We start from the raw sequence: 122,747 nt of genomic DNA, 5'->3' as shown, positions 1-122,747 counted from the left end.
ATAGTTTACCATACCACAAATATAAAAAAGGAAAAAATTCTTCCACTAACATATTGCAATAAAAATCAATGTGTCGCAACCAATCCAGTTTGTTTTTATTTCTTGTCGGCTAAAATACAAAAAAAAAAAGGAAATTAAGGCAGTCGATTTTATACACACCCGGACTATGGCAAACGATCCTTTGGAGAACGCATCATGTGGGCGATCTTGATGATGGATGATGATTAAGGCCATTCTTCTTTCGACTTCCAAAGGTCGTTCTCTCCGTTGATGTGAACTATTTTTTAATACAAGGGGCTTATGACCATTTCGACGTAACACCTTGCTTATATGTTCCAGCTCAGTCTGGATGTGGACGTCATCACACAGGTCCTGAGCGCGATTGAAGAGGGTGGTAGCCACTGACGCAAGGTGTCGTGGATGGTGATGCGAAGAGCCATGTAAATATCTGTCCGTGTGTGTCTGCTTCCGGTAAACAGTGTGACTAAAACTACCATCTACTCGGCCCTTGACTAGGACATCCAAGAATGGTAGCGACCGATCTTTCTCCATTTCGTATGTGAAGGTCATTTTCCGGTGAATACCATTCAAAAGTGCCAGATATCATAAAAACGTCATCTACGTACCTTTTCCAAAACCTAACTTGTATGGGTATAGATGAGGTGGCGAGCTCTTCAAAATACTCCATCCATAAGTTGGCAACTACTGGGGCAACTGGGCTACCCAGTACGTCAATTTGAAGGTAGTATTCACCTTTATAAAGGAAAAAGCTAGATTCCAAACAATGCCCTGTTAAGATGACCTACTCCTCCGGGATGTTGTTTTCTTGTAGCTTTATTTTAAGTACCTCCATAAATATATCGACATTAAAAATCTTGTCTTTTATCGTGGTAAAAATAGTTTCATCCGTACAACTTGTTGCTAATTTTAAGTACAAAGTAGGTACTATAAATGTCGCTTAGTCCTAAATCGGAGTACTTTAGTATAGTTTATTATAGTCGAGTACGAACGATTTTTGGGCTTTAAATCCAAAAATCGTTCGTACTCGACTAAAATACTAAAGTAGTCCAAACTAGGCATTACAGCGACGTTATTGATCTTTTTTTGTTCAAAATCTGCCAAAAACAATCTATGTTTTCTAAGGTTAACTTTAAACTAATTAGCTGGTATTTACAACCGTTTGAAGTATTTTAAATAAACAAAAAATTCTCATATTGGACTGAATAGGTTCAAAGTCTTAAGCAAATTTAAATTTCATAAAACATTGACGGCAATATTTATAAACATGGGTTAGGCTTTAAACCTCAAATTTCATCAAAGTAACGTGACCTTTAAACAGTAGGTTTAAATCTCAATCCATGACAGAATGTAGGGGTGAGAGTTATAAAATCTAAGTTTGGTGAAGCCTTTTAAATGTTGGTTACCTAGTACCAAACCTAGTACCAAAGCGGTCGGTTAATCTATTCAAAATTAATGACAGGATTACATACACGTACAAACATTCAGACAAACACCAACCTAAAAATTGTCAGCTTTTGCTTCCTAAGGCCTCAAAACGTCAAGATTCAATGAAAACTTAATTTTCAGAAAACGGGGAGAAATCAATAGCTCCCCTACTAATACTTAATTATACTTAGTAATGTAATATTAGTAATGGTAAAATTAAAAAAAAAAACAGTTTAAGCGATCACTATTCGTAACTAAAATTAAATAGTGAAAATAAAGACTGTTGTTGATTAATGTATCCGGTATTTAAGTTTATTATTGTATTTGAATATAAATTACTAGCTACTATGATTACTTGATTATCCTTTAGCATTAAGCTGTATATAATCAAGCTTCTTTATACTGGTAATTTAGCTTTAAAGTACCAACTACTACATTGTATATTACGTAAGACTAATTACTTATCTTGAATTAGTTTCACCGTAATTTTACACAAAATAACAAAATATTGTAGTAAAAATATTGTTAAAATTAATTATTTTAAAAATTTTGTGAACAAATAATAATTGTTAAAATATTGTAGTACTGGGTTTATGAGAGTGACAAAATAAGCATCAGTTGTGTAGTATAAAATACCTACTTTGCAAGTCTATTGAACTATTATTTCTTATGTTTTTTTATTTGCTAAATGTTAATCAATGAATTATATGATTTAGTCATTTAACCAAATCATATAATTTAATATGATTTAGTTAATTCATATTAAACTATTTATTATATATTCTATGTAATGAATAGTTGTATTAATTAAAATTAAACATTATCGTATTTTAGTTATACGTACGATAGGCACACATATCTATAATATATATGCATACCTATAGAAAAATATATGTGTTACATTCAGGATAAGGATTCATTATAAAATGAATATAAATTGTACATACAGCCTGTTTGAGGATATCTTAACAACTAAATAGAAGCGTTGTGTGAATGTTTTGTCTCATACATATTATTTTAAATTACTAATAGAATCAAAGATAAATGTTATGCATACTTACCGATAATACAGTAACATGTTTCTTACTGATATTCTTGTATTGTAAGTATACCTATAAAATATTCTATGACAAAATGGAATTAAAAAAATATTTATATTTTTGTTAAGTGCTATTTTTGATAATGAAGCTTATAATCAGCTTTTATAATAATTACAGGATGTTTATTTTAACAAGCAATTTTTTAGAATTATTGATTTAATTATTTTTCTAAATTACCTATTTCAAATAAAAAGATAACTTGATCATTTTAAAAGAATGGACCACCGTTGAAATATGATTAAAAAAATAAATAAATAAAAGAATATTTACATTTAGGTACTTAACGATGTAAGGCAGCATCTAACGTGTGAATAAATTTAGGTACATACGTTAAATAAAATTCGAGAAAAGTGTAGGTGGTTGATTGGATTAAATTCGATTTTGAATCATTTTTAATGCAGTTTAGATTTAATCGCCTTTTTATTAAATTACAATTTAGATTTGAATTTAATCACAGTTTAGATTAAAGGAACTAAAAATTGAATTTTGTGCCTGTTTAATAGTCCTTGGGCCTAAACCAAATATTTATTCATGATCATACTGCTCAAGCTTTGTCTATGAGATATTCATGGCGAGTCGGGCAATGAACTAGGTATGTACTACGAACTATAAACGAACGTTAGTGCTCAGGCCAAGGACTATGACTTTACAAAACTAAATATAAATTGGTAGCTGTTTTTTTTTATAACCAAGTTAGGTTTTGCAAAAACAACACTCCGCTGTCTTAAACACATTTTTTGTAGTGTATGTTTTTTTTTACTTTTCCGTAATATAATAAAATAATTCAGGTTAAAATAGTGTGAAAGAAAATATTTTTGGATGTTGAATATTCAAAATAAGTAATTAGTGTTGAAATTACATCTTCGGTAGTATTAATAAATAATGATATCTTATACGAATACAAAAAGAAATTGGGATTTTATCAAAGTATACCAACATAATATAAAGAAATATAGGAGATATATGAAATTTATTGTAATGTTTATAATATAGATGTATTTTCTTAAACGTAGTAAAGTAACTTTAATGTCTTGTTATAACTTAAATATTTCTTTTATGTTAGCTCAGGCATGTATTTTTTTACGCAAATCGTTATATATAAAGAAGATTTCGTATTATATGCTAACTAGAAGTGAAGTTTATCTGTATATAACTAGCGGACGCCCGCGACATTGCCCGCGTGAAACCTTATCCTACTCTCATCCTACCCCTACCCCATCGATATCACACTCCTTTTTTTTCACGCTGGGAAATGCTTTTACGCATCTCCCTCGGAAATAGAGCGGCATAGGTTGACACTATTTCCGAGGAAGTATGTGGAACTCACCAGCTGAATACCCACGAAAACCCAGCAAAGTTCCATCGCCTCGCCTGATGCCTGAGTTCCGGGAACAAAAAATTAATCTTCCGCAACTCCACTGGGGATCTAAAGATCCCCTTGCTCCGTCTGTTGCGTACCAAGGCAATAAGTTGCGCCTTCCGACCCAAGGATCTTATATCTTGTCGGTAGATTCCTCAAATCCACCACCCGGAGCTTCTCATTAGGATGGTAGGCGGCGATCGTGGGCACGTCGCTTTCGACCTGCCCTGCGGCGGCGGATCGGGATTGCAGCTGCGCCATCCTCTCGCTGCCGTTCCGCCTGCGTCATCACCTCCTCACAAAAGGAGGCGACGACATTCCAAGAGCTCTCATGATTCACCATAGCATGGTCGACGACGGTCGGCAATTTCTTCCACGAGTGTGACGCGCTCAGTCGACCACTGGACGCACGACTCGAGTGTGTGCTGTGCCGTGTCCGCCTCGTAGCACTCATGACACACCTGAGTGGGCTCTCTTCTTGCGACCCTGCACAAATATCTCCCAAAGCAGCCGTGCCCCGAGAGCATCTGCGTGAGATGGAAAGAGAGAGCCCTGTGTTTACGGTCCGTCCACAGTTCGAGGACGGGCCGGATCGCCTCTATTGTGACTCACCAAGTCGCTTCCGCCATAATGATATGAGGGAACTGGCTGTGGCCGCCCGCCGATCGCTATCACACCCCTACCGTAAGTATCCTATAACCGTTTCCTGGTTATAAGCTACCTCTCCACCAATTTTCAGCCAAATCGGTCCAGCCGTCCGTGAGTTATAAATAGTGTAACTATCACGACTTTCTTTTTTTATCTATACAATTATATATATATATATATATATATTCTCTTTCATATCATATCTTCGATTCTTGGTGGATAGTCTAGAATCGGCGAAAAGCCATCTATGTACAAAAAAAATTATGATATGTACTTTATGGCACAAAATTTTTGCACTATAACATTGTATGCGTTTTCATTAAACTTTTAGTATTTTTATAGTAAACTTGCTATATAATGGTATACAAAATAAATAATACTTGTATATTAAATAATTACCATACAACTTTAAATTAATGCTCATTTTCATTTGTCGCCTACGTAATAATAATTTGCCACCATTCAGATCCTCTGAATGCTACATCTATACCTACTTATAATATAATAAATAAAATCGCTTTATTTTTAGGATTTTGTTTAGGATATCTCGTTCTTTGAACAAAATGTGGATATACCCTGCAAGCGGCTTAATGAGAATGTGCATCTAGCATGCCTTCTAAAGGCATGCTAAATTAAAATCTCCATTTACCACTGACTTTATGACCAATGAAAATGAGCTATTATTTTTACTGGCTTTATTTCCGTACAAAGTGATATATCGTCACAAAACTAAAGGTTGTTTAATATTAACGGGGTAATTATAAATAACTACATTCTGATCTGAATTGTGTATTTTTATTATTTCGTTGTAAATTACTTAAATTCTTATTACTAAATCTTTACAATCGTTGGCGTGCGAAGTATGTTAGGAGTAGGTATTAATATAGTAGGAGTTTTCCATTTTGTACAATTTGTACGTATAGTGCCTACCCTAGCTAAATGCCATGTGCACGCCACTATTTACACTGCTGTAGTCATAAACGGTACTGAGTTTTGGTTTGGAGTAATATTAGGTATCTATAAAGTAAAAGTAATCTGGATCACTCCTAAATTTATGATATCAAAAACGAGATTAAAATTGAAAATTATAATATTACTAGCGGACTAATCCCTTTATATCCATATAAAATGGTTACAGTAAAGTCAACCTTATTATCTGTATGAACAATATACTATCACGGACGTTTAAAGAAAGCTTATTGATATCATAGACCTAGAAGGTGATTTTATGTTTAAGTTTTTAGTTAACTTACCCACCTATTTTAAATTTGTCTGCTCCCTTTTTTTGTTATAATCTAACTTTTATGTGAATATTTATTAAATAAAAATAAAATTTATTATTAAGGCTATCTAGATAAGTATCTGTTAGTAGTATTAGTCTATGCTTTTAATGTATGTTGCAGTTTGAAAGTTTAACGATGCAAGAATGTAAGTGTATATTTTTTCGATGTCTTTATGTCCGGTGGTTTGTTGGAAAGTTAACTAATTGTTATGGTCATAGACAGAGTTTGTTGAACTATTTGTATCGGTATTAAAAAAAATGTCACGTACGAGAAGACCATCAGTAAGTGCTTGGGAGGGCTGTATAAAAGTTTGTGGGTCGATTATGGAATAAATGAAGCCTCTGAAATAACCTATTTTTTTTTTGCACCTTTTTCAACCTTTCCTCCGCTCTCCATCAGGTTACGCTCGTCATTCATTCATCATTATCAACCCATATTCGGCTCACTGCTGAGCTCGAGTCTCCTCTCAGAATGAGAGGGGTTAGGTCAGTAGTCCACCACGCTGGCCCAATGCGGATTGGCAGACTTCACACACACAGAGAATTAAGAAAATTCTCACATATGCAGATATTTCCTCACGATGTTTTTCCTTCTCCGTTTGAGACACGTAATATTTCATTTCATAAAATGCACATAATAGAAAAGTTGGAGGTAGGTACATGGCCCGGACCGGATTCGAACCTACACCCTCCGGGATCAAGGCAGAGGTCATATTCACTGGGCTATTACGGGTCTTTTACGTTACGCTCAAATGGTCACATTTCGAAATGTACCTACTCTTCTGCCTTCTATCTATACTTATAATAATACTGTAGCAGGTCCAATTCTGTACATTGAAGATATTTTGAAATTGTTCATTATATAATCGATTCTGAAGCTAAAAATTTTTTTTTCGATTTTTTGTCTGTCTGATCACACTACAAATACCCTATCTTTGTCCTCCTATAATTACTGTTGGCGTCCATACAACTCATCATCTCCATGTCCATGAACTACCCGTCTAACAAAGCATTACAAAAATCTCTATAGCCTGTTCGAAAATAGTGATCAACAATGTTGATGTGTTCAAGAATTATGATAACAACAAGGGGGAAATTGAGTTTATGCATCGATTTTTAGTGATATTTTTCACTACTATACAGTGATCAATTCCTGGATATGAAATAAAAAAAACAATCCAAGCTTATACAACAGGCGATGACAAACAAAAATTTAGAGGAACATTACACAACCGAAATACTCTTTGGAAAAGTATAATGGAAATAAAAAAGGGAGACTCTCAACCAGAAATTAGAAAAATTTTAATAAAAAAAATTCAACCGACTTCCAACTCAAAAAATAACTTTAACTAAAAAGCAAAAAATAACATCCTTCCTATGTGCTACCTTCTGATCAGTTGGAAGGCGGTGCCAAGCCAGTGATGTTTTAATTAAATACGTTTAAACTACAAAATTTCTGTAGTTATTCCAGAAACAGCTTTAATTAAAAAACGCCTTCAAACTGATCAGAAGGTAGCACATAGGTAGGATGTTATTTTTTGCTTTTTAGTTAAAGTTATTTTTTGAGTTGGAAGTCGGTTGAATTTTTTTTATTAAAATTTTTATTTTTTTATTTTTAGTGTTAGCATACCCACTGCGTGTGTACAGTCACAATCCATCTAGGTGGAAAGTTCTCATCAATACAAATTTATCAAGTCCAAACACAAGGTAGCTACTGTGAACCGTCGAGGAGTTTTCTTCACTGTCCCTCGTCTTCATCATCAGACCCTTAATACAGTCACAATCCATCTAGGTGGTAAGTTCTCATCAATACAACTTATCAAGTCCAAACACAAGGTAGCTACTGTGAACCGTCGAGGAGTTCTCTTCACTGTCCCTCGTCTTCATCACCAGACCCTTTACAGTCACAACCCATATAGGTGGAAAGTACTCATCAATACAAATTAATCAAGCCCAAACAAAAGGTGACTGCTGTAAATCCTTGACGAGTTCCATCGTCTGTATTTCGGCTCCATCATCAGACCAACTCCAAACCTTCATAAAGTTGTAGTGGTTTAAAATACCTTATGGAAACACTAACAAACGTACTAGCCGTCTCTACAACTTTCGAAAGTTCCCCTCAATTTCTCTAGGATGCCATCATCAGATCCTGACATGAAAAAAATGGGACCACCCTGGAAGTAAACCCTACAAAACAAAAAAAGAATTTTCAAAATCGGTCCATAATTGACGGAATTATCGCTGGACATACATAAAAAAAAACATACATACAGCCGAACGTAGAACCTCCTCCTTTTAGAAGTCGGTTAAAAAAGTACATAGAAACTACAAGACTCCAAGGTTCAATGAACCCTGGCCAGCTAAAATATATACGTTAGTAATTATTGTTGAGGTCGTGATGAAGAAAGGTGAAGTTCTAAAGTTAGGTGCAAAGGATATTTTCATGTGTAAGTGCATGAAATTCAGGCTACTTAACAGTGCCTCATCAAATATAGCCTTCGCTTTGCTATATAAAATGCATAAACTATGTTAAAAATCCTAACTAGGTATATAAAATATAAATATGTCGCCGAGTGACTTATTTGAACGGTTAGCAAAATCTACATTAATTATTGTGATAATATTTGTTAGGGGTGGCGAGAAAAGAAACTCGAGGTTCACAAACACACCACTTTAATAACACAACTCTTCGATTATAATCACAAAATACTGAGCTCCCTCATCCATGAAGCCACGTTTATATACCTTTCTAACGGAATATTACAAGAACAAAATATAGTCAAACATCAATCTTTTATCTATACGGATATTGACATAACCTTATTTATGAATTATGTCAATATACGTTTTTAAATCTATTTAATTATTTTAGTTTGGTTTCGTATATTTTAGTTTAATTTTAAGAACAAAGAATTACTCGTCATTATACGTCATGGTACCTACGTATATTGACAACACTACAGTTATAACCAGATTACTTGTAACATATAATGTAGCATATCCGTTAATACAAATGCCTTCTTATTTAATTTTCTAACATATTAGAAGCAGGTTTCTTGTAATTGGGATTTAATTATTTACTGTTTAAATAAATAAGTCTGTGAAAGATTGATCACGTGACTCTCGTCCAATAGTATTGCGTTGAAATGGTGCGTAGGCCGCTGAAAGGTACGCTTTACGGAGTGAAGGTGCCCTCTGTAGTCTTTTGGTTGATCAGTTCAGTGTTGTGTTCTTGGAATGGATGCTCGTCTTCCATTTGTTAAATAGTAATGGTGCACAGGTGCAGTGTTAAAATAGTGATAGTGTTTCCGAACTTCAGTGGGTGAGCTAATAGAAGTAAGGCCATTGCATTGTTAATTAATTAGCTGAGAGCCAACACCCGCTCAGAATGGGGAGTGTTGGTGAACTGTAGAAGACGTCTTTAACCCAAATGGATCAGTTACAAGTCTGACATCAGCTGGTGGCTGACTCCTAGCCATACGATAGTTAATCCTGGTTTACATGTGATAGTATCAGCGCTGAACTTCATCAATATAGAGGGTAGAACTGTATTAGCAAGTTAAATGGTCGTTCCATAATGATTGATAGTGTTACTTTGTGTATCTGCCATCCTTGACATGTAAAGCTTAGAACATGCCCCGAGGCTACTCCGTTATCAGAAGTAGTATATAGTTGATGCCCCGATAAATTCATAACCATTTTCATACATCTGCAACAATTTTACTCTTAAACGCATAGTGTTGCCAAAAGTTTACATACGGTTTTTTTTTTCAAAATACAGGTATACCTACTCGAAATTTTTACTCAGATTTTTTTACTTATTTTTTACGTAATCTACAACTATATTCCTAAATCTACCAGAAAACATTTTTTTGGATTCAAAACAAAAAATCCTGTGACTATTTAATACTATAGCACTGTTGCCTTGCATTACCTAATGTTTGGATGTGTGTTACTCTACAACGCCGCAATGAACCAATTTGTCTGAAATTTAAATCGAATATGAATAATACATATGCTACTTTTTATCCCTAAATAATTCCTGGTTTTTGCGAGCTTTGCGAAAAACTGGCGGTTATGATAGTGTCTATGAATATTTGTTACTCTAGTGTGGCCTTTGACTATTTAGACTACGTGTGGTAGACTATTGGCCTAACCCCTCTCATTCTGAGAGGAGACTCGAGCTCAGCAGTGAGCCCATATGGGTTGATATTATTATTATTAAAGAATAAACAACTTTCAACTCTAAATTAGAGAATTTAAGTTATTATTTAAACACTGATTAATACCTATTTCTACCTACCTAACCTATTTCTTATTTTCAAGCAACCTCATAATTAATATTAAATTGTGTGCTATATTTTTACACTATAGGTGTATTCGTTTAGGAAATGCTTCCGGGTAGAGTGTTTGACGCTAAAAATGTTAGACGCGAATTCCACAGAATTCATTATTCCCTTAGTATCCACCTAATATTAGATAGACCATCTGTTGATTCAGTTACCTACCTATTTATTGCTTATTAATTAAAAGAAATATTTATTATCTATCTTTATAGTAAAATACTTATGAAATAGGTACTTAATACAATTAATAGAACATTATAAAGAAAACAGATAATCATAAACTTCTTTCAACACTATGTTTTAATTATTCACTCATCAAATCAGTATTACAAAATTACTAAATGTTTAATTTTTAGAAAAAGCAGGTAAAAATATCCAAGACCTGTGAATTATTTAATAATAATAATTAGAAACTCCCTAAAGGTAATTAATAAATAAAAAACACATATACATGCAAATATTTATTGGAAGATAAAAGATAAAATTTTCAATTATTTCATTATATATTTTATTATTTTTATTAATAAACTAAGAAAATTTGTCACTATTAAAATTCTTATCGCTTTAATACTAAATTTAGCAAGCCCTCTAAAAACCTCTTGTGTTTGTATAAATATTGATTACTATTAAATTTAGATAGACCAAGAAATAAAAAACACATATACATGCAAATATTTATTGGAAGATAAAAGATAAAATTTTCAATTATTTCATTATATATTTTATTATTTTTATTAATAAACTAAGAAAATTTGTCACTATTAAAAATTCTTATCGCTTTAATACTAAATTTAGCAAGCCCTCTAAAAATCTCTTGTGTTTGTATAAATATTGATTACTATTCAATAGAGATGATGACAGTTTTTTAAATTGTATTAATAGTAAAGCAATTTTCTAAAAGTAACAGGATATCTGCGATCATAACTATCGGAGCTACAGGGATTTAAAGTGTCAGTTATGCGACACTGCCATAGACCCCTGCCCCATACAAAATGGCATGCAATAATGACGTCATTGATTCGCTGATCGTTACAATTGCAGGGGCGTTCAAAGAGAATTACAAAAACAAAATATATTTGTTATTTGTGCATTTATATTGAAAAATGTCACGTTTAATGTAAGAAAGCTAAAAATGTATGAATTTTCATTTAATTACGATAAAATTTAGTAAATTTTAAAATATTATTTATTTTGCAAACATCCAGTAAATGCTTTTTTATTTTTTTATAATTAGGTATGAGACATTAGGTTTATGAGACATTCAGGTAAATGAGGTCAATATTAGGGGTAGGGTAGGGTAGGGTAGGGGTAGGGTAGGGGTAGTGTAGGGTAGGGTAGGGGTAGGGCAGGGGTAGGATAAAAGTTTACAACGACTTACACGCGGACGAAGTCGCGGGCGTCCGCTAGTCCCCAATAAAATTGTTTAACAATGTTGTCGACAACTACAACAACATTGCAAAGAACATCTAAGTGAAGCTCGAGCTTACTCACATAGATGTTCTTTGCAACATCTGCTTCACCTTTTCAGGAACAGGAACACCAGAGTGCGCAGATTTGCGTTTCAAACTTGGCTGCCTTTTTAAGTTAGAATCTGGATCACTGGACGGAGGATCGGCAAAGTGTGCAGATTTGCGTTTCAAACTTGGCTGCCTTTTAAAGTTAGAATCCGGATCACTGGACGGAGGATCGGCAAAGTGTGCAGATTTGCGTTTCAAACTTGGCTGCCTTTTTAAGTTAGAATCCGGATCACTGGACGGAGGATCGGCAAAGTTTGCAGATTTGCGTTTCAAACTTGGCTGCCGTTTAAAGTTAGAATCCGGATCACTGGACGGAGGATCGGCAAAGTGTGCAGATTTGCGTTTCAAACTTGGCTGCCTTTTTAAGTTAGAATCCGGATCACTGGACGGAGGATCGGCAAAGTTTGCAGATTTGCGTTTCAAACTTGGCTGCCTTTTAAAGTTAGAATCCGGGTCACTGGACGGAGGATCGGCAAAGTTTGCAGATTTGCGGTTTAAACTTGGCTGCCTTTTAAAGTTAGAATCCGGATCACTGGACGGAGGATCGGCAAAGTGTGCAGATTTGCGTTTCAAACTTGGCTGCCTTTTAAAGTTAGAATCCGGATCACTGGACGGAGGATCGGCAAAGTGTGCAGATTTGCGTTTCAAACTTGGCTGCCTTTTAAAGTTAGTATCCGAAGCGCTGGACGGTTCTGCAACCTTCTCTTTTTCTTTGTTTGGTATAGTATCTGCAATTAAAAAAAAATGTAAATCAGTTATGATTGCATTGGAAAATAGTGTAAGTAAGTATTAGGAGCACACTTAAGAATAAGTTCTCATTTATTCATATATGTCAGTCAGTTATAATGAAGGTCTTCTTTTTTTCTTCGTTTGGTGGTATAGGTATAGTTTCTGCAAATAAAAATGTAAATCGTAAGCTGTAATTTATTTATTTATATAGTCACTAGCGGCCGCCCGCGACTTCGTTTGCGTGACCTCGTGAAATTTGATGTAAACTTTCAACCCCTATTTCATACCCTCCTTTTAATAGTTTTGCACGTTCTTTATATAACAAATAGTCCACTTATCATTTTACAAGAAAGAAAGAAAGATTTTTATTTGGCAAAACACAAAAAAAGGAAATCATGAAACATAAATACAATAGAAAAATATTAAGATTACAATCAAATTTTGTGAGTGCCCCAGCTATCCGAACTAGTTAGAAACTGTATCTCAGAAAGCTGGAACTTCCCTACTATATATAATCCAATCCTATAAATATTGTCATAAAAATATGCCCTTGTACGTTGGTGTTTTTGTGTGTGTTTTATGAGTGCGTGTGTGTGTGCATGTGTGTTAGTGTGTATGCATTTGCGTGTGTGTGTATGTGATTGATGATTTTACATTTACATAACTATGCACTACGATGATGATGCTGGCAGTCAGCCTCTTGATATACCTATATATTATGTAGACAGCTTGAGAATTATCTTAGAATTTGGAGTAATTCTTCTGTTTGCTCGTAAGAGCGGGTCTGCAACCATTTTGTTAAACGAGTTTTACACTGTTTGATGGTAAGAGGATAATAGATGTTGATGATTCTATTTCATTTGTTATAAATTCTGGAACTAGAAATATAGAAATGCCTCCCTCCGAGCAACTTGTGTTCTGTGTTTGGTAGCGTGACATACTATGTCAGATCTTCTTTTGTTTAGATTATTATAGTGTTGAGTGCTAGTGTTGAGTGTTTTTGTAAAACAGTCTGAAGAATATAAAGTTGACGAACTGTAAGCACATTACAATCCTTGTATAACTCTTGAGTAGAATATCTGTAAGGCTTGTGAGTCATGACTTTTAAGATGACTTTGGGATCTCTCGATACGCAACATAGATGTTTTAGAGCTACCTCCCCAAACAGTGATACAGTAACTAAGTATGGATTGAGCAAGAGCATAGTAAACGGTTAAAAGTGTAGATTTGTCTGCAGATGTTCTCAGTTTACGGAAAATATGGATTAGTTTTCTAGCTATTCAATAGCAAAATCACAACCCCCCGGCCGAAGGCTGGTGTACAATAAAGTGCGCGTTTTTTGCGCTTAGGTAAAATGCCCAGCCATAGTCACAGTCGGAACCCCTATTACAAACCCCCGGCTGAAGGCCGGTGAGAATAAAGATGGCGGATGGTTTTTTGCTATACATCCGATCTTACAGATCGTACAGACACTCGATTTCTACTCTTTTAATATAGTATAGAAGAAGATAGAAGATAGATAGATTGACTTTTAGGAAGATAGCTGACACTATTGGCATCTCAACAGAAAGCAAACATCACATAATCGCCTTGGCTTCTTTGACTTGAACAAATACGCGATCGACTGACGAATTTTCGCAACTGCTTGGAGTTGTTTGAGGCAGATACTTTTTGATGTTTTGTGGCCATGGTTAAAACCTGAGTACATTACTTTACTCCAGAAACAAAAGTACAGTCTAAAAAGTGGACACGACCAGGATCCAATGTTCCAAAAAGGCAGAAGCGGTTTTGCGTGTTGGAAAAGTAATGTAATTACGGTGGATTTCGCGGGATGTAATTACGATAGATTACTTAAAAAAGGCGTAAACATAAACTCTGCTTAATAGTGAAATCTGCTGCGATGTTTCAGAGGACAAATTAAAGAAAAATGGCCATGATCATTGAGAAGAAATGTTTTGTTTCATCAGGATAATTTGCGAGTTTCTGCTATGCTTTTAACAAACGTGTGAAACGTTTGTTAAAAGCAACAGAATTTGACCATACATATTATACATGTTAAAAGCAAAAGAATTTGACGCGAAGATTTTGACCATACGCAGGCCAATTGAAAATCAGGCACAATACCGTCTCTCGATCACGTAGTGCCCGGGTGCAATCATCACCCTAGCGCCCCCTAGTACCTACCTATAGAACCCGCGCGGCGAGTGGCGCTTGGGCGCCCCTAAAATCGCGGCACCCGGGTGTGACGCACCCCATGCACTACAGGTAAAGACTCTAGCTCACGTAGCGCCCGGGTGCAATCATCACCGTAGCGCCTCCTAGTATATATAGAACCCGCGCGGCGAGTGGCGCTTGGGCGCCCCTGAGATCGCGACACCAGGGTGTAACGCACCCCCTGCACTATAGGTAAAGACTCTCTAGCTCACGTAGCGCCCGGGTGCAATTATCACCCTAGCGCCCACTATTACCTGTATATACCCGGGTTAAAATCAACGCACTCCCTGCACCATAGGTAAAGAAAGACGCCTCTATTAGAAGTAAATTCGCGCACGTCGCGTTCATCTCTTCGCTTTAAATATAGACGATCGAAAAGAAATAAATTTCTTTTCGATCTTGTCTTTACCATTTCGGCGCCCCGGATTTGGCGCCTGGAGCGACCGCTCCGTTCGCCGTATGGACGGTCCGGCCCTGTCTGCACTCTTCAAGCTGCCTTCAGACTGAGACGACGGTCCGGCCCTGTCTGCACTCTTCAAGCTGCCTTCAGACTGAGACAAGTCTGAAAAATAAAAATCCTCAATACTATCTGAATTGCTTTCATTCTGATTCTTAAAATAATTATGTAGTCATTGCCCTACATACCAACAGTATCTATACGAAATTGCTTTTAAAATAAACAAAAAAAAAACAAATAATTAGAATGTATAATAAATACGTAAATGGAGAGTTCCACAGTTTTCCTGGGAGTGACCTTGGATTGTAAACTTCAGTGGGGTGCTCATATAGAAAAACTGTCTGGTAAACTTAGCTCAGCGGCATTTGCAGTGAGAAAAATAAGACAGTTCACTGATGTTGATATAGCTAGGCTCGTTTATTTTGCGTACCTACTTTCACAGCGTAATGTCTTACGGTATTTTATTGTGGGGCAAGGCTGCCGATATACAATCTATATTTGTACTTCTCAAAAGAGCAATTCGAGCAATATATCAATTAAAATCACGCGAGTCCCTTCGTCAAAAGTTTAAAGAAATAGGTATACTAACGGTAGCCTGTCAATATATATATAACAGTATAGTCTATGTAAGACAAAATATTAATTTGTACAAACGAAAAGGAGATTTAAACCCACGTCTTACAAGACACGGGCATAAGTTAGTTATTTCTGCATATCGTCTCCAAAGAGTAAAAAAATCTTTTGTAGGTTTGGGTGTACTCTTCTATAACAAGATCCCCAAGACTGTGATGGACCTGCCAATGCATAGCTTTAAGCAATGTGTTAAAAAACATTTACTTAGTCGAGGTTACTACAACATTGATGAGTTCCTTAAAGATAAAAGCGCGGCGAGTGGCGCTTGGGCGCCCCTGAGATCGCGACACCAGGGTGTAACGCACCCCCTGCACTATAGGTAAAGACTCTCTAGCTCACGTAGCGCCCGGGTGCAATCATCACCCTAGCGCCCACTATTACCTGTATATACCCGGGTTAAAATCAACGCACTCCCTGCACCATAGGTAAAGAAAGACGCCTCTATTAGAAGTAAATTCGCGCACGTCGCGTTCATCTCTTCGCTTTAAATATAGACGATCGAAAAGAAATAAATTTCTTTTCGATCTTGTCTTTACCATTTCGGCGCCCCGGATTTGGCGCCTGGAGCGACCGCTCCGTTCGCCGTATGGACGGTCCGGCCCTGTCTGCACTCTTCAAGCTGCCTTCAGACTGAGACGACGGTCCGGCCCTGTCTGCACTCTTCAAGCTGCCTTCAGACTGAGACAAGTCTGAAAAATAAAAATCCTCAATACTATCTGAATTGCTTTCATTCTGATTCTTAAAATAATTATGTAGTCATTGCCCTACATACCAACAGTATCTATACGAAATTGCTCTTAAAATAAACAAAAAAAAACAAATAATTAGAATGTATAATAAATACGTAAATGGAGAGTTCCACAGTTTTCCTGGGAGTGACCTTGGATTGTAAACTTCAGTGGGGTGCTCATATAGAAAACCTGTCTGGTAAACTTAGCTCAGCGGCATTTGCAGTGAGAAAAATAAGACAGTTCACTGATGTTGATACAGCTAGGCTCGTTTATTTTGCGTACCTACTTTCACAGCGTAATGTCTTACGGTATTTTATTGTGGAGCAAGGCTGCCGATATACAATCTATATTTGTACTTCAAAAAAGAGCAATTCGAGCAATATATCAATTAAAATCAGGCGAGTCCCTTCGTCAAAAGTTTAAAGACAGGCTACTGTTAGTATACCTATATTATACTAACAGTAGCCTGTCAATATATATATAACAGTATAGTCATGTAAGACAAAATATTAATTTGTACAAACGAAAAGGAGATTTAAACCCACGTCTTACAAGACACGGGCATAAGTTAGTTATTTCTGCATATCGTCTCCAAAGAGTAAAAAAATCTTTTGTAGGTTTGGGTGTACTCTTCTATAACAAGATCCCCTAGACTGTGATGGACCTGCCAATGCATAGCTTTAAGCAATGTGTTAAAAAACATTTACTTAGTCGAGGTTACTACAACATCGATGAGTTCCTTAAAGATAAAAGCGCTTGGAGGCCATTGGATCAGCTTCCACCTTCACACAGGAAATAAAACTATAAGAAATTGTAATTGTTATCAATTGTAAATTATAATACTGTATGACTTTTCAAAAGAGCAACTGTTGAGTTTCTTGCCGGTATCTTCTCAGCAGAACCTGCCTTCCGAACCGGTGGTAGAATCTTTACAAATAGTCAACTGACGTGTCAAAAGTGCTTGTAAACTGAGCCTACTTGAAATAAATGATTTTTGATTTTGATTTTTGATTTTAAAACTAAAAGCACAAACCATTGTTACTAATACAAAACAAATTACAAACACAAAACTACTTGTAGCTAGCTATAAGCAAACAAGATGCTTTTTGTCTAAATTTTAGCTAAGTTTAGACTCTAAACGTTATTAATAAACTTGTAGGATTGTCTAAAATTACAATATCTATGGCACCACTACAAAACAGTACCTAGACAAAGTATTATTTCTCTGTGCTGAGCTGTGATGTTTACCGTCAAAATGACAAAGTTTGACAATGACTAATGACATTGACATTATAAATGTGTTACTAATAAAATAAAATATGTACTTTAAATTGCTACTGTACTATTGAGGCTGTCTGTATAAAACAAAATAAATTATGAAAACCTGTGGGTAAAATAAGAATCAGTGATTGTGGATTATGATTAAATGATAAAGTTAGCAAAAAGTATTGACTACAGAAAGCTATATAGAACATAACACAACCTAAAAACAAAAGGATTTAAGAATATTTCTACCAGATGATAATCTAATACACTACCATTGGCAGAGCATCAGTAATACTATTAATGTCATTAGTATATGTAAAGAATGACTTATTTTTTCATAAGTCTTAGTGACCTTGGAACTTGTGAAGTACAAGCTTAATACTTGGTCACAGCAGCACCAGCCGGGGTGCTTACAGTTGGTTCACCAGTACTGCGAGGGCAAATGGAGCACAGTTCAGTCTTTGATGTTACAGAGTGCTTTTTCCCATCCGGACCAATAACAATTATAAGGCCATTCTTTGTCCAGCACTTGGCGATTCCTAATTGTTGCCTGGCATGGCAGCCATAAAAGCCTCATGTCTGTTCTTTGTTAGAAATTCAGCCAATGTGTATGTATCCTGTGCCTTTGATGAGTTTTTTGAATACTAAATGTTGTGTCGCAAGGATAAGTCACATAGCTTCAACAAAATAGCCCTTGGTTTATCATTACCAACTTGGCCCAAATGATGACACTGACTTAAAGATGCTGCTGAGAGCTCATGAAGTTGAAGATGTTCTTTAAGAACTTTCAATACAACCGCAGGGACATCTTCCTTTACAGCTTCAGGGACACCATGAACCAAGAGAATTTATCTTCTGCTTCGTGTCTCCTGCTGGTCCATCTGTTTGGACAATAAATCCACTTGTCCTTGCAGACTTGTTAATGCAGATCAAACTAAGTTCCAGAAAGAGTTGAATTGAGCTGCAACATTGGACGTGGGACTAGTTGCTGGGATTGCTGTCTGCAAATTTTGTTGAAACTTCTCCATAGTTTTTTTAAAGTGGTGTGACAACTCATCTATAGTTTGTTTAATGGCCTCCATTGTATTTCAACTTGTTGTAGTTATAACTTGTGTGAATTAACTGTGCTGTGCAATAGCAATTGTTATGAATTTACCTCATTGGTATATTGCTGGCAGGTATGATTTTTTCTAGACCATAATAACACACATAAAAATTGTTATAAATTATTAAACTGAATATTAAAATAGAAAAACCGTGTTGTCAATTTATGCAACTACCCGCAAAATAAAGTATATTTATATATATTGATGGCTCCTATGTATAAGGGCCAATGTGCAAAATGACAACTTTTCAGTAGATGTGTTTTAAGTTTCATTTCCATATATCTTTTGCATGCTACAACTGATGCTTATGAAACTTTGCATACCACCTATGTCATTTAAGATTTATAAACTTTTTTGTATGCCTACAAGTTTTTTAAATAATGTACATAAGCCCTTATACACGATTTTTTTGCACTTTTAATATTCACAAAAAACCAGTAAAAAAGCATCACTTTGGCTAATTTACTTAGTCCATACATATTAGGGATAAATGTACACTTTGAAATTTGTAATTAATTCATAAGAATAAAAATAGATATATGTATGCTATTTACTCATAAAAACATGAACTATGTCATTATTTTAGTAAATAAGTCACATTACTTATACTTCGTCTTACTTGTTGATGTAATATTTGACATTCTCAGTTAGGTCATACAATTAATAAAAAAAATAGAGCAATTTCAAATAGTTTATTATTTTGTTGTAAAGAATCATCAAAATTTACATTATTAAAGAAAAAACAAATAATCAGTATAGATACTTTATCGTCTAAAATTACTTTGAAAGTTAACACGGTCAAGATTAATCAATTATGAAAATGATGGTTCAATAGGTAAACGTTTTAAAAACAAAACAAAACAAAATCATAAGTTTATAAATTACTCATCAATGTCACTGGCAATCACTGCATTATCATCAGACTAAATTATCATATTATTTAATCATGATAAACTGGTGAAATAATATTTTTGCTATACAAATCAAACAAATCGTTCTTTTTGGGAGGCTGTTTCCTGTTCTAACAAAACAGTTCAGAAAATATTAATATAGTATTCAATAGCATCATCCGACAGATCTAATTTGTAAAAAATTATTAAGGGCTTTTGTTAATGGACACAGACTTCTTTGATTTTTGACCATGGTACTTTCTGTCCCTCAGAGTTTTAGTCCAGTTAAAAAAAGCACTTGCTTGAACAATTTTGAAATCAAACATCATCTTTTGTGTTACATCTATAACATTATAAGGGGTTCCTTTTACTTTAGACCATCTAATTAATGGACTCTTCTTTCTCTCTCATTTGGCCGGAGTATATTCTTATGTTCTGAAGGTCTCTCAACTGTCGCATGAATAAAGTTGTCCTTATTTTGTATATGACCTCTCTCAAGAAAAGTAGGCTTAATATAAATTTCAAGTTGTTTTGCTGCATAAAGGTACACAAAAAACACTATCCTATTTTTATTCTGACCAGTACAAATGTCTGACCACAGTCCTATAGTCATGACAGCCTTCTTTAGTTTTAACTTTAATTATGTTGTAAATACAAATAGCTATTTCGTTTGAGCCCTTCATGGCTACTTGTTCGTTCCATAAATAGCAGGTACCAACTAAACACGGATAAATTATGAACTTTCAATCGCTTGCAATAGTAAAATAGATTAATCTCGCCACCATTTACTTTTTGCAAATCAAAGGCAGCACATAATATTTTAGGATTATTATGTGAGGCATGTTTATCACTTTGTTCTAAAGATCTAGATAAATTTTAGAAAAAATTTTAGCAGTTATTGTCAGTGGAGGTAGGCTTTCGTTTCTATTAAGAACGCAAATATAAATTCTAAATAGGTCAGATAAATAAAAAACCATGTATTTACCTTGAGATTTAACTTCTTCGCTGGCAGTGTTCATTGTCGCTTTTATTACACTTTTGTGTTTTTACGAATATAATTCCTTGTAACGTTACTTTTCAAATTCGAAACCCTGGACGTGGACGTGGACGGTTCTGCAACTTTCTCAAAATGAGCCAATGACAGGTTTAACCTTTTTTTTTTTTTTAATTGATTTTACGGCTCTGGATACCAGTCTTTTATGGCCTTTCATTTACAATAAAATTACAACATTTGGCATAGAACTCTTTTTCATTGAATTAAAAATAGGTCTGAAAAATATGGAATTTGTTAATATGTCCTTATCATGGCGGGGAACAGTCTTTATTTTACACGACTGCATCAGAAGGAGGGTAATGTTTTTCGAGCATATATGTATGTGTGTGTATGTACGTCAATTTCTTTGGCACGCCCATAAACTTAATATGACGCCCAGCCCAAACTGCTTGACGGATTTTGACATATTATTATGAGATTGATTGACTTCATCAATCAATGACATAATTGAATAGATAAGTAGCACATTCAAATATTCTAATATAACATTGAATAATTTTTACTTAATTAATAGTCTTTTTTTTTATTCATAATAGACTTGCGCTTGACTACAATCATGCCTGGTGGAAAGCAATGATAAGGTCTAGGTTGGAGCGCGCTTGCCTAGAAAATGCCTATTCACTCTTGTCTTGAAGGTGCACAAATCTTATGTGTTAAGTATTTTCTAAGTTTTGCCAATGTAATGGTTTTAATTTTCCCTGCTCTTAATTTCTATTCAAGGATTTATTATTTAAGTATAATATTAAACAACACAAAATAGATAGGTTCCGGCAATAAAGTTAAACCAAAATGGTGGTAATCTGTGCAGGTACAATAATAAAGAAAGTGTAAAGAATCTCAAAGCTTTGAAATTTTACAAATACCAGCGTGTTCTTCGTTAAGTTCGTGTAAGTTCGTTCGTTCTTGTTTGTTTGTGTGGCTGGAATCTCGTGATGTCCAATTATTTTCCTTTTCAGCTTTAACCAGGATATCGTCATGTGAAACAGAAATATCAACTATTAATGACCTATCGACTAGCACTTTAACGGGTCTATTGGCAACAATATACCCGTCAATGATAATTGTTCGGTCCCAGTAAAGCAATGCATTGCTATTTTATTTGATATAATTATTATTTCTATATTATCTGTGTATTTTAAATGGGTGTATAACCTGAAATAAAGAATTATTATTATTATTATTATATAATTATTTTAAATCTGTCCAGTAATTAACAATTAAAATTACTCAATTATTAAAGTTTTACTACAGATTTTATTTTAAAATGCAAGCGATGCTAAAATATCTATTTTTAACGAAATCTGCCCAATAATAAATGAAATCATTTGTTGGGTTGGGTTGTCATTTAACTTTGAGATTATGGTGTAGATAAATAATAATTACTTTAATTTTCCAAGCAAGTGCTAATTTTCTTGCTGACTCCTAGCAGTAGGAAATATTTTCTAGTGTAGTTATAACTTATGTCATATAAATAATTTTAAACTTGATACTGATTTTTATTTTCATTTCATTATTTTTATTTACCATGTAAATTGACGTGTTGATGATAAACTGTACACTTATTATTTTGCCTCTGACGTTATAAAATTTTACCAAAAAATTGGGAAAGTTTGAAAGAAACAGCGCAATGAACTTGCAACATTACGCGATTGGGAAGTGCGGTGGCTGCGGGTTGTTGTTACAATTTTTGGACACATCACAGTCCTCGCTACAATAATGACGGCTGAACGCATAGATGATACATTATATATTGAGATAGATACGCAACTCTCATTTCAGTTAAAAAAGTTATATACCGTGATCACTAGATGGCGCATTCTAATTAGATTTATTGGCTACCCATAGATGGCGTTCTCTCTACGAGTACAATCTATATTTTAGTTGTATGACTATTGCTGTTTGTTTTCCTTAATTTTTATATATTATTAATGAAAAAAATTTAACATAAACATAATATTTACAAAATCACTTATTTCACTATATAATACTAATGTACCCAAATATTAAAAATTGCCAAATTTTATAAATATATAGAAATAAGGAAAACAAACTGCAATATTCCTTCAAATATTAAAGGATTTTTAATCAAAGAAAGAAAAGAAGATTCTTATTATTCAACGATTTATTTTTTCTTTTGTGATTATGAAAATATCTTAATGCACTTCAGCAGCCTGATAACATTAGTGCACCAACTATGAATATTGACGTTTATGATTATAAATAACCACTGATAACATCTACACACCAAGGTACTAGTCACCTTTAAGAACACGTAAAATTGCTGGCGACATTTTCGCCACGCCGTTTCGCGACACACCGGGCCGCCTTCTGAGCATAATTCCGATGGTGGTCGAGCATGTTCCATGGTTAATTATTAACTATGCACACCAAATCCACAAGTAATACCCATTATAATCACTTATTTGTACCGATTACATCTTATTTTAATATTTTTCGTTCACCACTGTCACCAAGTTTTAAACAACATGTCACTATAGCAACAACAGAAAAAATTCAGAGACAGCTAAACTGTCATATTTGAAACTATATTTTTTAAAATTTTCATAGTTTGAACAGGAGTGATTTTAATCAAATAATGTGCTTCATGCGTGCCATCTATATTGTGCCTGAGAAAACTTCGCTTAAGTTTTTGTACCGTGAGCGCTGGAGGGCAGCACTTCATACAAAATATTTTACGTAAGCGAACTGTGCGGAAGTTTCACCCCCATGGCTGAACGTACCATCGTGTATGTCTAATAGTCTAAGGTTATGAACACAAATTAAGTACAATACAATACTGAAATAGAGGCGACAGTTAAAATTTATAGGTGCTGCCATCTAGTTCCAATTGGACAAACTAACATATTTGCCCTATTTATGTTTATCTCGAGGTACCTATATGTATACATAGAGTGCATTGTGTATACTGCAAAGAGTACATATAATAAGTATACTGGTAGTATATCTATATACATATAGTACATTGAATATAGGGTATCTATATAAAATAAAACAATTATCATTGGGGAAGTATCTATTTATTATTGACAATGAATCGGACATAAAAACACAATTCACTAAAGCTGGAGTCAATATCTCACTTTGCAACAACTTAAACTAATTTATTTAAAGTCACTATCAGTAGCCCAACTCAACTTGTGTTACGCTTATAGAGTCAATATCACGTGTCAATAATATTATGAAACGAGGAACAGTATTATAGCAAGAAACATTAATAAATAACACAAAGTTAGTATAGTATAATCATTAATCCTGCGAATTTTCTGACATTGTATATCACAACTTAAAATATTTCTCTGATTTCTCATAATATATCCCAGTCTGATTTTTTCAACAATAGTAGATTGTTATACAAGGGGCTAAAAAGACCCATTTTCAACGAGGTATTTTTAGGGCCTGAGACGTAAGTCGAGGGCCGCCTAAATAGAAACCGAGTATATAATGGGTTTAGCCCCGCGTGTTACACTCTGCTTTTCACAAAAGTGTATATGAGTAAGGGCATGACCCAGTTGTTGAAAGCACGTAAATTGTTACCACCTGATAAAAAACTTTTTTCAGACGGCGAAAGAAGCGTCCCTTCACTACCTATTTTACCAAGTGCTTCTGTAATTTCAAGGTATATATAGATCTCACCTTTACGAAGTGATCTGAGAATAACAGTTTCTGAAATAACTATATGCGGAGCTCACTATCCTGCCTCGCTCTACATTGATAACCGCACACTTGTCTACAATTAATTCCAACCTTAAGTCAAAACTAAAGGTTTGATTAATCTTTAGCAATGGCAACAAGTCTAAACGCTTTGAAGCAGTTTAAGTTCATCCATGTAGAGCAAGTGTGATATAAGCTCACCACCACTTCGAAAGCATAGCGGATTAAGAGCTAGGCAAAACCATAGAGGTCACAAATTATCACCCTGTAAAATACCTCGCTTAATCCCTATCATTTCAGTCGATTTAGAACAATCAGCAGCATCTGGGTGGCGAGAGACTGTCATTCACTGTTTCAAATAGGACTCAAGAAAAGTGCATAGTGTTGCATCGACCTTGTACAACGTCATGACCTCCATGAGCCATAAATGAGGTACTAAATCGTAGGCCTTCTTGTAATCCCAGCAGATGTGAGATTTTTTTCTGTTTCGCCGGTACTGTTGGCAAATAGCAGTGTCTATGAAGAGAAGTTCCTTTGTACCACGTGACCGGGTCTTACATCCATTCTGTGTTAGGGCCAAAATATTATTTGCATATAAATGCATGGTTATTTTTGTTATCAGAATGGATGTGAGGAGCTTATAGATGATGGGTAAGAATGTAATCGGTCTGTAGTTTTTGGGTTCTGTGGTACTTCCGGATCGGGATTTGTGTAGTAGGAAAGTGACATCGGTTTATTTTATAACTACAGTTTTTATAATTACAGGATATTTGTGGTAAAGCCTATAAAACCCTAAGGTTTGTACTCCGAAAATTACAGCATTTTATTGCTATAGTAAAGACGCTTTATAATGCGTATAGCAAACTTGAATCGAATGCCATATTATGGAGTCCGTTTGAGTTCAAATAGAGACTTGTTAGAAAAAAATCAAAAAAAGTTCAATCGTTTATAAGAAACAGTATGGGTACTCAGTGGCTTATCCTACTATTTATCCAAGCATCTTCATTCTTGGTATGACAGGGTACAACAAGCTTGATTTAAGACGTAAAGTAGCACTACTACAGTACGTAATTAATTTAATTAAAGGAGAAAAAAGTAATTCGGTCATATTTTGGTCAATAGATTTACATGTTCCGGACAAGTTTGTAAGTTGCCGACGTCGCCAGTTATTTGCGGTGCCGGCAGAACTAAAGTTAAGGGCCCTACTCACACAACTGCCGCAGGGGCAATCTAGGGTGCACGGCGGTTGTGGCGATATCGGGAGTATCTCTACACACTTGCCTGCCGTGCAGTGTTCCAGAATAAGCCGAGCTGAGTACACGTATTGAGAATGGCACCCATATTATCGACCACTCAAAAGATTGGAGTAGCCTTGGCGCTTTCTGTGGTGCTACCTCAAAAAAAAAGGAAAAGGAGATACTGGGTGAAGAAATGGCTACAGAAAAGAAGTCAGTTATGCCACATGAATATTATAAAAGTACACATTTTGATTCTACGCTGTTTGTACGTGCACTCCGTGTGACAGCTGCTGACAAACTGACTGAGAAATTGCCCCAATCGCGCTACACACGCACCGACGACAGGGACGGCTTAGGGATCAAGGATAGTCTCGCGCCCCTGCCGCCCTGCCGCAGGGCCATCCTCCCAAATTGCCCCGGCATGCCTACACACATCACAATTAAGGATGCAATTAAGGGTCATCCCCACTCCTACACCCTAGATTGCCCCTGCGGCAGATGTGTGAGTAGGGCCTTTTAGTCAGCACGCGCCGCTGGCTCAAGCGCTGCGCCTGCTCAACGACTTCACTAATAGAAATTTAGAATTAGACATTTTTCACACTCCTTCTAAATAGAAGTAAATTGTTACTAGAATAGATTCTGTTTATATTATTTAATTTTATTTTTGAAATTGTAATTGTTTAATTATTATTAATAACTTATTTGAATTGTTCAATTTAATTTATTTGAATTTTTTTTTATTTGAGATTTGAATTGTTTAAATTTTAATTGCTTATTTTTTTAATTTGTCTGAATTTGAATTCATTATTTTTAATTTATTTTGTTCGTTTAACAGTAATTTTGTAATTCAGTATTTATTGTTGTAGTTTTTTTTTTTATTATTTTTTTTTTTATTGAGAAAGAATACAATAAGGAACTTAAGCTAACTTATCCTAATTGTAGTACTTGTTGTAGTTAGATATTATTCATGATTGCTCGAGAAACGAATTGGGAAACTGTAATGTTTCTCTGGGCAATATTTAAATGTTGGTAGCGATCCAGTGTCAATGGCACTTTAAAATTGCTCTGACAAGATAGAAAACTTGGCGCTAGGAAACTATTTTAACCAGAGGTTGTGTGATCCGTCCGGACCTGGGCATTTCCAGTTTGAGGCCAGACGTATTTTACAACTTACATTTTCCGTAGTGATGATTATATCGGAACATTTTGTTCCACCATCACACACTTTTCCTTCAGTGCTCATCCAATCGCCTTCAGTATGACCTATGGGGGCCAACAACATGCTACGCCATCTGACAAAGTATTAGAAGTCAGAGGTTCCCAATCTGTCACACAAGCACTAGACCATTCCCAGTTCACTTTCCGTTGGTGACTTTGGATGATCCTATTCTGATCTTTCTATCGGTTTATACGCCCTTTATAAAGCCTAATGCTCCGTGCGTAGACTTTCTGCTTCGAGAAGTCAATGCGTTCGGTAACACAAGCCAAGTCCTGGGATGAATGTGTGTCAGTCCCAGCAAAAGCCTGGTTCACAAATAACTCTAGGGCTAGTGCTATAAGAGTTCCAGCCCGTGTGGCCCCTTTCGAATCTGGTCCGCAAACCTGGTGTTTGACTCGTCCTTTGCGAACTCGTGCGTGGTTCACACCGCAACGGCTCCATAGAATAGAATCGCATGCGTATTCTTTAGGTCCTCAGATGTTACGAGGTACTCGCCTAAAATCAGGACTAGAACCCTCACTAACGCCGTATTAGACCTGAAAGTTCGCATTCAATAATCGTGTTTTGGCTCTTAAAATCCGTTTCTGATGGTAGTGGGAGCACTCACTGGAGCCCGCTGCCCCTCTTATTCCAAGCTCTTCGGCAGTGGTATATTGTCTTTGTCCTGTTGGTGTTGTTTGTGTTGATGTTGTTGTTGCGGTCGTCGTGCAGTGACACCCCGATTTATTATGTCACACTAATATTACAAAGGCGATAAAAAAGTTTGTGTGTATGTGTGTTTGTTCCTCCTTTACACTGCGCCTACTGAAGCGATTTGGCCTAAATATGGAATGGAAAGAATTCTCTCTGGATTAACACATAGGCTACTTTTCATCCCGGAAAAATCCATAGTTCCCGTGGGATTTGTGAAAACTGAATTCCACGCGGACAAAGTCGCGGGCGTCCGCTAGTTAGGTATAAAAATGTGTACTTACTTAAATGAAAATCAAAATGTAGAAAGTTATGGCAGGTAAGATAGAATTATGAAAAAAAAAGTCATAAATTGGCGCAGGCCGAACCTTCAGCTTCTCCACGAATCTGCATCTGAAATGTTAAATTTAAAATTTGTATTTTTTTTATTGAGCAAGAATAGAGAAATAAACTAAAGCTAATTTATCCAAATAACAATACCAATCATGCCCACGTGGAATGGTGGCAAGAATACTGGCTGCATTTCATTTTGTATTAATCAGAAAAAAAGTGTCAACAATGGAGAAACCCAGTTCCCATATAAACTCGGGGCTGATCTTAAAGAGTCAAATATTGGTCATAATTTAGAACATCTAAGGAAATCTCATATTTCATGGAAATCTACAATTCACAATACAATACAGAAAAACACAGTGTTTTTCTGTATTCTGAGATCGTCTCGTACTTCGACGAGTCCTCGCCTCGCGTGTTATAATAGCAACCGAGTGGCGAAACGAGGAACGAGACGAACTATGAGCGCAGTTTCTATACTCGCCTCGTACTTCGCCTCGCCGCTCGTCTCGCCGCTCGGGGCTCGCGCGAAAGTTGATGAGGTAAAAATCATTACTTACGAGTAATTATAGTAGAAGCATGGACTGACAAACTTGCGCTTATATAATTTGACAAAGGTCTTGCTATCACAGGCTCTTGTTCTGTCATATTCTGCGTTTGAATGAAATTAAAAATGAATGGTATAAATAAACCGTTGGACTCACTAAAATGGCTTCCGGCTCTGTAATATGTTTTTTTAATTTAACTTCTATAAGCAAAACGACTAATATGGACTAATAGCGGCAGAATGTCGCTATTCGTCTTATCGCAAGGACCTTTTCTTGGATTGAATAGCTTGAAGGGTTATATTTCCTTTTCGGTCGCTATTGGTCAAGTATGTCTTATTCTCTTCACAAGATAATATGTCATGGCGAGAGATTTACTGGAGTTAAAATGTTATTCCTAAAGAGCCAGTCAATAGATAGATTAAAAAAAAATATTTAAATCAAAGCAGTGAGTGATTATAAAATTAAATAGATAACAACTTACGCAAAAATATTCCAATTTAAAAACACACATAGAACACGACAAACATAATAACAGAAGTACAATTACATATATGTAATACAAATCATAGATAAAGCTTAAAAATAAAATGAGAACTGTGATCTGTACCGCAACAACGAAGTCAACAAAGCTGGCTGTGATATGAGGAGATATACATTCCACAGCCACTTTGTCGGCTCCCTAATTGCTCTTTCATCAATCGGACGGTGCTGCAAAGTTATTCTTCAATTGTCGCCTGGTCGTCAATTGTCGCTCATCAAAGCTGGCTGTGATATGGATGCGAGACACAACACAGCCACTTTGTGAGCGACATTCGACGTTGCTTCAACGCGCGACTATTCGTTCGTTGCGACATTACGGCACGCAGCCCAACTCGTCAAAAATGGCTGTGATATGAAAAATCGACCATTGCACAACTATTTTTACGATAGGGCCACGGACCTCGTAGTCTCTTTCGGTAATCCTCTCGTCACATGTACCTATAAGGTGGTCTCCGTAAACCGACCACATCAAAGTGGCTGTGATATGAAGACGCAAGACATGTCACCGCCGCTTTGACAGGCTAGGCTCGAGAACGTGCAGTGTGTTCAGTACAAGCAAGCGTGACGTCAATAGCGAAGTTCCGCTGGAGCATGATGAGGACAATGTAGCCGTGCTCATCAAAGCTGGCTGTGATAGATTCGTTGTGACCTATAACAAACCGACTTTGACGGCAAGGCCGCATTTGATCTTGAAATGTTGAGGTACTTATCTGAAATTGCACATAAAAATGTTACAAAACTATTGTTAATCGAAAGAATATCGAAGATAGAGTCGGTCAGTTTTGTTATGTATAGACTTATAACAATTAACAGTTTTGAACATGTATAGAGACCGACCATTTACAACGTCCATTAGTGCTATTTATTATATATATAAGTTTTAGACTGGTTTAATTTCATTTTGATAGACAATTAAGTATTAAGAATAACGACCAATTCCTATATTATAAAATGCATGATTTTAACATTTATAACACATTAAAAAAAATATTCAAACTGTTAATTCTAAAAATTTTTGGTGACTTTCATCAATATAAATTCCTTTATTTTATAAAGGAATTTTCATTTGTTTATTTGGGGCAAAATGGTCGGTCAGCTTTATAAGCAAGGTTAACGAAACGAGTAAAAAAGTAAACAAACATTGATTAAATTCAGTCTGTCATTGCATATCAGAGATAAGTGAAAATAATCTTGCACCGACTCTTTAATCTATGTAATAACATGTATGTATTAGTCTAAGAGCCCCAGACCCTCATCATTTCATAAAAGCTGAAAGTTTGTCAACTCATGCTCCTATCTTAAGTACGGTGGCCAATTATGGAGTTTGGATAGTGATGGCTTTGGGAGGTAGCAGCTTATAAGGATCCAGACCCTCAACCGTCTAAGTATAACGTGTAATTTTTTCATGTTTTCCTCGGCATACTATAAGAAATTATATAAACTTAGATTCACGCAAATCTTCGAAAAACACTATTTAATTTGAAACTTCAAAGGTCCTTAGCGAAGGGTTACCACGAAGCCAAGTGTCTGGTGAATGGGGATACCATTTCTCATATTATGCCGATAAAAATATAAAAAAATTATACTTTATACTTAGGTGGTTGAGGATCTGGATCCTTGAAACCGGCTATCTGCCAAAGCCACCATGTTTCAAACTCCACAGTTGGTTACGATACTTATGTGTAGTAGGAGCATGAGCTGACGAATTTTCAGCTCTTATAAAATGACGAAGGCCTGGCGATTGCTGGCTCTCCGCCTATATCTGCAATTGCATACTGCGGCAAAGATTAAGAGAAAAGTAAAGACTCTTATTGTCATCCAAATACTTCGACAACAGGAATGTCAAAGTTTAATTATTTTCTGAACCGGCGCAATGACTTACTGAGTATTTACCCGCCGCTTCAGACGTTCAATTTTAACTATGCAGTTTTAACTCGTTTAAAATCGTCCGTCTCTAGTGTCCAACAGTTTTAACTGTACAGTTTTTTAATAGTTAACTGTATAGTTAAAAGTGAACGTCTGTAGCGCGGGTTAGTTTCAAATAGGTTTTAGATTAGATACATGAAATGAGCTTGGCCTGCATTCAATCTTTAAAACTTAATAAATATAAAACATATTACGAAATTTTGCATATTAAAGTTTTAGGTAGATCTAAATAGGTTAATAGTTGTAATTTATTTATTATGTGATGTCGTACGGGAAATTGTACGAATATAAAACGAGGCATCTTTACATTTACACATGGTACAATTTATAAAAAAAAATATTTATCGTAATCATATTACCTACTACTTCTACCTACATTTCGATTTGTAATTCCATGGGATTCTGACGTATTTTCAATGTATTCTTATGACATCCTTGACAAAAAACATGTTTTCACGAGAAAATATTATGACAAATTCAAACAAAACATAAAGTTATTGTTTTTATTCATTCACTTACAGGTTGAAGTTAACATTAAAATTATAATAATATTTTAACTCATACAGTTTAAAAAATACCAAGATCGGCGTGGGAAAGTTCAGCAATAGCAGCAGACTAGAGAAGAACACGTAATAAACTTTTTAATTTAAAATTAATCATTATTCTCGATGTTATTTTCGATGATGCAAGATTTTATTTAATAAAGTTTTAAATAAAGCGGAAGTTGCTATGCCACATAAACTTGAAAGCATACCAAGATAAAGATAAATTATTAATCAAATAATAGTCTTCATCATCATAGTCCTATTTTTACCTTTCATGTTTCATCATCATCATCAATCAGACGTCCACTGCAGGACATAGGCCTTTTGTAGGGACTACGATCCTGAGCCGCCTGCATCCCTGCGGCTCGCTTGATGTAGTCAGTCTTTTAATCATATTATAAAGTATGCAGTATTTATTTGAATTATGCTTTTATAAATTACAAATATTTAAATCTTAGTGAAATCTTAATAATCTTAGTGAAAATGGTAGAAATCCTATTAATGCTGGCTATAGATCTTCCGTTTCGAGTTTTATTTTATCGAATTTTCTATACAAAAACTGTACTGTAATTAAACTGTTCAGTTCTCTGTTTTGGCTACACACGTTTTAACAAAACAGTTAAAACATCAGGTCTGAAGACCGCAATAAAGTTATTATTTCTTTGATGAAACAAAAATCACTTACAAAAATATCTGCAGCACCTACGAAAACATCAAAATTTGCCATTGAATTTCACGGAATTAAAATACTACTACTACAAGTTGTATCACTCGTCACTGCAAAGTTGTTACCAGTTAATTATGAAGGTACCTAGCTCGAATTGCAATACATTTGAAAGATTTTTGGAACCACTTAAATCTAAAATCAAATCCTATTAAAGAGTTAATTAGATCACAATTATATCGCGCTATTAAAATCACAATTAATTTTTATTGTATTGTTATTTTTGTAAAGTAACTATAAAAAAATCCGAAGTTTATCACAGTTTGTACACTAAAAAAATATATTTGATATATAAACTAGAAATAATAGAGTTATAGTAATAGCAATATTATAGTTTGTATATGTAATTCGCGTAGACGTCCGACTCGGTTGAGAGCAATGCTCTGACTGATGCAAGCTTGCAAGCTTTAAGCACAGGGTGCTGCGGCGGGAGAATTCGCCCAAGGAACGGACAATGGGCAATATTTTTCTAGGGCGGGCTATTGATTTAAAGTGTTACGAATTTTCTGGGTGTAAGAAAATGAAATTAATATTTTAATGCGTTATTTGGTATTTATGTAGGTAAATTTATTTACATAACACTTAAGAGCCGAGATAGCCCAGTGGATATGACCTTTGCCTTCGATTCCGGAGGGTGTGGCTTCGAATCCTTAATCGAAATCCTTTTCAATTATGTGCATTTTAAGAAATGAAACTTCACTTATCTCAAACGGTTAAGGAAACACATCGTGAAACCTGCAGATTCAGATATCAGAGAATTTTCTTAATTCTCTACGTGTGTGAAGTCTGCCAATCCGCACTAAAGCGTAACCCCTCTCACTCTGAAAGAAGACTCGAGCTCAATAGTGAGCTGAATATGGGTATGGGTGGTATATGTAATTTTATCTACAATTATTTTTTGGCCAATCAAACATAAATTATTTATATTTATTCAATCAAGAAAACTTAAAATACAAAAAAAAATAGTTTTCATTACTTTTAATATCACTGAGGCAATGCAGTTTCTCGACAATACGGACGCAGTCAGAAAATATAAAAGAGCCTTTTGAACTTGTTCAGCGATAGTCTAGTGCTAATGAAACCCCAAGAACAAAGTGTCATCTATTGTGAGAACATTAATTAAGAAGTTATTGGACCTTTTTCTTATATTCAAATGGTAATTAGGGTACAAGCTCGCAATTTTAAGAGAGACTTTAAAAACAATAGTGATAAATTATTTGGATTCGGCTTTGGCTAGATACCGCCCTACCGGCAAAGACGTTGGTTGCGTCGTATATAATAAGAGTAAAAACCAATATAATATATTGTTTGATTTCTTCTCAACAATAGCAATAAATTTTTCAAAAATAACAGGCACTTTGATTATGGCACAATATGAATTTTTATATTTTTTTACATCACTTCTGTAAAAACTTTAGGTCTCGATTTAGATAACCTTTAATTTTCAAATAAGTATACTTCTATAAATGGAATATCTTCACAAAATTCGCTCTAGTCGAAAACTCTATGACTAAAATTATTTGGCGTTTTCCTATCAAGTTCGAGTATTCATTACTTATTATCATAATCGCTGTAATCCTCGTAACGCAGTTTGATGGTTAGAATACGAAAAGCTTTTATATATGTACTCGCTTTAGTTGTGGAAAGTCGAATCTGAGGGCCTAGTGTGAGTTTGCTACTGTGACGATGACGTTAACGTAAACGCGAATTTCTAAGGAATTGAAACAGCGTCATCTAGTGGTCCTACGGCGCAATTGTTTTAATTCCATATATATTTGCGTTTACGTTAACGCGATATTAACAGTATGAAAAAATTTAAATCTCCCATTAGGCACACTGGTCCACACAATCATTTTTCTATTTCGTACCTATGGCACAAAATTCATGGCCGTTCTTTTTTAGTTACTTTTATTCGAGGGTTCAGCACATAAACTTTTTCATAAGCCCACATACAATTTTCTTTCTTATTTGCACATTATCGCACTCATATAGTCACATACTACTACATAACAAGCATGTGTCTCTTAGTTAAGTACCTAAAGTACCTAGGTAACTAACTACGAAGTTTGGATCTTGGTGTCTGTGAGACGTAGCAAGTAACAATGGTCCAGACTCTATAGTAGAAAGCGTTTGCATTTTCTTCGGGATAATATCTTCAAACCATATCCTCTATCGCCAGTCACTTAGCTTGGAGCCAACTTTTGAAACCGTGAAGCACTGCTGATCTACTTCAATTAAAGGTATGGTGGAAATTTAATGTACAAACATAAATATGCTAAAACTTGAGATGTGACGATATAAGAAAAGTAACGGAATACCAAAAACTATCATTATCATTTAGACCAGGCGCTATGAGGTGTTGAGCGTACATAATTCAAGGACCGCATTCTGTTTACAGTTTTGAACTCAGAAAAGTACGCAGATTACGATTCCGCATGTTGCCCCAGTATATTACGACCTTCTTCGTAGTGTAAACTCGAATCGTGCCAAGTTTCAGGTGAGTTCATAGTTTCGGAGTGTAACGTTTTTAAAAATGCTTGTTTTTAACTTTCTAGAGGGTTATTGATTAGCTATTAGTGTGATAATGTCATGAATCAAAAATGGATATTCTTAATGAAACAAGCAATAAACTGATACAATTGTTCAGTTCATAACCTCGACACCAAAAGGATGAACTAATAAACCGCCTGACAACATGCAAAATCCTGATATGCATCTTTTCCGAGTTCAAAACTGTAAACAGAATGCTGTCCTCAAATTTTGCACACTCAATACCTCACAGTGCCTGGTCTAATTTACATCTGTCTATTTATCAGTTTGCAATGCCTCTTGTTCTATAAACGAATTTCTATTCAGTTTTTACAGATAAATTAACCTAAGTTTGATGGAACATAGGTAGTTTATAGAATTTGTTTCATTGAAATCAGAGCAATAAGGTACCTACTAGATGAAAACTTTCCATCTACAAAAATAATTAAAATGCATTTTTGCTAGAAAACGGAGCACTTTCACATAAAAGGTTTCCCTCGTCAACGTGAAAATTGCTTCCATTCAACGACTTCAAAGTGCAATTATTTAGTTTCTATTTGAATTTTATTACCAATAAATATTAAGTTGTACAACACTTTTTATGAATTCTTTTGACATAAGTACTTTTAATAACATTGATATATATTGCTAAATGAATCTACCGGTATAATTGACATATTATTGTTAAAATGATTACAACCAATGATTCAGGTCTCCGTTACATTGTAAGCCAATACGGACTTCGTACTAGGAATCCTAGAGGAGAGCGTTTGATTTAGCTGCCAATAACAACATGAACATTATGAACACTGTATTCGAACACCACGTGAAACGTTGTTACACTTGGGTTTCACCAGATGGTAAATATCGAAAACAAATTGACTATGGCCTCGTAAGATCTAGATGGAGAAGCTCAATAACCAACGTACACACTTTACCTGGAGCAGATTGGAGTCGAATGTCACTCAGATCACGAGCTATTAATTGGAAATTTGAGACTAAATTTGAAAAATGCCTGCAACAAATAAAAATAAGAATGCAAATAGATATACTTGATAAGGAGTCCTAAAACATATATACACACACAATACAAGCCTAAAACTTGGTCCATAGAAAACGTCGTCGGTATACTAGTCACAAAAATTCAGGACATTGTCACCGTGTGGAGAGACTACTGTAGCCCACTATATTCTAATGGTAACACTTCTTCGGATGACTTTTGTCCAATAAGACAAATAAATGGAGGGGAACCATCAATAATGAGGGATGAAGTGCGTGCCTCTATCCAGCTATTATAGGCATACATGAGATACCGATTGAAGTTTTTAAGTTCATGAAAAAAGCAGGTGTTGATGTCTTATTTAATATTTGTAGCGAAATTTTGGAAAACAGGATGTTGGCTAATGGATTGGTCGCATTCTTTATTAGTACCTTGCATAAAAAAGGTTCAACAAAGAAATGTAACAAATATAGGCTAATTTCTTTCACCTCTTATGCAAGTAAAGTGGCTACTTTAGATTATAAATACAAAGCTTCAAGGCTATACAGATAATCCGCCAGATTATAGAAAATGCCAGATAATTTAACACACCGCAATATATTTGCTTTGTAGACTTCCGTAAAGCATTTGATACTGTTAAATGGAAGAAGCTCTAGCAAATATTAACAGAAATGGCAGTAGTTGGCACAGCTGCAGTTAGAGTGGACAAAGTGGACTCTGCAAGTTTGATGATCAAAGCTGGCGTACGGCAACGATGTATTTCGTGTCCACTCCTCTTTGACACCTATACATAATACGTAATGCGGATTGTTCTGGAAAACTGGGACAAGGGAATAAAAGGATGGAATATTTCCTACGGTATGCAGACAATAATACGCTTCTTGAACTAACTGAAAAGGATATAGAAGAGATTCTGATCCGTCTACAAGTCGTTAGCGATGAATTTGGACTTTCTATTAACCGAGATAAGACCAAAATAATGATTGTGGACCGCGTTAATCGGAACAGACCAGATATTGACAAAATAGCGAATTGTGAGGTTGTTCCAACCTATATATATCTGGGTTCTACTGTTTCTAATACTGGGGGTTGTGAAATTGAAGTCCCAAGACGTTGTGCCATTGTTAGATCGGCAATAGATAATCTTAGATTTAGAAAGAAACGAGGATTACCAAAACCACCAAGAACCGACTTATTTGGTGACTTGTCTTTCCAATCTTTCTCTACGGCGGAAACGTGGTCCTAGCGTATACAAAACCGTCGCAAAATCGTCGGTATTGGAGACGTTTGTTGAGGATTCCTTGGACGGCGTTAGGAACCAACATTTCCATTCTTAAGGAACTAAAGATAAAAGAAAGACCTTTGTCGACTGATTTAATTTTACGGGTTTTAAAGTACTTTGGCCACATCTCCAGAAATCATGATTCAATTGAGCGGTTGGTAGTGCAGGGCTAAGTCGAAGGGAAAAATATCCAGAAGCCGATTTGCACAGCCTTGACTAAATCCGACCCGCTGGACGGATTTAGTCAAGGCTGGCATCACACGATCATTCATGGTGTAATGTACCATACTCATAATGCAGCTAATCTCCAAAGTAGAGGAGCATTGCACTATATTGCACTAATATTATAAAGAGGTTTTGTGGTTTTGTAGGGGGTAATTCTCTGTTGAATAAGTATAATATTTTAACTAGAGTATATTTTGTTTTTAATTAGGGAATTAAATCTTTTATTTCTTACCCTAAATAAATAACAGATGAGAGTATATATTTGTTTTGCCGGATCTCGTAGTAATAATAGGTAGCTTGAAAGTAAAATAACGTGTATTAGGATAAACGCAAAATTTTGCCGCGATATGCTGCTCTAGAATAGTAAAACTTTTTTCCCCAATGATAATACTATTAAAGTATCGCATTTATCTAAAGTACATACAATTGTAAATTAGTAGCAATAAGAAAAGATAATTAAAAATATTAGAGTATTTTAGGAAAGACAAATTATCCCTTATTCCGTCCCGTACCTACATCAAAAAATATAAATGAATAAAATAAATTCACAACCTATCTGCGGTCTCAGAAACCGCTGGCACATAAAACATATGTATGTAATATACATAAGTACCGCTTGTGAATAATTTTTACTCCCCGAAGCCAAACCTGTATACGTAGGTATATTATTCCCAAGCCCAAGAAGTTCGATGAGAATCAAAGGAAATTTACACGGGCTCCAAAAACGCCGTGTATATTTCGAAAAAAAATTTTGAAAAATCGTTAAGTGCCTCGAAGACCGCAGGTAAGTAGTTAAAGGTTAAAGACAAAGATCTCATAGACAACTCAACTCACGTGAATTGTTCGGATCTGCTGAGCTTTATGTTCTGTGGTTCGGCTATGTTTTAAGCCCATTAAGTTTAAGTCACAATAATCATGATTTTTTTCATGTCGCAAAGTCCCGACAAATTCACATGGATTGAGTAATTTAAATATTTCATCATTATTAGAGTTATTGAAAATTTTCAGAATACATACTGTAATTATAAGAAAGTAATTCCTATAAAACATTAGGTACCATATTTTGTACCATGTTTTGTACATTTTAACTTTAAATATATTAGGTACAAAACTTTATGATTAAAGTTAAAATGGCAGGTACAACCTTTCAAATTTTTATAAAATAATTTATATACATTTTTTACATAATATGAAAACGGGAGAACATTTTTACAGCGATACTACTGTAAGGGCTGGATTAAAGAGGTCTAAGGGCGGACGAAGTCGCGGGCATCCGCTAATTTGTAAACCTTATTTATTTTACATCATCCCAAAAATCTCTAAATCATTTATAAAATGGTTATTTTTGGCTTAATTTTCAATATATTCAAAATATATCTAATCGAATGAAGGTAGTGCTGGCGATAATATTAAAAGGCGAATTAAATATTTAATATTAATAGGAAGATTAAACTTTTACCACAACATTCAATCATACAAAAGTATGATTGCAATTTCTCGAAATGATCTAAAACAGTCCGGGAAAACTTCTTCGTTCAATCTAAAGCTCAACTGAAACGCGATATCCATATCATATTACTTTTCATATTACTCTCCGTAATACCTTTGAGTTCATTTATATAACCAGTACCTTGAATATTTTATTATATGTATTCGCAGTATTTTGTAATACACAAAGGTAAATAAGAAATCACAATTTCTGCTACTGCTACTTTGTGTGTACATAATATGTTTTCACTTGGAATTTATTTACTTAGTATGCACATTAAAGTATTATTATATTTACTCGTAACATCCATTTTCATTTTAATATCTGTTTTCAAAAACGGGTAGATCTGAGCTGGGGGATTATGTTTATCTATCTTTACTGTACATTGTGTAATTTCTACTAATGTTGTAAAAATATATGATTTTTTAAATTAGTTTATCACGCAAAAAAGCGTGATTGAATTATGAACCAATCTATATTTTTTGTTGTGTTCGATTTAATATCAGAAGAAAGTTCATAAGATAAAATTATTATTGAAAAATTAGGAAATTGCGCACTAAAAAATATACTATTCGGTCGCAATTTAACTAGGCAACCTATTTGTAATGTGTAAATGATTTTTTTCTATCGTTTATTTCTTATCTCTAATAAATAACAGATGAGGGTAAATATTTCTTCTGCGGAATCTTGTACGATAAACTGTAATTTTTCCGTTTCATTCATTTAGACCAGGCGCCGTGAGGTACTGAGTGAGTACAATTCGAGGATTACATTCGGCTTCAATTCTGAAAAGCACGCAGATTACGATTTTTCTTGTTGTCAGATTCGTTGGTCTATTCTTTTGCATCTTGATTTTTGCAACATGAAGTATTTTAAGACCTTCTTCGTAATATGAATTCTAGTCGTGTCAAGTTTCAGTTGAATTCATTCAGTGATTCGGAGTATTTTTTTTTATAAATTCTAGTTTTTAACTTTTTTGTGTTTTTAGTAGATTAGCTATTAGCGTGATAATGTCAATAGTTTATATATCATAGTGAAATAAGCAATAAAACTGATACAAATAAATTGTTCAGTCCATTCCCTCGACTCCAAAGGGGGTAATGTATTATAAAATAATGGATGCTTTTCTGAGTTCAAAATTGTGAACATAATGCGGTCCTCGGATTATGTACGCTCAATACCTCAGAGCGCCTGGTCTAATTCGGAGTACCTAAGTGATATACAAAGTATATATAGATTTTGTAAATTCGCCACTACGTTTTCTAGTTTACTCTGTATTGTTTTTTAAAACGTAAGCGGTCGTGTTAATCGAATTCTTCTTAATCTTTAAATTAAATCAATATTTGTCCTAACTCTTGTTTCCGAGTATACATCGTATTTAGTAGTATTTCGCTAAATTTCATTTGCATTAAATTAAATTAAATTACTAAATTAGTCTACCTAATTGGTCTAACTTTAATTTAACATTATGATCAACCGGAATTATGATGAAATTGTGTTCAGCCTTACATAATACAAATCATCTATATTGTGCATATTAAATAACTGAATTAAACCTTTACATCAAAATTATAAACATCGACAGCAAAATTCAAAAAGTTACAGCGTTGAATGCACTTCCGGCGTCTGACTTTTTAAATTTTATTTTACATTTCAAGGCAAAAGAGTAAATGAACATTTAGAGCAAATACACATTAGGCGCTTGGCATTGCGTTCAGCGGGCGTTGATAGCGTACATACATCGCGCTCAGTAAGGCGTTTTACGAGCCCAGTCAAGGTATCCATGTAACCATACTACTGGTTCAGTTCAGAAATAGACGTTGAAGCGCACGCTCGTATCTACAAACGTGCAGCTGACGCCCATGCAACGCGCGTTCGGCCGAGATTCTGACATTATGTATATCTATGTATCTCAGTGTACCATTCAAACAATGAGTCACTACATCGATTTTCGTTTTTGTGATCATCTAAGATAGTTATTTCTACGAAATTACTTTGACTACGCCATTTAACATCAAGTGGCAATGATGTTTTGTTTTAACAATCGTCTAACATGAATATTTCAACAAAGTAACGTAAATATCAGTTTTACGTTAAAATAACGTTATTACCTGCTACTAGACTAATGTTACTTTACGTAAAATGACGATTATTGTGTCATTTCGTTAAAAACACAATGTTAGATGATTGCAAAAACGAAAATACGATCCAAAACGATGTAGTCACTGATTACTTAAATGGTACACCGAGTTACATAATGACCCTGCAGAAGCGCACGCTTCCATGTGTATACACCTTCGAACAACCACTTTATGCTTAAAACGCGCGTTAACAAAGCGCGCTTCGAAACGCCTAATATGTACTCGCCCTAAGATGGAAAGCGTACCGCGACAAAGACTTCATTATTGCTTTTCATCAGATATGATTGTAGTCAAGCACAAGTCTATTTCCTATAAAAAACAGTAAAGAAACTTCTGCAAACATTTGCATCTATTTCCACTTCACTAAGTCGAAGTAATGTAATTTGTGCACTCCCGCTGCTGAAGTGAAGCGTGATTTATACGGAACACAAATAAATTATGAGCAGAAAACAAACTTGTAGCCTTCGTTCGGTTCTTATTTATATCGCAAAAATAAATATTATATTAGTCTGAGGCAAATCATGTACGCAGTCGTATCTTACTGCTTGTTTGGAGACAGTTCGATTTTATTGCATTTTTCATAAAATATTATTAAATATTTAAATATTACTATTATTAAATAATTCTATAATTAAATATTACTATAGTAACTATTTCTTAGGTTTTATTTTGTTATTTGGTACAATATCCAAAATCAGAAAATATAATAATTACAATGAATAAAGTTTATTATTTGTCACCAATTGTTACAAACATTTTATTATTATTATTTGCCACATACGATTTCACAATAGGGTAGTTGACTCACAGCAAATTTAATATAAACAATGTTAATTTCATAGAGTACTTGGAATAAGGGTCCGAAGTATACCAATTTTAATAAAAAATAGTAAAAGATTACTTTAAAAACTCAACGACATAAATTGCATATTTTATCTATTTTTCAAAATCCCCAAAAACATTGTCCTCCTGACGTCATAATCTTAGTAAACATACACGTCAAACTAAAGGATGTCCGAATGTTTGCTTTAAAATGATCTAAATGTTTTAACTCAAAAGTTAAGGTTAAGGAAACTTTTGAGTTAAAGCGTACTAAACAAAACTCGCTTGACGGAATGTAACAGATTACATAATAAACCATCATGGCGGACAGCGTTTTCGGGCATTTAATCAAAAGTTTTATTAAAAATTGAAAGGAAGTATTTTCAAAAAAAAAATAATGAAAAATTTAAAAGAACAATTTAAGACTCTTTGTTAAAAAATGTGTCAACTAGCCTATTGTAACTTTATAATAATTTATGACAGTTTTGTACGTCAAATAATATCATTAAATCACATGCATGACTATTGGCATGAACATTATTATATTGTATTTATACAGAATAAAGAATCTCGAGATGTACAATTTTCACAATGATGAGGTGGAGGGAGGATTAGGAATTGTACTTGTATTAGGTGTCTTGTTGTTTCAGTGGTTACTTTATGTCCAGCCTATACTAACCCCAAGCCCACCAAGCCCTATTGGAGCAGCATGGAGGCTCTAAGCTCCATATATCCAATAGCTGACGCCGCGAGGTTTCACCCGCGTGATTCCCGGTCCCGTAGGAATAATATATAAATATATTATATATTAATATATATAAATCCCGCGGATAATTTATGTATAAATATATAGATATCCTATAGCTTTCCTCGATAAATGGGCTTTCTAAACTGAAAGAATTTTTCAAATCGGACCATAGTTCCTGAGATTAGCTCGTTCAATCAAACAAACAAACGAACTCTTCAGCTTTATAATATTAGTATGGATAAGGAGGATGGCCTGGCCCTTAGACGATGATGATTATTATGATGATGAGGATGATTCTACAACTATTATTAACCTATGTGGCTTATAACGCTTCTGTTGTTATAACTAGAGAACGGATTATATTAGATAGCGTGTTACATAACATGAATTTTTCCACCGGTTATTGCATTGCTAGGCGGAAATTTGAAAATTTGTTATTTTTTAATTAAAAAAATGTATAGACTACGTTTCAAACATTTCAGAGAATGTTCCAGGCTGTGAAGTTTTGTATCAAACTGAATTAGAAATATCTCTGCAGAAAATGAAACTATGTATACATCACCTAATTTAAATTATAGCTCAGTCGATGTACGATACCTTTTCATATTTTTCATTTAGAACACCTGTTAGACTTTGTGTATTTATTAGTAATCTGTCTGTATGAGTGATTCTACAATATATTATTTGAAACAAAAAGGTAATAATTATTACTTGATCTCTCAAATTTAATGAATTTTAGGTATTTTTTATGTAAATGAAGAGTTATCTATATCGCATATAATCCGGTCTCTAGTCTTAGCCAATGTTCCAAATTTTCATCTTGACTTGAGCTTGAAACACGAAGCGCAGAACTTCGTCGATATATGCTCGATCCGCATGAAAGACAAGGTAGTGAGAATTTTGATGTACAAGTACATCTCCCTACCCAAGTCTTTCACGAGGCAAAGAGCAATTGTCTTCAACGTTGTTGTGTTGTTGTTGACTCTCAAAGATCTTGGTGCAACCTAGATATTCACATCGAGAAAACCTACCAATTCATAGCAGATATTATTGTCTGGATGTCACAGCAGCAGTTCAAATTTTATCAAAGATATTGTCTGAATAGCATAGCAGTATTTCAAATATTTTTAAGTGTATGCGTAAGGTTTCAAAATTTCTGGCCTATGTGAAATTATGAGAAACTATACAAAATATCTGAAACGTTGTATACTCGGAAAGATCCTGGCACAACCTAGATGTTCAGATTGGGAAAACCTACCAATTCATCGACGTACAAGTTATAGCAGATATAATAATTATTGTCTGGATGTCACAGCAGCAGTTCAAATTTTATCAAAGATATTGTCTGGATAGCATAGCAGTATTTCAAATATTTTTAAGTGCGTAAGCTCTCAAAGTTGTAGTCTCAAAAAGATCCTGGCACAACCTAAATGTTCAGGGAAAACCTACCAATACAACTCATGATTATTATTATTCCTCCATTCGTCTTTATTACCCATCAACTCATCATCCACTCTATTGACATACATGCCTCTTTTACACAAACCAACCATCTCTTCCTTGGTCTTCTTCTCCTCTTGTGTTGAAATTGCAAGTGAAAGCCAATTGCAATTTTTAACATTCTTCTGGTAATATGACTTTAATTCTTCCGCACTACATGTCCACGTATGTACGTGGGCATGTAGTGTAGTCCATACCAACCAAACTTTTTACTCCTTAATTTTTCTGTCACCGGCACCACATTCAGACTTCCTCATTCCTTAATTTATCAATTCTTATCAAATCCATCTCAACATACGCATTTCGTTCGCATGCATTCTCCTACTAGCCATCCCTTTTAACGCCTAACATTCTGATACATACAGCACAACAGGTCTTTCAACCGTTTTGTATATTTTACACTTAAATTTGGCATTCGACGGTCACATTACTATGTGACCCTCGAATGCCAATTGAGACCTGTCGCCATTTCATCCATCTTGCATTCAATCATCGTAGATATTATAATTATTGTCTGCAGGTCACAGCAGCAGTTCAAATATTTCCAGGTGTATTTATTAGATGTCACAGCAGTAATATTTTTAGATATATTAGTAAAATTCAAAAGTTTTTGGCCTAACTATAAATGTTAATGAAAAAATGCAAAATTTCCTTAAGGACTAAGTCCTTAAGTTCTCAACGTTGAAGAAAATTTTGTATATTTGGTACAGTGTAGATGTTAAGATTGGGAAATCCTACCTATTTATTGTAGTACAACGTATACCAGATGTGATTATTGTCTGGATGTCACAGCAGTAGTTCAAATGTTGTCAAATATATTGTCTGGATATCACAGTAGTAATTCAAATATTTTCAAGTGTATGAGAAAGGTCTAAAAGTTTCTGGCTATATAAAATTAGGAGGAAATATACAAAAATTTCTTAAACCTTGTAGACTCAGAAAGGTCCTGGCACAATATATATATGTTAAGATTATGAAATTCCATCTATTTATCGTAGTACAACTCAGCATCCACTTCCTTTGCATACATGCCTCTTTTACACACTCCAACCATCTCTTCTTTGGCCTACTTCTCCTTTTGTGTCCTTCCACTTGCAATTTCAATATTTTTCTGGTAATAGGACTTTCATCCTTCAGCATTACATGCACATACCAAGCCTAACCTTTTACTCCTGTATTTTTCTGTCACTGGCACCAGATACGGACTTCCTCTTATATACTCATACCTTCGCTTGCGTTCTCTTAACCATACTCATTCTACTATCCGTCCCTTTTATCGCCTAACATTCTGATCCATACAGCACAACAGGTCTTACAAGCGTTTTGTATATTTTACCCTTAAGTTTGGCATTCAAGAGTCACTTAATATAAGACCTGTCGCCATTTCATTCATCTCGCATTCAGTCATCGTAGATATAATTATTGTCTGCATGTCACAGCAGCAGTTCAATTATTTCCAGATGTATTTATTAGATGTCACAGCAGTATTTTAAATATTTCCAGATATATTAGTAATATTCAAAAGTTAAAACACTATAAAAAAAACTATAAATGTTAATAGGTAATATGCAAAATTTTCTTAAGGACTTAGCTCTCAAGCTCAACGTTTAAGAAAATTTTGTATATTTGGCACAGTGTAGATGTTAAGATTGGGAAATCCTATCTATTCATAGTACTACAATGAATGCGAGATATAATAATTATTGTCTGGATGTCACAGCAGTTAAAATGTTATTAGATGTATTGTCTGGATGTCACAGCAGTATTTCAAATATTCTTGAATTATTACTAAGGTCCAAAAGTTTCTGGCCTAACTATGTTATATTAAGAGGAAATATACAAATTTTTCTTCGAAGCCGAGGATTTGGAGGAATTCTAAAAAAGATATGGCAAATATAATTCTAAAAACAAAATGTTCGCTGCTAATAATACTCTAGTTAAGCGACTTATTAATTCAAAACTAAAAAAAAAAAAAACTGATGATGAGGTCATCATCAGTTTTTTTATCATCATAGATTAGAGTCATATTGTATATGCATTACGTACTTATTTCTTAAAATATAAATAAAAATAACGTAATTGACATGTGGTACTTAAAATTTAAGCAAATATGACAGTTGCTATAAGAGATCAATGCAGTTGCGTCAAATTAAGTCACTTCGCCTTAGTCCTTAGTTAAAAATTCACATTATTGTTAACCATAACATATATACTATTTCTAGGTTATCAATTCATATCAGATGCAAATTTAAGCAATTCTAGTTTGTTTTTGTAATAGATATTTACAAAGACCTCTATATTTTACATTAAGTACAAACGAGGTTTCGAGCGAAAATGATTTAAAGATGAAGTTGTATGAGAATGAACCGAATCTATTAATAAATATTTTTGAATGATAAATTCGTCAAAAAATTCTGTTACTGAAGTCAGGAATATAATGAATTTTAATTACGAATAAATTTAATTAATAATCTTTTGTAACAGATGTTGACAATAAGTTTTTTTGTCGTGCATTGAATGATTTTCGTAGGTCGTTGGGCATTAATCAAGAATACTTACTGAATTTTTGGATGTGGTTTCGCTGTTCCCATCGATTGGAATATGAATTAACTACCGGACCCAGTGAAGCTTCTCTTTGTTGGTTACGCATGCAACCAAAAAAAAAACCAAGACAGCTATCGATGACAAACAGAGTTTTAAGCAGCTTATATAATATAAGATAAGAGAGGGTGCCTCTTCTCAGATGTATTGGTTTGGATTAATTTCCTTGATTTTTCTTTTATATTCTAAAAGCAAATATATTTTTATTCAATGTTGTATTATTAAGCTTCATTACTACTTTTGCGATAGTTCTCTTCAAAAATTGAAAAGTGAAATGTAATAATATCAAAGCAGTCAGCCGACTGTTTGTTGATCTACACATCCACAACACAATAGTTTATTTGTGTGTGTGTGTGTGCCTATAATAGTCTATCTATCCTACTAACATTATAAACGCGAAAGTTTGTATGGATGTTTGGATGTTTGTTACTCTATAACGCCGCTACTACTGAAGCGATTTAGCTAAAATTTGGAATGGATATAGATTTTACTCTAAATTAACACATAGGCTACTTTTTATCCTGAAAAAATCCAAGGTTTTCCTAGATTTGCGAAAACTGATGATTTTGATGATATGAATGTGTGTTACTCTTTTACGCCTCAACTACTAAACCGAATTAGGTGAAATTTGGTATTAAGATATATTATAACCAGGATTAACACATAGACTACTTTTTATCCCGGAAAAATTCATGGTTCCCGAGAGATTTGTGAAAAACTAAATTCCACGCGGACGAAGTCGCAATCGTCTGCTAGTCCTATATAAGACTATCGGCAAATAGTCTCTAGTCTAAGGGAAGACAAACGCGACTGCACAGCGTGCGACTGACGGACGTCACGGGCTGTCGAATCGATCGAATCGAATCGAAAGGAATTAAGGTTCGTTATCTGCTACCTCCCAATGTCACCATGATCCAAAATCCAGACAACACAGTGAGAGGAAAGATATATAACACAGTCTAGTTAACAAGCGCCTTTTAGATAATTTTTTTCTCCTGCTAAAAGTTGGTTGAGGTGTCATTGGATTAGGAATCGCAGATAGTTTTTAAAATTAAGGGCCGCATCGCATAAATTACAAAAGTTATAAATAATTAAATAAAAATAAAAATATGTTTTTTTAACAATGTTAAAATCATTATTTTTAATCGAACGCTATTTTTTTCGTAACATAAAACCAACTATATAGTTAAACATGCACAAAAGTATTTTTTTGATTACTAAACTATGAACTATCGAATGACATCTCAACTATAGATTTAGGAGGAGGAGAAAAAAATATCTAAAAGGCACTTGTCAATTATACTAACAGTCTATCACTCAGCATTAAACAGCAATGCTGCTCAGCATAGTTTTACGTCAGTAGTATAAGATGAGATCATAATATTAATTATGTGTGTGATTTTTATCGTAAAATTCATTCATAATATACCTATTCAAATTTCGTAAAATAACATAGCAATTAATATACTCATTAGGTTATCACTAATTACATTATCGAGTAATACCTCATTGATAATGCACTAAAAATAAGTTATTTGTGAGTATTTTGATACTACAGCACTGCTATTAAACTTTTCACAATACAATATTATATTGAATTTAAGTTCACGTCGTAAACGCATATAATTTTATATTTTGTAGACATTTTAAATAAAAAAAAATTTAGAAACATGAATTTTTCATTATTTTATTATTTTTAAGATAAAAAGTGCATTTTATTTGACAGCATTAAATTTTGTGCAATGACCCATAATATCTGTATGTTATTTTGACAGCCAGCGATAACTTTAATGTTGAACACGTCGAACAAAATATTGCACGAGCAATAATATAGTAAGGGAATCGAAGAGGGGATTTTTACAGTCACTCGAGCGCGGCAGATACACATAAGGGATTATTTATACCTTGCACGTTGAGACTTCCACCAAGTATGAGCCCTTAGTACATTTAGGGCAACAAAAAAAAATAATTTCAGAAATACTCTACCAGTACGTCAGATAAGGATATAGTAGGTTATTTAATAACTAAAAGGTGTGAATTTAGAAAATCCAACGATTTTAGCGTAATATAATGGAATGGGACGGTCCTAAAGTTACAAAATAAAACATTTAGATTTTAGTTCTCGAGCTACGAGCGCGAATAGTTCTTACTTATTTTGATGGAAATAATCTCCCAATGAATCGCTAATATCGCTGACAATTACAGTAAGCCAAAGTAATAAAAAATGCTTTTAAAGTCGAAAAAAGTAAATAACCATTTATTCATCCTATCATAACGCTTTAGTAACTACAAATTCAGCATCCCGGGCTCTCTTACTACAAAGACGTGTATACGAGAGGTTAATGATATAGGTAATTTATAATACAAGAGAGGTTGCTTCGATTGTGAAGAATTCAAACATTTTATCGATTGTCACTAGTACGGCATTTTCTTTGTTTGTAAACATGACGTCAATCCCTCCTACACAGTTACTTATGTCGACGTATTCATTATTATTTACTATCACTGAAAACGTACTCATATCATGCGTATTTTAAGATTAGAAATGTAAAAATAGACTCCGATCGGTGTACTGTGTACTGCTTACATAATCCTCACACAAGGTTTTGTGTTTGTGTGAAGATTATGTAAGCAGTAGAAAATTTAAAAAAAAATAAGAAATACCGATCGAATTGAGAACCTCCTCCTTTTTGAAGTCGGTTAATAAAACAAAGTCCCCCGCCTTGTTTGTCTGTCTGTTCGCAATAAACTAATATTTAGATTATTATTTATGTGGAACGTTTTTGTTTATAGTTTCGACAATATTTTGTATCAATAGACTGAAATATGACGATAGTTTTTGGAAATGTCGTAGTAATTCAAGCCTAATCGATTTAAATTCTTTCTTATTCTTATATATTTAAATATAATATTATGTTACTGTTATATAAACACTAAAGAACAATGATAACCGATTACGCTGTTATGTTTTAAGATAAACCTGCTGAACCTACTGTTTTGATAAGATTAAGATGAAGATGAATGCTTTGATGATATGAGGAATATCATTTTTATTCATTCCGTACAAAATGTATACGGTCACATATATGACGAATTGTACTACGCAAGTTTTATGTTTTAACCCTAGACGCTAATAGAGGGGTGTCATAAGCCTGACTGCTATGTGACTGTCTGTACTTATTTGGATGAGATTTTTTTATTTAAAAGCAATGATTCTTAGATATGTTCCACCGAAATATGTTTAAGAGCCGTGATAGCCCAGTGGATATAACCTCTGCCTCCGATTCCGGAGGGTGTGGGTTCAAATCAGGGCCGGGGCATGCACCTCCAACTTTTTAGTTGTGTGCATTTTAAGAAATTAAATATCACGTGTCTCAATCGGTGAAGGAAAACATCGTGAGGAAACCTGCATACCAGAGAATTATCTTAATTCTCTGCGTGTGTGAAATCTGCCAATCCGCATTTTGCCAGCGTGGTGGACTATTGGCCTAACCCCTCTCATTCTGAGAGGAGACTCGAGCTCAGCAGTGAGCCGAATATGGATTGATGACGAAATATGTTTAGTTGTTTATAAGATATGGGGGTAAAAGTTGGGATAAACAATCTAGCATTTTGCAACTAATTTGAAACAGGATACCATTTTTTTGCTATGTTAAAGCTTCTTGAGTGTCACACAAACGCGCCTGTTATTTGCCACTACAACTAAAGACGAAATATAGTCTTCCAAAAATAGAATATCTATTTTTAGGTCTATATTTATTGGATGCCCACAACTTCGCGATATTCAGATTTTTCACAAATCTTGTGACAACCGTAATTTTTGTTTTTTATTCTTTAAAGTTTGCCCTTGACTACAATCTCCACCTGATGGTAAGAGATGATGCAATCGAAGATAAGCGGGCAAACTTGTAAGGATCTAGCCACGGCCGAATCCTCCCACCAGCCAAGGATAGATTATTCCGGTATAAAAAGTACCTATTATGTTGCTCGATAATCTATATCGTCCCATTAAAATCACTTTGGCTATTCCGATTAGCCCGGACAAATAGACACAAAAATTAAATAAAAAAAGGTTTACTCGAGTCTTAATATCGGGTAAATAACTATAGTAATTAAAGAAAACACAGTTACCTATTTTGAAATTAGAGGACAAACACTTTAAAATTTTAAAACATAATTATTATATATAACACTGTTTTATTTATATTTAAATATAATAATTATGTTTATTACTTATTTGTATTGATTATGTTTTTATTAATAACCACTTGGGATGTAAGTTACCACGTCATGTCAGTTAATATTACATAAATTGCTAACATTTATGTTAGTAATAAAATTATATATCGGTACGCTGTTTCCGTAACAGGAAATCGAAGTAGCATGACATAGACGCGTTTGTTTACTAAAAAATATATGTACGTACTAACTATTATTTAATTTAATAAAGAGGAAGAGTTGTTTTGTGCGTTGTTTCCATGTTTAATGGCGTTTTTTTATGTTTGATACTGTCTCTGTAAATGCCATATCGATGGCAGAAAGCGAAATTTCGTCAGCCACAAAAACGAAAGTGTTCACCAAAGCCAAAAAAACGTTTTCAGTTTATTACAAAAAATCATAACTAGCGTGTATTAGACTAGTTGTTTTTTTCTAAATATCATCATACTATGAAATCTCATTCTAACAATTATTTGTCAAATGGAGGTCCATTTCAGGTCAGGTAAAATACAAGGATTTTATTAAAACTTATTAAAGTGAATAAATTTAACTAAATAAAATTAAAACCATAGTTTTTGAGTTATATCAAGATGGCGCCCTTAAACCAACTATGACATGACAATTGCAAACGTCAAATCGACTACTGCATTGAAAACGTCATCAATCCGCCGTTATTACCCATATTAATGTTGCATTTCTTGGGAGAGAATTATTATTTTGTTGAGATTTTGAATTATTTTTACAGAATGTTAAAACGCTGTAATTGCACTAAAGTTGTGTGGAGCTGGTTCAAAGGCATTTTTCTAAGGAAAACATAAACGTTGTAAGCAGCAATACTTTAACTAGTGCTGTCCAGCCTTACGTTGTAAAACTTATGGTGTAAACAAAAATATTTTTGTTGTAATCGACATAGTTAAAGTTATTACTGTTTTTTGTAACTTTGCCTTTTTGATTGCAGGCACTTAAGTTAAACATATTTTTTTAAAATGTTAATTTTATAACTTTTCATCGCTGAGTTACGTGACCCAGACCATTTGAAGCAGTTTGTTCTGATTCGAACAGTGCAATAAAAAAATATTTCATAGTTTGTGGATTACTACAATTTCGCATTCTGCCGTCGATATGGATTGCAAAAGTATATATTGTGCTACTAGAGGCATAACTATAACAACTGAGGCCCAAAGTGAATTCATTGGATGGGGTCTTAGAAAAATGGTCATCAAAGTTTATATTACTATTGAGCTTACTGCCTCTTGGCCAGTATTGTTTCATGTGGCATTTTTCCAACCCTACCATATTTAAAAATGCACTCTCGTATTTTACCGTGCGCTGACGAAGTACCTATCACTACAATCTATTGATACTTCGACAACGTTTTATGTTTTACATATTATTTTTTTTCATGTAAAAACAAAATCCGAGTTGGCATATCTATCTCATACTATAAATCAGAAATAAGGAAATCCGTTGACATAGCTCAACTATAGTAAGCTCGTCATGAATTGTCTCTTTGGGCCATAAATGTCAATAGAGATAAGGATGTGCAGTGCACCGGGACCGTTATCGGTAAACGGCTACCTGCTGGTGTTGTGTTACAAATATAGAAAAATACAGAGAACAATTATCCATTTTTAAATGCGGAAATACTAATGAGAAGAATATTGAATGACATTAAAAAATAAAAATGACGATGGACGTAAATATTTAATGAAAAAAAAAATAACTTACTAAAAGGGTGGATGGATGGTATAGTAAAAGTATTGTTAAAATAGGACAACTCAATAAAAAGTAATGCTTGTTTCTACATTGAAATCAATAGGTAAACAATCAATTATCCATTGTTTTCCTATTCTTAGAGTTGTTTTTAAAACTTATATGGTCAACCATTTCTGGAATATACCTTTTCTATTAAATAAAAGAATTATCAAAATAGCTCCGCTCTGCGACCGCTTAATAAGAACTTTTACATGTCGAAAACAGGGGATGAATTATTGTTTACCCATTAATTTTAATGACGACTTTTTATTTACTTTTTTATTTTTTTACAAGTCTGTCCTTGACTATAATCTCACCTGATGGTAAGTAATGATGCGGTCTAAGATGGAAGCGGGCTAACTTGTTAGGAGGAGGATGAAAACCCACACCCCTTTTCCTTTCGATATATGCTTCTTTTATGTATTCATTGACTGCACTAGAGAGGTAACGTCTATGGAGGCAGTGACCTTTATAATTCGTCTAAGATTAGAATTAACTTTTGAGTCAATTTTAAAAAAATAACATAATGCTGGTAAATATCTTATAAAAATCGATGAAAATAAAACATCAAACGGAAAACTAGATTAGTGGAGTCTTTAAGAACGAACAGCATTTATTAACTATAAACAAAATAGAGTGCCTACAAGTGCATTGTGTAATAAACATAAATATATATTTTTAATCTCATTACAACGCTTCGTGCGTGCGGCTTATCCGAGTTTAATGTATGTTTGCATACGATAATAATTTGATACATAACTTGATAAGAATATTTTGGTGAAACTATATCACATAACAGATAATAGCACTGGCAATATATACAACATGTTATGATAATTATATAGGTTTTGTAATCTTAAATTCCTGTCTAACGCAAAAAAAATGTATTTTATAGTGATTTGTGAGCGTACTGTGATATGTACGTACTTATGAACTGAAATTGACTTAAATAATAATCTATAGGTATATGTTATAAAAGCGGAAGGTCACTCATCACGACATATCGACCGCTTGACGTACAAACTTGAAGAGGCAGGTAGGTTATAGTGCTTATAGTTAGTAGACGTCCGCTAAGAGTGAATTTTGTGACAACTGACAGGGCTGGATTTCAGAGGTTCAAGGGCGGACGATAGTGATACGATGATACATGTATAACATATATATATATATATATATATATATATATATATACACATATATCATATATAAAAACTTACATAAAACGTTGGTAAGAGATGTATTTACTTTTAAACTGATAAAATTAATGGTTTCAGAAATTTAAGGCCTCAAACACTAAAATTGGACGTGGGAAAATAATGAATTTCTATAATTGTCTACACATAAAATCACTTTTTTTAGTTTTTGTAGCATTATTAATATATAAATACACGTATATTGAATGTCTCAGCCGAAATATTGTAGTGACAAGAAGTTTAGCGATAAGAAAATCATGACGTTGATGTTGTAACTGTGGGAATGGCATTGTGCTAATATTAAATAATTTTTATTAACGATCTGTGATTTATTAAAAAAAATTTATTTGTGGAATTCAAGTTTTAGTTTTACTTATAGTAACTAATTAGTCTCAATTATTGGTTTACTAAAATACATGCTATAATACACCTAATAACGCTATACGAATTTCTGATTCGCCAAAATAGGCAAATGATAATTTTTATTTATGAAAATTTATGATGATTTCGCGTTTCATAAACATTTATGTTTCTTGTTTTCGTTAATGAAGGTAAATTAATCATTCCCATTAACGATGATCTTCCAGATTTTGATGCCAGTTTAGACGGACCGTGGTAAATAAATAGATAAAAAGAATCCTAAGTCTTAAACATGAATGCAGATTTAACAACAATTGTAATGAAAAGTATAAAAATGAAAATCAAAAGAATACATATACACCAAAATACAATTATGTCAACACATATAAAATATACAGACATATATAACACGAGCAGCAACAGATTCTGCAATATGTTTAACAGTGTGATTTTATTGATAAAGACAATGTGACTCGATTGTACAAAGCCTACTTTGTATTATTAGTATCAAATTACATTTTGTTGAAATAATGAATTTAGTTTTAATTAAATGTAAGTCAACACTGCACCAACTGTTGATAAAGTTGGAAACAATATTAATTGGTGCAAAACTCAGGCAAGTTTAAATTATGATGTGTCGAGAACAAGTAAATACAAGCAAACTTGCACCGCAAGGTAGATTGTGCACATTCCGGTGACGTTGTCTTTATTAGGCACTTCATTGTACAAAATAGTCGTGAAATTTCTACCAGAATATTACCGAATATACCGTTAAGCCACGACAATCTAAATGTTGTATAACTGAGTTTTGTAATTTTATTTTATGACGTCAAACTTGACATGATCTCATAAAATATGCAAAGGATATGATCCAATATAAGCTCGACCTATGTTGAATATTTTGTACGCTTGGTATTTAATTTATTTTTATCAATATTTGACTGTCCTTCAAATTTCTCGTTTTGATATTATGGATCCAATATTAAACGATATTAAAATTTTACATGCTATATTATATTGGATGTGAATTTAGTTCAGATTGTTTCACTTTATGTAATATCAACATTTTTTTTCGTTTCACATTTTCAACATTATATAATTTATACTTTACTAGGTTCCGCGCACGACTTCGTCCGCGTGGAATAGTTACTTTGGGCTAACGCGTTTGCGAAACTTTAACCGTTTACGCAGCGTAAGCTCTCAATAGGAAAATAATACCACTTGTAGACCAATAAGTAATTCCTGATAAGCACGTTTAAGAAAACAAAGAAACTCTTCAGCTTTATAATATCAGTACATATTCAAAACACACGAAGCATATACGTCTATATTAGATCTCGAATTTAATTGAGTCAAAGTTCGTCATATCTCCTTTGACGTCAGAAAATGCATAATTCACAAAGGCTCGGCTTTATATGGTAAATCAGCAATGGTATTCCAATAAACCATCCGGTACATTCCAATAGAATTGCAATGGTTTGATACAAAGGCACAAATATGATTAACTTGGAATCATGCAACGTTTGATCTGTAAATTTAATTTTGATTAATTAATCCAATATCAACCCTCTCGGCAGTGGCCCTTATTAGTTGCAAATGTCCAAATGATATACCTGTACCTTTGTTAATTTAGTACGAGTCTACACCATCGATAGTCTCCATCGAAACGAAACTCTATGACGTCTGAGTAAAGCATCATCTGTATGCATAATTATTGAGATAATAAACTATGAAAATAATTTAGACGCATCAAAAAAACAGTGTGATGGTCAACAACAGATTTAGATTATTTAGATGAAAAAATTAAAAAAATTCAATTGATTTTAAAGTTCGCTCGTTATTCCAACTCGTTTATTTGGCTTATTTAAAATAAACATTTTCATAGTAATGAAAATGATATTTGATCGTTGGTTGTATTAGTAGAAACAACGAAGAAGTCGACTTTATAACAAAGATGATAAGATGCATTTTTCATTTACTCATCGAGTAAAATTCTCGATCCTCGAAATTCGAAAACCGTCGACAATTGCGAGGTGTTTGAATCGTACTAAAACGGTTGCATACAATGTGGCTTTTGGCGTATTCAGCTATATTAAACAATGGTAGCCAAACGAAACCCAATATTAAAATGATACAAGACCAAATTGCTGCCGACGTGCATAGCAAATACCTAATAAGCACATATTATTTATTACCTTAACTCTTTCTCAGTCTGATGGGAATTATTTTTTCTCTCTCCAAATAATAATATGTACCTATTAAAATGGTATCTACAAGGATCGAAAAGCAATCGGGTGATGCTAATTAAAACACTAAAATTTAACACTGCTTCACAAATATACATGAACTATAAAATATATATGTTTTACATCAGATACAAATAATACAAATTAAAAAAAGAAAAAGATGAACGAGGCCTTTTTCTAGTAAAGCTACTAGGAAATTGTATTTGAACTATTCTAGATTATTTTGAAACATTTGACTAAGAAGCCGAGATAAGCCCGCTTAAGGTGTAAGGAAATTTCCAAATTAGAGTCTTTCAATGGGGCTCAATAATCAATCAATTAGAGTGAAGCCTGTTCGAATGTTTGAAACATAGATAAAAAAATCGCATTAGCATGTAACAAAACCTTGCTGACAACAAAAAAAAAATAGAAACAAACAAAATGGTTTCAAACAATAATAATTCAGATGAGAGAAATATATTCAGAAATGATATATTATCGCTTGCTGGTGTTGTTTTTTTTTTAACTTTACAAGTTAGCCCTTGACTACAATCTCATCCGATGGTAAGTGATGATGCAGTCTAAGATGAAAGCGGGCTAACTTGTTAGGAGGAGGATTAAAATCCACATCCCTTTTCGGTTTTCTACACGACATCGCTAAATCGCTTGGCGATACGTCTTTGCCGGTAGGCTGATAACTTGCCTTCTACCAGCCAGACCTGGACCAATTAAGAAAATCTCAATCGGCCCAGCCGGGGATCGAACCCAGGACCTTCGTCATGTAAATCCACGGCGCATACCATTGCGCCACGGAGTCCGTCAAAATATTTTTCTCTCACTATTAATATTCTACCTACCTGGGTTGCTATCTTCAACCGTGGATTACGTTCGTCAGCCAGGCCGCTCGTCACTGGATATCCGCAAGCTGCCAAAACGGATTACAATTCTATTCAAACCATTCAATTACCGTAAAAGTAACGGTTATCAAATAATAAGGTAAAACAAACAATAAATGGGAAAAAATCGCAGTGCATATTTCACAGTATATAGAATAACTCTGACGGTACTGATTACTGATGAGGAAAAAGTCTACCGTTCAGTGTTAATCTATTGATTAAGACATATAAGATAAATAAAAAAAAACAACCAAACGCGTTGGAGAAATTATGTCGCATAAGCAGCACATTCGCTACGTAAAAACACGCACATTTTAGAACGCGATATCGTAAACGCGAATTTGTATGAAATTGAAAGAGCGCCATCTAGTGGCACTACTGCACAACTGTTTCAATTCCATATAAATTTGCGTAAACGTCAACGTGATAGTAACAGTATGGAAACATTGAAAACACCCACTAGGCACACAGTTTTCTTTACCTAACCATAAAATAAACAACTTATAAAACTAATACGAGTAAACAGGATGCAATTCTATATTTACCTTTATTGTCTTTGCACATCCTTGTGAAAACTTGCTGATTGTTTCCGGTCAAAATGGAATGTCAAATCTGTAACAAGACAGAAACATTTCTTTGACTTCAGCGCTAATTATCACGTAATAATAAATTTAATAAAACTAAGAGAATGCGTTAGCAATACACATACCTCATGCTTTTCAATTAGGTAAGTACTGTAGTCAATCATGGACTACAGTGAGTATCATGGAGTACTTACCTAACTGAAACTTGGTGACTTTGGAAGGTAACAAGTTACAAGAGTGCAGATTCCCCGTTTTCTACCCTTAAAACCCTTAAAATTTTATCCCTAATGGTGTTTCTCGAATAGCAGTAAAATGACTGGCAAAATGAAGGAAATACAAAAGAAAACTGATTGAAAGATAGACGGTTTGGACCTTCCAAAGCCATATATTCCATAATTTGCTAGCATATTAACATATCGAGTAGGCTTAAAACGTGCAGCCTTTACAAATTGAGGTCTCTCTGACTATCGCCGGAACTTAGTTTATATGTCATTAAAAAAAACGCACAGCTTTGCTTAGCGTAATTCAATCGCACAGACATTAAATTATACACAATATAATGAAGCAAGACAATTCGCATGTAGCAAGGGCAGTTTAAAAAAAAATCTATTAACTACCGACATATAATTACAATATAAGGAGAATATAATAAAACTCACCAGACGGGTCTGATGCCAATTACGGCGTCTAATTATTTTATATTCTCGTCTTCCTCGAAGCTTTATTTACCTGCAACAAGAAATCAGATATTTGAAGGACTCCGTTAATTATACTTTTAATTAAACATTATTGTTATTTGTAAGCGAGAAATGAAGCGAAGAAATAAATAAACGGACAGGCATCTGTTATAAACGTCACGCCTCTCTCGGATTTGAAAAGGTTTAATTTGCGTTATTTTATTATTAACATTGCTTATCATTTAATTTATTAACAAAGTTACCGACATAGCTCAACGAGTCGCAAAGCTAAAATGGTAATATACGGCGTGAATATAAATCGATGGCGGGGTGTTCGATATGGGGGTGGCAATTTATTGGATGCCGCAAACAACTATCTATTGTGACGAAGAATATTAGATAATATTAGTGACAGTGAACGACTGAACGTATTTACCTCGGAAGTCAGATAGTAAAAAGGTATAACATGCCATTTAATTTGAGATGGGAGAGCGAAAATCAAAATAATTTTCTCTCTGTACTAGCTGACGCCGTGCGGTTTCACCCGCATGGTTCCCGTTCCCGTAAGAATACGGGGATATTATATAGCCCATAGCCTTCCTCGATAAATGGGCTATCTGACACTGAAAGAATTTTTCAAATCGGACCAGTAGTTCCTGAGATTAGCGCGTTCAACAAATAAATAAAATAATGTTGCCTAAAACATAGTTTAACTAAGTGCTTGATGGTCGCACATGCGATCAACACATAATTAGTTTTGCTGGATGTCAAGCCGTTAGCGCGGCAGGCATGTGGGTATATCGAACCGTGGGTGCCATCACATGTACACAAACGAAGTATTTTACTCCTCCACTTTTCATTCCCCTTATTACTTACAAAGAAATATAAAATACCTACAAAGAGTATGAATTTTCGCAGAAAAGCCTACCCGCTTGAATCGCTATCCCTTACACACCACATAACATTTACCGTAGAACCCACAATAGAAACATTCACGTTTGCTGCGAACAATAGCAAGTTTGTAAATAAAAATACATTTTAATGCCGCGCCTCAGAAACTCGGTCAGCAGACACTCTTCGTGTCGTTGTACTTTGACTTATTTCTAATCAAGGACAACATCCGCATTCTTTGTAACCTATTTTATTTGTGGTTAGATATGTTCATCGGTTGTTTAGTTTGTGGACGAATACATCGGAGCGCGGTCTTATAAACATCACTACATAGTATAAAACTGTGCTTAAATCTTTAAAACTACGCAAAGAATTTTGATGTGGTTTGTTTCAATAGATAGAGTGATTGAAGAGAAAGGTTTATATGTATAATAACATTCATGGTTCCCACGGGATTTGTGAAAAGCTGAAATCCACGCGGACGATGCGGGCGTCCGCTAGTACAAATATATAAAAAGTGATTTATGAATAGAAACTGGATGGTCTAGCTGTTAGGTTGAGTAAAGTGCTTGCGTTAGCGCTTTATATATATGTAGGTTGAAACAAAAGGTAAAGTACGAATTGTTAAGTTAATAATATCGAAACCACAAGAGAGGAGATATGGCAAGACAACTAAGGAATGTTCGTAGGTTTTCTGGGAAATGGATCGGCCCTTAATGTAGGATGCTATATCCATTGGCTTCGTGTCATATCAAGGAGACAGAATCAAGGGCAGGAGCCGCAGCAGAAATAGCTGCAACTGGTAAGTGGCACCAGTATGCCTCTCTAACTGAGAGTTACATATTTTTTCCTTTGCCGTGGAGACCCTTGGGCTATATGAAGTCGCAGTACCAAAAAAAAACTCCAAACTTAATCAGCGAGTTGCATCAACGGATGCCAAAAAGCTGCCTCATTTTTTGCGCAAAAGATCAGCCTGGCTGTCCATCGTGAAATGCAGCCAGTATTCTGGCCACCATTTCACAGAACATGATTTGTATAGTTGTTAGGATAAGTTAGCTTATGTTATCATTGTATTCTTTCTCAGTATCAACTTTAAAAAATACCACAAAATATTATGATATTTATTTGATTGGACATCCCTTCTGACGATGCAGAATTGACGGTAAACTTGATCGTGTGTGGCCTGCGTTACTCGTGAACAACTCACTGAACCACCACACACCACACCGTACTACAGACAGCTCCACAGCCACGCCTTTGACACCAACCTGTTAATATCCGAAGCCAACTGAAACACATTTTCGTGCATAGCGTTATGGTTGCTAATTCAATAACAAATAATGACATGATTATGGGAAACGCTTTACATCACTTAATTAGAAATCGATCGGATTGCGCACGCGCGGTTTGTTCAATTCCCATTGGCCATCCACTAATTGACGGTTCCCCGCAATTTGATTAGCTTGAATTAATCTGACACATCTACGCAATTCACACATTATTGACATTGATGCGTAAACAGAAAAATAAATAGACACCTTCGTAGCATCTCCAACAAAACGTGTGGGATTTAGACCACACTACTGAAGTAAAACTTGTTTTATTGTATAATCTTTCATGGATTATTTTAATATAGGCTAAAAGAAAGATTTGAATGAAGAAGGGGAGTGTTAACTAGATTTATAAGATGTCCTTAACCCTGCACACAACGGTCACAAGTCCGGGATTTCACTCAAGGTTATTCTCTGCCACTCGACGATTTATTGGCAACATTCATAGTGGGAATTCAATTATTTTAGGGTATAGAATATACCTAAAATAATTGTAAAGGTTGCCTACTTTCACACAGCACCGGGGGGGTTGCCAGATATAAACAGTTAAGTAATGTTATTTATATACCCTCATTAGTTATTTAGTCGTCTAATATGTCAAATGAAATATTTTATGCTTAATTTAACTGTATAAGATTGCCTTTGTTCTATTTCGTGGTTTACTAGATTTTGTATGAAAAATGGGTTTGGCCGCAATTTAACTAGGCAACCTATTTTGAATGTGTCATTGTAAGCATTAACTACCATTTATTTCATAGCACTAATGGATAACACACGAGGGTATATATTTCTAATGTCGGATGTTAGACCAGAAGTCTTAATTCAAATGTACTAATTTCAAACAGAGGCACAAAGCAAGCAAGTAGGGGAAGCGCTTATCAAGAATCTAGTACTACACAGGGTTTCTCAAAGTGGGGTACGCGAACCTCTAGGGGTTTGCCATTCGACGGCAGGGGGTTCGCGACAAGATTTACGTAATGGTGGATTGATAACTGATACCGAGACAGAATTAAGGTAAAAATTGTCCAAAAATACTTCGAACATTCAATCCATTTGCGACAATAAACAAGCACACTCATCACAATATTACAAAGACATTTCTTTTGGTACTTTATGTGTTACCTTTTATTCAAATAAAAACCTTATTTTCTTCAATACTAAAATTTATTTATTTTCTTTGGAGGGAGGGGTGGTTCCCCATTAGTTAGTAAGGCGTTCGCTGTCACTTGGAAATTTAAACACGGGTTCGTGGAGACGAAAGTTTGAGAAACCCTGTAGTAATATATCCGCGCTCATAAAATGGTCGCATACTTAATAGTAACTGAATAACAACTAAACATTCTTTTCTTACATCTCATTTTCTTTCATCTTTAATTACGGCTTGTTATGGAAGAGCGGAGTCTTCTGTCACAGGAGTTTACAACTCTTAAAAGAAGACTCTAGCCTTTAATTATTTGTTACTGATTGATGTTAACGAAATAAACAATTTTTTTTTTTTTTTAATTTTCATTTTCTTACGGGAATTGGAACTACGCGAGTGAAACCGCGACTTGTCTGTCTAAAATCGTCACAACCGTTGGACGCAAAGATATTTCAACTAAGAACAAAAAACGGTCATTAGTGAATTGCAATCGCCGTCGATCCGCCCTGACCTCGGTTACAGTTAACGGACCCAGTGCATTCGCCCGAGTTCAACGGCTCGTGTTTTTACAAACCCTGAGACTACGCCATTCAACTTCCCCGAGATTATTGGCATCTCTACGAGTAGGTGTGTAGTTTTTTTGCGTTCGTATTAAATTGCAGCGCGTTGTTGTGTGCCTTGTAAGATAAATCATACTAATGTTATTGTTCCGTACTGGAACAAAAACAAAAAAAAGGGTACAACCAACCTTGAGGAACTTTCAAATATCATCATTTTTTATAATCCCTATAATAGACCAATGGTCAATTAGGCTATTGAAGAAAATAGTTCCACAATCATTTGAACTTTTTAATCAGTTACCTACAAACAGTCGAGCGGCTATCAACGCATTCCCGTTAAAATTACCATATCGCGATAAAAGGACATACTATAACTAATCTTCGTTGTGCTATCTACTTATCTATTGTGAGGTGACATATTGTGAAGAAAACCAACACACCAGCGACCTTCCCATCGAGAAGACTACGGACCAGGCCTGGCTCCACGGTACACTCAGTCGATTCAGGTAAGTGTTTGCAGCATAATATAGTCTTTTACGAAACAGTTATAAAGGCGAAAGTTTGCGTTTAAATGTGTGTTTACGTGTGTGTGTAAATCTGTATGTATGTTACTCCACAACTACTGTACTGCTTTGGCTGGAATTTGAAACAGAAATACAGTATCATCATCATTATCAACCCATATTCGACTCACTGCTGAGCTCGAGTCTCCTCTCAGAATAACTGGGGTTCGGCCAATAGTCCACCACGCTATTCACAATGCGGATTGACACGCAGAGAATTAAGAAAATCCTCTGGTATGCAGGTTTGCTCACGATGTTTTTCCTACACCGTTTGAGAACTGAAAAGTTGGAGGTGCATGTCCGAACCGGATTCGAACCCACGCCCTCCGGAATCGGAGGCAGAGGTCATATCCACTGGGCTATCACGGCTCATATATAATACGGAATCAGAGTATACCTTGGATTAATTTTCTAAACTTTTCATCTCGCAGGCGTCCGCTATTCACTAATAATGTTTTAAACAGTTACAGTTTGTGAATGAGGGGGAAATCTCTGGATCTACTGAACCGATTAAAAGCCACGTTATTTGTAAATGTCAGGATTCATACGAGTATTATATTTCAGTATTCCGACGGAACCGGGAACTATTATGTTCATAATGTCGAGGTTCTTCTTCGTTTGTTTATATAAGTGCATGATTAATATAAAAAAAAACTTGACAAAATTAACTGAAATATATTATGCTAGCCACAAACGGTCAATTATTCTCACGTTTCTGTAGCACCCACGACTATAATTGATCGTTGGTCATTGCGTACATGACTTACAGTATGCCGCGTGGGTACTGACGTTGCTTTTCAGAAACGTGAGAATAATTGACCGTCAATGGCGACCTTTATCTATGCATTTATATCAGTGGATGTTGTTATTGTGTCTTTATCAATCTGGTAGTAGGCATAAAATGACGTAGCGTAGCTACTCGTACATGCAACATTCTCCATGACCTTCGCAACGATAAGACGAATAAATCTATACTAATAACATATAGCAGTAAAGTTTGTGTAGTGGGTATATACTAAACCGATTTTGAAAATTCTTTTAACACTAGAAAGCCACGTTATTTATGAATGTCATAAGCTATGTTTTATCACCGTATTCTCACAGGAACGGGAACTACGCGGGTGAAACCGCGGTGCGTCAGTTGTTAGGTTATAATTTGCTCTTTGTTTTGTTTTGTGCCATAAATTATAGTAATTATTATAGCGTCAGTTCTCTGTGCATTATAAACTTGTTTTATCAGTCCTACCTAATTGTACGTAGCACTCAATGACGTAAGAAACGTTACTGGTATTCTTGGTTCTATTTGTATTTTTTGTGTGTATTTCAAATTCTATATATAATATACTAGCGTGACTTCGTCCGACCATAGACCTCCTTAATCCGGCCCTTTTACAAAACCCATTCTTAGCGGACGTCTACTAACTATAAACTACCTCCCTACCAAATTTCATCTTTGCACGTCAAGTGGTTTTCAAGAATTCGGGGTGTGTGACCTTTTGCATTAATATATTAGAATTAGATAAAGCTCTCTATGGCCTCTCTGTCTATCTGTTCGCGATAAACTCGAAGACAACCGATGGGATTTTCATACGGTTTTTATCAATAGAAAGAGTTATTCATGGGGAACGTTTTTGTATATAATTTGTCAAGATTTTGTTTAAATAGATTGAAATATAATGATATAATTATTGGAAGTATCGGAAAAAGTCAAGTCGCCAGAGAGTTTCATCGAAACTACTGCATAATCCCTTTTATAATACTCATAACAAAATAATGCATGGTTAAGATATTTAGAAGGTTCAAGGATTCTGAGCGAACGAAGCCGCGGGCGTCTGCTAGTTATAAATAATGTAAAATAAAGTAATCTGTTATTAAATTCTTCATTATTTACAAGCGTTAGGGTGATATATCTACCTATATCTAACATTCACGCAAATCAACATATGGTCCTTTCCCACATTTGTGTACATTCTACGAAACCTCTTCGCTTTTTGATTACATAGGTAGGTAATAGATTATTTATGTAACTCATTCGTATCGATTAATATAAATTATACAACAGTGACGGTCTGTCTTTAAGTTGTTTTATAAGCCTACGCCGCTGATTCAATGGTGCATTTTACTTTTTCGAAACTATTTTCCTAAAAGCTCTGTGACCTCTGAGCTTTTTTCGAAGAGATTTATTTCTTCAAGAGGTTAGACGAAAGAAAGTTATGGAGTAACCATATGGATAACGTTTTCAGCTAAGTATTTTATGAAACCTATATTATTATTTCCAAAGTCACTGACATAGCTCAGTGAGTCGCGAAGCTGAAGTGGCAATGGGTAGGCCACATAGTTCGAAGAGCCGATGGACGTTGGGATCCCAAGGTGCTGGAATAGCGACCCCGCACCGGAAAGCGCAGTGTTGGTCGACCCCCCACTAGGTGGACCAAAGACATCAAGAAGGTTGCAGGGAGCCGCTGGATGCTGGCGGCTCGAGACAGTTTTGTTTGGAAGCCCATGCAAGAGGCCTATGCCTAGCAGTGGACGTCCATCGGCTGATAATGATGAATGATAATGATATTATTATTTTACGCTTTAATATATATATATATATACGCAGAACAATGTCGTGAGTTACTTAACAAAAAGGCAAGTAAGATATTTTCATAGCGACTTCATTGTTGCAATTCGATACCAACATTATTGTTGTAAGTCTATACGCTTTGAATTGTTAGGTAACATGACTTCATAGTACCTATTACAATGCTATGACGAACACGGAATAGAAAAATTGAACATAACCACCGTGTAAGACGTACGTAATTTAGTTGACAAAGAAATGTGCGGTCAAATGTTTACAATCGAAGACTTAGGTTGCTTGTTGCTAATATAGGTATTTAATCGAGCATATTCATCATTAACAACCCATATACGACTCACTGCTGAGCTCGAGTCTCCTCTCAGAATGAGAGGCAATAGAGAATAGGCAGACTTCACACACGCAGATAATTAAGAAAATTCTCTGGTATGCAGGTTTCCTCACGATGTTTGTATCTAATTTCTTAAAATGCACACAACTGAAAAGTTGGAGGTGCATGCCCCGGACCGGATTCGAACCCACACCCTCCGGAATCGGAGGCAGAGTTTATATCCACTGGGGTATCACGGCTCTTATCTCTTTATAATATTCTCGAGTCGCTCGCATCGCCATGGAGCTCTTAAATGATCAGTTATGATCCTGCTTTGTTCAAACATAACTTGAAAAATCATATTTTCACAAATTATTCCAAAAGGACAAGTTGTGAATTTGGCCCTTAATTTGTTTTGATTGTCAGCGGATCTTTATAAATATAATGTAAGCGTCAAATATAGACGATAAAAAAGATTATGCACCTATAGTGCATACCCTAGTTAAAAACCCTGTGCACGCCATTGCCCGATGTTAAGAAGGCGATGCCGATGGTCGCTATATTGGTTGTGTTGTATTATACCTACCTACGCGGTTATCGGAGGGGATACCGAGCTGGCAATCACCCAAAAATTATAAACAGAAGCGCAAACATATAGCTCAATCGCATAATTCCTAATTTCCAAGAGCTTTTAAAACATGTATCTATCTCTACTCACAGATAATTTTAAAAAAGAAAAAGAGTAAATCTAAAAAATACGTCTCTCTTAGAAGTCCGAAATTGGACCCACTTTTGGAAAACTAATAATGAAATATATACCTATTAAAAATCTTGTACTTTTTACTAGATTACTCTATACATTAGAATACGACGAATTACTACATTAGAATCTAAGACGAAATAACATTGGCCAATAGGAAATATAAGCGGATTCCATTATTTTCTTACCAATCCAACTTTGCAAATGAGTAGGTATTTTACTGATACAATCAAGTTGTCCAAATAAAAATTTTTATGCCGAATTTGTATGGAAATTGGGTTTGTCCTTTTATTTCTCGTCGAATCAGCTATCATTTGTAATTTTCGTTCTATATTAACAGTTTCGCAGTTTTATCTCCTAGACAGCTCCATAACTCGTATGACAGTGTTGTTTTCAAAAGGTAGCCATCGCCATTGAATCTATAGTATTCTGAGCATCTGAATGAGAACGAGATGACAAGGAAATGTCGAGTATAATAAAGACATACTTGCATAAGGGTGCTTTTCCACCAGAGATGTGCTACGTTGCTATAGATGCGTTTGATATCCACCAATCACATTCATTGGAGCATATAGCTTACCAATGGTGGAAAGGGATTCGACTAAGATATGTTTTTTATATGGGAGGATGCGTCCTATGGATGCGTGTTATGGATGCGTGCTATGGATGCCTGTTATCGATACATCGCATACTCCTAGCTCATGCTGTGCATCTTTCTCGCACAGCTACTACTAGCTTAGTATTGGTGGAAACGGTCACATATTATCGTAGCAGCATAGCTGCATAGCATCTCTGTTGGAAAAGCACCTTTATAATGCAGTTCTGCACGCCCAGGTACCAGTAATACTCAGGACAATAAAAAATATCAATATTGCAATACACAACTTATAAAACTAATTAAAATTATTCGCAAAATGATTACTGTTGGCATTATTATCATTCCAATAAAAGTCTTGACGTGAATATTAAGTAGTGCTCCATAACTCATATTGTATTCTTTAACAAAAATTAATTGGTAATGTTCAAGGAATAAGTGTTCTAAAATGAATATTTTCGGAGTAAATAATATTTCTTTTGTAAATAGATCTTTAAATGTGTCCCTTACACGCATCCTGATAATAATGACGTATTTATATTTTAAAATGCAACGTTGTCCCTTTGTTACCTAAAGGCGTGTGTTACATGGATAGTCGGTATTATTTGAATTACTTTGTATGAAAACATATATATTTTTTTGTATTTAATTAAATTTTCCTATTAGTCTCGTTAAAACCTTGAAGTTACGGGAAATACTCCCGAGTAACCTGTAATTATAATAATAGGTAATTACCATCTATATAATTACCTAGAGGGAAAACCCTTTTCTTTCGTTTAGGACAGGAGTAATTTGGAGAACACGATCAACCTGTATAGTAGGTATAATTACCATCTATATAATTAACTAGAGGGTAAAATCTCTTCTTTCGTATAAGAGAGTAGTAATTTGGGGCATACTATGTTCCAATTAGACATACCTATATTTAGACGATCAGAAATTAGAGATGATGTCCTTAACGTGCGAGATATAAAGGTGCAACTCCACCAGCTTCCTAACCTTAAGATGCTATTGAGGAGTCTTAGAAAAAAATATCCTGATAATAGTTTTAGTTAACCGCAGGACGAATGAGGTAGTGCTTTAATGTTCATATCATAGTCAACATTATTAGTTATCAGTAAGCCTCCCATTTAATAGAATAGCTGAATATGAAACCGATCGACATAACTCAGCCTACCTAGCCAAGTGGCAATCAATCAATCAATCAATCAAAGCAATGGTCGATTTTCTTTCTACGATCGCTAACGCTTCGTAGAAAGCCAAATACTGCACTTTACGGTGTGAGTTCGCCATTCCAGCACCTTGGGAACATCCAACGGCATTACAAACTATGTCCTCTGCATGTTGACACTTCAACTTCGCGACTTGTTAAGCTACTCGTATTCCGGTGACTATAATTCTTTTGCGAATCTTCTTTAGATCAAATCAGAAACGTTTGAGTCGATCTCTAGATACACCGATCTTAGCTCGCTTCAACGCTATGTTACTCTGAGCCTTGTTATGAAACCCATAAGCCATTTATGGGCCTCATACACTTCATATAAATTAATAATAAATCTTACCGTAAACCGATGACTCATTTTGATGGTTCAAGGCGCATGTTCTTGTACCGGTTTTCATTACTCTTCTTTGTAAGTACGCCGCAAATGGACCTGTGAACAATAAAAACTCTTTTATAATTACTGGTGTAACAAGAACAACAAAGTGACAAAGTTTTTTCAAGGTTCTGAGGCAGGTACTTTCAAATTTCTGTAATAAATGATAACTGAGTAAACTAACACAAAGGCTGAAGCTATAAAAACGACACAATATCCCTTTGATTTTTGTAAAAGAGGCACCAAATGATTGTTTCTTGCTCGCCGTATGCACACACAAAAGAGGGATGGAAATCTGTTGCGTAATTTTTACCCGCTTTTTTGTGCTCAGTGAAAGATGACTTTGTAAAAGGGTCCCGTCTACCTGCTCTTGCCAGCTATGCGGCCCTTTGCATGGTAGGGTAGGTATAAAAAATGACTTTTTGGGAAATAAGAATGTAGAACGTTTAGGGAGTTGTTGACTTCTTAACAAAATTACCTAATATGGCGTCTAAAAGAGATTGAAATATAACACAATTGAATGGTCGAAAATGTTAAATCATGTTCATATAATTTAAACACAACGAACTAAGCTTATCAAGAAAAATTCAAGATCATTTTATTTGAAAATTGAAATATATTACGTATGTATTTCAATAATCAAATTTTTCAAAGTATCAAAAGATCGATCGGCATCTTTGACCAGTTATTATTGTATAGGAGCTGCCTCGCTATAGACGTTACTTTTCTGTCGAAGTATATGATCAGCGATCTATGTTTAATAGTTGTAATCGTGTTCGTCGGTTAAAAATCTCAGTAAAAATACCTTTTTCTGTAGCTGAATGGTGTAAAAAACGTGCAAAAACTTGTAGTTTAGTATATGTATATACCAAATCTAAGCTCGTATTTAACCTCAGAAAATGACAGTCAATTTTGTTCGTAAATATGATACTGGATCTTCTATATTAATTGGCCTGTTATTACATTTTTTTTAATCTTTACAAGTTAGCCCTTGACTACAATCTCATCTGATGGTAAGTGATGATGCAATCTGCAGGCTAACTTGTTAGGAGGAGGATAAAAATCCACACCCATTGCGGTTTTTACACGACATCGTACCGGAACGCTAAATCGCTTGGCGGTAAGTCTTTGTCGGTAGGGTGGTAACTAGCCACAGCCGAAGCCTCCCACCAGCCAGACCTGGACCGATTATGAAAACCTCAATCAGCCCAGCCGGGGATTGAACCCAGTAAACACCATTGCGTGACGAAGACCGTCGAAAATAAAGGTATACCTCAGATTAAACCGTATCTTCATTCTCTATTCCGAGATCTACGGTGACTCACCATTACCATTGCTCAGCTAAAACGGTTGCCACACTAATTTAAGGATTTTGTTTGATGAAGACGAATCGTTCAGTACGGCTGCTCGAGTGAACAATATTCATAGAAAATGGACCATGAAATTCGTTGTCAATGTAGGAACTGTAGTGATTTACAGAACTTGTGAAACAGGTCTACCTTGTGGATCCGTTTCATCATTTACAAACTTTCATGTAACTTACAATTGGTTGTCTTGGTCTTGCAATCCAATGCAGAAGATCAGCGAGAATATCATCAAAATCAAACTTTTAAATTCAGTTATCAAAGTGACAAAATGTTTACATATGTTTAAAAATAAAATGTTATTTGTTATTAGTTGTATTGCGCGTTCGCAATGTTTTTTTTTTTTTGTTTTAAAAAGAATATTTGCCATATTTACCGTTTGCTATTGAGGCTTTTAAATGTTTGGTTTTTTTTATGTAGTTATTCGACCGGCCCAAGTATATATAAGACTATTAAGTAGACTAATGTTAGATTAAAATATATCGACGACGTATTTTGTTCTGTCTCCTCTCAGAATGAGAGGGGTTAGGCTAATAGTCCACCACGCTGGCCCAATGCGGATTGGCAGACTTCACACACGCAGAGAATTAAGAAATTCTGGTGTGCAGGTTTTCTCACGATGTTTTCCTTCACCGTTTGAGACACGTGATATTTAATTTCTTAAAATGCACACAACTGAAAAGTTGAAGGTGCATGCCCCGGACCGGATTCGAACCCACACCCTCCGGCTCTTGCACAATGGCACAATGGTTTACACGTTACCTATTTTCGACTAGATTTAGGTTCGAATCGACTCGGCTTCGTAGTGCAATAACTGTATTCGGACGACAGTGGACTGCATGTTTTCTTCGTCAAGTTCGTCCATGTTAATAGCGTGCAGAGACGCTCTACTTAGTGTAACGGCTTGTTGGCTGCACTAAGCGTGTCTCCATGTCCGGTTTTTTAGGACCTTCGCATCCATGACAAATGTTTCAAAGCGCATAGTGGAATAATCAATGCACCTTTTTTGTTAATACTCTTTTAAGTATTTTTAAGCCGCTTTAATAATGGTTTTATTTCTCTTATTATTAACTTTATTTAATGAAAGTTACTGCCATCAAAAACTTTAGTATATTTGAAAAAAAGAAAACGCAGTGCTATCTATACTCATGTGTCGAAGAATTGCGTTTCAGCTGAAGCGTTAACTTTTGCACTTTATTTGTTATATGAGTGTAGGTGGGCGGATTAAGCACTAGGTTTATACTCGCTTCAATGAAAACATAAAATAAACATATTCCGGATGTTTCAGTACACTTTTATTTATAATAAGATTTATTATATAAATATGAAGCTGCTAGATATCGTTATTGTCAAATGGTTCGGTTCGATGGATGCTCTAACGGATGTAATGTTCCAATGGTTCCAGAGAACAAGATCAAATGCGAGTTATAATTCTATTATAGCCGCACAATAGCTTACTCTCGAAGATTGTCTTATCGTAGGAGGCGACGAAGCATACGCTATGATTATGATATGAACAAGATATACATAGAAATGGCATTTGTTGTGAACGTAAATAATTTTAATTTGGAAACATTAAAAATGATTAAGCGCAAGCTTATAGAAAAATCGTATTACGAGTATAATGTTAATCATTATACAAATTAAATGCTAAAAATGATTGACAATTGTTCAATGGTGATAAACTAAAAAAGAAAAACCTGGCTGAGTTTGTTGTGGGCTTTTCTTAGGCACGTTTGGAAACCTCGTAACTTTAATTTTAAATTTTTGACTATATTATCACCTGATGTTTCGTCTTTCGACGTTTGTAAACTAAAGGCGGAATTATATTTGTCTGACGTGTCGTGTCGTGACGCATCAGAACAGAATCGGTATCATACATTTTGTATGCGACACGACACGTCAGAAGCCATCACGACATGTCACAACACATAAGTGTAATCGTTGCCATACAAAATGTATGATACCGATTCTGTTCTGATACGTAACGACACGACACGTCAGTCAAGTATAATTCCGCCTTAGCCTGATTGAAATGAATGAATTTTGATTTTTGACATGAAATATAAATAATACATAACAATAAACATATAAATTATTAATTCTCATACAGCCATGAAAAAATAATCAAGAGACTGTGTTTCAGACTACCTAATTATTACCGTTAAGAATACTAACGCAGTTTTTACTCTGCCAGGGTAAAGAAGGCAGTCAAAAGACATTGTTTATTCAAATGCGGTCATAGGATCTCAAGTCACGTTCTATTGCACTCAAGTTCTCATTAATTGTAGCGCCACAGAATACATATGTACTCGCACAAGGTAGCATCGAGGGAACTGTGAAACAAAATAGTTACAACTAATGGTATTAGAAGAACAACGAGAAAAAGTCCTCTTTTATTATTTCAAAACCTAAAAGAAAGAAAACTACATTCATTTATTAGAAAATTAAATAATAATTAAAATAATTGAATGCACAGCTAGCGTAATGTGATCCTTATATGGTCTTACCATTAATCTATCCATCAGTAGGTACAATACGCTGTTCTTCGATGGAACCCTTATAAATTATTTTGTTTCTGAGAAGTGATGTAATGATTTTTTCTTAAAATATCTAGTTTTATATAGATCAAGATAAACCCATATTTGGCTCACTGCTAAGCACGAGTCTCCTCTCAGAATGAGAAGGGTTAGGCCAATAGTCTACCATGCTGGCCCAATGCGGATTGGCAGACATCACACACGTAGATAATAATTAAGAGGATGTAGGTTTGAATCCGTTCCTGGAACCTCCAACTGAACCGTGAACCGAGTGGATATGACATCACAACAGTAATGTTCAGTTAATTGATTATATTACAGTTTTTATTAACGCTAATGAACTTGACTCACTAACGGCGTAATTTTTACGTCACCAGGCATCTAGATAATAATAATTGTAAGCTTTTGGCCATCTTTTGCGCATGCAGATACTATATCATTAATCGGTGTACGTATGCTGCAGTCTACTGCTGTGGAAGTCAATATTTATTTTAATTTTTTTTCTATACAAAATGCGACTTATGTACCGCGTCCTATGTTGATTGTAATGCACTGTAGTTTCTGATCAAGTACTTTTTAGTATAAAGAAGTCAAATAAATATTAAGTAAGTAAATTTGGGTCTCGTCTTGAGCGTTTATTTTCCAAATTACATATTACAATTACAAAGTAAATAAATAGGTTACAAACGCGATTATAAATTATTATGTAGTTACAAAATACACGGAAAGAAATTGCTATGAATGAGAATAATTGTTTGAAATGGAGTTCTCATACAAGTGATTATTGTTCTGTACTGAGTCTGTGAGAGTTTTGTTTTTTTTCTAGTGTTATCACTTGACTTTGCTGCAGTCAAAGTTTGATGTAAGCCCTCATTCGCACGAGAGATTTTTTAATTGACGTTAAAAAAGCGTTCAAATACAACAAAAATGCATTCCCAAGTTCACATGACAGCGTTTTTAAAATACGACGCCTTTTTTCGAGCAGTGTTGCATTTTCAATTTTGGGCGTTGGAAATAGACCATGATTTAACTTCATACTATATTTAAACGCTTTTTTAACGTCCTTTAAAATACTCTCGTGCAAATGGGGGCTTAGACTGTGGATTATTGTCTGTGATAAAGAATCCGTCGAACCAAGCGAGTCCTTTCTTAGAATTCAACAGTTCGCTTGTTAATATAACTTTTTTTATCAAATTGTGAGGAGAATTTATCACACTTCAGAATTATGAATTCTGAAGTGTGATAAATTCTCCCCAAGCTTTTACTTTCCAAGTACCTTACAATATTTTTTAAAATAAAAAAGCAATTTACTTAATTAGTGCTTACTAATTGAGTAATTAAGTGAGTAAATGGTTTTTCATTATAAGAACAGACCCAAATAGACGTTATCCTGTTCGTACATTGACTTTAACGACGAACAGTACGAACAGGATAACATCTGTTTAGGTAAGATATTTAAAAATATTTTTAATAAATACTACTAAATATCCATTAGAAATTACTATAAATTACAAATTATTATTTTCTTGTCATGCCAAACCATCTCAGTAAGTTTTAGTTTCACAAATAGTTGATGAAATGAAAGAGGCTAAATTAGAAAATATGTTCTTGTCATGCCGAAAGATTACACGCAAGTTTCATATCGAAAAAATAATGAAGTAAATATGAAAAATGATGCGGATGCGGATTGCTGGAACATCCCTGTTATAGATTGCGAGTCAGTAGTGCGCGAGACTCAAAGCGCTTTCTTCACATGCCTACGAAGTGCCGATGCCGTTGCGTGAGACACTACGTTACACTCCACTTCACATGAGGCCTGCGCTCGTGGTCTATATCCTACACATATTTCATCACTATCAACCTATTTTAACGAACCACAAGGCCAGCAGGCTAAAGGCGGAATTACATCTGACGTGTCGTGTCGTGATGCATCAGAACAGAATCGGCATCATACCTTTTGTATGGCAACGTTTGCACTTATGTGTGACATGTAGTGATGGCTTCTGACGTGTCGCATAAACAATGTATGATACCGATTCTGTTCTGATGCGTCACGACACGACACGTCAGACAAATATAATTCCGTCTTAATTCACTAAAGGCGGAATTATATTTGTCTAACGTTGTTGTGACATGTCGTGATGGCTTCTGATGTGTCGCATCAGACCCGATCCCGGTTACGTCAGAGCAAAGCTGAAACGCTGTCTTTAAAAGCTGCGACTGTATTGCATCAAATCAATTTACTACTCGGAGGTCCTGGAAAGGTTGATTGAGGTTTTCTTTGAGGTCCAGGTCTGGCTGGGGAGAAGCTTCGGCTGTGGCTAGTTACCACCCTACCGGCAAAGACCCTGCCGCCAAGCGAGTTAGCGTTCCGGTACGATGTCATGTGGAAACCGAAAGGGGTGTGGACTTTCATCCTCCTCCTAACAAGTTAGCCCGCTTCCATCTAAGATTGCATCATCACTTACCATCAGGTGAGATTGTAGTCAAGGACTAACTTGTAAAAATAAAATAATAAACCTCTGAATCTAAGATTGATGAACTAAAACCTGAGAAGAACTTAATAACTTTATTGTAACTGAGACTTAACTATGATTAGTAAGTAGTTCGCAATGAGAAAAACTAAATAATCCAATATTTATACGGTTATGTTCTAGTTCTAGAAACAACACAGAAGGAAGTCCGTTCCACATTAAAGACCTACATTTGTTTTTCTCAAGAATTGTTTCTACTTAACTTCAAGCAATTATTCCTCTAATCTTTTTAGGTTATAACGTCGACAGTAGTTAGTAATGATAGAATGTTTGATATTTATTTATAGGCCGACATTGGCCACTTCATCGGAAGTCATTATGCGACGCGTATTTAAATTATATGTGTTTGCAGTTAGTAGGTACCTACATATCGGCTGTTATCTACTACCGTATTGTATACTTGGATAGTCACTTATTTATATTAAAACTAACGGACGCTCGCGACTTCGTCCGCGTAAAAATCGATGTCAACTTTCAACCGCCCCTATTTCAAAACATTATATTGAATAGCGGACCCGGTCAAGGTTCGCTTTACTGACTTACCCTACTACCAACCTAAACCTATACAACCCAACCCTATCGGTTTTATTTTTTTTAACAGAAAAAATCCTAAACAGATTTTTGTGAAAATTAATTGGGACCAATAAGGAATTATACTCTTCCAAATAAAAAATAATTTATAAAAATTGGTTTATATATGACGAAGTTATGAGGTAACCATCATTAAAAAAAGAAAAGAAAAACACGCGTCGAATAGAGAAACTTCTCTTTTTTTAAGTCGTTTAGAAATGAGTTTTATGCTTGAACTATATTATGGTCTAGACCATTGCTGCCTCCAAAAACCCCCACCATATTTTTTTACTTAGTAGTAGAAGCTTGAACTAAGAGTTTTGGCTTTTTAAGAATGGCGAAGAGTTGGTCTTCCGTTAGACCGTTTAAAGTTATGGCTTTTAGATTATCTGGATGATGAGAAAAAATGATTTTCTGCTCGCCCCAATATGCGTGCGCAATTTTTTTACCACCCGCAACGCATTACCCAAGCGACACCCTCGGCAATAGATAAAACTCCAGCAATGTGGCTTCAGTCTACGCCCTCACAACTAAGTTGGTGATTGTTCAAGACAGGATTAGTGGGCACGGTTGTTTCTCGCTGATTGATCGTTATCTTTACAGGGTGCTCGGGAGTATTTTCCATAACTTCAAGGTGTTGACGAGTCCACTTATAGGAGCCGAAACAGTGGCGTGCACTTTATAGATGCAAACATGCCCTGCCTACCCTGAGGACTCGTTATACCTATGAAACTGCCTATGAAACTTTGTACAGTTTGTACGTACAGTGCATACCCTAGTTAAAAACCTTGTGCACGCTTCTGAGTAACTAATATACTTATAAATAAATCTTTTTATGTTTTCATACAAAGTAATTCCGACTATCCATGTAACACGCGTCTTTATTATATCCTTAAATTTTAAAATACGTAAATGTGGCTACGTCATATTAATACATATTAAGATCTATTTACAAAAGAAATATTATTACCCCGATAATATTTAATTTAAAACACTTACACACTCCCCAGAATTATGGGAAATACAAAAAAAAAAGTAAAGTCAAAGCAGTTATTCTTTTATTAATTTTTTTGTAGCAAATGAATTCAAGGATAGGGTATTGTAGGGTAGGGATAGGGAAGAAGTGCACATAAGTCAAAGCGAAGCTTGACCGGGTCCGATAGTTGTGTACGTATTATTATAAAATCGAGAATCACGTTGTCAGAATGCCATTTGTAATAAACTATCATTATACATCTCATTTAGCGCACTGCGACATTGGCGAAGGTCTAAGTAGATACTACCTACTCGTAATAATACTGAAGCTATTAGGTACATAGCATACTTTTTAAATGCTGCAACACAAATGCTATAAGTAAAGAAATGTGTTACAGATTGTGCGCATACAGAGCATGACAATGCCCAAGTGTCGCTGCTAATTCAATGGATGCGCGCGGCGTGGTCATTGACACAAATCGCAGGGTCTCCGAGTGCATTGTAAGCTGGCAATAACTGACCTAGGACTAGACGCATCTTTGCCTCAGCCGAGGGTCGCGTCGCACCTGGCGGTCGGGCCGCTAGTTTTTATTCAACGATTCTATCTGTCGGTGGCAGTTTATTTTAATAATGCGCGCAGATGGCGCGAGCGCAGGGTACGCTCGGCTGTGGCGCTGGCGCGGCGGCGGGCCACAGTGGACCGTATGCGGCGCGCATAGGGGCTAGGGGCCAGGCGAGACTCTCCCGACGCGAGCGCCGAGTTGTAAACAAACCGGGCGAGGGCAATGGCTGGCCACTCCCCGAGTCCCCGCGCTCGTCGCGCCGAACGACGCCATTCAACCGGGAAGTTCAAGCTTTATTTTTAGTTTCATGGAGCGGGCTCCGCCGTATTATAAAATATAACGGAATTCGCCGGCATTGGTAGTGAGTAGGTAGGTAACTATTTGTATGGGTATAGTTTTGTGCATTGCTTTTCCCAAAACAAAACGTGCTCTGCGTGAGTCATTGTTTTGAGAGTATAATGGCATGTAATTTAGGCACATAAATACATACATCCATAGAAATAGAGGCATCGCGAACAAGCATTTCTCGGAAGATAGATTTCTCTATGTAGATTTGTAGAACAATAGGTATATTATCCAAGGACTAACAGGACAGGTAATTTTTTGCGAATTATTAGTTACACGCCGTCAAACCGGTCCCGTAAAAAGTTCGCTGCACAATAATGGAAGGGACCGTCTCGATATGGCCAGGTGTGAGCGTCGGGGTCAATAAACTCCCTGTAATAAAACAAGTACTTAACTGATCGGTGTCGTCATCGAGATGTCTCACGCACGCGGGGTGAAGCACTTCCGCTGCGGCGACGCGACGCGTACTTATCTAACGGCATTGACATTGGAAATGCCGAGGCGCTGCCGAACCGTGCCGAGGCCAAGTGCGTGGTAGTGCCGCTCACGCGAGCTGTTGTCTTCGGCGATCGGCGTGGTCGGCGGCGGTGGAGCAGAGTCAATGACCCGAGGGCGAGAAGGGCGCGGGAGGGTGCGCGCGCACGCAGTGGTGCCCCGCCTTTATTTATTACGCTACGCGCGGCGCGCTCGGCGCCGGCAGCGCGGCGGGGCGGAGGCCGCATTCCGGGCGGCCGGCGGCCTGCCGCGCCTCGCCAGCCGGCCTCTGCTGAAAGTATGCGCCCGTTCGACTCCACACGCCGACTCTCACTCAAAAATAAGCAAACTTAACTTACTCGAACTCAAGGCGACCACGTGCGCCGACCTCGCGTACTACGTCGGCTGCGACCACGAGTTGAGAGTTCTCACACTGTCCATCGTGTCCAATTATTATCGCGAACTAACACGTCTACCGCACGAACTCAAATATTTTACTATCGAGTTAATTTAATTCATGATTCGAGTTAACACAGAAGTTCACATGGCGCGCGCGAAGTGTCGCCGCGGACGTACGGTTAGGCGTTGACTCAGGAAGCGGTGTGACGCATTAGTGAGCGCGCGGCGCGTTCGGTCCGCGGCGTACAGTATGCGCAAGCAAACGGGGCGCCGTAGAGAGCGCGGGGCGGGTGGAGGAGCGCCCCGCGCGCCCCTCACCCCCGGCGCAGTGCTGCCCTCTGCACCGGGCGGCGGGCTCATCGACCGCGCGACGCCCTCGCCGGCCCGCACGTATGCCTGCCGAGTGTAGATGTCGAGGCATGGCACTCACGCCGACCGCCAAACGCTCCCGGTTCCCGCCCGATCTGAGACAACAAACTGCCCAACTAATTACAACCTTGTCAAACTATATTACCATACACCTAACACCTAGCATCGCCACATTTGAACCCACTGACACAATTACGAATTTCGATAATAACGAAGTTATTGTAAACTAGCTAACGCCGCGCGATTTTACCCGCGTGGTTCCCGTTCCCGTAGGAAAACAGGGATAATATATAGCCTATAGCCTTCCTCGAAAAATGGGCTATCTAACACTGAAAGAATTTTTTAAATCTGACCAGTAGTTCCTGAGATTAGCGCGTTCAATCAAACATACAAACAAACTCTTCAGCTTTGTAAATTATTGTAAATTTAGAGTCAACGGTCGAGTGATCTAACACTCGTCCCCGCTAGATCATACATTAGAGTTTGAACCCGACAAGGACTTCCAGCTATGTCCCTACTTGTGCTTTATCTAATTGTTCCGACTAGCGCCCACGTGTAAACGGACACAATTTGAATTTTATCTTTTGTAAAAGTTCGAGACGCTGTGATGTCAGACCTTTGTTATTCTACAGAAGTTTGAAAGCTTAGAGTCGCATAATAATTACATGAATAAGTACTTACGTTAGGTAACGGCGACAGCATGGTATTGATGACTTTAGGAGATAGTAGGTTTCAAAGGTTGCAATCCCTCTGTCTGAATGCCAAGTACCTATATGAAGTATAATTTTTTATGTTCAATTTGTGGTATTACGAAAAACACCATTAAAGATTCAACTTTAATGGTCTTCAGCAAAACTTGTTGAAACAGGAGACTGAAGATATAATTTCTCATATCCTGAAAAAAATTAAAAAATACTTGAAAACTACAATAAAAAACTGATGAAGAAAATGGAATACATCTACTGTAGTTTGAATAGAATTTTAAAATTATTATAAGGACTCGTAGTTCCGCCTTTAGAACAAAGGTATATATATAGCTCTAAAAAAGAAAAAAACACAAATAATAAAAAGCGAATTAACTTCGTAAAAGCAGATGCAGTAATAAATTCCACAAGCAAACTCTGGTCAAAGTTTGAATATAAATGGACTCTATGAAAAACAATATGAAGTCTTAGAATCAAGAACAACAAAGTTCAGCATTTCATACCTATAACCGAATGGAGATCCAAAACCGCTTAGACTAACATTAGATCAACTATTAAACTAACCACTATCAACTACACAAATGTTGAGGGACTGAGGGTTTGCGTAAATATATCTACAAGACATTTATATTTATGAAAAACAGTTGAATTGAACTATACTACAGCTTTTCTTGATGAGGATTGTTTACCAACAAACAAATTTAAAATGAGGGTATAATCACTAGTCATTTCACATTTAATAATAATTATAATCAAGTTGATCTTAAATAAATGAAAATAAATTTGATAAATAAGCTTAGAACAATTAGATATGGTTAATATATTTCATGTAACATTTTATAAACAAACAATACATAATTTTAAATAAATAAGTTATGAAATGACATGCGTTTTCTACCCTCATTTCTAATTTCTTTGTTGGTAAACAGTACTCATCAAGAAAGGCTGTAGTATAAATAAATTTATTTACACCCTAATCATAATATCTCTCTTCTGTGATTTTCGAAACCGCGATCCCTATTATGGTTTAAAACCCCATCCAGAATGATGCTTCAAATAAACTTCAAATACCTTTACTTTAAGTAGGCTTAAATGTAATTAGTATGAGTAACATTATAATAATAAGATGTCTCAAGGAGAATTAATATGATTATTATTATTATAATATTAAGATGTCTCAAGTAGGATTTATTTGGAAGCTTCTTTGCAAAATTCTAATATTATGTTTACAAGAAACGAATCGCTTAATAACCAAATACGAGTGCAATGAGGTTTTGTACGAGTGTCTTAATATATTTTCCTTATTCGAGTAAATCTTAACCAAGTTAAGTCATAATTTAGTCAAATTAATTTAGAATTAAATTACTCTAAATGCGAATCATTTTTTACGAAAAGACTGTCGCACGACAATTATTGGCTTTTGAATTTTTGATTTTATCTTGAGAAAGAATACAATATGGAACTTAAGCTAACTTATCCTATCGATATACTTAGTCAATATTTCTTTTAAATATACGAGTAAGTATTTCTTAACATTGGCAGTAGATTGTAAAGACAGTTCATATTACTAAAGAAATCCTTTCTTTAGAGGCTCAATAGCTTAACGGTAAGAGCGGTCGGACTCATCGTGGTTCGCCCCGTTGGTCTATTGTCGTACCCACTCCTAGCACATTCATTCCCGACTAGTTGGAGGGGAATAGGAATATTGGTTATATTATAAAGCAAATATTCTTTTTTTAAAAAAAAATATGAACTGTCTTATATATTTAAGACGCAAATATATTTTGAAGACATAACATAAGTTGTAGCCTCACGTCAGGTGTCCAAAGAGGTTAATGGGAATGCAAACAAAGCTTGCTTGTATATTTATTTTACATCTACGTACCCATACCGTTATTGGTATTTTAAAAACTCGGCTGTGATATCACAACCTGACCTGGCCAGTGTACAATATTACTTACAGTCAGTAAAGTGTTTTACATCTAGACCTAACAGAGTCACGCGTCACCTATTACATTAAAATTAAACTAGCGGACGCCCGCGACTTCTAGACAAATCCCTCGGGAACCATGGATTTTTCCGGAATAAAAAGTAGCCTATGTGTCAATCTAGACTATTATCCATCTTTACTTCAAATTTTATGTGATTTGGTTCAGTAGCCGAGGCGTGAAAGAGTAACAAACATTCATATAATCAAAATCATCAGGTATACGCAAATCTCGAGAATCCATGGAATCTCCTATTAGACTTTATCTTCCATGGAATCATGGAAGGTAAAGTCTAATATAAATCTATTTCCATTCCAAATTTCAGCCAAATCCCTTCAGTAGTAGCGGCGTTAAAGAGTAACAAACATCCAAACAAACATCTTTCGCGTTTTTAATATTAGTAGGATTCATCATCACCATCTAAACAATGGGTGGATGTCGACTCGACGTTGGCCTTTTGTATATAATTCCAAACACAGTAGTCCTGTGCCGCCTGAAGTTAGCAAATACCTGCTACAATATGTTTTATATCATGAATCCATCTAAAAAAATGATGTAACACAGCGTTTTCCGATGCGTGGCCTTTCTAAAATCTTGGGACTTCAACGTACATCGGATCTTCAAACCGTGCCCATTGCCATTTGCGACTGGTCACTATATTGGTAACTTTAGTTCTTTCACGAATCTCCTCAGTCCTTGTTCTTGATACATGTATGTTCACGTAAGAATATTCAGGTCATATGACGTCAAAAAGTCGTTCATACCTTAAGCCAAGACCTCTTATGTGTGTGGCACACTGAACAAAGCACAGAAACGTGGTGGATCTGTTCTTCAAAAAAGCTGACTAAAGATTAAAGAATTACAGAACCATCTCGCTTCTGAGCCATGTATATAAATTGTTCTTGAGAGTCTCGCTCATAAAGTGAAATTCATAGACATTGTATGGGCACCCCCAGGGGAACATTCAGCCGCTGAGTGTCGAATTTAACCTCTATTTGAGAATTTGACACTCAGCGGGTGAATGCTCCTTTGGGGATGCCCTACAACGTCTATAATTTCCACTGTTAGATTCGAAGACATCCAGTCTCCCGAACAACAGGAGGGTAGTGGTAGGGGAGGGGTGGGATAGGGATAGGGCAAGGTAGGGTAGGGTAGAGGTAGAAGTAGGGTAGTGTAGGGTATGGATAAGGAATAAGTGCACATAAGTCAAAGCGAAGCTTGACCGGGTCATATAAACAAAATATGTGTATAAACAAAATATACATTTTAAATGTCATTGAATTTGATTCCTAAAGGCAGTGGATATAAATTTATAGCTAAGTACATTATGTTCATCTGTGGCAGGTCAAAAAAACGAAACAAATAACAAAAATACCAAAAAACCACTTGGCTATTTTTTCCCAAACCCATCATGACCCAAATTTCATAAATGCCTATCATACCTAAAAATTCTATTCTACCCTGTGATAGCCATTGTCTAAAATAACAATGGCTATGATGGGCGCTCGCTTCACAAGAAAAATTAAAAATGATTTTGCAAACTTCACGCTTACTAAACGAAAGCGAACTACACGTATGAACATTATAATGCATGGTTTGATCGAGAGTGGCGTTAATGCACCCAATAACCACACGTAATCACATATTCCTCGTATATCCAAACCTCACATAAGCTAATTGGAGATGGGACACTAACTCAGACCAATGGGGATGATGACTAGGTTTCAATATATTGATTTTTATGATACATTCGAGTAAATAAGGTCAATGTCAACTAATTTGTACATAAAAAGCAAAGATTGTCGGGATATTTGCAAAATAAATAAGATTAAGTATAAAATTTCAAAATCTTTTAAAAATCTTTTATCGTAATTAGATGAAAATGCATACAGTTTAGCTTCCTTACATTAAATGTGACATTTTTCAATATATGAACTATAAACATAAACGCACAAATAACAAATTTCTTAAAATGCACACAACTGAAAAGTTGTGTGCATTTTAAAAAATTAAAGATATTATATTTAGGAAGATTTAAAAAGATGCGCTAGAGGAAACGTTGATGGAGGGTTTATGTTTTGAACAAAAACGTTAACGTCATACGTCTTATTATAATTAGGATAAATAAATATTGTGATAGAAAATAAAATAAAAACATTGTTATGCCTTTTGTAGACATTTTTATTTTATTTTCTACATTGTGTATTCGCTAATAAATTAGTTGACAATTTTTTTTTAATTAATTATATATTTCATTAACGTTCCACTAGATTAAAAACATTTTTTCACAATATTGATTTATTCTTTAGACGTACGTTTGCCGTTGTTTTTTTTAGACAATTCAAAACATGTCAGCTGTATATGGTTTTATTTTAAATCATCCCAGGAAATTTGAACTAATGTCGCTTGCGCTAAAAAATATAAAATCCTTTAAGTAAAAATGATGTTACTGTCGGTTACACTAAAATTTTATTGGTAGTAAAAGTAATTATAAAATTTTACCCTCTGAAAATGTTACTTGTACTAAAATTGACACATATGATAACAGATATGATAAAAGTGTCGCTTACTATAATCCGATGGTCATGTCTATTTGTACTTCCCCCCAGTGCTGTTCCTAGCGGATTTATTCAACACCTTTAGAGGAAAATGGCTCATTAGGATATGTTATAGAGTAAGATATGTGATTTACAATTGCACAATATAACTATTAAGTCACCAAGATGGCTCAAAGAGTCGCTAAGCTAAAGTGGCAATGTTTGTGGCGCACATAGTTTGAAGAGCCGATAGACGTTGGCGTCCCAAGGTGCAGGAATGGTCGACCCCTTACCAGGTGGACTGACGTCATCAGCGAGTCAGGGATTGCAGCTCAGGATCGTGATGTTTGGACGTCCCTACAAAAGGCTTATGTCCTGCAGTGGACGTCCATCAGCTGATATAATAATGTTGATGATTATCATGATGATAAAAAAAATTCAAAATCTAATACACCTTTTAAACCGTAGTTACAAGGCATATAAGTAATACCCTATTTTTTTTCTGTAACGTCATCTAAATCGGTTGAATGCTGTGAGAATAATGATAATAATAATAATAATTGTTTATTTGCAAGAATTATTGTTTTTTTTCTACATTTAACTAAATGAATAGTGTGCAAATATTTATACAAGGTGAAAAAATTAAAAAAAAAATACAAACAGTCACAATTACTAAATTAAATTAAATGAAATTACCAACAAAAAGAAAAAATAACACCAACAGTCATAATTACCAAATTAAATTAAAAATAAAATAAAGTTACAATTGCAATACAATATACAAAATTCATTATTTTTACAATTAACATTTTTACAATTATTATTTTAATAGTTCTTTTGACATTATAGACAGCAGACTGATTTAAAGAAAGGTAGCGTCCACGAAAATGAGCCAGCATTCAATAGTTACCAATGCAAACGTGTTTAAGTTAAATCTTTATTAAACGAGTAAAATATCATGACAGTAAAGTGTCATTTTCTGAGAAGTACATTTCATAATATTGATAGGTATTTCACACGACCACCGCGCACGTTGAATACAGTGTCTTCTCTTATGTGCGGGTACCTAAAAATAAAAATCGATTGCCGAATGTATGTCCGCGCATCACTTCAGAAAGGTTGGACATTGGTGAATTTTTTTGTATGCATTTGTACAGGTCTCTGTATGACTTTGATAGATAATGTGGGTTCTAGGGTTACATACAATTTTTTCTCGAAAATTTCACTTACAAGTTTTAGATCTAGATGGATACTTTGTACAATGCACCCATCGCTTTAGCCTCAAAGTCTGTGTTTGTCTGTTATCAGGCCACACCAAAAATTTTAATAGAAAACAGTTATAAACTATTATCAATTAATCATTCAAAGCCCATAATTCCCCACTGGAGCAGCGTGGTGGGCTTAAGCTCCATATCCGTTTAAATAGAAGGAAACTCTTATAGGGTAGGGTAGTGATGGTCTCTGCATCCACGATCGTGAGTTCGATTCCCACGGCTGGAAAATATTTGTGTGTTATACAAGAGCATGGATTTTTTCCAGTGTCTGGGTGTAGTGTATTATATATATAAGTAATTATATGTTGTTTTTATATCGTTCGTTATCAACTTATATTCGGCTCATTGCTGAGCTCGAGTCTCCTCTCAGAATGAGAGGGGTTAGGCCAATAGTCCACCACGCTGGCCCAATGTGGATTGGCAGACTTCACACACACAGAGAATTAAGAAAATTCTCTAGTATGCAGGTTTTCTCACGATATTTTTCCTTCACCGTTTGAGACACGTGATATTTAATTTCTTAAAATGCACATAACTAAGTTGGAGTTGCATGTCCCGGACCGGATTCGAACCTACGCCTTCCTAATCGAAGGTTAGCCACAGGTTATACGCAAATTTTGTTAGCCACAAAATTTGCGTATAACCTGTGTTATGGGTACTAAGATAGCGGATATAAAAATATAAATATTAAAACATATACGAGCCGTGATAGCCCAGTGGATATGACCTCTGCTTCCGATTCCGGAGGGTGTGGGTGTGGGTTCAAATCCGATCCGGGGCATGCAACTCCAACTTTTCAGTTGTGTGCATTTTAAGAAATTAAATATCACGTGTCTCAAACGGTGAAGGAAAAATATTGTGAGCAAACCTGCATAACCTGAGAATTTTCTTAATTCTCATGTGTAAGTAGTCTACCAATCCGCATTTGGTGAGAAGGGTTAGGCCTTAGTCAAATCGTGCTCAACAGTGAGCCGAGTATGGATTGTATATGAGTGTATTTTGTAAATATATTTATTTATATAAAAAAATACGATGATGATGATCAACACTTACCAGCAGAAAAAACCAAATTAATTAAATAAGTTGTTTCAGAACAGTTTCATTGGTGCTTTTGATTCATTATTAAGCTCAGTGGGTATTGAAATATCGAGTGGAACGAAGTTATAATAACGTTATCTTGGAAAGTCCAAGTATAGAACTCATCTCAAACTCATCTCGTCGGACATCTCAGCAACTTCGTCTGGGTAACGTCTGGATTTGCTAAGTGGTCCATGTAATTAGAACAGTCTATTTGTTATGCTGCATGCGTCTGTAGTCTGTACCCGTTTCTCATTGGTTATTTATTAATTACTAGCAGACTCCGCGCGGTTTCACCTGCGTGGTTATTGTTCCCGTAAGTAGGATGCAGCGAAGAGTTCATACAGACCGATTACCGATTTATTTTTAAAAATCCATACACATCATCTTTATCAACCCATATTCGGCTCACTGCTGAGCTCGACTCTCCTCTCAGAATGAGAGGGGTTAGGCCAATAGTCCACCACGCTGGCTCAGTGGATTGGCAGACTTCACACACGCAGAGAATTAGGAAAATTCTCTGGTATGCAGGTTTCCTCCCGATGTTTTCCTTCACCGTTTGAGACACGTGATATTTAATTTCTTAAAATTCACACAACTGCAAAGATGGAGGTGCATGCCCTGGACAGGATTTGAACCCACACTCTCCGGCATCGGAGGCAGAGGTCATATCCACTGGGCTATCACGGCTTTTAATACATTCCTTCAACGTATATTTACATTACATAGAAAAGGATTGTTTCGTGGCTGAAACAGGTGTAACAATTTAAAAAACGCAGACACCTGTGCACTTTTGATTTCATATGAAATCTAGTTCAACGGCGAGCAATCTGTCCTATTTTATGCTCGTTGGGGAACCTAAGCCACGCCTCACTTCTTATTTGGGGTCGCATTAGTTTACTCAACTGAAAATAATTATGAAAACAATTTCATTGAGGCTACAAAAATATACAACACTTAAATAAAGGCGATTGCAGTGTTACTGTGCGATGTGTGGAAGCATATCCACATTAGGGTATAGACTATAGTAAGAATATACTTTTTCGTGCTTACACCTATCCTAACTATTGTAAATCTACACTAATATTACAAAGCGGAAAGATTGTTTGTCCATTATACTATGAGTATGTGTTATTGATTAAATTAAAATAATCTTTTTTAGAGGTTTTTTTTCCTTTAATTTTAGTACTTTATATACTACATGGTTAATGGACCATTTTCCTCCTAAGGTATTTAAAAAATCTGCACTGAGGGGGGGTACAAAAGTGTTGAATTTTCTATTAGAATTGATCCCCGAATAATCTATGGACTCCACGGGGTTAATGAAAAACTGAATCTCACGCAGACGAAAGTTTGAAACATCAGCTAGTATTACATTAGTATGAGACGAATATCTTAGCATTCCATGGATTCACCGTGCGGGTGCCGGGTCCATCGTGTGGTAGAGAGAAAAACACCAAGCAAAGTCCAGGACTTGTGACTACTGGATGTAGGGTTAAGGAATTCCTTGACGATCGATCAACACTCCCCTTCTGGGGACTACTGATGGGTAAAATATTCTCGTACATTCGAACTGAACATTTTTCATCCACATATCCAGCTCACTGTTGAGCATGAGTCTCCTCTAAGAATGAGAGGGGTTAAGCCAATAGTCCGCCATGCTGGCTCAATGCGGATTGGCAGATTTCACATGCACAGAGAATTAAGAAAATTCTGTGGTATGTAGGTTTCCTCACGATGTTTTTCTTCAGCGTTTGAGACACGTCATATTACACATAACTGAAAAGTCGGAGGTGCATGCCCGAATCGTAGACAGAGGTCATATCCACTGGGATATTACGTATTCAATGAATTTTACACAGTCCGCTAATACTTGTTATTTTGTTAATATTTGAAATACCCAGATTAGTATTGTCTCATTGCGTACGAGGTATATAGGCAGGAGAAGAAATATGGGCGCACGGCACGGCCGCCGCCTACACGGGAACAGAAATAGCTGCGCGAGCGCCGCCAGTGACTCAGCGGAGACAATGGGTCCACGTCTCCGCCTGCGACGACTTTCGCCAACAATCACCGCGTCACCAACTACGTCGGAATCGACATATAACAAACTTTTCTGATTTACTGCTAATCTATAGCTTTTCTTTGCCGTGACTAACTTTCCGATGGACGGTCCATCGGAATATATTGTGGCTCATCATGGACCACAATATAAAAGTGAATAAATATTCGTTATCAACCCATATTCTGCTCACTGCTGAGCTCAAGTCTCCTCTCAGAATGAGAGGGGTTAGGCCTTAGTCCACCACGCTGGCCCAATGCGTATTGGCAGACTTCACACACGCAAAGAATTAAGAAAATTGTCTGGTTTTTGGCAGGCAGTTTTTCCTTACGATGTTATCCTTCACCGTTTGAGACAAAAAGAAGTTTGAGAGAAAAATTGGAGGTGCATGCCCCGGACCGGATTCGACACTCTCCGGAATTGGAGGCAGAGGTCGTATCCACTAGGGGTATCACGATTCTCTTAAGAATAAATATTAAGCCTAACAAATGAACTAACTAAAAATGGCTATGTGATGTGGTACGCCGTAGAAGTGGGTGCGAGAGGATTACCAGAAAATTCTCTCTATAACTTGCATAAAAATCTTGTGCCTCCCTAGAACTGCAGCAAGTCCTTTAAAAGAACGGGTATCCAAAGCTGCTCTAGTAGGATCTTATTAGAGAGAACAACACGAGCGGACAAGGGGAGTGTTACTTGATTGTCAAGGATATCCTTAACTATCTTAAATGGCTAAATGAACTAACTAAAACTGGCTAAGATGATTAGTTTGTATGTCGTGGAAGTGGGTGCGAAAGGATTACCAGCAATGCCTCTCTATAACTTGTTTCAAGACCTTGGTCTCACTAGAACTGCAGCAAGTACTATATCAGAATGGTTATTCAAAGCTGCTTTATTAGAATCTTTCTCAATTTGGCTGGGAAAAGAGAACATCACGAGCGGAGAAGAATAGTGTTAGTTAACTGTCAAGGATATCCTTAACCCATTGGCCACAAGTCCAGGTCTCTTCTCGGAGTTTTTCGAATGCTAAGATATTCCTCTAAGTGTACCTACATTAATATATGAGCGAACCAGCGTTTGACAGGTGCATTGGTGTGTATTAACTACGTAGTTACGTATTGGTGTTTTTTCTTTTTTTTTTCGCACACCCTCAATGTTTTTGATTCGTATTAATAAATGTAAACTGTAAAGTAAAGTTTTCTCTCGAGTTAGTTGTCAAGACTTTAAACTTTAAGTGTTGTTTGTATTCACTTTATATGGCTTCTTTTGTTCTTTTGCAATTTTCAATGTCAAAATTGTTTCATAAGATTTCCTTTTTTTACGGCTCTGTGTTCTTTGTAACAGTACATTTATTTATAGTAGTAGTAATCATACCCCAGAGGAATAAGTATTATACATACATATATATATTATAACTAGAGGATCCGGTCAAGCTTCGCTTTGACTAATGTACGCTTCTTTCCTACCCTTCCCTACTCCCACCCTGCCCCTACCCTACCGCTGCCCTACCCTACCCCTACCTATTCTACCCTATCCCTACCCTAAATTTTCTTGGTTAATAAAGAGCAGATAATGGGGCGGTTAGAACAGTCAAATTATCAGGCAGCAATTAAATAATTTAGTAGTACGAGTACCTAACTAGGTATAAAGATATTATTTCTAATGACTATGTAAGCATTCTAAATACTCATAACTGTACGTACGGTATTTGGACCCGCATTCTTTTAATTCATAGTTAGAAAATTAGATAAACAAAAACCAGTTCCAGGCACAAAACTAGTCTCTCACGACACATTTATATGGTAATGTTGAGAGACCCACAACTAGGTAGGTACGTTGTGGGTTATTAACCCAATCTGAATTCATCCAAAATCTCATTGTAATAAGGTATAGTTTTAAAAATCATAACCTAAAGGCCGTGTTTAAAACGAAGGTCGTAAAATTATCAGAACATGGACAGGTCAAAAAACTGTGTGTTGTTTTGCACGATAAAAATATGATGGAATATAATTTGTTAAGCGTTTAGTTATGTAAGTTTGTACCTACCTACACTGTCAAAAATACATTCGAACTAACTTCACAGCATTTTTCAACCGTCGAAAACCAAAGAAAATGTTAACAATTCGAAGTGTATATTTTTTTATGTATGAACACGTGTAACTTTTTACTGAGTACGCCGATTTTGAAAAAAAAAAAAATAAAAAAAGAAAGAAACCTAAGTACCTGCTGCGATGCAGCAATATGATGGCATCGAAATAATTATTCTATATATATGGATTGTTGAACAAAATGGCGAAGATTAAGATGGTGTAAGTTTGTAGTCAATCTTTCTACCAAGAAATTTAAAAGGTTCTGTATTGTGGTTACTTTTTGGCCACTGATAGAGAGTCCGGGATCGTAGGAAGTATATTTGCTATTTCGTCTCCCCAGATATAGGCAGTGTTTACTTATCTTTATCCTCAGCCCCTCAGTCTACGAACAGAATTCATCCACTTCATCTAATAGACATTGCTTCCGGTTTCGCGTCAGTATAGCAAGATCGTCTGCTAAGGCTAAAATGGACTCAGTGTACTTATTGCTAATTTTAAACCGATTAATTTATCTATTACAATAAACAACTAAGAAGTTCAAAAAAATGTAAATTGTATGTACCGAACTTCATAAATGGGTATGGTAAGAGAAGGCTGGAATATATTGTTCCAACAATCTTTAACGATTTTCCGGATGCGGTAAAAAACGTCCTTTACGATCCAGACGATGACATAACAACCAACAATGCTTTCTAGGCAACACAAACACAAGCTATACAGCGTCTTCACCGGCGAAGACGAGGTCCCCGATATTTAACGTGGACGTGGGTTTTCTAACTCACGATCTTGGAGGGCGTCCGGACTGATTAACTCAGGTTACGGTTACCCCCTCCCGAATGGCCCTCTAAACCGAGGTCCGAGTCTCACAGGAGACGCCATTAGAGAGTCGTTCCGTCCTCTATCTTTCTTTCAGAATTCGGGTCTCATCAGGTGATGCTTCTGCGCTCGCCGCCCAACCCTCCCGGTGACGCCGTAGTGGTTCCGTAGGGAGCTATTGGCACCAACTCAAACAGGAAAAAAATGTATTTAAAAAAAAAATTATGTTGAAACGATTCTGTTGGCAAACATAACGAGGCTCACATACTAATGTAATGCTAATTAGTACGCCGGCTCACGTATTTATTTGAAAACGCTCCTTAGTGAGACTGACGACGTCAGCTTCGACAATTAGTAACGGTCTAGGTTTTCGAAAGGAAGCCAATATAGCGGACTTTCTTGTACTTTCTATGTAGTGCACGGCATATGCTGAGCTATACACCCTTTCTTTTAAGGGTTATGCTATCACAAGGGTAATGAAATTTTCTTTCCTTCTTTAGTTCTTTCTTACTTCTACGACCTACAGCGGCACTAACGCCTTGTTCGGATAACGTTAAGCTAAATTTTACGCTACTCGATTAAAATGCTAAAGTAGTCCGAACGAGGCTTAAGATTTGGCGTCAGTTAGAGGGTACATACTCGTACTACTCGTATGCAACGACTATATTTTCACTTGATTGAGTTGTAAAATCAAATTACGTGTAATATATACTACGCGTGGTATTTAGTTTCTTGCAAATCTCGCAAAAACCCGTGTATTTTAATTTGATAAAAGTAGCCTATGTGTTAATCCGGGGTATCTTCGTTTTAAATTTCAGCATAATCGGTGAAGTAGTTGCGGCGTTAAAGAGTAACAAACATCCATGCAAACTTTCGCGTTCATAATATTTGTAGGACTAGCGGACGCCCAAGACCTCGTTGCGAGAAAATTGGTAGTTGAACATACATAGTATGTGACCATTTTTTTAGAAGAAAAAATGGATGGGTAGGTATAGTTATTTAAAAATAGATTGATATTAACGCGTAATGTTTTTGTAGATCCTATCCTACTAATATGAAAAACGCAAAATGTTGTATGGATGTTTGTTTGGATGTTTGTTGCTCTTTAACGCCGTAACTAATGAACCGATTTGACTGAAATTTGAAATGGAAATAGCTTTTACTCTGAATTATCACATACTATCCCGGAAATTTTCCCGGAAAAATCCATGGTTCCCGAGGAATTTGTGAAAAACTAAATTTCACGCAGACGATGTCGCGGGCGTCCGCTAGTCTACAGATAGGAGGGAAATCCCAACGTGCATTGTTTTGTTATGAAGTAGGTATATTGCGAATTGATCTCGAAGGGATTAGGCGGCATTATGTTGAAAGCTCCCAGACGGCTTTGTGCATTTCCCTACACTTCTAACAATTATCTTCGTAGTTCAATTGGTTTAAGATCCGGCATTAGAATAGTTATTTGTTCAACAAGTAAGCAAAGTTCGAATTTGTTCGTTGAGTGCCGAGTTTGAATTCCGAACAAGCGAAGGATTCTGTAATTGAATCACGAGCGTAGCGAGTGATTCTAATTTGGAATCCTGAGCGTAGTGAGGGATTCAAACGCACAAGAGACCAATACTTTGCTCTCGTGTGATACATACTACTTTTCACCTCAATAGCGAAAAAATACAAGTTATGAGAATAATATTTATTTGAATAGATAAGTAGTTTATACATTAACTTTTATTGTACTAAATAACTACTTTAAATTATACAGTCGAAGCCTCCCTGGACCAATTAAGAAAACCTCAATCGGCCCAGCCGGGGATCGAACCCAGGATTTCCGTTTTGAAAATCCACCGCGCATACCACTTCGCCACGGAGGCTGCCAAAATGTAAAATTGTTACAATTTGTTAAATTAAAGGTTACATTTTTATTAGGCACATTTATCTTTGTGCTTGTTACAGATTGATTATGACATATTTCTGAGTCCTCTTTTATGTATTGTTAAAGAAATAATAAGCTTTCAGGTATTTTTCTCGACTTTGCTAAACTTTCTTGTTTTAATTCAATCTGAGTTAACTTTTCACTCGTATCACTCATTTTTTTAAACTTTTAATTTTTACAACAATTGCGTATTACAAAATTTATAAAAAAAGATTGCTTTTGTTTTTGCCGCTATTTTTTCGTGTTTGGATATTTGTTTGCATCATTTATATAATTTATAAGAAACTATAACTAAGTAAAAATGGTTAATTTTTCTTATAAGTATTATATTGTTTTACAAAATGTACTTAACTAAGTCTTAAAAACTTTACCTATAAAAATATTGAAAAACCTCAGAAAGGCAATTTGATAATTTTACGCACCTACTCATAGCTACAATAATATATGTACAAAATATCCAAACATTTCCATTTATAATCACGTTTTGGTATGTTCTAAATTCAAAAAAATCGATATGAAACAAGTAAAAGGAATTCCAGAACCCGCGTTCCTCATTATTATAAATTCAAAATATTCGGCGTAACATCTATCACCCAGGCTACAGAATGGGTAGACATCTTTGCCGAACTGCTGGAACAAATCGGAAAAAAACAAACGTCCATTCCCTTATTTTAAATTAATATTATTATAAATTAATTATTATTAATTACAATAATTAAAACCGGGATTGCATTTTTATTTATTATTTATTTAATAACAAATTCTCATTTTTTAATAACAACCTCCTTTGTGCTTTCTTCAAACAACTTGACATTAAAATTTATAGCGCTTATCTATGGAAAAAACAAAAGAAGTCGAATATTTTTATTTCACTGAGTGAGCAAACACGACTTTTCTCAGTGGTTCCTTAGAGCAAACACATCATTTTTGAGTTAGAGAGGTTAAAATATATATATTTTTTTTATTCTTTACAAGTTGTCTTTTGACCACAATCTTACCTGATGTGATGATGCAATATAAGATGGAAGAACCAAATAAATAAATGTTCTGAGAATTTCGGGTGGTAAAATTCAGTGTTCAGCTACTTATGAGAAACCCTTCAAAATATTAGCAGAAATATATTTTAAAATAAAGGTAAGTGCGTTACTTTTATGAATTTCATCACACATCACTATTTTAACAAGGTGACAAAAGAAACTTTAAATATTAATAATTTGATCAATAAAAAGACGTTACTTTAAAAAGTTTTGCATGTCACAACAAATTCGAAATAGAGCACTTGTAAGTATGCCCCAACTTTGTTTCTTTTATTATTGTTTTATTTTTCCCTAAACAGTCAATTAATTACTCAACAGATGACCTTGGAGTTTACTTGACTTTGTAAGGGTGAGGTAATCACGCAGCCTCCCTAACTGCTAACCACACCTGCTTTTGTCACCCTTCAGATTTACCGACGATGCTCTGGTGACCGATAAAAGGGCGGCATGGCGCATCTCAGTATCGGCACAGTATTCATACATATACAGTTTTTGACTCCTGCCTCCGTAGCGCAGTGGTATGCGCGGTGGATTTACAAGACGGAGGTCCTGGGTTCGATCCCCGGCTGGGTCGATTGAGGTTTTCTTAATTGGTACAGGTCTGGCTGGTGGGAGGCTTTGGCCGTATAATTTAAAGAACTTATTTAGTACAATAAAATGTAATGTATAAAATACTTATCTATTCAAATAAATATTATTCTCATATTTTGTATTTTTTCGCTATTGAGTTGAAAAGTTGTATGTATCACACGAGAGCAAAGTATTGGTCTCTTGTGCGTTTGAATCCCTCACTACGCTCAGGATTCTAAACTAGAATCACTCGCTACGCTCGTGATTCAATTACAAAATCCTTCTTTTGTTCGGAATTTAAACTCTGCACTCAACGAACAAATTTGAACTTTGCTCACTTGTTGGTTCAGGTCTGGCTGGTGGAAGGCTTCGGCCGTGGCTAGTTACCACCCTACCGATAAAGACGTACCGCCAAGCGATTTAGCGTTCCGGTACGATGTCGTGTAGAAACCGAAAGGGGTGTGGATATTCGTCCTCTTCCTAACATGTTAGCCCGCTTCCATCTTAGACTCCATCATCACTTACCATCAGGTGTAATTGTAGTCAAGACTTGTAAAGAATATAAAAAAACATATATCTTTACTCTAGTATCGGGCAGCAGCGAAACCGGTGCGAAAAGCCTAGCCCTGCGATAACCAAGTTATTAGTTACCCTTCAAATATCCACGAAAACCAATCACTCCTTTTCATCCTCCGCTACGTAGAACTGTCCTTGATTCCAAATCTGCTATTCCTAGATTATGTAAGACTTTGTACTCTTATGACTAATGTGCTCATCTTATTTCATTTTCTTTCTTTCTCTTATTCTTTCTTCTTTTTAAATTAATAATACAAGTGTGTGTGTTATTTATTTGTGATATTTAATTTATCTTTTATTTACTGTTCTTCTTTATTTCATGCTGTGTTTATTTGTAAATAATCACTACACTTAAAGTGATTTAAAATTTAGTTACATTTAATTATTTTAGTTAGTGTAAGTGTTTTAAAATAAACCTAATAAATAAATAAACCTAATACATAATTAAATAAATTAGTTTCACTTACTTATGTGTACCTATCATCATTAATAAACCTATATTTGGCTCACTGTTGAGCACGTGTCTCCTGTCAAAATGAGAGGGGTTAGACTACTAGCACGATGCGGATTGGCAGATTTCACACATGTAGAGAATTAAGAGCCGTGATAGCCCAGTGGATATGACCTCTGCCTCCGATACTCCACCCGCAATCGCAAATAACGTTAAATATTGGTAAAATAATTTTCAAAATCAGTTAAGTAGATCCAGAGCAACAACAAGTGCAAAATAACGTTAAAGTCATGAGGTCTTACAATATTGTTTCTCCGCAAAATAAATGATAAATTGCCGTATTAAAGTTAATAACACCGTAGGTAGATATGAAGGCATATCCATATATAAATATTTTCCACAGAACTTTGCACGGACTGGTTCAACGGCATTCTCGCTTACTACCACCACACTTTACCTATAGCTTTAAGTTTTTACACAAGCTTGTACGTACTTGTCGATAATAAATGTATACTCGTAAAGTTTCATTTTCAAGCAAATAACCGGAAATATACCGTAATGTTGTAGCCAATATGTTATTTTAAATCTCGTTTCATTTTTCGATGCAAAAGTAAGCAACTTTAAAGCAGAGCAACAATTTAAGGCCACAAAAGAAATAAATGACGAAAAATTCTTTATTTTGTAATATCACCACATTAGAACTCACAATCATTGCTAGTCGTCGTTATCAACCTATATTCGGCTCACTGCTGAGCTCGAGTCTCTTCTCAGAATGAGAGGGGTTAGGCCAATAGTCCACCACGCTGGCCCAATGCGGATTGGCAGATTTCACACACGCAGGCGGCAGAAAAATCTCTGGTATGCAGGTTTCCTCACGACGTTTTCCTTCACCGTTTGAGACACGTGATATTTAATTTTCTTAAAATGCATACAACTGAAAAGTTGGAGGTGCATGGCCCGGACCGGATTCGAACCCACCATCCTCCGGAATTAGAGGCAGAGGTCATATCCACTGGCTGGCTGGGCAGTATCATTGCTAGTAGTTTTTGTAGTTTATGAGTTTTTGTTGAAATCGTGCATTTTACAATGTAGGTACTTACCCATGCCCATATTATCTTGGTTTTGCAATTGTCAATAAAACTGAAACGACTCGTCGACAAACACTGCGCTTCCTGGTGAACCCAGATCCTAACGACCATTAGCTCTCCTAACTATGTACCCTATCCATTGCCACTTCAGTTTCACGTCTCGCTAAGCTAAGTCAGTGAATTTGGTTCTTCGGCGGATCTACTCATTTCTGATTCGACCTCGCAAAAAATTACAATAAATCGAGCCATTCCTTAAAACCATACATCCACCGTTGTACACGTTGTCCACAGTATCCATTATCTATTGTGCTTAATGGGCTTTATTATCATAATTATCGGTATATATTGTATATTCGGTTCACTGCTGAGCTCGAGACTCCTATCAGAATGAGAGGGGTTAGGTCAATAGTCCTCCACGCTGGCCCATGGCGAATTGGGAGACTTCACACACGCTGGGAATTCTCTGGTGTGCAGGTTTCCTCACGATGTTGTCCTTCACCTAATGCCCTTACTTTTATAAAATAAATTAAACAACAAACCAACTGACAAAATGTCTTCTAGGGTTGGGTAGGGTAGGGTAGGGTAGGGTAGGGTAGGGTAGGGTAGGATAGGGTAGGGTAGGGTAAGGTAGGGTAGTTGAAAGTTTACATCGACTTTCACGCGGACGAAGTCGCGGGCGTCTAGTCACATCTCTGATGAAGAAAGTAAAACTTTGGGGACGTTTAGGGCAACATGTTAAGTAGTAATCATTACTACTATAACGTATTATTTATAACCATACTTGGTGGTGGTGCTCAACAACTTGCAAGGTACACTCCCTTATGTTCACCTGCTGCGTCGAGTAAGTACAAAAATCTCCTCCTCGGCTACTAATAATATGACATTAATGTGATTTTGAGTAACAGTTTGCACGCCCTAGCGCAAAAGGGCGGCTATGTTTGGCGTGGGAAGATTTAGGTATCCACGGGTAATGATTGCTTTCCAGCTTGGGTGTTGAGGCAACAAGTTGTAAGCTTTTCAGGTGGATCAACTGACTCAAACAGGTAGATAGGTAGATAGACACAGCGAAGTTGGTAATGTGGCGTCCATTACTGGTTAGTAATTTAGATCAGCAACAAATAAATAGTGAATACGAATCCATGTGTCTAGAGACACAGTAAGATTAGCTAGTTGGTAATTTTCGTGTATATCTACTAAAGTTACCTGAATACGGCTGCTGGTGCAACTGATGGATTTAGTGATTGATGCATTCGCATCGTCTATTGCGTGACAATGGACTGAGTTTACGACAATGTCGAACTTTCATGTGGGCGCCGAACCCACAAAAAGACGTAACAAAACAATGGCCAGTTGGTAATTTTCGTGTATATCTACTAAAGTTACCTGAATACGGCTGCTGGTGCAACTGATGGATTTAGTGATTGATGCATTCGGATCGTCTATTGCGTGACAATGGACTGAGTTTACGATAAGGTCGAACTTTTTTGTGGGTACCGTCATAACAAAAATACACAATGCGTTCTACGTGAAAGAACGTACATAATGTGGCTTACGAGAGGAAATAAGTCACTTCAAATTGCCTGCTATTTTATTAACCGACGAAAGATAGACTTTGTATAAGGACTTGAAAGTCCTCCTTAATTAGGCCTTCAAAAAATAAGTTAACAATTCGACGTGTATATATTTTTTTTATGTATGAACATAATTTTTTAGTGACTAGTCCGATTTTTATATTTTTTTATAACTAGCGGACAAGGACAGGACAGGTAGTATCTTTGGTGGTGTTCTATATCTATATTGTTCTATATCTATATCTATAAGTTAGACCTTTAATATTTTTATTTTTTATCTTTTTAAGACTTTTTTATTTTTTATGCCTAATGTCACTTCTGCGGTAGTAACAAGCAGTTTCTGTTAATTTACCGCACCAGCATCATTGTCTAATATTACTATATACAACAATTATTTAGGATGCTGATTTTTGCTGCAGATAATCGCATAGCCATGTTGTCTTGGACTTTAGGGATTTAGTTGCTTTGCAATCACTTTTGTCATTTGCTCCCCCTCGCTTCCTCCACGGCGACCGTGGTCATTGGTAAATTGCAGCAAGTATTGCAGTATTCAGGCTATATTTGCGCCAAGCCATCCCCTATTTCATACGGGAACGCTATAAGTCAACTTTAACCGTTCAAAGTGCCGATTAAAAGTTAGTCAATAGAAAAGTTTTGGATTATCGAGAACCGACCGTAAAAGCTTAAGTTCCAGACAAAAGTACTAGTTTAGTAAATAGGCACTTATAACTTAGAACACAGCGTGCTTCGCGCGTTATACGTCTAAGTTATAAGTGGCTATTCATCACCCTTTGAGCTATCGTGATTCTAAAAGGTACGCAATATTTATTTATTTATTTATTTATTTTATACACATATGTCATATATAAACATTACAGGCTTAACCTAATGTGTTTATATAAACTATCTATAATTACTGCATTACTTGTACGTATCTGCTAAAAGTCCTGTGAAATTCAGCAGGCGAGGAGAAAAACAAATCTAAGCCCGGATCCCACTCCAATACCCCGCTTAGCAAAGCCAACGCACGAACAAGAGGTGACTCGCGGGTTTGCACCAACCTACATGCTGGAATAGTAAATAGCTTTATTTTACGTGCCCTTTTTTGTATATTGGGTATATTGCGTACTATACTGCTTTTAAAAGCGTGAAAGTGCGTCGATTCATTATTATCCTCAAGGAACATGAGTGTGCCACTATTGAAAAATATTTAATGGACCAAGAGCCTACGATTGTCTCATTTTAAAAACCTGAAAAACCAGCCCATGCTCTTATTGCTTCGTAGACAAGTTTGTATTCAAGTTAACTGTGAAGTTTTTACCATGATGGTTTTGGGAGGTAGCATGTTTTAAGACTCCTGTCCCTGAATTTTATCCAAGTATGAAACTTATTTTTTGAAGGCCTAATTAAGGAGGACTTTCAAGTCCTTATACAAAATTTATGGATAAATAATCTTCTAACATACCAAAATCCGCTTTAACATAAGTTTTAAAGAAGAAGCTATAAATAAACGGCATATTTGTTTCGAATGAAAATTATCAATTTAAATACACAAAACCATATTGCAATATAAAATCTGATAATAGATTTGGTTGGCTGCTTTATTATGGTAATTACAAAGTTAATCATATTGTCATAGTCACGGAGACGGCGGTAATCTGAATTTGAAAAACTAAAATTAAATTTGAGCGAGCTCCTTTCCTTTCCAAGATTTTTATTGCTGAGGCTGTAATGAAAATCCAGCAGTATCGATATTTAAAGGAATGATCGACGTTCGACGATCAGTTGTGAAAGTTCATCCTCAAAAGTCGTTTCAATTAGTAATTTGTTAATTCGCATTACGTTGCTGCAGATTTTGCCCAAACAAAAAATTAGTATAGAACCAAAATAAAGAATCCAATTTTGTACAAAAAATGTCAAATTTTGACCACTTTTCAGATCCTGAAAACTTGGATTCAGGCTTAGGGAGCTATAATTTTTTTGTTTTTTTTTTTTTTTAGTTAGCCCTTGACTACAATCTCACCTGATGGTAAGTGATGATGTAGTCTAAGATGGAAGCGGGCTAACTTGTTAGGAGGAGGATGAAAATCCACACCCCTTTCGGTTTCTACATGGCATCGTACCGGAACGCTAAATCGCTTGGCGGTACGTCTTTGCCGGTAGGGTGGTAACTAGCCACGGCTTAAGCCTCCCACCAGCCTAGACCTGGACAAATCAAGAAAATCTCAATCTGCCCAGCTGGGGATCGAACCCAGGACCTCCGTCTTGTAAATCCACCGCGCATACCACTGCGCCACGGAGGCCGTCAAATAAATACAAGTTTTCTGATACCATGATGAAACAAAAAAAATCTACCGTATTATATCATCCGAGGTTGCTCGAAAAAATGCATCTGCTGTCACCTATACTATATCAATCACTACCTCTTCTCTATAAATGTGAAGCATCGTGTTCACAGTTTTGAACTCAAAAAAGCATGCAAATAGACAGGAGGTTTGATAGACCCATCTTTTTGAACCCCCTTCAATAACGAGTAAATGGCCTGAGCAAATGTTTTGCAACAATTTACGAGTATTTGCTTGTTTTATTAAGAATATTCAATTGTGTCTAATACATACGTTATAGTTAATCAATTAAAACACACACAAAACAGTTAATACACCGTTGGCTGCTTAAGACATAAAGAATAGTTTGATGCTATTCTCTGAAACAGGAGCCTTATTAGATGTTGACTCTACAATTTTCCATTTCTAAGTTAATGGGAACACTTTATTGCTTGAATTTGTCAGTTACTAACAAGTTACGTCGATAATAGTAGTTACACAAGTTGTTACTTTGGTTTAACCTACGCTATACAAACGTTTACCAAACGCCACCTTAAAATCAACTACGACCTCTTAGGCTATTAGGTTTTGCAAATGTAATATGAGCATTATCAATCGGTGTATTAATACCTAGTAACATTAATTAATTGGTTGAAATAATGTAAAAGCTTCATTTATGCGTGAACTGGAAATGTAGCGTATTGAAAACTGATATTCGACCTGAATAAGTACCGAAATGTTATCAAACAAGCACACAAAATATATTAATTTTATAAGGTAAATATTATTGAGCCGTGATAGTCCGATTCCGGAGGGTGTGTGGGTTCGAATCCGGTCCAGGGCATGCACCTCCAACTTTTCAGTGCATTTTATGAAATTGAATATCACGTGTCTCAAACGCTAAAGGAAAAACATTGTGCGGAAACCTGCACACGCAAAGAATTTTCTTAATTCTCTGCGTGTCTGAACTCTGCGTGTCCAGCATGGTGGACTATTGGCCTAACTCCTCTCATTCTGAGAGGAGACTCGAGCTCAGAGTAAGCTGAATATGGGTTGAAGGAATAAGGTAATATTTGAACAAATACAATCCACAACTTTCACTGCACTGCAGTATTATTATAAGACATGACATATTAAGTATGTCTCTGCGCGCATATTCGGTGGCCGAATATTCGATGATGTGGTTCTTTTATGGACGATCACATCAGTTTTTAAATTGATGTGATCTAGGTGGTTCTTATTTCATCATCAATTTCATTCGGCCCACTGCTGAGCTCGAGTCTCCACTCAGAAATCCACCACCCTTGATATGGATATCAAATCATCAGAAAAAAATAGTCACCTGACTTAAATCTAATATTTGTAATTTACGTGTGTGTGTGCGTGCTTAAATCGTGTTTTTTTAACTATTTAAAGTTATTTGTCAACAAAATCACACTCATCGTTTGTCGCTGCAGATATTTGCGAGTGCGTCGAGGCGGTCGACCTTGCTTGTTTACATCGCGCGGGTCGGTCGCGGGCGCGTCACGGTCGCCCGTTGCACCGTGTGGGAGACAAACAACCTACATACCTTTCGAAATACGAGTAGGTACACTATTCCCCGTACACTCGAACGGCAATAACCGCAAAATCGCAAGTTTTTGACGACCTCCGTGGCGCAGTGGTGTGTGCTAGATTTAAAAAACGGGGGTCCTTGGTTGATTGATTGATTGAGGTTTTCTTAATAATCTGGTCTGGTAAGGTCTGGCTTCGCCGTTGCTAGTTACCACCCTACCGCCAAGCTATTAAGCAAGCTTAGCGTTCCGGGACGATGTCGTGTTACCCGCGTTAAGAATAGTACTTTTATAACAGAAAATCTTAGGGATCCTGTGGGATAAGCGATGAAATTTTGTGTGGAAAAAGTATAACTAATTTTATAAATTTATTTTTTACAGAGTTATCATACTTCACACTAATCCCATAAAGTGTGATAACACTATCCCACTATTAAATATAACATAAACGTGAAAGTTTGTATGGATGTTTGTTACTCTTTCAAGTAAAAACTACTAAATGTATTTGGCTAAATTTATAATGTCAACCGATTACGTAGAATATCATATAGGTTTCTTTTGATTCTGAAAACTTCATGGTTTCCACGGGATTACTCAACAACGCAAGGTATTCTCCGTTAGTATATTTATCTGTCGCGCTTGAGTAAATCCAAAAATCCCCTGTTCGTCTCCCCTACTAGTAATTTTTTTAGTACATTGCCTATTTCGCGGACGACGTGACAGGCATCCGCTAGGAGATAATAATTAAACTCAAAATTGATGAAATGTGGCTTAGCATCGTCAGTGAGCGAGTCGACTGCATTCGAGTATGCAGGACGCCGTCGCCGCGTCCTGTTAGGCGCATTGCGTTTCGATCAGGGATGCCACTGAACTCTGTGCCTATTTATGAAGTCAGAGCCTCAGAGGCTTTTACTGTGCGTTAATAGGGTAGTTGACTCATATAAAATTTAATATAAAGAATATTATTTTGCATAGTACATGGAACAAGGGTCCGAAATATGTCGATATCTATACTAATATTATAAAGCTGAAGAGTTTGATTGTTTCTTTGATTTAACGCGCTAATTTCAGAAACTACTGGTCCGATTTGAAAAATTATTTCAGTGTTAGATAGCCCATTTATCGAGAAAGGCTATTTTTTCAAATTCCAAATTTAAAAAACGCTGTCGTCCATTTTGTGACGTCACAATGTTAATTGATGTACTAAACGTGAAACAAATTGTTAGCTAATATTTTTGTCAAACGCTCTGTTTGTAAGGGATTTGTTATAGCGACGTCATGAAACAGTTGAATTATAGACCATCATGGCCGAAAGGCGTTTTGGCTTGAGAACCTTTTTGAAGTCCTTTTTGAAGTCGGTTAAAAACTTAAATAATTAAACGTCTCAAAAAATATATAAAAAAAACAATCTAGTAAAAATATGATGAATTAAAAATAAGTGTCAACTGGCCTATTCTGGAAAATTACAGCGCTGTGACATCATAAATTGCCTTGGCAACTTCTTTTTAGCGACGAAAAGTACAATTTCATTAACATCATCATTCGTCATTAACAACCCAATTGTTAAGATCGAATAAGAGGGGTAAGGGTAATAGTCCATCACGCTGGCCAAATCGTAATGGCAGACTTCACACACGTAGAGAACTAAGAAAATTTTCAGATATGCAGGTTTCCTCATGTTATTATTCACCGTTTCAACGTTTGATAATAATAGTTTATAGATATCATACATAGACATTTCGTCAGTTGACTTGATGTCAATCAAAAATCAAAAATCATTTATTTCAAGTAGGCTCAGTTTACAAGCACTTTTGACACGTCAGTTGACTATTTGTAAAGATTCTACCACCGGTTCGGAAGGCAGGTTCTGCTGAGAAGAAACCGGCAAGAAACTCAACAGTTGCTCTTTTTAAAAAATCATACAGTATCATAATTTACAATTGATGATAACATTACAATATCCTATAATTTTACTTTTTATTTTAATAATTTACTTTTTATTTTAATGTTTATTTTAATAAGTTGATATTAAAGATCAAAATAGTGAATAGTGTGTCAACTTTTTTCAATTGGTTTGCCGATGTTATACTTACTTCTACCTCAACGAAATCTCAAACACATATATTATATAAACAGTAACATCCCTGATAAAGATCCATGTTACAGATGCAGATGAAATTTAAGTGTATTCAGTTCAATAATTCATGTTGGCATATGAAAATTTTATCAAAGGCTTGGAAAGTGACCTGACAGTAGGTAGGGAATCAATAAAGGAATACAAATAAGTGAGTAAATGAAGTCTATAAATAAATCGTTTGATTCATGTAGGATGGTACGGGTGACAGTTCGTTTCACTCTTGAAAGTTTGCCGCGATGCACGCTAATACAGGCGACTGTCACCGTACCCATCATCATCATAGTCATTATCAACCTATATTCGGCTCACTGCAGAGCTCGAGTCTCCTCTCAGAATGAGAGGGATTAGGCCAATAATCAGCCACGCTGACCCAATGCGGATTGGCAGACTTCACACACACAGAGAATTAAGAAAATTCTCTGGTATGCAGGTTTCCTCACGATGTTTTCCTTCAACGTTTGAGGCACGTGATATTTAATTTCTTAAAATGCACACAACTGAAAAGTTGGAGGTGCATGCCCCGGACTAGATTTGAACCCACACCCTCCGTAATCGGAGGTAGAGGTCCACTAGGCTATCACGTCCGTACCCTCACGCTCACCGTACCCATGCTATCCGAAAAACACTTTAAACTTTTCTATTCTATACATAAATTTTTTAAATACAACCGACATCAAAAACAAAAACGTATCAACGAAATTAAAAAGCGAAAAATAACTTTTTTTATAATCTTAGCCTTTTGATCACTTTGAAGGCGATGCCAAACCGATGATGTATTAATTGAAGGCGTACCCTATCATAAAGATTTGGTTTCTAAGACATTATTTTTCTTTCATCTGGCGTTTTCAGTAACGACTAAGGAAGAATCACGAGATCAGATCTGATCTGATCAGAAATATTGAGCCTTTCTTTGGTCCAAGAAATCCTCCAATACAAGTAAAATTATAACAATAAGGCCGCCTTTGCATGCTAATTCTTAGTTTAAATTATTCATTGTTGATGTTTTTTTATTTATTTTTGTATATTTGTGTTATTGCACACAAAATATACAAAATTAAGTATTACTTCTTCTTCTTCTCCGTAAGCGGCCTCCGTGGCGCAGTGGTATGCGCGGTGGATTTACAAAACGGAGGTCCTGGGTTCGATCCCCGGCTGGGCAGATTGAGATTTTCTTAGTTGGTCCAGGTCTGGCTGGTGGGAGGCTTCGGCCGTGGCTAGTTACCACCCTACCGACAAAGACGTACCGCCAAGCGATTTAGCGTTCCGGTACGATTTCGTGTAGAAACCGATAAGGGGTGTGCATTTCCATCCTCTTAACAAGTTAGCCCGCTTCCATCTTAGACTGCATCAACACTTACCATCAGGTGAGATTGTAGTCAAGGGCTAACTTGTAAAGAATAAAAAAAAAAACCCCCACCAAACTGTATTGGAGCAGCGTGGTGGGTTTATATTCCATATCCTCTCTTGTAAAGAGGAAAGCCTGACCAGAGGAGTCAGTGGTATGTTATAAAGGGTTCCGAAGATAGTCTCGTATAAATAAGAAAAAAAAACAATTCGAACCCTAAAGCTAGGAAAACGGTCGACGATACATTGTCGACCCATTAATTGTACCATTGGCACCGTCTTCAAATAGATAGAAAATGTTGTAATATTTTCTTTCGCTTACTACTTTCCTGCATAAGTTTGTGTTATAGAAGTCGGTATTATTTTTAAATTATTTAATGTATATCAAGCTAACCCGCTTCCATCTTACATTGCATCCAGGGACGTAGCTACCGCTACCTACGTATGAAAACAAAAATTACTAAAATGTAATCCACAATCTCACTGAATCTGGTGCTTCTCAAAAAAAAACTTATAAAAAACTGCTATATAGAGTTCCACTTCAGAAATGACAAAAGTCTTTTATTCCTGTCAAGATCGCTTTTTCAAAAAAAGTCAAAAAATCAATCTTTTTAATTCTTAAGCGTGCGCCCAAAAGTTGCAAACATCCTACATAGGTTAAGTCACTTTCATATATTTATTTTGTTTGTGCAAATTTTTAACCGACTTCCAAAAGGAGTAGGTTCTCAAGTTGGTCGGTTTGTTTTCTTTTACCATTTATTTGGGCCCCTCAACTTATTCTGACACGGGGCCCATGTAAGGCAAGCTACGAAACTGATTGCGCCCCTGTAAGGCACGCTACGCCACTGCATCATCACTTACCATCAGGTGTAGTCAAGACCAAGAGATTGTAGAGAGTAACAAAAAAAAAAATAAAGAAATAGCGTTCCGTTGCCCCCCGTTTGTCTGCTAAGTGCTTAAGAGTGTAAGTGTGAGCAAGCATTTCAAACATGCAACGGTAACGCGCAGTTTGAGTACATACTACATATTAAGTAGTGACCGTTGTATCTGAGTAAAACCGCTGAAGCATAGCGTCCGCTCAAAGCTACGTTTTGTGTGGACGCCACATGAATGGGACGGAAGATTTGCGTGTGATAGAGAGCCGAGAGCTCCGAGCGTCCAAGCGGTCGCGGAATGCGGCGCACTTAATTTTTCTAACGGACTGCAGGTCGAAAAGCGCGCGTCTCGAGTCCATGTACATAGTACGCAGTGTTGCCAACTCCCAAAAATATATATTCCTAAAGGAGCTGGTTCAAAATTGTATGGAGCCCAGGTCCAATCATTGTACCCTAGCGGAAATAAAAGAAAATATTTTTTTTAAATATTTTTGATTATACAAATCTACGAATTTACTTTAATTCTTTCGAAATATTATTCATTATCTCCCAAGAAATGCAACACTAATAAGGGTAATAATGGCGGATTGATGACGTTTTCAATGCAATAATCGATTTGACGTTTGCTGTCAATTGTCATGTCAAAGTTGCTTTATGGACGCCATCTTCATATAACTGAAAAACTTGGGTTTTAATTTTATTTATTTCTTTTTATTAAGTTGCATAAGGTCCTTGTATTTATCAAGTTGTCCCCTAAAAAATATATTTTAAAAGTCTTTTATATTTACTGCATAAAATATTACGTCATCATCTAAAGATTTAGATTTTTTGAAATCATAAATTTTGACATTGAATAAATTAAAAAAAAATTGGATAAAAATTGCCAGTCGCCACAGAGTGGTTGTAAAATTACATTAGATGTCGTTTTAAGTCGCTATGTCAAGAAAGAAATTTTAATATTATCAATTTAAAAATACATATTAAAGAATCGAAAAAGTCCCTAAAAATATACTTAAACATTTCAGACCTCTAAAAAATCCCATCCCACTTATTTACCCCTAAATCTGGGGGGAAAGCCCCTAAGTTGGGAACCCTGATAGTACGGATACGGTTGCGGGCGGGCAGCGGGGCAGGGGGGGCTGTAGTACGACGGCCCGCGTTTCTCGTAAAGGAAGCGACCCTGGCGCGGTCATTGCTCGATGCGGCCGCATTCCTCGCCCCCGCCCGCCGCTCCTCGGCGCCTGCGCATCAATGAACGACGCGCGCGCAGGCGTCCTCTGCATCTGTCTCGCTCGCGCGCCAATCCGCCCGATACCATTTCTACCTACTGCGTACTGCGTCATCATTTGTACTCTTGCTAACTTTTTCCATGGCTTACATTTTAAAATGTTTCGATGGGTTTTATTAAACATCAACAACTCTGACGGCCTCCGTGGCGCAGTGGTATGCGCAGAGAATTGACAAACTGGAGGTCCTGGGTTCGATCCCCGGCTGGGTTGACTGAGATTTTCTTAATTCGTCCAGGTCTGGCTGGTAGGAGGCTTCGGTCGTGGCTAGTTACCACCCAACCGACAAAGACGTACCGCCAAGCGATTTAGCGTTCCGGTACGATGCCGTGTAGAAACCTAAAAGCGGTGTGGATTTTCATCTTCGTCCTAACAAGTTAACCCGCTTCCATCTTAGATTGCATCATTACTTTATTTGTAAAGAATAAAAAAAAAAAATCTCCTCCATTCGTCTGTATTACTCGTCAACTCATCATTATTCCTGAACATACATCTCTTTTACGCACTCCAACCATCTCTTCTTTGGCCTTCCTCTCCTCTTCTGACATTCCACTTGCAATTTCAACAGACTTCTGGTAATATGACTTTCATCCCTCCGTATTAAATGTCCATATCAAGCTACTACTCTTAAATTTTTCAGAAACAAACATAGGTAGGGGAGACGGGGGAAATTGGAGCCTACTAAGGAAAAAGTTGAATAAAAGGCAAATTTATGGATATTTTAGGATTTTTCTATTAGAAACTAAGTCCTTACTTATTTGGCTATCTTTTAATCACAGCGTTAACGTTAGATTATTAGACATTTGGCCACAGATAAACTTTAAACAAAAAAAGAGAATCGCTCCCATTACCCGACTTAGCGGGAAATAAGAGCCTATAAATTTCCATAAGTGTAATGGGAGCTACTTAATTATTAAATCAGTCTCATAAATTTTTATGTTATTCTGAAATGTCACATATTCATATACATTTTGATATAAACGTAAACGTACAACAATTAGGTTTAAAGATCCAAACAAAAAACGCAAATATAATCAACCGGACTGTTAGAACCAGAACATTCTTTATGAGCCCGTTTTCCGCAAACTCTACAACGGTACCACATTTCGTTATTTTTTCCAATGTCGCTAGCTAATAGCACACAATCTCTTCTTCTGAATATTCTGACTCATCGTCGCAAAGATTCTCAAAGTCTTCTTCATCTGACGTATCAGTTTCATCCGCAAAAATTTTAATTTTTACTCTTTTTTATTTTTTTCTTTCTTGTTGGCTGCCATGCTTGTTCCATCCGCCTTTCGCTGCGGGACATGTTCTTTCTTTGTTGCTGATTGCTCCCTTCTTCTTTGCAATGATTTTAGTTTTACATTTTTTCTCTAAACGTTTCTTCTCCTTCTCTTCAAATGCTGTTTTCATTGGTGTGCTAGATAATATTACTGAATGTTTCAAAATCAAATTTTCAGTTGCAGTTTTGGAACAAGCAGATGTTTGGACATTAAAGATTAAAGTAACCGATTGTAGAGTTTTAGACGGTTGCTGTGTATTATTTGATAAAATTGGTTCTGTGTAGAGTGATTGTTCTTGAACGTCGTTTATTGTGGACGAGGTCATGGAAAATTTGACATTAGCTGGCTCCAGGAGTATTTTATCATTTGACATAAACGGGATTTTATAAGGGATTGTGTTTGGCGACATGTTTTGTGTACTATTTGTTGTAGATGCTTCCACTTGTAGCTCACTTAGTATAGACGGACTTACAACATGGTCAATATCAGGGTTTTTTTTTGACATCTGCAAAAACATATTAAAATTATATGGGGCAATTGGAGCTACTAAGGGTAATCAGAGCCTAATAAGCTCTGATTACCCGACTACCACCATTTCGAAATAAAATAAAATTATTTATTGGATCTAGCTTGTAATTAAATTATACGCGCAGATACTCAAAATTAATATCATTAGCTATAAAATAAAATGGATTTGATTGTAACAAGTGCATAACTTCACACTTACCTGGCCGATGAAATTTCGTATTTTTTATAAGCCCGGAGCAAAAAGTCGACAAGCGTCCGTGGTCACACAACGCGTGGCACTGGCGAGTCTAGAACAGTAGAGAAACGCGAACGCAGCATGCCGAAGGTGCCCGAGTGACAACCGAGTGAATACGATGCCTAGTTTTGTCTCTAGTCGCACCGCTCCAATTACCCTCTGGCCCTCATTACCCTCTGTTCCCCTACATTTCATCATCAACAACTCATATTCGGCTCACTGTTAAGCACGAGTCTCCTCTCAGAATGAGAGGGGTTAATCCACCACACTGGCCCAATGCGGATTGGCAGACATCACATACGTAGAGAATTAACAAAAATTCTTAGGTATGCAGGTTTCCTCACGATGTTTTTCCTTCACCGTTTGAGACACGTGATATTTAATTTCTTAAAATGCACATAACTGTAATGTTGGAGGTGCATGCCCCGGACAGGATTCGAACTTACGGCATCCGAATCGAAGACAGAGGTCATAACCACTAGGCTATCACGTCTCGACAATATATACATTTATGAAAATGTAAATAAAAATCCAAGGTTGCCACGGGATTCATTAAACGGACGAAGTAGCAGGCGATCAGTAGTTTGGATATAAACGCGTCTGCGCCAAAGACCGTGCGCCGACGCGACGTTTAAGGGTTTCATGTCAATGATCTATGAAAGCGTGAGAACAAGAATCAATACCATTCTGTCTACAATAAACGAGTTTTTCTACATTTTTATTGTTATGAAAGAATTTTTGAACAATTTTTAAATGTTTTACATGATAAGTAAACCTAATGTTCAAATACTTTGGTAGTAGATATCATCACTACATAATATAAAAGAAAGTCGCTTTTTCTGTCCTTTTATCCCTCATCATCATTATCAACCCATATTCGGCTCACTGCTGAGCTCGAGTCTCCTCTCAGAATGAGAGGGGTTAGGCCTTAGTCCACCACGCTGGCCCAATGCGGATTGACAGACTTCACATACACAGAGAATTAAGAAAATTCTCTGGTATGCAGGTTTCCTCACGATGTTTTCCTTCACCGTTTGAGACACGTGATATTTAATTTCTTAAAATGCACACAACTGAAAAGTTGGAGGTGCATGCCCCGAACCGGATGTCGAACCCACACCCTCCGGAATCGGAGGCAGAGGTCTTATCCACTGGGCTATCACGGCTCCAATACTTTGGTAGTAGATATCATCACTACATAATATAAAAGAAAGTCGCTTTTTCTGTCCCTTTATCCTTATGTATGCTTAAATCTTAAGCTACGCAACGGATTTTTATGTGTTTTTTTTTAATACATAGAGTGATTGAAAAGGAAGGTTTAAGAAATACTATCATTTTGAGGTTTCTAATGTGATGTCGTAAATAATTACGTTTTTTCTGCTTACCTACATTACAAACACAGGCTAAACCCTTCGAGATTTATCAAAATAATGTACTAAGTATTGTACACATTAAAAAGGTCTATACAGAAAACTCCGCGATGGTATATGTCTATCTCTTATGGATATCCTACAATAACATTTTCTTGTCATTTACTTTTTACGACAAATCTATACTAATATTATAAAGCTGAAGAGTTTGTTTGTTTGTTTGATTGAACGCGCTAATCTCAGGAACTACTGGTCCGATTTAAAAAATTCTTTCAGTGTTAGATAGCCTATTTATCGAGGAAGGCTATAGACTATATATTATCCCCGTATTCCTACGGGAAGGGGAACCACGCGGGTAAAACCGCGCGGCGTCAGCTAGTAATGGACAATTTTCGAAGCGATTTTAACCAATAAAGCATTAATCCAATTAAACACATTTTTGATTTAATATAGATCTACATGACCCTTTACAGCATATGATTTAAATGAATATTTTCGAAGATATTACAGATTAAAAAATTGTAACATAACGTAGCGTTTGCGACGGATGCTGGCAGCTCGAGACCGTTGTGCTTGGTAGTCAATGCAAGAGGCCTATTTCCAGCAGTGGACGTCCATCGGCTGTTAATCCATCCATGCTATTCAATTAAAGCTTAGTTAAGCTCCCTGTAGGCTGTAGATGATAATAATGCAGATGTCATATTACTAGCGGACGCCCGCGACCGCGATGAATCCTGCGGGAACCATGGATTTTTCCGGTATGAAAAGTAGCCTATGCGTTAATCCAGAGTAAAATTTATTTCCATTCCAAATTTCAGCCAAATCGCTTCAGTAGCCGCAGCGTAAACATACTTACACACTTACACAAACTTTCGCCTTTATAATATTAGTGTGATATGCATTTTAATAATTTTAATTTACAATTTAAATTTACAACTGTCAACTAATAATATAGTAAACGACGCTAACACATTCCTGATCGGTCCGTGAACTCACACAGTTACTAAGTTCCAGCATAGTGCTGAGGCAGCGCCCCAACCCTGGGGTCAAGTCTGAAAATCAGCGCAACAGTTACTAAGTTCTAGCATAGTGCTGTGGCATTCAGCCGAAGCCTTAGTATTAAGTTAGTATTAAGTCACATGTTTTCTTATTTAAGTATTTTATGTATTTGAATGAATAATTTATTTTACTATTTACAACTTCAATTTTATTAGAGTAGTTGACGCCGCGCGGTTTCACCCGCGTATTATTCCCGTTCCCGTAGGAATACGGAGATAATAGATATTTTATAGCCTTCCTCGATAAATGAGATATCTAACACAGAAAGGATTTTTCAAATCGGACGAGTGGCTCCTGAGATTAGCGCGTCCAAGCAAACAAACAAAATATTCAGCTTTATAATATTAGTATAGATTATATTATGCTTAAAATAAGTTTATAATATATAATGAAATTTTTGAATTCGACTGCGTTCTCAACTAGGGTAGGCACTGTACGTACAAATAGTACAAAATAGAAAATTCCTCCAATACAGGTTCGTAATAAATTCTCAGGGTATGCAGAGCCTTTATGCATATATGAAGTGCACGCCGCTGGGTATTTTGTTTTAGCTAATTACAATAACGATCAAATTACAGCCATTAAGCGAACAGCAGCCATTAATTTTCCAGTAGGTATCCGATATTTATTTAACGGTGCCGTTAGGTATAATTTTCCTCGTCCCTTCATCGGATATACGAGTACGATACCTCTGTTACCTATTGTCCGGTTATTAATTCATTGTGTAAGTGGGCAGCTTTATTGATGATTTTATATTCATCTCTTGTCGAGTGCCTCCCCGGTGGGGGTAATTCGATACAGCGTCCTCTTAATGGAGGGGTGTTAACTGTTAACCCACCCCCTCCTGACCTCCACTGAACTCTGTAGTACTAACTACGTAGCCTTTTTACGATAGCATATTATTATTTATTATTTACTCATTCATCTATTAGAACTCTTCACACTATTTTATAGGGTTACCCACGCATTAGTCTATTTTAACGGGTCAATACAGGGCCTGTCTATTTTATACTATCTGTTTGTAAAATATTAAGCTTTTAAGAGCTTTTTGACGGCCTCCGTGGCGCAGTGGTATACGCGGTGGATTTACAAAACGGAGGTCCTGGGTTTGATTCCCAGCTGGGCAGACTGAGATTTTCTTAATTGATCCAGGTTTGGCTGGTGGCTAGTTATCGCCCTACCGACAAAGACGTACCTCCAAGCGATGTAGCGTCTCGGTACGATGTCGTGTAGAAACCGAAAGGGGTGTGGATTTTCATCCTCCTCCTAACAAGTTAGCCCGCTTCCATCTTAGATTGCATCATCAATTACCATCAGGTGATATTGTAGACATTGTGTTGTTTGTAAATAATAAAAAAAAGCTAATTTTTGTCAGAATCAAATGACCCTTTACCGGCTAAACGGTTGAATAAGAATACTTGAAAATACAAATTACATACTAATTCCGTTATTTTTATTAGTTAAAAAGATAGAGATGAAATTTAGTACGGGTATGCATATTAAATCAGTTTATAAAGAGGTAAAAAGAAAATTTTAAAAAATGTTATTTGGGGCTCCTTCCCTCACTCCTTACTTTGCATGTCAAAGTGAGGATGAATTTTTTACCGTCTATTCCATGATGTAGGCTATCGTTATCGGTATTTTGTGCATTACCTACATAGGGGATTAAAGTGCTAACTTAATCTACGGAACCCTACACTGGACGTGGCCCGACAAGCACTTGGCCGATTTTTATAATAACGTTATCACAGTTCACACTAATAGATAATATATTAAAAAAAGCTTATGTTTTATAAGGAGGTGTTCCTGGCATAATCACAAAAGGCATAATATAGATGAAACCACGTCTCTGCCGTCAGCATTTGCGTACCTACTTTCTTCTAGATTACTATCTGAATTATTTTTTTGTTTCGTCTTTTTTAGATCCCTTTTTATACGAGTAGGGTATATTTATTTATTTATTTGGACCACCAACAAAATCATATGAACACAAACAAAATATATTACAAATAAGGGTAGCTTTGGCGACCTCCGTGGCGCAGTGGTATGCGCGGTGGATTTACAAAACGGAGGTCCTGGATTCGATCCCCAGCTGGGCAGATTGAGATTTTCTTAATTGGTCCAGGTCTGGCTGGTGGGAGGCTTCGGCCGTGGCCAGTTACCACCCTACCGGCAAAGACGTACCGCCAAGCGATTTACCGTTCCATTACGATGCCGTGTAGAAACCGAAAGGCGTGTGGATTTTCATCCTCCTCCTAACACATACACCATCACTTACCATCAGGTGAGATTGTAGTCAAGGGCTAACTTGTAAAGAATAAAAAAACCATAATTTTTCTTATAGGTAGCCACTTTTTACAACCACTGATCATGGGCGTCCATTATCTGGGTTTATTTTGGCAATTCTTGTGCACTCATGTATATCCATGTCTGAAATACTGCTTCCCGTTACCTTGCCTGTTTGCGCAATGATGCTATGTAAATTTTCGGTTTTATGTTCTGGTAGGCATTGAATTTCGAGATTACACATACGCGAGTGCTGCTCGATTACGTTGAGTCGGTTGTTGAGATCCTTAACAGCAGATTTCAGGTTTTCATTTTCCTCTTTAAGAATATTTACTTAAGAAAAGAAAGAAAGAAGGAAAGAAAATTATTTTATTTGGACACACACACACACATAATACACAAAAGACAACAAATACTTTAAAACTAAGAAAGTAAAAAAATATAATGAACTAATAAATTAGAGATATTAAACTAATAAAACTAAATTAAATCCAAAAAAATATAAAAAATGATGTGTGTGGTACCAAAATGGTCACCACTCAGCATGTGCTACGCTAGTGATGGATGCACCAGCGCAGCGCTGGTCTTCCGTGGAGCCATGTGGTGACGCGGGCGGAAACAACAAGAAGAAGTGTTACTAATTAATAATTAATAATAAGAACATAATAAATAATCATATAAATATATATATACCTTTATAATTATATTTTGTGTGTTTATTAGTGTGATAAATAAATAAATTATTAGTCGCGTAATCTTTCCTTGTAATTCCGTTTTAAAGTCTTCATATTGGTTACTGATGACACAAATAGCATCCTTTATTTCAGTGATTTCCATTGCCGTTTCTTTCGTTTTGCTATCTATTATTTTAATTATATTTTTTTCTATGTTACCTAATAAGATTTTCATTTCTTCTTGGATGAGGTGCTTGATGTTATCAAGTGTGAGATCGTCGTGATATTATATGCGACTATGAGTAACATAAGAAGCACCGGTTTCATGATTTTACAGTATTCTGGTTATCTATACTAATATTATAAAGCTGAAGAGTTTGTTTGTTTGTTTGTTTGATTGAACGCGCTAATCTCAGGAACTACAAGTCCGATTTGAAAAATTCTTTCAGTGTTAAATAGCCCATTTATCGAGGAAGGCTATAGGCTATATATTATCCCCAAATTTCAACGGGAACGGGAACCACGCGGGTGTAACCGCGCGGCGTCAGCTAGTATTTGATACGCAAAGGGTTATAGACTTAAAGGAATTCCATGCGAATTCGAAGAGATACGCTAGTAATTATACTTGGTGATTTTAATATGTATGTTAAATAGAATAATAGGTATATTAGTTTACATTACGCATGATTCACAACGGGAAATGTTTAATTTAAAGTATAGAAACAAAAGTTACCCAATTCTAAACATTTCTTGGCAACAGAAATGGCTATTCAACGTCCATTTAGGTACCAAAAATAATAATTGTTATTGTTAGTGTTCGCTGGTTTGTAATCAATGCAATGTTTGCATGTAATAAGACCCTGCAAAATGTACGCAAATAATAATTGGAAACGAATTCAATACTACCTTTGACTCTATTGATATATTTGAACTAGCTGCTACTACTTTGTAACTACCATCTAAGATTGCCAAAGAGGCAATTTTCAAACAAAATTATCCATTTTGTTTGATTCAATCATTGTTTAAGGTTCTATCCATAAATTACTGGGGAATATTTAGAAATTGTACAATTTATTTGTTCTAGCACAACAACTAAATATAAATATAAACGTTCAAATAAAACAAAAAGAAATTAAGCGGTAAAACTATCACAATATCTAAATAAAAAAAATAATAGTTACTATCGAAAAATAACAGAGTTGTTGTCGACCAACCAAAAACTACCAATTGATCAATCTACATTTGTGGCATATGATATGATATGTTATTATATTATGTACGTATGTATGATATGATATGTAATTATATATGAAATATCCCCTGACAACATATTCTTTAAAAGCTGGCTAAACATGCACCAGGTTCCAAACATAAAATAATTAGTATAGAGATAAAAAAATTGTAGTTGAAACTAATATAGGTAATAATTTTGGATTCTTATTTATAATATTTATTCCTTTGTGTTCCTGATATTTATTTCTTATTTTAATTCTGACTCTTGGTTCAATTTTGGTTTGCTTTTCTGTAGTACATTACTCAATGTACATTGTATATTTTGTATATAGGTCTCTGGCCTGAAACACACTAAACAACACACTGAACACGATAAACACTTGTCCTTTTTTAGTAATTAGTTATCTTTATTATTTTCATATACTGCAGTGAGTGTAAAAACTCATTAACAGTGCAGTCAGTTTTGAATTTATCTTAATCCTGTTAGGTATTTCACCGCTCTGTGTCATCCACAGATGTCGAGCTTTGTGGAATCCATTATGCATTATCGCATGACTTTGTACCTAGATAAGCACACTGTAAAGCGGCTTGATTTTATTGTAAGCTTCTTCTAAGACCTAGAATGCTTTAGAATCCTAGATTTATGTCACATTATCGCAAGCACGACAGCACATCAAGACCATTTGCGGCATTAAATTAATGCTATATCTAGATCCAAAATTAAAATGGAGATTTAAAAATTCAACCACGACTAATAGAGTAAGCGAGGCAGACCGAATATGGCGGTAAAATCTATGAATAAATTAATCTCATACCTTGATCTGAATTAAGAATGAAGATTTTAAAAATTCAGCTGCCTCGAATATGGTAAACGATGCAGACAAGCTTATCTCCGGTTTCTGATGTCCTTAATTATAGTATGGTACTACAAATACAATTTGTATACATTACACAGGTAAATTGTAGTTATATGAATAAATACAATTTACTGTATATTATACAATAGGCTTAACATACCAAAGCCTACCCTGCGAAGACATTTGAAGGGTATGAATGTAAAAACAAAAATTGGAAAACCTAATGATATGATATGAATTTTGTTTTTCCTAGGTTTTTAAATTTTATTTTCATACAGGTTTATAATTTTATTAAGCTTAAAGAATTACTAAATTAGGAAAAAAAATGTCAGTTAAAAACTAATAACTAAATAAAGTATTATAATTGATTTCAAATTATATAGTCATGTGATCTCATGTAGTCAAGTATTTTTCTTTACAGTTTATTTTGATTATTATCTAAGTACGAATTAGGGTATTGGTGGTACGAGTTAGGCGACCAGGTGCCTAAATCGTAAAAAAAACGCTAAAATACCTTTTTAAATACAAGATTTTAATTTTTTTATGATTGTTGATTGAAAGTCAGATAAATAAAGATTTCGTAGTCACATACCATTTAGTTTTATTTTAAATGCAGGTTATATTACAGCGATATTTCCTTAGGGGGTACGATTTAAGCAACCTTACCCTATACAGAATCCTAGATTGTTAATAACTATAATAGCTATACAAGTTAAGCTCACGTGAAATGGTGGCAAAAATACTGACTATATTTCCGCGTTGGATAGCTAGACAGCTAGACTGATCCGAAATAAGAATGGACATTTAAAATTCAACCAATATTTCACCTCTAACAGAATAACCGAGGCAGACTGAGATATGGCCGTATAATCCAGGAATAAATACAATATATAGAACCATAAAATTATTTGTGGCAGACAAGATATCTTGATCCGAAATAAGAATAGCGAATTTTTAAATCAATCACCTCTAATAGAGTTAAGGTTTCTGAAGTTATTGCTTGCTATTTCAGTAGGTATATGACCATATAAGCCGTGTATAAACATAGGTAAATACATATGTAAGATGATCTGTTTGTTGATTACCAACCAAGTAAGTTCCTATGATAGAAACTAAATATTTGTGCTGACGTCTGTATTGATTCAAGAAAGGGCGCTTGAACGGTTCACGGCGGCCGTCATATGTGTCCACCGCAGGTTGTCCAACGGCTTTTCGCCGCGGCGAGGAGCGCGGTCAACGCTCGGCAAACTGCCGGACTTACAGGTTGAACATGGGGCAATGGAATCTGCGGGGGACAAAAAAGACACGCCCGCGCCGCCCGCCGTGCGCGCCGTTCGACTACTAAACAACGGCACATGGCCATAACTACTCGTACTATTGCCCATTCTGTGGCACGGCATGCCGCACCGCACCGCGCCGCTTCGCATCAACCAACGCGTGATACTACCGTCATTTCACACACCACAATGTTGATTAAAGTTAACCCCACACTGCCACGAGAGACGCATGTTTTGCTCTAAATAATTAGTAAGTATATCCTGCGTCAAACTTCTAGTCCACTCTGCAGTTGGAACGAATGAACTGCGCTGGATTTGCAATCCCGTTGAGATCTTGCACACTGCCTTGTCTTCAGAGTGATACTAGTAGTGTCAGCGTTACAATGTACCAGCATCCGATATATATGCATTCGATTTGTGTTATATGCATGAATACAACTTGCTCCAATACTTAGTAAACTGTAAGCGATATAAAAACTATAAAAAATAACGTTGAAAATAAATGCATTCTCATGTTTTTTAGTTCAAAGATTTTATTAGACAAAGGGAATAATTATTTAAATATTTAAATTGTTAAGTGTACAAATATCTATTCTTCGAGTGGGATATTCTCATTTTTAGAATTTTATAAAGCCTCAACAATGAAAACAAACGAATAACGTCCCAGTGTACCTATAAACGATGATTATTATTTCTTCCTATTAGGTAGGTACCTACTGTAAAACGCAATGTTTGTGTCTCACAGGTTTTGTGCGGCACCTACGATCCATGCTGCAGTCTGCGATCATCCTAAATAAGGCTGTAAAACTTATTCGAGGCGCTGGTTATAAATATACACCTGCACTTGAATTCAACGAATAGATTTTTAGTTCAACGATTTCATCAGATCGTAGGTACGTGTACTCGTAAATACTAAGTAGGCATGTTGTTTAGCTCTAATTTATATTCGCCTAGCTAGTGAAAGGGTTGGCTATAATATGATCCTACCATAGCTTAGTGTCTTTTACGTTATGCTTGTCTAATGAAGTAGTTACTTAAGTTTATTTTATGATCGACTATTACGTTGCATCCAACCTTTATTGCCTAATATATTTTTTTTATGGTCCATAAACTTGCGCTTGACTACAATCATGCCTGATAAAAAGCAATGTTGAGTTCTAGCATGGGACGCGCTTGCCTAGTCTAGTGTATAATCACTCTTGCCTTGAAGGTATTACTTAGGTTATAGGTGGCAGAAAACTCAGACGCCGTAAGAGCATTCTATACCTTAGGAGTTCGGATAAAAAAGTTTGAATGTTAGAGCGCTTTTCCACCAGAGATGTGCTATGCAGCTATGCTGCGAAGATGTGTGACCATTTCCACCTATATATACTAAGCTATGTAGTTATGCGAGAAAGATGCGCAGCTCGAGTTACGAGTATGCGATGTATCGATAGCAGAGCATAGCACGCATCCATTCATATAAAAAACATATCTTAGTTGAATCCGTGTCCACCAGTGCTAAGCTATGTGCACAAATGAATATGATTGGTGGATATCAAACGCGTCTATAACAACGTAGCGTAGCACATCTCTGGTGGAGAAGCACCTTTAATCACATAGAGCTGCCACCCTACGTGGTAGATAAAATTGATGATACGGGTACAATTTAACACTGGCTCCCCCTCTAAAAGTTTATTTCTTTTTAGGTTTAGTAGCTGCCCAAAAACAAGGTAAAAATCTTCATATGTGTCCAGTAATTGATTCAGAAACACGACTAAAACTCACGTGATGCAATGTAGGAGTATGCCCGACTAGTTTCGAAACCATACGCTGCCCTTAGTTGTGAGCTGTTTTTTTTTTGTTTTTCAATTTCTTTTTTATTCTTCACAAGTTAGCCCTTGACTGCAATCTCACCCGATTGTAAGTGATGATGTACTCTAAGATGGAAGCGGACTAACTTGTTAGGAGGAGGATGAAAACGCACACCCCTTTTCGTTTCTACACGACATCGTACCGGAACGCTAAATCGCTTGGCGGTACGTCTTTGTCGGTAAGGTGGTAACTAGCCACGGCCGAAGCCTCCCACCAGCCAGACCTGGCCCAATTAAGGAAACCTCAATCGGCTCAGCCGGGGATCGAACCCAGGACCTCAGTCTTGTAAATCCACCGCGCTTAGCAGTGCGCCATGGAGGCCGGAACGTCGGTTTTTGCAACGCGGCATGATCCAATGTTATAGATAGGTAATAATTGGGAAGGCACTGGTTTCAACAATACGCGTCTAGTTTAAGGGCCAGAATACCATTGAAAACATTTTTAAAACTAAATATTTCCTAAATAGATTAATCTATACTTATAATAAATCTGTAGAGAGGTCAATTCTGTACATGAAATATATTTCCAAAATAACTATCAGGGGGTGATTAGTGATCGATACTGATGCCAAAAATGTAATCAGTAAAATTTTTGTCTGTCTGTCTGTCTGTCTGTCTGTCTGTCTGTCTGTCTGTCTGTCTGTCTGTCTGTATGTTCTTTATAGAAACAAAAACTACTGGACGGATTTTAATGAAACTTGGTACAATTATTCTACATACTCCTGGGCAGGTTATAGTATACTTTTCATTACGCTACAATCAATAGGAGCAGAGCAGTGAAGAGAAATGTTGAGAAAACGGGAGAAGTTGCTCAATTTTTTAAGCTTCCGTCGCGTGTACAGCCTTAATGGTTAAAGTTACATAGAAATCATGTATGACGGAAATGTTCTCCTTAAAATTATCTATAAAAACACAACAGCATATATATGTCTATCTTTTATGGTTGACTCACAATAACACGTGTAACTCCCGATAGCTTAGCAGTTCGGAGCTTTCTAATTATATTTGTCTACTCTTATGTTTATAACCCTCATCACTCATCCCTAACTAAAAAAGTTAACATTATTACCTATTCAATAAAAAAAGAATCATAAAAATCGGTAAAGAAACACGAGAGTTATACAAGAAATACGATAAACCATCGCGCGTGAATACTAATTCATGCTATATGGATTATTTTTGTGTAAAGGTTGCCGCGCTCGACGCGACTCGCGGGGGGGGGGGGGGATAATTAAGAAGTGCAGCCTTAATGAGTAGGGTAGGGGTAGGGCAGGGGTAGGGTAGGGTAGGGGTAGTTGAAAGTTTACAACGACTTTGACGCGGACGAAGTCGCGGGCGTCCGCTAGTTAATATTAAAAATGTTACTTTTGTATCACACATAGCTACCTACGCCCACTTATCGTATCTATAACGCAACGCAAGCTAAATATGCGTAGCAAGGCCCTTCCGAGAAGAACCTTTCTTGCCCGCCGAGTTCTCGGAAGCTTAGTCAACTTTTTAAGCGAAATTCTTATTATAAGGAGTTGCGGACGCTACTGCGCATTCCGAGAGACCAAGCCCTTGGCGCGCCTTTTGCAATTTGGATGGTTGCACCTCGCTCTGGGTCATTGAACTCGATACGAACGTCAATTGTTTAAAAACTAAATCGGCAATTCTCTTTTATGTTGCACACACATTCGAATTTTAAATTAAAGTCAATTCAAGCTACCGTCAAAATTCGTATTAAAAATGAATTGCAGTTCGTTAGTCTGAGTACATTCGAGAACGGCTTGATCGATTTGTATTATTTTCTTTTTTGTTTATTTGTTTCGCTCTAATTCAAGGATGGCTTAAAGTTTACATTTTAACCTTTTAAGTATGGACGTAATTTTTTCTTAACACTACTGTGG

General features: G+C 35.8%; 1 protein-coding gene across 4 annotated transcripts; it reads right to left on the bottom strand.

The window, feature by feature from the left end:
- Positions 1-10,844: 10,844 nt before the first annotated feature.
- On the bottom strand, positions 10,845-78,809 carry LOC112053027 (protein starmaker-like). Of its 4 annotated transcripts, XM_052890821.1 has the most exons (9): positions 78,511-78,809; positions 68,754-68,843; positions 58,439-58,508; positions 57,741-57,807; positions 57,157-57,224; positions 27,967-27,991; positions 16,269-16,421; positions 15,052-15,204; positions 10,845-12,427 (listed from the first exon to the last, which is right to left on the bottom strand). In XM_052890821.1, exons 4-9 carry the CDS (start codon positions 57,757-57,759, stop codon positions 11,670-11,672), a joined length of 1,176 nt encoding a protein of 391 aa, XP_052746781.1. In that variant the 5' UTR covers positions 57,760-57,807; positions 58,439-58,508; positions 68,754-68,843; positions 78,511-78,809; the 3' UTR covers positions 10,845-11,669. The 4 variants fall into 4 exon arrangements, with proteins under 4 accessions (XP_052746781.1, XP_052746783.1, XP_052746782.1 ...); XM_052890823.1 differs by lacking the exons at positions 58,439-58,508; positions 68,754-68,843; positions 78,511-78,809 and adding an exon at positions 20,711-20,838 and having other exon boundaries at positions 21,643-27,991; positions 57,741-57,796; XM_052890822.1 differs by lacking the exons at positions 58,439-58,508; positions 68,754-68,843; positions 78,511-78,809 and adding an exon at positions 20,711-21,931 and having other exon boundaries at positions 22,304-27,991; positions 57,741-57,796.
- Between the last annotated feature and the right edge of the window lie 43,938 nt (positions 78,810-122,747).

Source organism: Bicyclus anynana, chromosome Z, assembly GCF_947172395.1.
Source record: "Bicyclus anynana chromosome Z, ilBicAnyn1.1, whole genome shotgun sequence".
Classification (NCBI taxonomy): domain Eukaryota; kingdom Metazoa; phylum Arthropoda; class Insecta; order Lepidoptera; family Nymphalidae; genus Bicyclus; species Bicyclus anynana.
Note: the sequence above shows the minus strand (reverse complement) of the source record. Positions and strands in the feature narration are given on the sequence as shown.

Bases quoted from the DNA above. Each gene is read 5' to 3' on its own strand.
- LOC112053027 (XM_052890821.1), bottom strand. The intron at 27,992-57,156 runs GTAGGTAGAATA...TTAACATTTCAG, and splicing joins GGTTGAAGATAGCAACCCAG to ATGCAGATTCGTGGAGAAGC. The intron at 12,428-15,051 runs GTAAAGACAAGA...TTTTAATTGCAG, and splicing joins AAATCCGGGGCGCCGAAATG to ATACTATACCAAACAAAGAA.